The sequence below is a fragment of the Patiria miniata genome, unplaced genomic scaffold, assembly GCF_015706575.1.
Source record: "Patiria miniata isolate m_02_andy unplaced genomic scaffold, ASM1570657v1 HiC_scaffold_6, whole genome shotgun sequence".
NCBI lineage: Eukaryota > Metazoa > Echinodermata > Asteroidea > Valvatida > Asterinidae > Patiria > Patiria miniata.
The window spans coordinates 21,756,560-21,890,509 of NW_024037073.1; the positions used below are offsets into that span (position 1 = coordinate 21,756,560).

Below are 133,950 nucleotides of genomic sequence, written 5' to 3' on the forward strand. Positions count from 1 at the left end.
AAAGCGCTCTATTTTGCAATGGAGTGTAGGCATCGTTTTTCAAAATGGCGATGGGCTTCAGGACTATTTTCAGGGGTGATCATCTTCAGATGGAAATTTCTCCTAAAAGTCATCAGTTGACCCCCCGAAAATTGAAAAGAAAATGAAAGATGATGAAATAAGTTTTAATTTGATGTGCGTCTCAAACACCTTGGAGAGTTGTGAGTATTTTCCCGAATTTTTGAAGTGGGAGCATTTACCATTGGGGTCTATGGAAGTTTATTTACTGGTCTGCTACCAGAGTTCGCCGGCCAAATGCTTCTCTCGAAGTTGGGTAAATTTCGTCTGCTGCGAACTTTTGGCGCCAAATTTGATTCCGTCACTCTTGACCACGCTGCAAGCTACCGTTTCTTGGTGTTACTCTTGGGTCGACCGGAGCCAGTTTTGCTGCGTGGTGGTAGTTTGCGTCTGAGGTTGCTCCATTGCGACTCCTTCCGACCTCGTGTTGTCGGCCGAGACAAGTCTTGTAGACGACCTGGAGTGGAAAAGGAAAGGTAAACCTGTCATTTTGCAACGAACTTTTTGGGTATTTTATTGTCGTGTGGGGAACGAACGTAATACTAATACCTAACGGTGCACAAGATGTTTCTCATTTAGCACGTTGCATCATGTCCATATGACACAGTAAACAAAGAATTGTTGGTAATCGTGTATTTTAGGGGGCACCTCTAATGTTTACAAGTTCCGTTCATAAATCAAAATCCTGCCCTCTGCCCAAATTAGCAAGCTGATACATTTGTATTCAGCGTGTATTCTCAACGAACTATATAGATGATTCCAAACACACTATTCCTGCTTGTATCATCACCAAATCATGCAAAATTAATGTTTAGGTATTAGGCCCATAAGTCCCAAAACGTAAAATGTATTTTCGTTCTCTTAGGCCCTATAGTTTTTAGAGAACGAAATTTAAGTCGTGTACTTTAGGACCTCCTTCGGCTTTTCCATATTATGGAACGGGGTCCTAAACTACTAGACTTCTGATTTGTTGAGATTTGTTCAACTTCTAAGCGCGTCAAGTCAGTGGCAGCCGAAAGTCTTGGTTTGTGCCAAATTTCCGGACTCCACTTTCTGACAGTCGGACAAAATTTCAAAAGTTAATTGAGGTATAATATTACCAATTCAATACGTGTATTTGACTGAATGGATAGACTATAAGATATAATTACGTCCGCTTTGTTTACATGTGCGCTTTTCCTATAGGAGCCAGGTGGGTACGAGATCTACAACTTAAGCGCGCATGTAACCAAAGCGTGACGTCATTATGTTGTACGCCTTAATTGAAGCACATCAACGTTACCACAATGGCAACACTACTTGAGAAAAATGGGGGGGGGGTGGGTTCCGATTTAAGTCGCAGGCTTAATGAAATGTACTACATCTGTATATTGTTTACAGGATGTTGGATGTCTTAATGACGTCAGAATTTATAAGGACAGAGGAAACCACCATTCGATCACTGCCGATGCCGCCGCCCATCTCCCGGTGCACCTGCTTTCCCCGACACGCTGAACAGCCTCGGGTCATTGTACCATTGTTGGCAAGTAATAATAATCTATTCAACACAATATGTTTGATGCGAATTGTCCATCCGGTTTATCTTGACCATAACAATACCTCTCATCAGAGGAAATAAGAATCACCTGTCTTACAGGGAACAAATCAATTCAAACTATATATAATGGCAGCAATAATGCAGCGATAATTAATCCACTCAAGTGCGTGTGTCACAAAGCCTTATACCAACACCAAATGAAAGAGAATACATTGTATTCTGTACTGCAGGGATAAGTTATTTGAGCACAGAATGATGTTATGCCCAAAGAATATCGATTGATATGTGGCTAGCTTCATATAGAAGTATATTACAATATGTAAATAGGCACAGATTGTAATCGCTTAAATATTATGAGCAAATATACTTTGATATAACCAATCTTGATCAATAAGGAAATTTGAATGTGAAGGGAAAACAACTGAATTCTCACTTGATAAATCTGGGCAGTTCTTCTCTGGGTCATCTATGAGCAATGTGTACTTCGTCGGATCGGTGTCCGTCGCACCTTCTGGTTGAAAAAAAAAGAAAGGGAAACAAGACCAGACAAGATGATGGGATTGTTGGTGCTATGGTAACAGGATGTTTCAAGTGTTCGAAGAAAGGTTCGGACCGTTTTTATTTTCTTTGTCAAGATAGGTCTGATGTTGATTCTTTTTCATAAATGAGATCTTTGTTTTCATGAGAGTAGGGTAATGTACTGGTACAGGCATGTCTTGTAAATTGACACTTGACCGGTTATTGGTATCGACTCATCCTATGATTGAAATTGTTGCCGACAGCCGACTTGATAACTGTCTCCAATAGACATTAGCCATCTTAGAGGGCAATGCCTTTGTTTTGCAAGGGCGGATCCAGAACACAATTTTTTTTTGGGGGGGGGCCCCAAAAAATTACGGCGTGGGGTTCGGGGCCCGCTTAAGGGCCCCAAATTTTTTTTGGATTCTAGATGCTCTGTGGTGCGATCTGAGGCAATTTCTGACCACTTTAACCAATGTTTTTTTGAGGAAAAGATGGTGGTGTACTCATTGTCTGCCTTTATTGCGATGTCATATAAAAAAAAAAAAATTGGTTTCGTTTTTTTTTTTTGGGGGGGGGGCATGGCCCCCTTTGCGCCCCCCCCCCCCTGGATCAGCCCTTGTTGTTTTGCTGATATATGCATAAGTGAAGCTTTTGTGCATTCATTGATACTGAATTAAAATTAGAGCTAAGATGCCCTCTAAGATGGCCGCCATACGCATAAGGTCTCTTGAGTCGATCATTGAATATTGCCGTAAAACCCATTTTTATCTGGCTCACACCTTTAATACAAAATACATCATCGTTCCTTTTTGTGAACTGGGGAAGATTTAGGTGGACTTAACACATTGACAATAAGAACTTTAGGTAATTATTTTCTTGGCTATCTGTAATTTTCTCCATTTGGCCGGTGGTTGGTCTGTTTTTGTGTGTGTGTTTGAACAATACCACTTACTTTCTACTCTGATGACCCAGTATGTTTCTCTGCCGTCCAGTAGGGTATTTGCGTACGCGTGTAGGTTATCTGGGAGACGCTTAACGCTACCCATTGCGTCTGATAAATCTAATGTTGCTGGGGAAATGAAAATCAAAACATTTTAAAAGACCAATTCTAATTAAAGCTTGGCAACGGTTGTACGATTACAATGCACATTGCATCTGCTATGAATTAGCCCAATCGGGTATTAGGCTTTTTGTAAAATATTCTCATTCATAATTTACAATTTACATTCAAAAACGTTAATGAGTGACAGGTCAAAGAAATCTATTGCACCTGCGTCGAAAATGTTATAGACTTCTCAGCCTCGGAAAGAGAACATTGAGAATTCAGAAACGTCCAATCAGGCAGAAATAAGACAGAAAACCATTAAGTTTCGGTGCGGAAATATCAACCAAAAAGTATGGGGCCGATTTCACCACGATTCTCTCGGGATTCATGTCCGGAACTATGGAGTTAGTTCGGGGCCATTTTTATGCGTGCATGGCAGAAGTACCATTTTTAAACAGTCCAACATAATTATTCACATAACTTATCAGAATGTAAAAAACTTAGGGATTGAAATGAAGCTATAAGGTCAGTGTCAGAATGTTGACTTACCATTGGCATCCGTTATATTGCAGTTTTTGCGGATACACTCCAGCAGAATTAGACTGGAGCAGTAGGGGTTGAATAACTTCTGTTCGTTGTCTATATTGGAATAAAGGGTGGGGAAAATGACAAAATAAAAGCTAGCTACCCGCGTTTTTCAACATTTAACCTGTTTCGAGGAATACATAAAACTCTGAGGCCAAGTGTTAATTGAATATGTACAACTGAAGATCAAAGAAACCATTTTTTTTACGGGCAGTGTTAAAGATACATGAGATCTTGTTTTTGTATGCATGATAGGCCTATTTTGTTCTTCCGAAGCAACAAAATTGCTAAAAATCTTACGTATAGGGTGTATATAACAGCTTACCTGTTAAGTTTGTTAATGAAACCACATTCCGAACGATATACCATATTTAAAATAATTTCACATGGTATTTGGTACCATCCTTACTTTGAGTAAAGCTTTTCTCGTTAGGTCCTTTCCGGGTATTTACCAATGTTCCTACGTGCCTTTAACTATAGGTTTTTGATATATTTATTCAGATAGCCACTTTATTCAGGCAAAATGAAACTAAAAGCTTTCGATTTCAGACGGTCGATTAGTTAAACCAATATTTTGTTGAGACGGCTATTTGTGGACAATGGAAACAAAAGAGTTAGGCATTTACAGTATGTCCTAGAATACATCAATACTCTGGGCGCTGTTGGGAGTAATTGTCAGTTGTCATTTATCATTAATAGCTTACAGGCGCCAAACATGCATACTGCCTGGTGTTAATGTTTCACACGCAAAAAGGACGAAGGGATTACATGAATTATTGAATGAGAGAGGTGGACAATTGGTGTTAAGTGCATTGTGTACGAGCAGAATAGAACAAATCCTGAAATATTAATTGCACGAGTGCCGAAACGCTAATGTAATCATTGTCGGTTTTTTTGGGGGAACCTACGCCACTTCAAAGTTAAAGGAACCTGTAAGCCCGCCCAGTAGCAAATCCAGAGGTGGTGGGGTGAGGGTTAGGTGGCAATTAACCCCCATTCAGCCGCTTACTGATGTTATGAAACTAGTAAAATGCATGGGGCCAAAAATAATAATAATAAAAGGAAGTTCCTAAATTTGTTCTTGAATTGCGTAGTTTAGATTCCAGGAGAAATCACTGTAGATGTTTTTCATAATTATACGGGGGGGGGGGGGGCATGCCGCAGACCACCCAGCACGCCTTATACTCAACCCCCTTTTTATATCAACTCGCCCCCTCCTCGTTTCCTTAAAGCTAGATCCGCCCCCGCTACCTTAATGCAAGGAATATCATGTTTCATACGAAGACAAAGTTGAGCCGGTTAAATGTTCAACATAATGTAGGCCTATCACCTACGTTTGTACCTATTCGTTCTTTGTTCGGTGGGCATGTCGTTGTATTTCCTTCAAATGATGTCAATTGGTGTCTCGCTTTTCTTATTTGCACAAAAAATACGATTATTTAATAAGCATATATACAAACATGCAACCTCAGCTGAAATGCTTCTGTCGTGTCGAACTTATAATTGTTCGGGAAAAATCCCCAAGTATGTTCGGGAAAATTCCCTAAGTATGGAAAACTAAAGGAGAGGTTTTGCACATATTAAGCACATCACTTTGATGTCCAAGATCGACCAGCTCTTGTGCCCAGTTCGTTGTGTGACATTCCCTCCCCCTCCCCCCGAAAAAATCGATGAAGTCACTTTCAGAGATGTGTGTAAGACCATTAAAAGTTCAAACATCCCCGCAACCACGCGGGCATTGTCCCATTAACTTTGCTTTGTCCGCTAAGTTTGCCAAAGACTGGTCTTTATTTCCAAATGCTCTTAGCTGGTTCGATTTTTGTTATTTATAGAGACAAAAACCAACCTCCCTCGTTAGTTAAGTCAATAAAACGAGTTATTACCGGCACGGTTGTTGACCGAAAATTTCAGGGGGCAATTTTGGAGGACCTGATCATAGAACTTTTCGGCTCATTTTCTGTTTCAAAATTACGAGACAAAAGTCATAATAATTATTGTTGGGGGACTCGACCTTTTTTGACGCACGAGGCTCGGCTAGGCTGAGTATTTCTTTAAACTTAGGGGATTTTTTGAGGAGGTTTAAGAACTGACATTTGGATTTCATTTTGTGCGCCTGATAAGAGGACCAAATGTTAAAATTGAGAGTGAAGAGATTTGTTCGTCCTTTTTGCGAACCAGCACCAAACCTCTAACTCGATTGATGGCGTTCTCTAAAGTGGACGGTGATACCACCTTTGAACCGGAACTTATAGGGCCACCTACAAACCATATTGATACAAGTAGAAAAAGCGCTTGCTTCTGCCTAGTATACCTAGGAAAACAATCCCCGATGTTACCTCAAGGAAATAATTATTTAGTCTATGTCAAGTGGACTGTTTAAGGAATCGACGCCAACACCAGTTCTTTATACCATCAGCTCATTATTGAAAATAACCCATGCGAGGGTTTTGAATCATCAATCACATGCTAAGAAAATGAAAACATTATAACCCTTATTATGCAGATAATCGTATATAGTCACAAGATAATTATTGTCAGTAAATAAAAATAGATGATTAAAAGTGATAGCGTATTTCTGGAAGACACATCTGGTAGGCCTACAAGACAGTTGCAGTCGATCGCTGATTTTATAACAGATAGGGCCTACATAATTATTTAGGGCCTACCACGATACTAAGAAATTCATGAGAGAACATGTGCAGCTCGATGATTGTTTTTACACTGAGCTCGATCAGCAAACTTACCCCCGTATTTCACAGTAATGAATGTCATCTTTGGGATTTGTTGAGTAACCTGCTGGAACTACAGATGCAGGCTCACTGCCAAGTCAGAAGGCATGCAGTGTACCATGGTGTAATCATCAACCAAGGAGTGCTGGCTTGGAGATCGAACTTCCGTACCCGGTATACCCGATTACCCGTACGGGTCCGTGGATCGGGTGAAATCACTGACTACAATTCTTTCCAACCAATGCCGGTGATTGAAGCCTAGCTTTTACGCCTCCACGGTAATTTTCAAAAGGGTGATCACTATACTCGATCCCAATGAGAGTATCAAACACGATAAACTGCAATTTGTTGGGCTTGAGGCTTGGATATAATGGCACTAGAAATCAGGCAGGCGTATTGGGCTCTTTGTATGAGGCCAGGCAGCTTCTTCCGTCCTTCAATAATTCATAGACCACATTGGTCTCCCGACCAGTTATCGATGAACGGCTATATATACGTTCCACGACACTACATGGAGCACAACTTCGAGTGTACATGCACTTGTTGATACTGAATAAGGTTATTGGGCCCCAAGAGCGATTATTTTCGCTCATGTACCCGACACTGAACGACAAACACGCAAACAATGTGCATTTGACCCAGTACGTCACCCTCGCATATCCCCAGCCGAGCACCCGATATCATGGCAACTGACAACAAACTTGAAGTCAAGCATGGTCGGTCCTCAATGTGTATTGAACAAGGTCACGCAGCCGTATAAATATCATAAACTCGCAACTCGGCCATTTATTGTTTGGTCCACTGTGTGTAATCCTCTATCAGTTTATGCCTTGATTAATTGTATTGACATAAACTGATATAAAATACTTCTCGGGAAATTGAGGTCAAATGGGTTATTAGCCTAGCAACTTTCTTAATTATTTAGTTTCCACTGCATTGATTGTATTTCACATTTAATTTTACTGTAAAATATGAGTGATTTTCACGCTAATCCCCGATTCCAATCTAAAGAGAATTTAGCTTCAATTACAATGAAAACTGGTAGGCCCAATAACTTTGTTGTGGTTCGTGCTCGTGCAATAAAGTGATTATGAACTTGCTTAGTTGAGGAGTGTTGAACCCCGAAAAAATAAATGTTCAATTTTTTTCTTTTTTGCATGCAATAACTCGTTCATCTTTCCAGTAAAAAAGGGGAAACTGAGTACGTTCCATGCTCGTGAACAAGTTAGTTTTCGCCCATAGCGAATTTTCAGTTTTAACGAAGAACCTATTGTTTTTCCTATTTATAAAACTGAATGGTTCCCAAATAAATCAATCTACAATGTGGCATGGATTTAGTGAAGCAAATGTGTTATTCACCGAGGGTGCAGTTTTTTTTTGGAAGGCCCTATCAATTTGAGAGTCCCTGCGCCTCTTATTACATGTATTAGGGCGTCACCTTAAGCACGCCTTATACTCAACCCCTCCCCCACCCTTTTATAACCCCTCCGTTTCCTAAAAGCGATAATGCAATCTGTCCCCCTGATATTAGAGGGCGCTGTTAATGAGATGAGGGGCGGGGGCAAGAGGGCTTGGCTTTTTTTTCAAAAAGGGGAAGGGGATTAAGTCTGTAGTATCCTGCTCTATTTCCATATTGTGACATTAAAAGGTATGTGTAGCTGATGGCTTGCGAGGGGATACGAGAGAGATGGCCCCCGTTGCCCCCCCCCCCGGCTCCGCCAATGGATCGGATCAGATCAGTTGTTGATGCAGCGCTCACGGGACATCAGCTAAACACATATATTTTGCTCACTGGATCAGCGTTCTCGCCGCACTCCCAGTGAGTCCCCTGGCTATCTAGGGAAACTAATGATCCCCTGAGCTCGCCATATTCACCTCCGGTGTATCATGGCAACCCAAATCCGCCATACAGCGACTCAGACGCCAACTTCCTTCAAGATATCATCATGTTGGCCCGTCTCAATGTTGAAGGCTTGCCAGCTCCCAAAAGAGACCTGATATTGTATCCCTCTGCAACCAGCCCAAGATTGACGTAATCTGCCTCCAAGAAACACATGTCAGATCTGAAGATCCAACATCTATAGGCTCACCCGCATCACCCACTTTTACCTCTCAGACATAGCGGCTACCACCTCGTCAACCCATTTGGACCAACCCGATGAAACAACCTAAATAGCTACCAACTAATTGGCAGGAGGAATGGGACAGGACTGAGCAGCCCCAAGAACAAGGAGCTGATCGCCGACCCTACTGTTCGACTCCCTGGACCTCCAACGCAACCTCTGGACCAAGTTGAACCAGTTCCGCACTGGCGGTGGACCCAGGGCTATATACCCTTGCCAGGTGGAACAGCAATGTTCCTGCGATGCTGAGGAGACGATGGAACATATCGTGGAGGAGTGCCCACTTTAGCGGTTCCAGGGCAGCCACTGGCAAATAACATTCGGGCAACAGCATTTGTGTGCACAAAATTTGATTTTTGTTGTTGTTGTGAAGTAAAAGTATCAGACTGCTTGACGTTGGACGTGTCGGCTTTGAATCACTCCGCCGACAAGAGTCCGAATGGATGACGTCAGTCGGAGGTATCAGGTATATGTATGGGATAACCGACGTACGGGCTGGCCACCCATGAGTAGGTTACAAAGCGAACCGACGTCGGCAAGCGTCCGTGCCGCGAAGTCCCCAAGAATAAAAATTAATTCGATTCATCGTATTAATAGCTCAGTTCACCGCTGTGGCGGCTTGGCCGCGTTTGTCAGGAACCCGGGATGAAACAGAACAACATCCAAATCCAGTCTTGAGCTCGCTTTCTATCCTGGTAGAACCCTACCCTGGCTTCGAGGCTTCGATCGTCTCCGGCTTCCTCTTGATCTTCCCGGCAAGATTCCATGAGGCCTGCTATTTTTTTAAAACCAAATTAACCGTATCAAGCATTGGTCTAGTTGGTTTCTTCATAGAAGCAAAAAGACCAGAAACAATTGTACTGCTAGATTCTGTCAATCGGGAATCTAAAATTATGAAGGGACTGAAGCCAAAATGAGACGCAGCCTGCCGGTATTTAAAGGTTTGAAATTGCGCCCTCTGTCGACGATACTTCCAAATTGCTCAACAACAAAACAGGCAACGCACTTGATATCTGAACGTGAATCCCACGGAATCAACTGGAAAATTGGGTAAGAAAGTTGCATTTCCGGTCAAAAGACCGTTTGAAATTGTGAAAACTATGGTTTTTACAATTAAAGGAAGATTGTTTGAGGTAAAAGAAGTAATTTATTACTAGAAATGATAAAATATACGGCACAATTTTTTGCATGCAGCCGCAATTGCTTTCAGTGCAGGTTACCTGAACGTCCGTGTATTTCCGACATAATCATTAATGATGGTATTTTGTGTTCACAACTCATGTTATACAACCTAGATTGCTGATTGTTTATTCTCGTAAGAATAATACAAGGGAAAGAACTGTAGTTGTGTACAAACATGACAAAGTCTATGGGGAGTTGAGTGCATTTTCAAAGCATTAGCCTTTTTAGCAAAATTGGAAATGTTTCCAATGGTTTCTCAGTCCCAAATTTAGCTTGAGTAACTCTAGCCCCACTAGTGTGGCCGTCGGTATGCTGCGCTGAACCCAAGGCCACACACCGTGGTCTGCGCACTACTGAGGACGTTTTCATAATTTCAACAGCGAATTTCTTACATATGGTTGTATTCTACGATGTCCCAACTTTCACTTCTGGGATGCTTGGGTGTAGCGATGTCAAATGGGTGCCGCCATCTTGGCTTCCTATTGTTACTGTGTACAAATAATCGCTCAAACATCGATCGGGAAAAGTTCCATACTCGGATGTCAATTTATCTGCTGCCAAACATATTTATTGTCACCTCACTTTGTCGTTTGAACCAAAAGAAATCCAGGAAGCTGTGTAAAGGTGAAAAAAATGTACTCAAAATGTGTTTTTAGAGCACATTTTGGATGCATACGTCGTGCAGAACTAACTTGAAGCAGCCGGTCAAAACTGATTGTAGTGGCTGAAAAGACAGCGGTACGTTATACACGTGACATCAACAACCATGACGTCGCATGAGCCTGCCAATGATAGTGCAATACGTCATTATGAATATTTATTTTCTCATGAATATTTAGTTTATTTCAATGGATACTTCAAATACGTCCAAAGATTGATGATTGCAACAGCGATCGTGCGCGGCCTAGCGGTTAAGAGTCTCGTGTATCAAGCAAGCGTCAGAGGTTCGAATCCCGATGAAGTAACTGACTGATTAATAAATAGAAATTAAGGAAAGGAGAGGGTGAGAGTAGAGGAGGGAAAGTGGAGGAATAACCATAAAAGATGTAACTTTTGGCGCTAGAAAATTAATTGAAAAAAGTGACGTCCGAGTATGGAATTTTTTCCCATCGATCAACATCCGTCAAATAAATAATTAAAATAATCTTTTTTCTGTCGATAACAAAAGAATAATGAATAGGTTTTACCTTTATGTTGTTATTTTTTATGTAAAATTATATTTTAGTGGTGTATTTTACATTTACATCCGAGTAATTTCCGGGGTAAAATTTTTCGTTGGCGGCCATTTTGAATTTTTTTCAGACGTCGGATGTCGTCACGAAAACGCGTTTTCTCACGAGATTGGGGGGTATTATGGGTAATATACGCTACGATCATGCACGTAACATGGAAACCTACATTGACAGTGTCTACAGACGATCTTGGTCACTGAGAACGATTTTAAATCGCTAAAAATCGTACAGATTTACGAAAAATCTTGTCAAAAAAAGTGAATAAACTGTCGTTTTTTTTAAATGGAGAGGGTTCGCGGTGAAATTAAAGCTCTAGAAATGATTATTGGAGTGTAATCTTTGAAATTATAATGGGATTGTTTGCTGCGACAAGCTGCGCTTTTTTGTAAAATGGGATTTTTTGTCATGTAATGCGCGTGCGCGCGGCCGGTATTGGCGCATACGCGCAGTGCAGTGGCGGGTAATTTAATATCTTTTTAGTGAACTTGTAGTGTCTTGCTATACCAAAAGTATACTTTTAAATGTTTTTTGTTGTTGTGGTATGTATGGAATAGAATAAATGATGAGCCAACATTACAAATAAATAATAAATTATAATTTATATTTATTTAAAAATTAGTTTGTGTCCTACTACTAGTTTTCATGGAAATTTGGTGGAATGACCAACCTTCCTGGAATTTTTTTGGCCATCATGACCATTGACATGTCAATCTCGTAATCATATATTTTGTGGGTTATACATGTATTTGACCAGAAAATAATGAAACCATACAATATATTGGTACTAGTAGTAGTACCCTAATAATATTTGTTGTAAATAAGTTCAAACTTTTTATTTCTAAAAGTTACAATTTACCTTAGGGTACTAAGATGTACATTGGACGGTTTGTGTATTAGGGGGCCTACAGACTTTAATAAGGTAAGGATATGCAAATATGCTAATTACATTTTAGTTATGAACAAATGTAATCAGAAATGTGATATTTTATTCATGCAGCTGTCTTGGTTTTCAGCAAATCAAAACAAAACAAGATTTTTTTAAATTAACTACATGTACATGTTGCCCAATATTTCCCCACACAGTTGTCGAACTCAACTAGTATAGGTAATTAACATACGTGGATTTTGGCTAATTAAGATAATATGCAAATTTACCATGTATAAATGGGCATTCAGCATGTTCAGTAGTTATACCTTCTGGCACTGTAATGATACAATTTATACCCATAAAAATCAGAGAGAATATTGAAATTGATACCAATATTGATACATTAGCAGCACGGTGAAATATCAGGAGACGGTATATGCATATACGCATAATTAATTAGTGCTAATTAGAATACGTTACATTTTTTTTTAAAAACCGACATCTCATGAGATAGAGGACATCATAAGCTTCAAAATGAGGGGTAGTGTGATGTAGTTCACTTCAATATTAAAATTGTGTTTGGCATTGCTATTGGGTGTAATGATGTTCAATTTTCCAAGATATTCTTGAATCTTTCTGGAGCCCATATGCACTCGTGAAACGTCTGGTGATGGCAGCCATTTTGAATGTGACAAGAGATGACCTCAAGCTGTGACGTCGCGTTTATGCAAATTGCTTGTCGAGCGAGGGCGCGAGTTGCAAATGCGACGGCTGTTTCCTGTACCATGCATTTATCGTCTGGGGGCCACGTGCACTGATCTCTATTCAGGATCTACGGCACAGGAAACAGCCGTCGCATTTGCAACTCGCGCCCTCGCTCGACAAGCAATTTGCATAAACGCGACGTCACAGCTTGAGGTCATCTTTTGTCACATTCAAAATGGCTGCCATCACCAGACGTTTCACGAGTGCATATGGGCTCCAGAAAGATTCAAGAATATCTTGGAAAATTGAACATCATTACACCCAAGCATCCCAGAAGTGAAAGTTGGGACATCGTAGAATACAACCATATGTAAGAAATTCGCTGTTGAAATTATGAAAACGTCCTCAGTAGTGCGCAGACCACGGTGTGTGGCCTTGGGTTCAGCGCAGCATACCGACGGCCACACTAGTGGGGCTAGAGTAACTCCAACTGACATGCTCATATTTATTCACATGTAGCGCTGGAGACATAACTAGGGAGTTAGAGTGTGGTAGCAATAGCCCCATAATGTGGCCAGTTTACTGGACTGCCTCCGTAAACATAGGCCACACATCCGCCATCTTGGAATCTGACTCGGCGAAATTTTGAAAGTGATTTCCACATTGCGACTTCAGACCCAGTTAATTTATGCTTTAAAAATACACTCACCCTCTTTATAACAAAATTGGAACCTGCTGCCAGTGTCAGTTGCCCAGCTGCTGCGTAATTTACGATTATTTCTGGAGCCTTCTTGGCAACTTGGATTCTACCTCCATGGTCCAACTGAACAATGCCCTCGCGCAATATGCGATATGCCCGGTGGTAGTCTGGTTCCCAGGCCTGACAATTATTCCCGACGCTCACGTCTAAATAAGGCGGCATCTGCATCAACTGTCTAGAGCTAGGTCTAGGTCCACGCCCATTGAAAATACGTGAGAACGCGCTGACAATAGACGTAGCCGTAGCTCTGAAGCCCGTTTCGGACACGGCCTCATCAGGAATAGTCAGAATCTTTTGGTCTGGGAACCGGACTACCACCGGGCCTGCGGCGTACCTCCTGCACGCGTGATTGACAGGCTAGGTGACGTGAACATATCGCATATTGCGCGAGACCCTTTCCAGAATGGCCTCCCAAAAATTGTCCTTTTTCACCCCTTATAGAGACTAATATCCTACTTCTGAAATCAGATGGCTCAGACAGAGGAAGCCTTCTGATTTCAGAAGTACTAATAATTATATCCCACCCCATTTTTCATTTACATACTTCATACATTCAGATTCACGAAGCTAATGATCGACTTGAAACAGACCACAAAAAAAACCAAATGTGAAAAATCTTGACGATTTTGGTGGCTTGTCCGTAAAAAAACGTCCAGTTCCAACGGCTGTCGTCTGTTTTCTTTGGTTAATTATGTAAATGCATGCATCACGTGATGACATCGAAAAAAAATCTGCGCGCGTGATGTATGTAGGTACCACACCGCTTGCAGGTGCTGCAGGTGAGTTCAGTTTTCACCTGGTGCGTTGTTGTGGAAAGCATTCTCGTTGTCTTGCTTTCTGCATACTCGAGAGAGTATGCACAAAATGCGTACCGTGTACCTGTCACCAAAGTATGCCAAATCGGTGGAACGTTAGTACGGAGGGTACCGAAGTTCTGGCGCCCGACTCAGTAGAGCTACTCCAGCTCCAAAGCTCATCGGGAATTGGCAATGACATGTAGAGCTGGAGGTCAATGTACGTTGTAGCCAGTGGTCTAGAAATAGAGGAGGCTGTCAAATTTGGCCTCAATACAGCTGCCAAAAATCATCATTTTAAAAAATATTTCAGTCAGTTTTGTTCGGTCTTAAGTGGATCCTTTGCTTTGTTTATAATCATTCACGTTTTCATGCAAAACTGCCCTCTTCCCAAAATTTGTTGACGCTGGGTTGGCGCTTGTTGACACCAGTTGACTCTTGTTGACACATTTTAGTAGGACCCGCTTGGACTAGAGGTTTTTTTTAACACCCAGTTTATATATGAAACAATCCACAACATCAACAATTAAATAAGGGGAGTTACAGCCGTAGAAAATAAACGTCATAAAGCTGTACTGACCCCTCTGCTAAAAGCCTGAGTATACAATTGCATCAATGAGGGCAGCAAACAGAAGGCCTGTTTGCATAACTGGCCTACATAATGGTATGGCTATTACACTCTCACAAAAATCAAAGATGCTTGGCCTGTACATGTATTGGTTTTCCATAGCATTAGGCCAAATAAAAAAAAAACATGTTTAGCGTCCTGCCTTTTTGAAAAAAAGGAAGGAGGAAGCCCCCTTCCCCCCCCCCCTTCTTCCAAAATGGCCGCCTGTCCAGGCAATTCTTCAAGATGGCTGCCAGCTTATTTTTTAAATGGCCGCAACCTTTTAAAAAAAATTGACAGTCACTTGGACTCAGGAAATGACATACCAGCTTTATGTGGGATAAATGCAACAGACCAAGAGGCCAAAATGATGTCATGGTTTAAAATTTATCATTTTTTTGGTTAAAAAAAAAGAAAGGAGACAGCCTTCAAAAAGGAAGCGGGCTGGGACGCTAAACATGTTTTTAATTTTTTTATTTGGCCTTATACATGATGCGTGGATGCTTCTTTTGTCCTCATGAATTCTCAAGCTTCCCAACATTTGATTAATTCTGCCATGGAGCAGATTGTTGTAAAAACTGTGCCTCTCTCCTCATTTGTAAAATCTTTGAAACTAGATGCGCCATAGGCCTAAATTGTAAACGAATCAAAATGTGTAAAAATGCATTCACTATGGGCATGTGTAGAAGTACATTGTATGGCACAAAAAATGCAGGTTTCAGAAACAAGCACACGGTAATACAAAATGAACATTTTAAGAAAGCCACGGCAGCAAATGTACAGTAATGCAACACCATGAAGAAAAAAAGGCTCAAGATGATTTCTATGTAAACGTGAGCTACATGTTCATCATACATGTACATACCTGTATGAGATACAAAAGCTGCTGGATAAGAGGAACAGGTAGCTAGTTCACAGATGTGAAAATGACTTATTTTTAAGAAAAAAATCTTTGCAAACCACTGGTATTTGTGCACAGGAGAAGTTCTACATGTACTTGCTTCTCCCATTTTCTACAGATCTGCATACATACAGATGTAAGGTACATATAATGTAAACATTGAGGCTAAGACAGCTTGTCCCATGAGACTGCTAAAAGCATGCCTCCCTAATGACAAAATTAGGGCCATTAGTTAAGTAAACAATTGGGTTTTGTGTTAAGGAAATTAGATTAAAAAGCATGTTTCTATTGATTCCACACGTTCCCCACACTACCCCATTGAATAACATTGTGTACCATTTTATAGTTACATGTAGATGGCAAAATGAGTGACCACACGGTTTACATTGTAAGCACTCATTTGTCATGACTCTGACAGCTGGTATGTTCACGCCACAGTGTGACAGTGAAAGAGTTTTGGTGCCAGCTTGGGCACAGTTTAATCCAAATTAATTTTCACACGTTGGTGTTGACCAAACAGTCAAGAAAACAGACATGGCATTTTTACAAAGAATCAATTTACTTTACTTGAACGTGACGAATCATTGGCTTTTGTCGAGCAGTCGTATTGATGTTTTAGTGTAAATTGCATTTTGACAAATTAAATATCAGTTAACTCGATTTTCGGTATTGAACAAATGTGCTTATAATGAGTGTGTGATGTAAACTGCTTGCATACTGCAATTTTTGAATGGATAGGCTAATATTCATACCCAGAGGGCGTTCCAACATATTCAAGGTACATGTTCAACTCCTGTTTCAAATATCTCAAACTAATGCAGCCCGGTAAATTACGTTGTTGGGTACCACCCTTCAGCCTGATGAATCTCGGTACATGTATTTAAGGCTTCTGTCTAGTCACTTGAACAAAGTCATTGACAAAATGGGGAACCACCAACATAGGGCTGGATAGCTCAGTTGGTAGAGCACTGTAGGTCGCAGGTTCAAACCCCGCTCTAGTCAATTTCTTTGGTCAATTTTTGAAATTTGAAAAGCCAAGACGAAATATAACTTATTTGACTCAAACTCAAAGAGGAAATTGCACCAAACCATGGCTGGAAAATGTCTTCCTTTACATTTTTATGTTGTGCATTATTTTGAATTGATGGAGGCCTTTGTCAAAACTGAGAAGTCTTGAATTGGTGTTATTTACAAATGGATCATGCTGTAAAGTTAAGGTTGAAAGTGTGACTTGTTTTGCTGTCCCTGTTACACGGTACCTTGGTTCTTTGCAGTTTGCCATTCAAGTACCGCATCAGAATTATAAAATCATAGAGGTCAGATGTAACAGGGACAGGAAAAAAGTGGACTCCATTCATGTATTTATAGGATGACCCAAATCAAAACCACCTATAATACTGTACAAATAAAAGCAAATTTGAGAGGATTTCTGTAATTTATTGGGGAGGTCAGAGGAGTTTCGCCCTTACATGCTGCAGTCAGAAGTTGATATCTAGTTCAGTTTTGTTACATTGATTTCTGCTGTTCAGCACATCAAGTATCAAGCCTGTAGCAGATGATATGACACCCATGCATCTACCAACCGTTGCCCCAGTCTAATTATTAATTCTTCTCTAGTGCCATCTACATGTGTCATATTGATTTGTCCTTTGTTGGTCCTTCCCGTACCGTTGGAAGCATCCCTCAGACAGCGTAAGTGCTATCATGGAGTATTGATCACAGCTGGCCCCGAAATCCACAGAATCGTGGATAATCACGTTGTGTTTTGGCGGGGAACCGATATTGATTAATTACAGCCGCTGGTACCCAAGCACCTGTATTGTGTGCGTTTGTTGGTGGAAATTGTGCAGTGAACCAGTACTGATTATTTGCATCATTGTGGTGTTGGATAGTATTTTTTTTTTTAACTGGGTGATCTTTTTTTCATCACGCAGTTGGTGATTGCATTTGCATGCCACGTGCTGACTGCTGAAATGAAACATTTGGCATCACCTACCTGTTTCAAAATCATGACGGTAGCCTTGTGCATTATTCCTATGGAAGCTGTCCTAGTGTCATTTCCATGCATGCAGCCCTCAGCATGCTAGCACCATCTACCTGTTAATAATGCTTCATGGCTGAGCGTCATCTGCTTGTTTCACAGTGCGTGTCTGAGCTGTGTTGTGATGCGTTGCAGTCAGTGTCGCTGTCTTCTCGATACTAGACGTTTTACTAACTGTGACTCCTCATTCCATTAACTGTTGATGAGTGAGAACCATTTTTAAAAGGTATGATATTTGTATTATGTGCACAGTGTTTACATAATGTTATATTGCGTATGTGTGCTGTATGTGTGTGCCTGGACCTGTACACAATGGTAGATATTTGCATGCAGCTATACAACACCTAAATTTGAAATTGAGTTGGAGTGCCTCAGTTTGTGTGGTTACATGTACCGGTATATTTTTGTGATTTTTTGGTGGTCTCTCATTGATATATTTTAAATGAAGTGATACCACATGTATATTAATTTAATGTTTATCATAAATTTACATTGTATGCCATGCAACTACAATCAGATCAGTATCAATACATGTGTAGATTATAGTATGTAACTTGTGTATGTAAATGGTTTTCAGATATGTACAAATGTACATGTAAAAGAATATATTTTCGCCCTACTTTTTGAAAAGGGGGCATTTGCTCATTGTGTTCAAACATGTACCTGTAAAATGAAAATGCACAATGTACAGTACCTTCACTTCGATAAATTTTATTTCATTTTCAGTCAAATGCATTCTTTTTGCAAGCACCAACAAAAATAGTAGTATCATTCGTGGAAAGATTTCCATATACGAAGTTCACTCGACACCCTGTGTACAAACCGGCTATGAGGTTGGACTGAAAAATTCTAAGTGTTTTCTAAGAAAATGCTTGTATTTTCTCACTGCTCAAATTGACTTTGATGACATGAAATTGCTATTTGGGGGCTTGTTAGTCAGAGGAAAATAAGTAAACTTCGCATATCTTGCCTCATTCGTTGTTCGAGGAGCCCGCCAGCTCCACAATAACGTCTGATATGTGAGCTTTTCAAAATTTTTGCGACCCCATGCCATGCATGCGCCAGCCAATCAGAGTCGACTTTAGAAATTGCGACCCCATTTCTAGCAGAAATTTAGCCTCTGTTGATTGGTCAATTGGCTGCCATGGTTTTGTAATACAACAAGGGGTTGCCGAAGACCAGATAGAGGGTGCCTGCTGAATGGTCGGAATCTGGAGGTCAAGACACAGTCTTGCTTTGCACAATTAATCGCTGAATCTGCGTGAATATCATGAGGCACTTGCTTTGCAAGTAGCTATTCCATAGACTACAAAAATAGGAACCTGACAAAATAATTTAGAAATAATGGAAATTGAAAACATTTTACACATGTATATATATATAATTGTACACATTTTTCTTTAGTAAATTATTCTCAAAAGCTGTTACAAATTTGCATTCCCAATAGATACCGGTACGTAACGTTCACGTTGTACATTGTACATGTTGTACCTTTAAAGGGGAGATACAACATTTGTAAACATCACAAAACGAAATGATCAAATTATCATGAAATACCTTACTAGATTGTTAGGGAATGACAGTCTAAAGCATCCTGTTAAATCGTGGCTCCTGGTGTGCTATCATTCTCAAGAAAAATGGTATTTTTCCAACGCTGGTCGGCCGACCAGCGTTGGAAAAAACTGGCTTTTTTCAAAACCTGCTTCTAATTTTTCATAATTAGTTATTCATTGTTTTCTTTGCAATTAATTGCACACCTGTGAAGGGGTACAAGCCTGCTAGACTGATTCTAGTATAGACATACTAATCCTCCAAACCCATTTATTTCTGAAAATTGCAGCAAAAGCAAATGTTGTACATTCCCTTTAATCAATAACCTTCACCACTTGAGGCTGTTTATGCCAAACTGAAGATTCAATAGCCATAATTATTACCCCTTGTATAATAAATGCAGAATTAATTGAATTGTTAAAAAGCCTAACGATGCATACTATTATGTAGTTTTCCGAGGATCTACATTTTTGTGTACATTTTGTGTACGTATACAAATGTATGCTTTAGGTTAACCAGAAACAACTACAAAACTGCATACAGCAACAAAAACCTTGCCTGAACGTTTCTTTTCCTTTTAACTTGTTCATATGGATCAGCGGCTGATGAACGCTTCCTCATTTCAAAATGCACAGTGCAATTACGCGCTTGGTGTCATGCCATTTGTCAGTGTTGTTCTTTATCACAATGAAAGCACTCAGTTTAATGTGTAGTGTTCATGGCTTTGTGCATACTCGCACTTGTCGGTGCGTGTGTAAGCGAGCAAAGTGGATACCGTCAAGTGACATTCTTGATATGTTATGACTGTCCATGTTAGCACTGTTGGAACACTGAAGAGGGAGGGGGGGGGGGTGTTATTTAAATGTAATATGCAACATTTGCTAACTGCGAATAATAGTCTCAAGCATTCTGTGAAATCACTGCACCAGGTGTGCTGTCATTTTCAAGTAACGTGGAATTTTTGTATCAATTTCTAACGATGGTCGGCCGGCCATCGTTGGATAAAAACCTGATTTTTTTTCAAATACTGCCCCCAATTTACCAAATTTAGTAGTCTACATTTTGTTTGCAATCGGTTACACATATATGATAATTGCCCGACATCTATAAATTGTGCTGTTTCGTCTAAAATAGGGCCAGGGAACCAGATTACGAGAACAGCATTTTTTTCTTGGTTTTTCCATCATCTATGAACACTAAATTTTAAACAGGTCAGTGTAACAATATTTGCTGTAAAATACTAACTCCCAAATCCAACCATTTCTGAAAATTACAGCAATTTAAGCAAATGTACCGGTATATTACCTTTAAGCTTTGGCATTGACTTCCACATTTTGCAATTTAAATTTACATGGTAAACTCAGATTGGTGATGTTACTGGTAGTTATTGCTGACTCAAAGGGATTCTTTGTGTTTACAAGTGGGGCCCCAAATTACATGTATTTTCTGTGGCTTCAGTCCACTGAATGCATGGAAAAATTCTTAACTCCAGCAGTTGAGAACTTGAGACCTTCTTCAACATACAGTTACAAAACATTGAATATGTTGTAAACTTGTTTATTTAATAAAATCACTCCACTCAGTCTCAGAAAACAGTCCATTTGCATTTTGTTAAATTCTTTTTGGAAAGTGTCAATGAATGTTTGAACAGTTTTGTTTGAACGTGATAGTGATAAGCATTTGATATTAAATTTATATGAAAACGCTTACAAAATAGATACTCATCTAAATCTTCTTTCGTTTCGTTTCCTCTTCATTAACAGCCGATCGTCTGCTTCCCTAAGACTACCACAAGACGGTCCCCATTGCAAAACACCCAATCGGCTTCTCTCCATTTCCTGTGACCCCACCGCGCCACCATGTACAACGGCGTGGGCCTGAACACGGCCCGGGGCAGCGGCACCAACGGCTTCGTCCAGCGTAACTTTGCCCTGGTGCGCAACCAGCCCCATAAGGTGGAGTACAAGTCCCCCGAGGAGATTGAGAAGCAGGAAGCCCTGCTGCTGCGTCGGCCCAACCAGGAGATCCTGGCCCACGAGCGCAAGAGGCAGGTGGAGCTGAAATGTGTGGAGATGAAGGAGATCATGGAGGAACAAGGGTAGGTTATTATTATTATTTTTTTTTAAGTTGTAAGTTGATCTCTTGGATTTTTGTATTCAAACCTTGGCTTTATCTCGGGTTTTTTTGGTCAAAAGCAGAAATATTTCAGTTGATCTCTGAGGGATTTTCAAATCCAGGATTGTCTGTAGCCTGGACTTGAGTAGATTTTGTTTAGGTTCTGACTTCTGGGATTTTTTGGCTTAGTATAGGTCTGTGTTTTGCTGCAGGGAACGTCAAATCCATTTAGCGAAATTTGAGAATTTTCGTTTGGTTTTGGCTTGAAAACAATTTCGAAGCCGGAGAAGAATCTGAAACGGGACACAAAACCAAGGTTTTGAAAACTCCAAAGTGAAACTATTTGCTGTCCGAGTAATTTCATAAAATGGGGCATGGCACAGTGATGGGATCAAGCACAGGCAAATGTGGCCGCCAATCACTGCAGTATGATCCATGACCATTCAGTGGGTGATCCATGGTCATTCAGCGGGAATGGCTGGATTGGTGGCTTAAACATGAACTGTCGTCGGGGATTCTTATGGAGTACTCTTGGGGCAAACAACACTGCTGTCCAGTTCAAGAGTGCCAAAGTCTAACTACTCGGCATTCTCATTTTAAGCAACTTACGTGTTGTAAAAGAGTCAGTCACAATTTTTAGTACTGTTGTGTAGGGATGTGCATTTACATTTAGTACGGGAACCAGGTACCCGATTGAAAAAAAAACACGGGTACCAGGGTACCCGTTTAAGAAACCCAACCCCAAAATTCAAATCGCGGAAGTTGCTGTTCAGATTATGTACCACATCGGTGCGTCAGTACAGCAAGATACATACACAAGCGTGTACAGTGAGCTCATACGGTAGCTATACGGTGTAAACTGCAACTTTGGCGAGCGTCGTGAACATGAAATATGTTTTATTTTGTCATGTAGCCTGATTTTCATTTTTAAAATCACCCACAAATGACATTCAAAAACTTTCTTTTTCATCGTCTGAGAAGTTACTAATTAAATTGTAAAGTTGATAACGGGTACCCGATCCCATAAAACATGGAATCGGTTCCGGACTGACATCAACGGTCAGGTATTCAAGTCCCCCGTTCCGATGCATAGCCTTACTTTTGTGTCTGGAAGTAGTCATAGTAGTGCACCGCCTACACAGCCGGAAATGAAATTGATTTTCCCCCCTTAGGTTTTTTTTAACCGTGTTGAGTGCACGTAGAAAGCAAATTTACAGTTTATTTTTTGTAATACAATTTAGAAAGCGTGTTTGTGTGAAGAGTTGAATGTCCTCCCCAATGTACTTCCACCCATCAAGTGCACATCGCAGTATCACAATCAATATCCCGTTAATTAACACAGCATTGACTAATTGATCACATTATCACGTTGTCATTGGCAAATGGTTGGCACATCTGTTGGTCGAGGGCACACAGTGAAAGTTATCAAAAGGAACTACGGTAGGGAACTAAGGTAAAAACATGCACGTGCATAAAATGTACATGCAATGTACATTAAATTTACATGCAGCAAGCTTTTATGGACAAGTAAGTCTTGTCAGAACAGCGCTGATATTCTTTCTTGACTTTGGTCAAGGGTAAACAACAATAATTACGTTTTGAAATGAGCACCGTCGATATCAGAATTTTCAATAATTGATATCGGAAATCATTCCAATATCGAGAATATTCGATATCGATTATCCCATGTAAAAGTTAAAGACCATAAAGATGACACTGGATTAAAAAAAAAAAAAAAACAATCTTAAGTCCCAATTTTCCACGGCTTTCTGTGGAGCATGTTGCTCAAACTTTTTAAAACAAATCTCGGCACTGACAGTTTGTCCAGAACAGGCGGTTTCTTTTGAGGTTTACATTGGGGTAGACCGCGTAGAGCACAAAAGCAACGCCGCTTGGCATTTCATGATGCTTTTATTTTGAGTCACAAGGACAAGCTGCTGCCGAGTTTCATTTTAAAATACAGCAATTTAAAAAAAAAACACAAACGGGAGATATATTTTGACGATAATCTGACGCATTTTCAATATTTTCGATATCATTCCTCAATTCGATATTTGATATGATTTAAAAAAAAATCGCTTTTGGCGATATATTGATATCAAAATTATAACAGATAATCGAGTAATATCGATATATCGACGGTGCTTACATGTATTTTGAAAGTGCAATTTTTGTTGATGATTGTGTTAGAACTTTAGACAAAAAGTGAGCATTATCGTAAAATGCAGTGTGTTTCTTCAATTTTCTCAAATAACTTCTTTGGCAGTTTTGGGCAGGATACATCTTTTAATTAAATACCATTTACTCTGGTACATGTTCAGTATACATGTACATGTACATGTACAAATTTGCTATAGAAACATGACAAATAATTGTGTACATATATGTACATACATGTACATAATGCCGGTACATGTTTTACATACACTGAGGACAAATGGTATACATGTAGACACATATTTTGAGTACTTTTTTTTTTCTTTTTTTTTCTAATGCAATTATTAAAAATAACTGACTTGTTTTAGAGACCACTTCATAGCCAAATTATGAAAATAGCATTGTGCCATTCACACAGCTTACATGTATGAGGTTCATGCATCCATCTCACAGTGTCTCAACCAGGTTCTGCTTTGGCCAAATCCCGACAATTTTTTACTTTAATCCTTTCACAACAAAAACGCTGGCGCCGCGATGTTTCTCATTTGTAGCTGGGGGCAATCTGGCTGTGCCTGCCACCCGATACCATGGGTAGAACTGATGGAGTGTGTAATTAACACTACCTCAAGCCCTTCGTCTTGTTGCAGTGGCAAACGACGTCCAAATATCGCGGTTAGTCTAGGGTCGCATAACGTGCCGCCGCACTCGAGGATTTTTCATTTTAGAATCGTTTACTTGTACATGTACGTGTTGATTTCTTAGCTAATTGCGCTTGTATCGTTGCACTTGATAGGCCTATATATTTTTTTTACGGTTGTTGAACTTTAGGACAATTCCTTGTTACATATTGTACAAGTAAGCATGACAAGACACAAAAGAAATATTGTTTTTGCTACCGGGTAAGATGTGTTTTTATGATGTTAAATTCTTTTATCTGGTCAATTCCGATCGATATTAATTTGCAGTTAATCAAATTGTGTTGAAAATTTTTTTGAAAACATTAAGCGCCCATATTTTATGGCGCACGAAAAACTTCACTGGGTACATATGTATAGAAGTTCACTTGTCATGCTTGTTCAAACAATTTGTAGAGTTTGAAGTAAAGCTCAACGTCTTGGTCATAACAGAATTCTTCACAAACATGAAAGCGTTACATGTACAAAAATGTATGTTTCAATTTGTAAAGTACATGTAGGTCAGAGAGACTGACGTTTTGATCATAACAGAATCTTTTTCGAAGACGAAAGTATGTACCTGTGTCAATTCGTAAATGAACATCATAGGAATAAATTTAATCAATCCCATGCCCGTTTCGCAGACAGACCAGACAGAAAAGAAATAACCTTAAATGCTGACATTTGCTTCTCATTTTTTTCCTCTTTTACTCTGCTCTCGGCTCACTTAATGGTCTCGTGTTGTGCAGACGTGCTGGTAGGTATGCTACTATAAAGTAATAACAATGCGCAAATCCTGACCCAAAGGGGTTTTGCGTTGGTTCATGTTCAGGAATTGGTTACAAATTACACCATACTGGTACATGAACCGTATGTGTACAATGTAGCAGCTCCATGCACATTGAGAAAGTAAAGATTGTGCCTACATGCATTGATGCGAATGAGTTTTTTTTGGTTAAGTTTAAAGGGGATCACAGTTATTCCCATACCCAGTGCCAGCTTGAAGATTTGAGTCCTCAACTAATTCTAAGTTGTTAAATTTATCACATTCTGTCTTTCTCAAATTCTTGAGGTTATTTTGGGGAAGCGTTTGACTCTTTTTATAGACAGGTACAGGGCCTACTTAAAAACGAATGAAATTATAACAAAATTGGGTTCGAAAAATTAAAGTAAACTTTTTAGAAAGTGAGGTACATGTATATTTCCTCCTATTCTTAAGTTCCTTAACAAGGCAATTCACGTGTACAGGATGTTTAACCCCAATCTCCCCAACTCCATCAAAATCCATCCCCCATTTTGGTGGATTTTGAGGGACTTGGTCCTTCAGGCCTGATTGGACTCAATTTTGATGGAGTATGATGGACTTGAGGCCTAAAGCAAAGCATGCATTGGAAGCAGTGTGATTGATGGATTTTGGGGGACTTGGTCCAGTACTTACAATGTAGTAAGAGACAGTATGGAGTTGGGGCTAAAGGAGAGTCAAAGCCAGTCTGCCTGGTATGGGAGAAGAATTTTGAATCAAGTGCCTTATTCAAAAAAAGTGAGGAAGAAAACAGTACTGAAAAATGACCGTGCATAAATACAATTTTGTACGCAGAAAGTTAGTGGGTTGACATACATTTGTACATGTAGATCTGCTTTTCAAAAGTACCTTAGTTTTTTTAAAACATCTTTAAAGTGAATGCTTTTGCTGTAATTTTTTAGAAATGGATGGATTTGGGGGTTAGTATTTTGTAGCAAATATTGTTACACTGAGCTGTTTAACTTGTTTGTGTTCGTAGATGGTGGAAAAACCAAGAAAAAAATGCTGTTCTTGTAGTCTGGTTCCCTGACGAGACAGAGCAATTTCTAGATGTGGAATTGTCAGGTCAGGGAACCAGACTACCGGTAGCTGGCTTGCACCCGATAAATGGATGTGTAACCGATTGCAAACAAAATGTGAAGTTACTAAGTTTGGTAAATTGGGGGCAGTATCTGAAGAAAGTCAGGTTTTTTTCGCCAACAATGGTCAGCCAAAATACAAAATTTCTACTTTTTTTTTTTAAACGGCAGCACACCAGGTGCCATGATTTCACAGGATGCTTGAAACTACCCTATTATGCACTTACAAAATGTACAGTCAAGTAAGGTTTTTCATAATAATTTGGTATTTGTTTTTGTTTTGATGTTTGCAAATGTTGTTTTATTACCGTACCTTTAAGGTGCGATCCCAATAGCATCTCTTACATGAGGCTAATGAGTAGAAAGCCACCGATGCATAACATCTTACAGTGCCCTAGAGTGATGACACACTGCCCCATAGTGAGAGGCGTGAGGCATCTGGGTGTTTGCCATTCAGGTGTGATCATTGCCGGTACTCATCACTGAGGCTATAATTATACACGTCTCTAATGATCCCTGGGCTGCAATCGCTGGAGGATCTAGGCAAAGATTTGCTTGGATGAATAAACCAATTCGACATTTCACTCGCTCATGTGCAAATTCTTGTGAACAATGCAATTTTTTTGGATAAACAAAACTCGTCACGCTGTCCTTGTCCTGTAGATAGCGAGCTTACAGCGTCACGTGGGTTTGTTTAATTCCAACATTCTGTTCCACAAGTCATTGCTCACTTGAGATGTCAAATTGGCTCATTGAGACTGTCACACCAAAGATTCAAAGTTGCAGACATGCGCAATTGCTTATTATGTGATCAGGGACTTTGCACAGTCGTTTAAACTACTCCATGTTTAGATACAATATGTACATATGGCCAAAAAAAAAAGTCTCCGGTTTCTGGTATGCGCTCGCGTCGCCGTAGCCATGCGCGTCGGCAAAATGAAAAAGTTTTTTTTTCAATGAAAGATGATGTCTCAAAACCGCCAAACTCACTGGTTTGACTGGAATCCTGCTGCTGCACAATTTTAACGTGTTTTTAGATGAGGTTATGATCGAGAATAAGCTTTATGTGGCCTCTCTGGTCTCCCATAATATTTGCACTAAGTTTAGTCGGGCACCATTTGCAGTCATCAGCCGACTTTTGAAGCAAAAAAAAACAGGTAAAAAAAAAAAAAAAGCTGCGTCACCGCACAACTTTTGGGGTAAGCTCCATACCAGAAACCGGAGACTTTTTTGGGGGGCCTATGTACAGTACATGTACTTTGTATTAAAAAAAAACCTATTCAATTTTTTGAATTTGAATGGGTTTGTATGATGAATCAGACAAATTGCACACAAATGCGTGGGGAAGCTAGCTTGTCAACTTTTTTTCCCCATTGTTTCCTCGTTTATATAAATTGTGAGGCGTTCTTGCAAAATGAGACTTCATACATGTAGGTTTGATTACATCATTACAATGTGTTTTGTTCCATTGGTCATCCGAATCCAGAATGCAATGCAAATTTATGTTAAAGGTAGTGTTGCAGCTATATGCCATGTCAGATGTCAGACATGTCAGATGGCCATTTATTAACTCAGACATCTAAGACGGGCAGGTTCATCTGTACTCTACCGATACATATCCTGGGTTTATTTGCATTCATTACGGCATGCAGGATTTATGATGCTATATCACAGTGTCAACAGGTCTTGCAATTAGCGTTTTTCGCTGGTCAGTCAGTCAACATTCCTGAGTCCATCATCGTATTCCCTCCAGAGCGTAGCGTACACATCCCCTAGCTATTTTCCAACTGGGTGAATATGATATTTAGTGGTGGGTTGTGAAAGGAGGGGAGGGGGAAAGTGGGAGGGGGGGGGGAAAGTGGGGGGGGGGAGGGGTAGGAGCAGGAGGGAGGAGGGGTAGGGACAGGAGGGAGGGGGTGCCAATCATGTGCTGTATTTTTGGGCAAGTCCTTGCACCATCAAGGAGTAAACCGGTAAATGGGTACTGGGCATCAGGGCTCACTTTTGTTGCTCCGTAACAGCGTAATGTTGTGCTTACATATCTCTTTATCATGCTAACAGCACTAACCCAGAAATACAACATGTATCCAAGCATATACAGTTCCAGCAAAAATTCCTTGCAAATCCCTGAAATAATGAATTGTCTGCCGTAGTTGACAGGTCTGTACATGGCAAGCAGAGCAGTGAAATGGGGGTGTAAGAGACTGGCAGCCCATCAAGGCAAATAGACAAGAATCTCAACCTCTAGAGGAATAACAGAAAAGCTGTCATTTTGTGACGAGCAAAACTGAGACAAAGTTTTGCCTGATGAAGCTACAGGGGATATGTACATGTATGTACATGTATGGTGGCTCCAGACACCTAACGTCACTGTCTGTCCGCAGGTTTAGACGTAATCAACTTTTGTCTCACATTAAATGTATTTTGCTCCTTGGTCAGGCAGTAGCAACTTCATACAATGTGGCCTGTTCTGACTTGCAATATCCACAGTCTACTGGCAGGTTCTAAAACCCATTTCTCAACAGTGCTGTTTGATGCCTTTGACATGGTTTTGTGTTTGTACACAGACCTCAGTGTACATGTAAATTTATGTTCACTGAAAACTACACGTAAGTTACGGTAATATAAAGCAAAACAATCAAGTGCATGGACATCAATTCTTTAAATCGTGAAGGGGAACAGAACAGACCTCTGTTTAAAAAAGAAAGAAAAAAAGTTATCGTCATGAAAACCCCCCACACAGTCTTGCTCCGTAGTTGTGGGGACATACACTCATCTGTACGAGGTATTTGTGGGGCCCAAAAAAAACTGGGGGGGGGGGGGGGGGGACAGCAGAAAGTCCCCATAACTCAGTCCTAATTACCCTATCAATGAAAAACTTCCCCATGACGCGGTGTAGGCCAATGCTTGAAAATGAGGTGCCCACCCCAACACTGTGGCCACTGTACATTTCAAGAATGTTTTGTTCATCCATTTTCTATTTGTTTCTCTCATCCAATTGCAGGTATTCCGAAGCTGAGATCACACGCAAGGTGGAGGCGTTCCGCAAGATGCTGATGAGCAAAGAAGGAGTCAAAGATGACGATGATGAGCCGCTGACAAAGTCACAGTGAGTAATGCGTGTCAAATTTGAATTTTCACAAAAGCCAAATCGCTACCCAAACTCTGCACATGTGCATAACAAGATTTAACTTTGGTAGATGAATGAAAGCACACAAATCTATGGGGGACGTGACAACTGAATCGGCATTCTGCAAATTTTTATGCAATTCAAAAGACGATGGAAACATTCGTTTGCACAAAAGTTGGGCCATACAAAACACCTAAAAACACTTCACTGTCCAAACTGTTTTGAATTTTGTGCTTAATTCAGAATTACAGTTTCTTTAATTTTGCTGGTACCCGCTATGATTTTGCACGCATATTTGTACAATGAAGTTTTTAACCCGAAAGGAAAATCGTCAAATCTTCATATGCACATGTGCAATTGGAATGTACCGAACTGGCTTGCAATTCGGATTTTAAAACTCGTTTTCTTCAGCCTTCAAAGTCAAACTTAATTTCAGATTTGAAGCTTTAAAACTGAGAATGGACCGGCATAACGTCCTGAACCTTTCTTTTTGAACCAGACTATAGGTTTGTATAGTCAAAATGGGTGTAAGCTTCATTTTTGGACAGTGTAAAAGTTATACTGCCTAGTGAGTCCAGTCAGTTTGAGGACAATGGGCTGGCTATTTTGGTCCAGCCAAAAAAAAGAGAAGATTTATTCGTATGGAGGCAACGATGTGGAGAGAGGGGTTTGAAGTGGAGACGTGAGAGTCTGATAAGACTCGGCGATACCGGTACTTTTGGCTTTAACTTGTGCAGGTTACGGTATGTGTGGATCATTCTATAAATTTGGGGTAAATCTGACATTGTATCTTTATATAATTCTAATGCACTCCTCAGTGCAGTCCTCCTCCAAGAGTGATTATGAATAGCAATCTACTTACCCAACAAATATAATACCAATGGAAGTCATTCTTAATGATGCTTTCTTGATGATACAATTTAGAGACGTACAAAGATTACAGGGACATGGAGAATGTCGTACAGGTACTTTGGACCCTGAATTTATCAGATGATTCCTTTTGCCAAATGTGTTAAGTTTTTTGCACTGTTCCGAGTCAATAATTTTTGGACAAATGTATACATGTATGCGCTATGCTTAGCAGAGCCTGTACATGTATGTACCTTTAAGTACCGGTAACAGCAATGGATCCATTTGTCTAGAATTATCAGCTCGGCAGGTATTAGCCTGTAACGGTAACGTTCAGCGGTAGGCAGGTAGGGGACATGTGATGGACAACACGGTCAAGGGAAAAGGTCAATGGCAGTTAACCCAATCTACCTTACTCTAGTTAAACCTTCCTCGCAGTTTCCCCCCCAGAGTCGGAATTCTCCCCCCCCCCCCCCCCCCCCCGTCACGCAGGTAATTTCCAGAATTTATTCGCGACGAAATAAGATTGGCCAAATATCAATCCTGACAGAAGTTCACTGCTCCCGCGATAATTGATTTTGCCAGTAGCCGGCGGCCTGCTGAAGTCCACGCGCTGGGCGTCGGATTGCAGAAATCCAGCCCAGGACTGGTGAAATCCTAGGCAAAAATGGAAATCCTAGTCGGTGAGGTGTGTGTCAACTTGATGTATGAATTGAAATTACACCAAAAAAAAGAGATAATTTCTCCCTTCTTGTGTTTTTAGGAATATGTATGTATGTGTAAGTACCTGGAACCAGAACAGTAAATGAGAAATGTGCTACTTGAAAATGCACTACAAGTACTGTACATGTATCCCTGGACAGTCATAAAGAGGCAAACTTGAGCCATCCAAACACACATGTAGTATAGCCCTACAGTCATGAGTAATCCGTTTAAAGGACTCGTGCAGTGGATTCGTTAATTTAATCCTTGCCATGCTTTAAAGGGCATACAGTGGAGTGTTTAAACCTAAATCCTAGACATGTCTATCACTTTGTGCGCATGTACTCCTGTAATATTGTACAATGTACCAGTATGTTCACCTCCTTTCGATATCACACAAACTGAGAAAATGCACATACATGACATATGCCAAGTTCTTTGTACCGTATTTAGCCAGTGTCTGAATCACTCGGCTGCGACTAGCAATAACACACAAGTCTATGGGGAAGTGGCTGCAGCCGCTATAGGCAGTGGCTTCCTTGCACAGGTGCATGCGTGATTTCCAGCCGTAGCCGAGTGATTTAGACACGGCTTAATTAAACATACACATGCACACTTAAAACAGAGAGGCTCTTTCCGGCATTCAGAAGTTGTTTCTCTTCCCAACAATACTGTCATTCAACTTCAAAATTCAGTGGGGCAATTGTGGACCGGTCAAGAGTCTACGCAGGCCAGTCTCCCGTCTCGTGCGTATCAATTAACACTCGCTAAATAATCTAAATTCAGAGGGTCCTGACTACAAGTAAATCACCATCTCCTTGCAAGCGTACGGACTGAGTGGGTATTCAGTGCTCGTCCGCTGTTGAACACGATACTGACATGTTTACGGCTGGGGTGGCAAGCGGGTGTAGACGTTTGGCACTTGATTTCGGAATTGCATAAAAAAGGAAACGAGTGATGACATACACGTAGGGCACTTTGCTGGGTTTGTCATGCATGCACTCAGTTCTGGAGTGGGGGATGGGATGATATAGGGGGGGGGGGTACAGGAAGACTTGAATTTGGTGCACGTCGACAGCCTATCCCTGTGATTTGAAAACTGAGGCTGATTGATGAGTAGTGGTGCTGAGAGGTCTTCTGACAACAATTCAATCTCATCTGATATAATGGCATGAATGCTATTGATGTTGAGAACAATTCAATCTCATCTGATATAATGGCATGAATGCTATTGATGTTGAGAACAATTCAATCTCATCTGATATAATGGCATGAATGCGATTGATGTTGAGAACAATTCAATCTCATCTGATATAATGGCATGAATGCTATTGATGTTGAGAACAATTCAATCTCATCTGATGTAATGGCATGAATGCTATTGGTGTTGAGAACCTGTTCTCAACATCAGTAGCATTCATGCCATTATATCAGATGAGATTGAATTGTCAGAAGTCTGGATCTGTGGTGAAATGCTCAAGTGTTATGGCAGAAAATGTATACATGTCCGTGACAGCCAGTTAACGATGATACCTAATTAATGATTCAGAGAAATGATCCAAAACACTTTTGATTTGAAAAATGCATTTTCTGGTTTATTTACTGAGCTTTTAAGGTACAAAATGTTTTTGATTTGTAATGTCCGTGATGCTGAAATAACCCTTTAACAGAATGCTTGGTACTGGTCAGGGGTGTGATATCTCAGCTTTAAGGCCAAAAAAAAAAGTCTCCGGTTTCTGGTATGCGCGCGTGTCGCCGTAGCCATCCGCGTCGGCAAAATGAAAAAAAAAATTTTCAATGAAAGATGATGCCTCAAAACCGCCAAACTCACTGGTTTGACTGGAATCCTGCTGCTGCACAATTTTAACGTGTTTTTAGATGGGGTTATGATCGAGAATAAGCTTTATGTGGCCTCTCTGGTCTCCCATAATATTTGCACTGAGTTTAGTCGGACACCATTTGCAGTCATCAGCCGACATTTGAAGCAAAAAAAAACAGTATGTACAACAACAAAAAAGCCGCATCGCCACACCACTTTTTGGGCAAGCTCCATACCAGAAACCGGAGACTTTTTTTTTTTGGCCTAAAGATGATTTCAGCTTTTGTTTGTTTTGGATTTCAGTTTTTTTCCCTCACTTGCTGTGTACAAAAGTATAGGACATTTCCAAAGTTCCGGGTTTTTTAAACCTTTTTCAGCTGTTTTCAGCTATTTTTATCAGTGGTCATCACACCCCTGACTGGTACAGGTACATGTACTGGTATGTCCTTGGGAGAAGGAAGGTACTGGTATTCTGTGCATGTACATGTGTACATGTATATACATGTACTTTATGCAAAAAAATGTACATGTGCATGTAAGCCAATCTGTTAAAATGAGATGAGTTGCAAACTGAGGGATAACCGAAAAAGGAGACATACATAAATGTACATGTAGGCCAAAACATTTACGTTAAAATTGAAATCACTGTTTGTCCTCATCGTGCCGGCCAAATTAGAAAAAAGAAAAAAAAACGGCCGGCACGTCCGTAAATCTGGTTGTCTAATGACCGCTACACTTGACACCTTGCACCGGCCGCTAACGTCTCACTAGATGATGACTTGTAACAGCGAGCGCAGCGGGGCGCAGGGGGATATTGGGTTCTGGAGTGTTGAGTGGCGTTTTTTTTGGCCAGGATCATTGGCAATGCAGATTTACGGAGGATGGCATGTGCGGGAAATCAAAGTTTAATGAGAGCTCTTGGGACAGTTACGGGATGTTTGCGGCAGACAATTTACAGTTTGTACCGCTGGTGGAATTTTATGCTGTAACTAATCTTTGGTGACATGCTAAAGAAAACAACAAGAACATTCCCCAATTTGCTCCATGCTCTCTGGTTGTACCGTAACTGCATTCTTGATTCTTGAATCCTGCAAACTATACCTAATCATCATGGAGGGGGGGGGGGGGGGCCATTGCATGCGGCGCCTCGCTTGTCGCTTTTTGTTGGCGTAACTGTGAGCGGGATTGGAGCTTCTGGCGAAATCAGATTTTATACCCGTTATTTGGTTTTGAAGGAAATTAGGATAACCTGATTGTGAAATCTTTGATTTCTCCCAGTAAAAGCCTTGTTGTTTTTCTTAACTTGTTGCATGTTTATCCGTCTTCCGTTCTGAATACCGCAAAACCTTTGCTTGTATTCATGTAGATGTACAAGTCATCCGACACGAACTGGTTAAACACTTACAGAATGTGCCACTGATTTCCTGCACAGTCACGACATGATTTTGAGGGATTTAGGGTTTCTGCAGTACGTCATTGTTAATAGTTACATGCCTGTACATGTATCAACAACTGTATAATATCCGGGCACAGTTGTGACGGATTTAGAGAGTTCAGGAGATATTCACTTTTGGAAGTGCCTGACAATAAAACCGTTGGCGTCTCTTAAGTGTCTCGACGCTTTGCCGACGAAAGCAGATATCGTCGGCTCGTCTGCGCGCACCGGCGCTGGCAAATCCATAACAGCCACCCTCCTCAGCTAAAACCAGAAGACAGACATGTGTGACTGCATGCTCTGATGACTTCCAAGCCAAAAAAACCTTAAATATTTAATTCATTATTCACTTCTAGCGGGTCGGTCGTGATCGTAGCCAGCGGGATACTTCCTGACGGCCGGCTTATAATTGAGGCCAAATAAGAGAGCTGTGAAAACCCCAAGAAGGAGAAAACACAACACGCTCCATGACAATTCGGGTCAGTGATACGTGGCGATGCATTTCATTCTAATGATCTTGAAAATGATTTGATGAATAATTGACATATTCCATTAAATACCAGGTGCCCGCGAAAGATGATTTGCATATTTTTTTCAAGAGAGATGAAAGGGCTTTCAACCTGTACTATTTACTCGCATTTGAGACCTTAAAGGTCGAGTGGATCATTTGCATATCTACTCAAAAAGTAACGGACCAAAATGTTGTTAAAAAGCTTAAGATAATAATGGCACTGAAGTCCCTGTGAAATTATTCCTTCTGGCATCCTGTCATTTTGAAGAAAACAATAAAAGAAAGTCATTTTGAATGATGTGTCAAGTGACAATTTTTGGAAATTTCCGTTGGCAGAATGAGTGCAAGTGCATTGACACGACGCACACGTTGCTGTTATTGGCTAGGATCATTTGTTCAGTGTGTGACATCACGTACGTGTAGCAGCAATCGGCTGAATGAGAATCCTGTCTCGAATGCTGATTTCGGGATTGTGTCATGACTCAGCAGCTTTTGAATTGAAATCGATATCCAGAATGTTGTGTTTTCTCGAAAGATACGGCATTCACAGAGCTAACGCTTCATCAGTTGTTAAGCACCCGTCTTTAGATTTTGAGCACTTTTGCTGCTTCAAATGAAAAAAATGCACCAATTACAAAATGGTCTGCTCTACCTCTAACTTGGTGAAAGAGGAGGATTTTTTAATGGGCAAAACCAGCCAGAGCCTCAATCCTCCAATTTCATCCAGCCTCAGTTGGGGCTTAATGCTAACCAGGATCCTCCATTATCCTCCAGAGGCAAAATTCTGTTAACACCCTACACAATCCTGCAAAATCCCTACACAATCATGTTACAATCCTGCAAAATCCTCCAGTTACGTGCTTTGATCTTCAAAGGCCCCCAAATCCTTCAAAAACCTCCATAATGCAAAGAGAATTTTGGAGGAATTGGGAAGGTTTCAGTTAAGTAAAATCAACCGATTTTGCTGAATGGCAAGCGCGATGTATGCCAACGTGATACATTGTACTTCACGTTTGCCTAATGCCGTGAATGCAGCTTCTCTGTAAGTGTATACAATATACATGTTTCTACGTGTATGCAAACATGTTTTCATATTTCAATTGAACATCAGCCAGCCCACATCTAGCTTCTGCAAATCCTTGTTTTCTCTGTCAATAATCGTCCTCCCCTGTCCACTTCACATGTTGGTTGTAATTTAGATTTAATCACAGCTCGCCGCTTCCCTCCACTTGACACAAATTGATCTGAATCCCAGGCCCAAGATTGTCACTAGTGATGCATGTACCGGTACATGTACATAGTGAGCCTGATGTATCGTCCTCACCAACCTGTATTCTTGTACAAGTACATGTCTGTATTTTTAATTAATATTAGAAAATTGAAATGACTTAAAGGAACCCTGGCACATTATTAAAAGAATCCTCAGGGGTGAGATTTGTCAATATTATTTTGGTCAGAATTTGTCCTGTTTTCAGGATATTATCGTCAGGCTTTTTCCTGATACTGTACCGGTACATGTACCGGTGGGCCTAAAGATTTTGTCATGATTTTGTTGTCAAGACTTTTTCTTATTTCAGGATTTTTTGTCAGGATTGTTACCGATTTCAGGATTATATTATTTGGATGTTTCCTGATACATGTAGGCCTAAAGATTTTGTCAGGTTTTTGTTGTCAGGATTTTTTCTTATTTCAGTATTTTGTTTTCAGGATTGTCACCGATTTCAGGATTTTATTGTCAGGATTTTCCAGATTTTAAAATTTTATTTTCAAGATTTTTCCTGATTTCATGATTTTTTGTAAGGATTTTTCCTAATGTCTGAATTTTTGGGGTCAGGATTTGTCTTGATTTCAGGATTTTCGGTCAGGATTTTTGACAGGAAGTTTCCTGATTTCAAGCATTTTTGCCAAGATTTTCCCTGATTTCAGACATTTTTGTCAGGAGTTTTCCTGATTTCAGACATTTTTGTCAGGATTTTTCCTGATTTCAGTATTTTTAAAGAACCCCTTTTAAACTCGAGACTTCCTGGTGTTCTACCATAAAAGTTGGTTTTACTGTAAAGGTTTATAGAACAAAGAAAATGAGTATTTTAAGGGGTGCCTTTAGGCAAATTTATATACCATAGACCTGTAGATGTTGCTCTGGGGCCGTCGGTCACCCTCAAACCTTCTTGCAGATTTTTCAATTTCTCCCAATCTCAACCCTGAGAGATGCATCTCATTTCCAGAGCAACGCTTGAGTTTGGGATTTACAAGACGAAAACAATTCGTCGGTGCGTCGAGAAATCAGGACCCATCAGAACCTAGTGCACAGTGATTGGAAAATGATTTTTATCGGCCTCTTGGAATAAGGACTTCAGAATTTCAATTTCGCCTCCCACGTCACTGTCACTTTGGACAAGTTAACACTCAGAAGTTACCAAGCTGTCACAGTTCCCTCAGACACCTTTCAGTGATTATAGGCCTACTCCAGACATCCAGATCCTCTGTGGCTGCCCCAGAGTTTTAGTGTGCTGTCATATTAGGGACAAAAAATGTTGTAGGGACACTTGAAAAAAGTCACCACTTGCAAGTTCAATTTTTCAGTACATTAATAATAGACATCTTTACAGTAGAAATCTTCATATTAAAATGCTGGCCCTGCCAGGCCACAGTGGAACACAATGAATCAAAGTGGCTCACGATGACTCAGTACATGTGGTGACACAGGAAACACATTCATACAAAACGTGATATTTGATTCCTTGCCAGTATAGAAACGCAAGATTCCACAAAGGTGCCAATGGCAAAAAATATCGGCCAAAAGGAAGCAGAATTCATATACATGTATTGTATTTTGTAATGTGTGGAAAATTATGATGCTTGAAACTGTCTATTGTCCAGGTTACAGTTTACACCAGTCTGCGTGAACATGACATGATTTCAAAATTTCACATTTTCAAATTACATTGTACACGAGTTTGGATGGGTCTGCAGTTGTTCTGCAATTTGCACTTTCATGTAAATGCTTCCGAAGCACACATTTATACGTACGTGTACATGTGTACATGTACTGGTACTCGGGTGCATAGTTTGCTGCAGTTGTCAGAGTCCATGGACAGATAATTGCAAATTCAAGTAATATTAACATCAAAAAAGTAAAATATTAAGTTGTAGTATACAATGTATGTTCAGAACAATAGTGCTTGTACTGGTACCGTAGTAGTAGTCAGTAGTGATTAGGGCTGTGCATCGTAACCTGTTACCCGAGTTCCCAACCGCTGATGTAGGGAACCGGTTCCAGCTTACTTACATGTAGTAACTTAAAAGACAATGAAAGTGAAAGGTTTTGATTATCATTTGTGGTGAATTCTCGAAGTGAAAACCGAGCTACATGGAAAAACAAAACAGATGTCACGTTTTATGACACTCGCGAAAGTAGCAGTTTCCACTAAAAGCTATAAAGCTCACAGTGACTGCACACACTTGAATTGCTGTGGTGACTCACCAAATGACGGTGGTAGTATTATCGCGCGAAACCTTTGTGAACAATCCGAACAGACATTTCCGAGACTTGGATTTTGGGGTTGGATTTCTGGGTTTTTTTTCAATCGGGTACCTGGAAATGGGGGTTGGCACATGCTTACTGTTTCTGTACCAACATTTTTGCCACCTTCAGCCATCCTCATACCGAGCCATCGATCGATGTACGATTTACGACCGTCTCGCAGCTCATGTCTATTCGTTAGTTTGGCCGTAAATCATTGACCAATCACACCGTCTTGAGTAACCGGAGACCCAGTTATTGTAGGAGACATTGCACAAATCACAGGAATTAACGGATGCCCTATTGACATTTTCTCTCGGCCCTGTATGGTAAGATGTCGTAAATGATTGATCGTGTTTTTTTGCGCTTCATCGTTCTCCCCCCAGACGTGCACTCTGTAAACCGCATTTAATTAATCTAGGTTCTGGGTAGCAAGACATACATGTACATGTACATGTGCATGTATGTATGCTCACTTCCTGCCTGTAAATCTAATAAGCGTGTCAACTTGACTTACATGTATAGTACCTGGAACATGTACATGTACCCGGTAGGTCATCTTTGGTCATGTTTTAAGCATGTTACAATTTTGTGCCAAAATGAAATGGAAAAATATGTTGTGAGCCTACCGTAGCAGTTTTTGATGGATATTGTAATACCGGTACGTTGGCTACAATTTCTTGGCATTTTTGGAAAGGGAGTTTTTGTGATAACAGATCAGTTACGTACTCGTTTACGTTTTTCTCAGTTAATATTATAAAAATAAGTATGTGTTATTATTCTAAATAATGACTGTTTATGAGTGCAATGGTAAGAATAATTTCATGAGGTGAGAGATGGAATGTTCCATTCCATGATGAGAAGCCGAGTGGAATGGAACATTCCATCTGTGACCGAATGAAATTATTCTTTCCATTGCACGAATGTGAATCCCATTCGTTATTTGTTTTATACAACACCTGAATAAATCATCCTCATCTGATTGGTTGTAGGTTGCTGTTATTTGTTGGTTTCGCACAGCTGCAATCCGCTGAATGTGAACATGTCCCGGATGCTGATTTCAGGCGCAATTCAAACTTTGACTCTGCAACTTTTGAATTTAAATCGAGATCCTGGAAAAGTGTTTTCTTAGAATATACAGAATTCAATTCCATAGAGCTGAAGCTTCATCAGGGTTAGTTGTTAAGCAACCTTCTTAAGTTTTTGAACACTTTTGTTGCTTCAAAAAAAAAAATAATCACAAACTACATGTACAAATTGTCCACTCTGCCTTTAATCATTGCTTCAAAGTAAGTTGGTGTACAATGCAAACTTGCAACAGGTATTACATTGTACATGTCTGTAACTGTTACACATGTCCGTGTACCGTATCTGTCACCATGTCAAACTTGAGTTGTACCCCTCAGAATGCCTACATACATGTATGAAGACTCGGCCATAAATCTGACAAAGCAAGAGCAAGGCAACAGTGTTTTCCAAGCTGTACAAATTCGTGCGTGTTCAAGTGACATGTAACGTGTATGTCCTGCCATTTTGCACTTAACAGCAAATTAGCAGTCAGTAGAATTGCTGGCTAAGCATCCAGTGTTCCACTTTTGAACAGCTCGTTGAGTGTCAACAGCTTATAGAGCACACAGAAATTCAACACCGTTTCCCATAGACCTCATCACCCACCCACTGCCCATCAAAGACACAACCAGTCCCCCCCCCCCCCCCATCCCCCACCCCACAGGCTCCGGGGACCAAGAGGAAACATTATTTGTGATAAGTCACGCTCTACTTCATCCCCCTCAAGGCTTCGCCCTTTCGGACAGAGAAGCGACAAATGCAGGAATGCACGGTTGCTGTCCCAAAAGAAGAAAACAAAAAAAATGGAATCAATATTTAGCCTCGGCCGTAAACAAACCAAATAGCAATATTCTGTCACCGTCGTCGTGGGAGCGGCTGATCTCATGGCTGGGCATGCATCCAGGAAGCCACGGTCTGCCGAAATGGAATTCCTTGCAGCTCCGGAATATTAATATTCTTTTTTTTGTAATAATAAATGTTGGGGTAATTATTGATTGTCTGTATGCAATCGATAGCCTCATATTTTAACAGAAAGTCTGCTGGTAAACGCATGGTGATGTTGCATTTGAGATGAATGAATACGGTTGACAGTTAGCTCCAAGGCAGGAAATAATTGATGAATATGTAAAAAACAAAAAAAATGTAAATGTTTTTGTTTACTGGAATTGCTCATTAAATTAAGGAGGTGAAAATGAATAAATAAGACTGCTGCAAACTGTTTGCTGACTGGGTTGACCTGAAGTATATGAATCTTGAAACCTTTCTAATTTAGGAGAAAACAAGTGCAGTGAAAAAGTGTTTTGCTCATTTTTTTCCCAATGTGAACATGATGCACCACCTGCACGTACTTGTTTTGAGCATGTATTGCCAAAGTATGCACTGCAACTTTTCGTTAGAGGCGCATTTTGGTGCAATCATTAACTTGTTGGGTTTGTGAGTCTTTTGGCAACGTGGGTAGCGCGGTAATCACACGTAATTGATGCCCCAATCAAAGCCACCAAACGATCAACCATCGGTAAACAACAAGGCTGACAACCAAACTTGATTTAAATCCGGATTTTTTTAAAATTCCGTTTGAATTGCATTTCAAACCGAATATTCGAAACCAACTTTAGCAAAAAATTAAGCCTTCCTTTTTGGTGACAACATAGGCTAAAGAAAACAACTGGAACATCCCCCAATTTGCTCTTTTTGTGGTCGTCTTGGTATATGAATAGCCTGCCCATTTGACTTTATATCAGAGAGTTCCCATCCATTCTTTTCAACATTACAGCTCTGGAGTGTTGTTGCAAAGGCCCAGTGGTCATTGAATCCTGCAAAATAAACCCAGTCATCAGAAAGGCATTTCATATGGCACCTCGCCCGTCACTTTTTGTTGGCATGACTGTGATGAGGTGGATGGAAACTTCCGGTGAAATCAAAGTCATTTGGTTTGAAAACAGTTAGGATAACCGAATTTTGAAATCTCCGGTTTCTTCTACCACTAAACCAAAGCAGATTTGGGTTGTGACTAGTACCAACACATACAACTAGGGGCAAAACCTGATATTGATTTAGATCACCTGAGGCAAAAATTCCATCTTATGAATAGTTAAATGCGGTACCCGCTGCCATGTACATCAGATTTGAACCGACCAACCGATCACGTAAGCTCGATGGTTGAGTGGTATGACTTCCGCACTAGAAAGCAGGAGGTCGTGGGGTCGAGCCCCACCCGAGTGATTTTTTCCAACTTTAACTCCGGAGGTAACACAGTGTTTATACGTCGGTGAGGGGCAAAACCTAATATTGATCAACTAAATGTCACACAAACCTGTTGTGTCTTCACTTGACCATATGAGGTGCTCGACATCAACAGCATCTTTCGCAGAATAAGAATAAGTTTCAAGGTGCAAGCAAACTCATATTTCCTGCAATGTATGTTGATTCACGGTGCAACTCAGGACAACTCAAAACACAACTTTAGTTTGTGTCAACACGGTTCGAATTTGTTTTTCCATTTAATATCCCTTCTCATCCTGTCTCCTGATCCATCACCCATGACGGCTTCCCCTGGGAACGAAGAACCCCCGTCTCTCGCATCTACCCAGCTTATGTCTTATACCCCTGTCCAATTTTCGTCTCAGTTCCCAAGAGAACTTGGTTAAAACCTGTGTCGTTTCCCTCCCATCTCGACCGGCTGGTCTATCATTGCTGTGGACACGACAGTTATGGTTTGGCCGCGGCTACACCGGTAATGATGTGGTAACTTGAGAACATCGGTGGATAATAACAGGAGGATGCACGTGCCGCAAAGTCATCAGGAGGTTTGGTAGTAATCTCACGTGGGTCACTCCGAGTCAACTGTAAATTGTCTTAGGCTCTGCAACCCCTCGGCTCTCGGTAAATTTCTCTGCATCCTCTTAGTGTTTGATTTCATCCCCTCATACACCATGTTTCTTTAGCCTGATATTTTGTCCTGTTTTTTTTTTTTTTAAAGAAGTTTGGAAAATCCACCTGTCTCAAGCTCAGGTTTCAGGTTTACCTTGGACCTTTTGCAAACTCCTAGAAATGCAAAGATTTTTCAAACAATTGCCTGTATTGTTGGTATTTTAGAGGCCCTAATGTTTTTCTTTCTTTCTATTTTCACTAAAAAAAAGGTTGTGGGTATTCTGGGACGTGCTGTATAGTTCAGTTAAGTAGGTTTGCTGCATTTTATTCGTGAGTATAAGAACAGACAAGGCAGGGGCGGATCCAGGTTTGGATGTGGGGGAGGGGGTGTTTAGCAGGCATAATGTTTTTCTACATGAGATTCCTCTTTTTACGGCCCAAAGGGGTGGGGGGGGGGGTGGGGGGCTTAGGTCCATCACTGCAAGGGATGGAACAAAATAAACACTTCTTGAAAAATAACCATGAGCAAGAGTAATCGTATAATAGATTGCCATAGATGTGACTCTGTCCATCTGCAGTTTGCATTCAGGGGGACTTGGACAAGCAGTACGCTTAAGCTCTTCCTGTGCTCAGGCAACCCCTGGTCGCCCCTGAATAACTTGCCATCTCTCTACCTTGATTAAATGATGCTAATACCACCTGCCATTTTAGCCCCCTTCCCCCAGCAGTATATTGTTTTCATTTTTCTTCTGCTTCATCTTTCGTCGGCCTGCGGGGGTCTCACTGCACCGCATTCGGCAGTCGTCGTCAGTCAGTGGGTGGGATTAGGTCCCTTGCCTGGGCTGCGTGAGCGAAGGATGAGGAACATCCATTTGGAAGAATAACATCTTCAAGGGGAACTAGAAATGTGTTTGTCACGTTGGCAAACACAGCTGTTTCGGCTGTTTGAAACGACTCTGTGACATGTGAGGATGTCATCATTACATCACTTCAATTTTCACCTATAACACATCCCTGTCTATGCACATACAAAGTTTCAACCCAATTGGGCTCGTATTTCAGAAGATATAGGGATTCGAAAAATTCACCTTTAATGTGACATCGTCATCGTGACGTGTATGGGTAGAAGAAAAAAGGTGTGCAAAACCTATTGAGAGGAGTCTGAAAAAGAAAAGGGGGGGGGGGGGAGGAAATTTACTGTTCACCTTTAGTAACTGAAGCAGCACTTAAACTGTCCTGCCTTTTACTCGCTGGGTCCATGGGTAGAGAAGACCCATTGGCCCTACCATGAAGGAGTGGTCACCATATATCACTGATGTAGTACCCGTTGTCTTGTGGAACTAGTAAAGCTGGTCCCAGAGAGCACAATTCTGTTCAATCGATTCAGAATGACTATTTCAATGGAAGTCTTTCCTTGCAAGTTGCCTACACATTTGGCAGATTTAGCCCATTCATTGGCCTTACAGGGTAATCCTATTTGAAACTTTTGGGCCAAGGTGAGACTTAAGCAAGTCTAATTCACATTTGTCAGTCAGTCAGGTGCAAAGAGGACTATAAAGTCTAGACTATAAAGAGGACTATAAAGAAGAGGCGCACGCGTGTTTTGGTATTCCTATTGGTCAAAGGAGCCTGGAGTGTATGTATTACCTGGTGCTACCACAGAAAATTGCTATAGGCTGACCCCTCTGGGACCAAGGAAAAGACTACCGGTACCTGTAGTGAAACTTAAAACTTGTACATGTACATGCACAGGTGAACAGAACAACTTATTACAATGTACTACAGATTTACAGGAAAAGTCCTTTACAAGGACTTATTCCTGTAAATGTGTAGTGTAAGAGTTTTGTGTGCTGTGCCTAAAGCTCATCTTCTCTCCGGGATCTGTGTGGGAAGATTTTGAAATCAAACTTAAATCCACTAATGCAGACGCTTGAGGGAAAGCTTAGAATATTTGTATTCACCTGCCATTTGGATCTTGTAGTTCACTCGGCCTAATGAGTTAGCATCTTGAAATGTTAACAAATTGTAAAAAAAAAAAAAAGAGGAAAACTTTGCCTCCTGCAACGATCAAGAGCATTACAGTCAAAATCACAACTGCATCTATGGCCAACAGGGGTTTTTGAAACCTAGGATCTATCTGGAGTCTGGGCTTCATCACTTGCCTCGAAATCATTTAAGAAGCAAACCAAATCAATTTCAGATGATCTCATAGTATAAATGTAGGATTTGACGTTCCTGAAGCAGACTGTGGACTCGTATTGAGCTGGAATGCCCAAAGTGAGAGCCGATACAATACAATCTTGAGTCAAAGCTGGAATTAAGCTGATGTTCCAAAACACCCACTGGCAGGCAGTGTTTGCAGATGGCCCTTTTTCAGTTCACCACCAGAATGATCATAGGCTTACCAAACCACATCCGTTCCATCCTCCTCATGCCGTGCCCAAGTAATGCCTAAATCTGCTGAGAGAGAGAGAGAGAGAGAGAGAGAGAGAAATTCCTAAACCCTAAGCCGGCAAGCACACATGTTAACACGCACTTAGTGACAGCATCTGGAAGGAGGCGTGTGTTGCCCAGTATTGTACGGCTCGCGTGTGGGCCGGCCTGAGCTCTGAATCCAATTAGTGGTATGGTCTTAAGCAGCGTAAGTTATCGAGTCCTCCCTAAATCCTGGACGGACAATCAGCGGCGGTCAGGACTGCGGCACGGCGGTGTTTCTCTCAAGAGTTATCTTGCCCTACAGGCTACAGGTACATCTGCGCTTGTTTTTACAGAAAAATCTACCACCGTGTTGTCATCTGAGACAATTGGTGAAATGACAGTTTTATGCTTTTAACTTTGATTGCATTGATGTATGTTTTGAGTGATTTAAAATATACTGTCCATGCTCTTCTACAAATTGATTTTCAGTTTATTTTCAATACGTATGTTTTATTTTTATAATGTAAAACTATCTATTTTGTTATATGTTGGGCATACATGTACTTGGACACATGTAGTGTAGAGGGTGGTCCCAAACAAAGTTTACACTTTTTCAGACGCACATTTGTCAAAATTGGGGAGACATGTTGAAATTGTTTTAAGAAATTCCAAAACTACAAGATCTTGGTGGATGTACATGTACCGGTATGGTGAATACGGCGTTGAAAATAAAGCTTAAATTAAGAAATGGCGGTCATTATTTCACAGAAAAATGGTCAAAAACCAGTTTGTCTAAACGCAAGTCTATGAGACATGGTCAAAACAATAGCACTGAGTGCACAGACATGACAGATGAACTGCAGTTAACGATGACCCTACCATATCTCATACAGTTGTGTGGACATATGTTTTTGACCATTTTCCAGTAAATGGCCGCCATTTCTTAATTTAGGCTTTTATTTTCAGCGCCATTTTCACCATACAAATACCACCAAGATCTTGTAGTTTAGGAATATTTAAAAACATTTTAAACAATTTTGAGAAATGTGCGCCTAAAAAAGTGGTAATACACCCCTAGTGATCAAGTCTTGACATTTTTTTGGGGACCACCCTGTATACTTGAGGGACATGTTCACTGTAGTATAGCTTTATTTCACATACTGAGCATCCTTGTTTACTCATAGCTCTCAGGGGAAAGGCACTGGATGTGAAAATTTAGAGGTTGTGACAGATGTCAGGCTTCTCAAGATATTGTCTTTTATGTTTGCAATTCTCTTGTGTAACTGTGTCATGCTTTATTACATTCTACATATACATTGTTGTCATGGTTGTAGGCAAGACGCATCATCACAAATTAGTCATTGACATAAAGTCTTATTTGAAGACTTTCTGGTGCCGCTGTGTATGGTGAGAAACATTTTGTGCACATCCATGCACTGGGCCTAATTTCACGGCTCTGCTTACCGTTAGCGAAAAAAATCACTACTTACCGGTACTGTAGCAGGAAATTCCTTGCTTATGGTAAGCCAGGAATGGCTAACATGTATGGACATGCGTATGATCCCGTATTGACTAAGGATTGTGTGCTGACAGGGTTAGCGTAGAACTTTTCCTCTAGCGCTAGTGTAAGCAGAGAATTGTGATCTTAAGCGCAGAAAGCTGTGGTTAGCAGAGCCATGAAATTGGGCCCTGGTTGTAAGTAAAATAAAAATCAATGTTGATTTCACTAATTCTGAACTCTAAAAGTATACCTCCGCAATATTCCACCCCGGAGGCCTTATTATTTGGGCCAATTATGTCCCCTAATTGGACCTATATTGGACCCATTTCTCGACGGTAGTTGGTTTTCGCAAGCCAAGCAGTGACCTTGCCTGCAGCAGCTGTGTGAACTTGGTCCGCGGTGCAATCGATGCGAGTGTCTTTTCTTCAGCGTCGTTCTTCGGAAGTAATCGTGTTTTCCCTCCGTTCGTGCATGACAGGAGAGTTGATACAGTTTCTGAATGGTGTGGCATACCGGTACACTCACATGTAGTGCTCTTCAGTGTTTCTTTCCGGAGTTGTCTTTTGAGATTTTTTTCGTGATTTTTTTCCACCCTTTTTCCGGATATATTCAGCTTCTACGCACACGTAAGTACCGGTACTTGCTGTTAAAGTGGATCGTTCATGTTGATATTTTCACGGAGCTAGTTAGCACAAACTCGCTATATATATGCACAGAAAATATTTGCTTAGGTCAAAACAAATTTTGGCACTGCCCTAAAAATTATCCAGGTAGGTGGGTAGGAAAATAATTACATTTTTTAACTTTATGTTTGTCTGTCAGTCATGTATACTTTAAATTTGTTTACCTTAGGGTACCTTCAATGGTATTCTGTGTAATTAACCTGTTTCATTGTTCAATTAACTATAACACAGCCACACACAGCCGTGTTATCCTATACTTATGAGGACCTCCTATTCTTCCCCTCTTTCATTCCTATTGTTTGTACTTCTCCGAAACGGTTTGTATATGAATGCCTACCTTTGGGGTTATTGTTTGTCCAAAGTCCTCAGTCATAAAGGATGACAAGACCACATGCGCACACCCACACAGACAAGCGCGTTCACACCGTCGATCGTGGACGTCCTATTGTCCCTCTTTTGTTTGTACTCTAAACTTTTTAGGAAGACTCCCATAGGTTTTGTACACGACCCCAATCACGGATGTATGCTGGAAATTGTGGACAATATTGTTCTCTTTTGTTCTCTGGAATTTTTCGTCCATGGTTTGAATACATGTAGATGAACACACCCACACAAACTTGCATAGAGAAGAATTCTTGTTTTCAAAAACATTTTGTTAACATTTTTGCCCAAATGTGGTAACAAAACATTTTAGGTTGGCAATTTGCCCCCCCCCCCAAAAAAAAATCCAGATAGGTCTGGTTAACATAAATGTAACACACAATTTGTTTTTCTTCGGCCTTATCAAAAATGTTATCAGGCAGAGCGTCATGCAAACTACATAGTTGTGAATAGTTGTCAGCTGCTTTTTACTTATTGATATAAACCTGCTAACCAATCTTTCCTCCTTAACGGCTCCATGAAATTTGGCCTGGAAGTATGTCATCTATAGACATTCTCTCTTGGGAGCTATAATGAGATTTGAGTTTGTAATGGATACTGTATGTGACAAGTACATTTTGAAATTTGTTCTGAGTTGCGCTCGTCTACGTGTACGTGTACCGGCGCATACATGTCATTCACTGACTGTGTGCCATTAATGTAATCTACGGGAACAAACTGTCCTCATAATACCTCGGGCTTGTCACTTTTGATCCATACCTACATGTGTCTATTAAGTAATGCACTTCTCTAGAGGTTTACCGATTTGTCAACATGGGTCTTCTGCTCTGGAGAGTATCCCTGGAGAGCTGCAGATGTTGACAAGGAAAAACGATTTTTCAACTTTTTAATGAGTGATGTGCTGTGACTTTGTCAGTTGAAACTCCATTAGAAGTAAATTAAATAAAGGCTGTGTAATTTAACGGTTCTTTTGAGTTTCCGTTTCTGCAGCTTTGGGATTGTGCCCAAAACTGTATTTTCAAAACAATATTGATGCTGTGCCTTTTTGGAATAATTTTGTCAAGTACATGTGCTGAAGTTATGATTGTGTTCATCTGCAATTTTAATATTCGTGGCAAAGGAAATATGGGAAAACATGTACATTAAACCTGACCCCCTTTAGTGATTTAATAGGAACCTTCCTCACTCTTGCAAAATCCAACACCATGTGGTAAACTCAACACCCAAACTGTTGGGCTATAGTGGTATGCCTGATCCCATGTAGAGCATTATCAGTTTACTAGTGCAGTACTCACTCCAACAGATTCCAACAAAACATGCAGTTGGATTTTGAAGGGTTGGGGTGGTTAGGGTTGAGAGATATAATCACTCACTTTTCACATGACTTGTAAAAACACATTGAACATTTTATTTTAAAGTTGGAATTTTCCCACTCAAAACAGATACATAATGCGTTTATTTTGGGGTGAGCCTGAGACCTACCGGTATGTCCATGAGGTGCAATTGTTCATAAAAGTTGGATTTTTCCCACTCAAAACAGATTTCATAATGCGATTATTTTGGAGTGAGCCTGAGATCTGTGTCCATGATGTCAGGGTAAATTAGCCTGTGTTCAGGACTGGACTCTCGGGCAACAAGAATTGGTTTACAGGAGAGGGCTGAATCCTTAATGCCTTTGAGTTGTTTATTTCCTCCCAATTCTGAGTTTAGAACCTGTTTTATTTTATTCTGAGTAAAGAGACCCCTGGCCTACTATCGTGCCATCAAGTCAATGCATCATGAGACACCAAAAAAAACCAACAACCCAGGCATGACAGTTAGCTCTTTACTCATCATCTTCTTGGAATGTTTTCTTTATCTTTTTGACTTCAGGCTGACAGAGACCCACCACCTCGCCGAGGCCAAGGAGAAACAGAACGCCAAGCTGAGGGAGGCGTTCGGAATCGGAGACGGCTACGTGGACGGCAGCTCCTTTGACTCGGAGCGCAGGGCCAGGGAAGCGGAAGCCCGCGCCATGCAGGCCAAGAAATACGAGTAAGTCTTTTCCCCCCAATATGTAGTCTACAAAACTGACTTACAAGGGACTTTTTAAAGCTGATCTCAGGAGGTCTTTGTCCCCTGGCAGTGAGGGCGGTTGGGAGATGGTTAAGTAGCTGGATACTTTAGATGATGCGGAGTTCCTGTCGTGGGCAATCTGCGTGTAATTTGACATGGAGGCGGACATCAAAGCATTACCGCAATAGATGTGTGTAACTTCCTTTAGTTCTTTAAATTGATTCTGAGCCATCCAGTAGTCACGAATCTGTTTTGTGCAAAAAGGGAGATGGGGGGGGGGGGGGGGGGGAGAGTGATCTCAAAACCCCAAATGTATAGATCTGGGGGGGGGGGGTACAAATGTAAGTAGCCAGGTATTATAGATGATGCAGAGTTCCTGTCACAGGCAATCCCCGTGTAATTTTGACACACAGATGAACATCAAAGTGTCACCGCAGCAGGTTCTGTCATTTTTGTCTGACATCCATACTCATATGCCTTCAGGGGTTAGTATCATAAACACTCAGGCACGTACATCAACATGTTCTTTGGACATGTTGGAGTGCGTGGATAATTCTCTTGTAATTTCAAGCACTTGTCTTGCTCAGAGTAAGAAAACATAAACATGTACCGGTGTATTCATGGCGCAGAACATTTTACATTGTAAGATCAATTTGTACGATTGTAAACTTATCGCAGACACTTTTGCCCCTGCGCATCTGATTGTCAACGTGTTCGCTACACTTGCACTTTTACTTCCTAAATCACAACCAATGAAACCCTGATTAAAATGCTCCAGTGTGCACATATCTTGAAGCTATTTGAGAACGCAGAAGTCTTTGCAGTGTGCCTGGGTTGCTTTCTATTTCCTCGTGTCTGTTTGTACAAGTTTGATGTCACGTCACAGCAGGCACGTGTAGAGGAAGTCTGGTGTCGCGTGCGAGAATGTCCATGTAATTGTAGTCTGGGACCTGTCTTCTATTTCACAAGAAGTGTGTTGGTGCCGTGGGGAAAACTTTGAGTGTTGACTGATCGCTAGTGCTTGATTTTTTGTTCTTCAAAAAAGACATTTTGTGCATCTCTTATGCTTGTGCACACATCTGAGTATGGTATTTTCATACTTTAGAGCTTTTACTTGATCGGGGCAGTTGTGTGTAAGCTGGTAGGTTTACGGATAAATGAGATAGCGTTGGTAATGTCATCACCTTTATCTTTAGTTAATTTGCATCCCAGTTTTCCCGCTTCCTTTTGTCTCTAACACTGAGTGTTAGAGACATTTGACATCTTAGAGCAAGTTGGCATAGCAGTACTTTCCTCGCCTTCCACCGCTGTGACCTGGGCCAATATGTGGATCGGGGTTTTCAGTCCCTACCTGATTCCGTGGGTTTTCCCTACAATATCATTTTGGGGCTTTCCTCCCCCCACTAAAACTTTAATTTCCTTCCACATCTTCTACCAAGGGACCCCACTGGAAATAAGTTGAGGGACTTTGGTGGGCTATCCTGGCCAATAGCTGAATAATTACAAACATACAAACAAACAAGTTCAAGTGATATCTATGTTAAATGAACAGTGTACTATCTTCGCTCAATCTATCCCTGCTAGTAAACTACACTTGGACTAGTCTAGTTGACTCTTCAGGACCAGCCTACCGAAGTGAGTCGCATCACTGGTTACCAGTAATAGCATGCATCACAATGCATAGCAGGGAGCCAGGACCTAGACTTTTCGAGATGACGTTCTGACCATCATTTGACTAGCAACGTTCGGACATTGCTGTTAGTGGATAGCGAGATGTCAGCTTTGAGAGTGTCGTACTTGTAAGAATGGGAGGTTTTCACTTTTGTCATCTACATACTCGGCAGTACACTATTGATGAGCACATGAACATTTTAGCAACTAGATGTATACAATAACTGAGCATTACCATTGCAAACTGTACAACTGTTGCAGTGTGTCCTCCGTTTTATTGGATCTCGCACTCTTGACGGAATTGATTTATCGTTTCCCTTCCGTTTGGGCCGCTTAACGAGCCGTTATTGCAGCCACTTGACTGCGCGATTTGGCCGGTTAATTGCAAACTAATCCATGCTGTCGTGGACGTCTGGTCAACAGAGCTTGATTGTTTTCATTCAGGCTGACAAAGTGATTAATAGACTCTGGACGTAAGGTATTAGAAGTGTATTCATTGTTAATTTGTGCGAAATTGTGAGGTTGGATTAGGATTGAGAAGTGGATGGAAAGGAGCGCATGACCTTCACCACACATTTTAAAATTGGACAAGTTTTTCAGTGTAATATTTATTTCAGCACATCTGTTTTTGTCATCGACAAATATTGGAAACATTTCAAAAAGGTCCGGTGTCCGGTTCTAATTTTGCCCCCTTGGTATGTTACAAAATAAGGCAATGGAAACAAATATACAACTCCATCCATTCAAACGTGCCTTCAAAAAAATTATTGATACACACTTGGGGTTTCAACTGCGGAGGATTTTAATCAATAAACCTCTGGCCTTTTGGCCCCTACCCCCCTCCCCCGCATTTGCCAAATTGAACAAGTTTCATGACAGCCGGTTAATCCTCTGAAAACGCCGTGACCAACAGTCTTGATGAACATGATGATTATCGGTCACAACACACAAGGCACGCAGGGCCCATGTGTGTGTGCAAGAAGACAACTTTAGACAAGTGGTTTGAGGCCCCCTCGGGCCATCCAGGCCAAAACCTAATTGGACAAGTGAGCCTGTTACTGACTGACGATAGCGATATAGTCATTGACTTGGCTGTCATAACAGAGCTGGAGTCTGACCAACTTGTTTGGCTAGTGTGATTTTCAATCTTCAGTCCCAATAGGACTACGCACTTACCGGTCTGGTGTATCTGTCAACTGTCTTGCTTTGACCATGCTAAACATAAATGTGGACAATGTACTTTGTGTTTAATATTTTTATTACTTTGTACATGTAAATTATTTGTCACATTTTACATTTAATACGCGTTAAGAGACATTTTGTTGAACTTTGTATGAAGGTACATGTACATTGTGAAAATTGTCTAGGTAAAGTATTTCAGCAAATTTCTGTGAAGAAATTAAAAATGCCAACAAAGTTTTTTTTATGTTTGAGAAAAGAGTATGTGTTTTTCATATTCTATTAAAAACTGTCTCCAAGGAGACAAACTCTAATATAGTTTTATCCACAATGCATCCTCTGTTTTTTGATAAAATATTCATAAATTGAAAGGATGAATTTCATCTTTAGAAAATTATCCATCTCAATGAGAGAGCTTTTAGAAAAGACTTAATCTCCATGTAGATTTATTCATTTTGACAGCTCGTCCAAGCTCCATGGTCCAAGCAAGCTTGAAGGTCTAATGATAAATATGGCTTGCAATAAAACCGCGTCAACATCCATTTGACGCGAGGTGACAAACGAGCGTCCTTGAAAGCCTGGCAAACATACTAAATCCTTAATCATCCTTAGTGGAAAAGAAACATAGCTCGGAGGTGTTGCCTTAATTACGGACCTTTGTGTACAGCAGTGATTATAAATCCTCTTGTCCTTGTAGCTTTGATGGGCATTGATACTGACTTGATTAAACAAGGAATCCCTCGGGGACGGAGGTTTTCTGCAATTTACAGCCTCCCAAAATCTGGAAGATTTTTTTTTTAATGCTACATGTACAATGTATCTTCCGATTGGCAGTGCGCCCGAGTCTTGATTTGTGGAGTCGACGGAGCATGACCGACAAAAGCCGATTGCCACGACAAAGGCATAATTGAAATATTCATCATTGTATAGGCGTGGCATTTCTCTCAGATAAAATGCAGGTCATGTAACCTGAGCCTTTTTTTGTCTATAAAGTAAAAAAATAAAGTGCTTGGCTTCTGATTTTCTTTACCCGTACGATCCAAGTACCCCCAATTTTTTAAAGAAGATTTGGAGGATGCATAGGTAGCGGGGTTGCGTTTGGTACTAGCTCTGCCACTGTTAATAAGGCCGGTTCATTCTCGGTGCAAAAGTGAACGCGAATGCAAATTGTGTATCAGGAAATGTGTATCCTGCTGCAAATTCACAAAAGTTGAATGCACATGTCAACCCTGGCAAATTTCGCAGGGAATGTTTTGTGACATCACATTCGCTTCGCATTCGCAAGAAGTACGGTATGAACTGTTTGGGAAGAGAATGCCACAAGGCTGTGACCCTTGGAAAAAAGCTGCATTTACTTGTTTAACCCTTCTGAACTTACATGTATAACTATCACAAACTGTCAAAAACTCTAACTCCCACCACTCTTGACAGTTTTTGTACAGGCTGCTCTCCAACTGTCATAAATCCCTATGGATTCAACTGTAGAACTGTCAGAGCCTATTTCAGTGGTTTGGCAGATAGTAAGACCACTAATACAGGTACAGCTTGTGTAGCAGCCATTTTAAAATGGTCAATTGTACCAATAAGACGGCAGTTTGCAGATTTGGTAAAATCTGTCACCTGATAGTGTTTGACATGTAGGGTAACACTCTACAGATTGTCACTGAGCACAGAACGGTTTTAATAATCTTTAAAAGTCAAAAACAGGGGAAAACATTGGTTTCTGCCCAGAAGTACCGTACATTGTACACCATTGACACACACGTAGTTGATCCCTTGTTAATTCAAACTGCTTGGGCATGACACAAAAGCTCAAGCAAATAAGTAATGCTATCCTCGGCCGATGATCAATGAGTGTCATCATTTATCCTCCTGCACGCCATCCCACGTACAGCACACTGCTGACAAGCTTCCTGCCACCTCCAACCCTAATCCCTCAGCTGTGATAGGTATTAGCTTCTCGCTCTGCTCAACTTTGGCGTCTTTTTTTTTAATCAGGACGAATCAAAGCCGGTTCGGTCGGAGAAGATTAGCTGCTCGATCATTCCAACACTGCTAAAGTGTTCATGGTGCTTTCTTGTCTGTACTATGTGTTCTCCGATTTTCGTTGTGGGGGGAAAAATCGTGAGTCGTGACTAACGTCCTAATATCAATGCATACTTGATCATGTACTTAAGTATGAAGAATGCTGTTGACAGATTACATACATGTACATGACATGAAGTATGCCAATACATGTACTTTTATGTTGGTACTTCGAAAACTGAATATATCAAGAATATTGCAGTGCACAGTTCATGACGTATGTGTAAATGAATACATATACATAGTACATTGTAGTCTACGATACCTCAATCCTTACCTGTACATTAAATCCCCAAAACCACAACTTCCAAGGGTCATTTTTTTGTCATGGTTTTCCCCCAGCATCTACCTGTATGAGCACAATTTAACTTTAAACTAGTCATTTTAACAATATTTCCTGTTGAATATTCACCCCCATATCCATCCATTCCTAAAAATTACAGCAAAAGCAAATGTTGTAAATGTTGTACCGATATACATATATCCCTTTAAGGATCTGGGAAGGCTGAGAATTTTTTTTTGCCCAAATGGACGGGGTTCTCTGTCTTTTGGCATGGAATTCACTGGGTTTTGAAATATATGCATGTGATACAGCATTATGATATCACTTACTTGAGTTGTGCATGTACACACATTTATATACCGGTATGTATACATACATGTCCATATCTACAAATACCCGCACACTTCTGAAAGCGTTTGTTTGAAAAGTGTTCAAATAGAAAAACTACATGCAACCTAGACTAATTTTCTCAGGTACTTGTTTTGTTAAGAGATTTCCAATCAGAAACTTTCTCCTCGAGCCCTGTTAGAAAACAATCCTGTCTCTGAAATAAAAAAAAAAGTTGAGCATACAGGCGCTGTGGGCTCTGGAAACAAACCTATTAGTTGCCCTGGCAACCGGGACTCGAAATTGAATTAATCCAATTCAGACTTGTCACTTTTCCCACCAAAATGCTTTTGCTCGCAGGCGTTTGGCCTTGTCCAAACAGATTGACTTGAGTGCAATTATTAAACACTGGAGAAAAACCACATTTCCAGAGGCATTTCTTATGAATTCCGATGTGTATATTTGTTTTTGCCTTGTACATTGTATAAAAACCCTAGGTCATGCATCAAGTGTATGGAAATAATGAATTGAATTCATTAGGATCAAGACAAATGTTGCAGCACAGCTGGAATTGTTCAAGTCATTAAAGTTGCTTTGCTTAAAATTTTCTTGTGTGAGAAGTATTGATCGGCATTAGGGTGAAATTTTAGTAAGATGCTACCAGTATCAGGAAACAATTTTACTTAAACTTTTTGATGGAAATACATGTGAAATTCCATCAAATTTTTGCTGGACCTGTAGGGCTTGCCTGTAGTTTTCTGATTATTAAGGGGAGTCAGTGACAGACTGACTGGCTAACTGACTGACTCCCTGACTAGCTAGGGAGTTACTTATTGTATGACATCTTACGTTTGTGACTTTTCCTTGAGTTTCCTTGAGACAAGTATGTGTTCTTTATTTTCTGACTTACCAGTACATGTCAATCCACTGCTGTTTTGCTTGTTGGCGGTTTTGATGAACAAGGTTTCACCTGTAGATTTTTGTTTCTCTCATTTACTTTGACAGTATCTTGCGTGAGCCAAGCACGTCGCCACCCCCGACCAAACACAAGAAGAAACGATCTGGGCGCCATCGCAGCCGGTAGGTTTCCAGAGGGAGCAAATCTAACTTACATTACCATTTTAAATAATGATTTACATGCAGACATTTTTAAGATTCAAACCAGATACATGTACAAAATATTGTTTCAAATGTTAAATGTCAAATTACCTTAAATCCATGATTAACCTGCATACGTGTAAACCCTTCTCCTCCCTGATCTTTCAAAATCCAACGGGAGGTTATGAAGGATTTTGTGGGAAGTATGGAAAGTGGAGTCCAGCCACTTTACATGGGGCTTGATGCCGATTGGCTGTTAAAAAGACTGTTTCACTGGTTTCTTGCACAGTTAAGGATTTTGATGGATTCAGGAAGGTTTCTTAGGAAATGCTTTCGTTAACTGCTTCCTGAATCTGCCAAAATCCAAAACTTTAAAAAATATACCACCAAGGGATACTCACTAGGTGCATTATAATAATTTAAAAAGTTGAACAAAAAAAATTGACCGGAGCGGGGTCTGAACCTCTGGATTGCCGTTCCGGTGCTCTACCAACTGAGCCCTGTCAATGTCTTTGTTCGAGGGACGCAAGTAGTCAGAAGCCATACCGTAAGTGTGCAAGAAACCAAATTGAACAACAACATCAGTCCGTGTCCGAATCACTTCGCTGCGACCAGAAATAACACACGAGTCTATGGAGAAAAGGATGCAGCTGCTAGCCAGTGGTTTCCATAGGTGTGCGTGTTCTTTCCAGCCGTAGCCAAGTGATTCGGACACAGCATCAAACTGGAGCCTCGAATCAAGACTAGTGAGAAGTTTTGGCAAGGAGCCAGTAGTGTGAGAAAGAAAGTTTTGAAATATGTGCTGTGTTTATGCTTTGGGTAGTCTTGGCTTGCTCATTTGATAGTGTGAAATTTGTGCTCGCGCTTAAGTGAGCAGTCAACATTGACACCATTTTAGTGCTAATGCTTTTAGTGTTCAGGTCTTCAAGTAAATAGCAGTGAATAACGATAAAATGATTCCTACAGTTTTAAGTCCAAGGTCCATAAACACAACTGAAAAAAAAAAGTTCAGCCCTAAAAGCCTGCAAGCTGTGGAAAAACCTAATGCGAGGACGAACAACGTCGTGAATGTCTTTTCTTGCATCTGCTCAGTTTATTTTCATCCATTAACTAACTTAATAATCCATCTGGGGAAAAAAATTCCATCCCCATTTGCATCACTCCGAACATCTTGTTTAATCCTTGAAACATGTTTTCTCATTGCTTAGTGTATTCAGAGAGCCTAATAAGATTTTGCAAGGTTTTGGTGCAAAGTTTTATCCCTAGGTTTGAAGGAGGAAAACAAATCACAAATATCTTGGTCTTGGAGATGCCAATTGTTCTTAACCTGTATGAAAAATGCCCACCAAACGGTACAGTAGATGTACATCTGAAGCTGAAATTGCCCCCCCCCCCCAAAAAAAACACCACCCCCCCCCCCAAAAAAAACCCCACACTACTCAATCATTTTAACATAATCAACCGTTTCTAATTCCTGTGTTCAATTTTAAGATTAATTAGACCCTGTATGTTGTTTAATGCTGTGCAAACCCAGGCACGCAGCTGTATGCATTGTAAAGCACAACTCAAAGTCCAAGAGTGCTTAAATATTTTCCTCGTTTGAGAGAAGTATCTGTTTTGCTTTCTCTAGTCCCTATTTTCGTCCGTGTGGTCCCCCATTAAGATTCACTTAATCATCACGTACAGCTCGTTAATCAATCACAGGCCAAGGATCGTTAGTCATTAAGGCCGTCCCTCTGCTCCGCAGTGGGCACTGGCCATTAAAGCTACCAGCAATCAAATCAAGATAGAAACTTAATTGATTTTTTTGTTTCATGTCGTATGGTAAAGGGAAGTGCCCTTTTCTTCGGCCTGCTGCCAGTGAGTGAGAGAATGTATGATTGCCCCCGGTTGCAGCATGGGTGCAGAAGTTGGACCTTGACCAAGATATTTTCTTGCGTGTGTAGAAGATCAGTGCACAAATTTCATGGCTCTGCTAGTTGTGATAAACATTATTTGTGTGCTCACATCGCTTGCACAAAAATTCCGTAATCACTGACTTCTAAGTTTTGAGACATGCATTTATATTACCCTAACGTACATCAGAGAGTTGTAGTCGAGTACTTTCCGAGTACTTTCCAAGTACTTTGTGTATTAGCAAGTATTGAGCTGTTTCTTGTGAATAACGCGAGAGAAATATTGACAGTAGACAGCAAAATGAAGTCAGTGTTAGCGAAAAAAATTATTTGAGATTTTGTTTACCTAAAACCACATTTAATTAACCTTTTGGGACAGAAGTACTCGGTGAGTATTTTCCGAATACTATTGTCCTAAAAGCTTAGTTCGTACAAGATTCTCATTTTCTAAAGTCTTTCATTTATTTCGGTGGGGATTTACTGTCCAGTGTCTGCTTTACACCAAACCATCATAATCTCTGGTAGCTAAGCTGCTACTCGGAAAGTACTCGACTACAACTCTGACATACACAAGCCACATGCTTAAATTCAGCGCTAATTTGTGTGACACATGAATTGTAAGTGCAGACTTTTCTGCTATAATTAGCAGAAGCTAGTAGCAGAGACATGAAATTGGGAGCTTTTTTGGGGAGGGGAGGGCATGTTTTGATGTTCTATGTTCTACCCTTCATTACAGAAGTCTTATAAGTGCAGATTTGCCTCGATCAACGTAATTCCCTTAATGAGCTATAATGGCTCTTTCAGTTAAAGAGAAGACCTAATTTCTTTGTCAAATTTAATGTTTGGCCCAGTTTTTGTTTACTGGCCCAAACATGTAATAATATTCGGCCATCGAAGAAATTTCAGTTCTTGTTCCAATTTCATAGTTTATTTTTTGCACCTGTTGTTATTAATTTGTTCTTAACTTCAGCAGAGCCGAACTTATGTACCGTTTTTACTTAACTTCTCTTGGTTTATTACTTGTTTTGCACTTTGCCAGCAAAAAAAGGAAAAACGGAGAATTTGACAGGTAATGTATGCTTGTGTCAACAAGATGTCGATTTCATGAACGAAAAAAAAATCTAAGTAAGCATATAAGTTGTTTGTTGTGTGTGGTTTGGAGTTGGGTTGCACGCAGGGGATGAGGGGGGCTTTTATCAGGTCAGTTTCTACCCCAGGCTGTTTTGTAACAGATGAAAAGTCAACATTCCATTAAACCGAATCGTACCATCGTTTTCCTCACGTGCCACAGGTCACTTTGAAATATCACCTGTGAAAAATCTTGAGAAGGAGGCAATGTATTTTGGAGCATTTAAATAATGAAAATTAAAAAATGTTTCAGGAAACCAACAGGATTTTTAATGATGAAATTGTAAAAAGAAAATCACATAAAAAAAGGAATCACTCTAGAGAAGGAACTAAGCCAGTGCATCTTGAAGTCTTGTACCCAGAAGCCAGTTGCTTTGCCCTTAGTATGTACATTCTGCTTTTCTTTTGCAGAACATACATGTACATGCACATGTACAGAGCTTGTATGTTCTGCATCAGTGTAGATAAAGCAAAAGGTTTGTTTGCTACTTACTACCAAATATCAACGAGTTTGACACATACGTACATGTAGATTTGTTTGTTTGTAGAATATGCACTCCTTACCATTTTTAGGAGAACCAAACATGTTTTGTTATATACACATCATACATGTACATTGCATATGCTACACCCCAACTATAGCAATGGACCCAAATATAGTTGGGACCATCCCAGTTATAGTTAAGGAAGTCTCATCCCAACTATACAGGGTGGAAAAACAAACAAACGAAACCGAGATATTATTGCTAATTGCAACAGAAGTACACATGTAGGGCACATGTGAATCAAAGGGAGATATCTTCTGTTAGTGTTGAATCTCCTCTTTAAAATGACACCCTGGTCATGTCATTACATTCTCGGTTGACTGAGCAGTGACCAATTTTATGAAAGGGTCTATTTAGAGACATGCACAACTTTTCAATTGTGGTTTTGTTGTGTCAATTGTCAGAGAGTGAAAGGCTATGGTTGCCAATCAAGGCAGGTGGGAAAAAAAAGAGAGATTTCACCATGAAAAGTGGCGCAAGTCTCTAAATAGACCCTTTCATAAAATTGGTCACTGCTCAGTCAACCGTGAATGTAAGGACATGACCAGGGTGTCATTTTAAAGAGGAGATTTAACCCTAACAGAGGATATCTCCCTTTGATTCACATGTGCCCTACTTCTGTTCCAATTAGCAATAATATCTCGGTTTCGTTTTTTTAGTAGTCCCAACTATAGTTGGGACGTAGGTGTAGTTGGGGCGTGACATCTACATACACAGAGTAGCTGTAGCGATATCAGACATAAAAATCAGCGCTCAGAAAATTAGCCCTGGGTCCCCTTTATAGGGATTACAGATTACTCCCCATTTTTTTCAATTTGTTAGAGTCGTGCTTGAATTTGATCCGTGTCTGGAAATTGGCCCCCTAGCAAATTAATTAGAGAATGGTTCGGAGGTCGAGCTCGGGTGTCGCAGAATAACATTATTTTTTCACACTGCTGACTGGTACAGCGCCAGGACAATAAATCCTGCTTGTCCATGAACATGTAGCTGGTCCAAGCAGGGCTGATGCAAAGACTAGTCACTTTCAAAGTGTTTCCCCGATGGTTATGATTTTTTTGACAGTATACTCCTCAACTCCTGTACCCGAGTACCCCAAAACTTGTGTTGTGTGTACCTACATTGTATCTGATGATGGAGGCAATAGACCGTAATGCACAAGCACCCCCTCAACATTGACCAAAAAAAAGAGTTATAGGCAGAATCTTGCATGCACTACTGCTGCTATGGGTTTGCGCACATTCGGAATAAAATTTACGCACGTTTTTCCCTCGCACACACAGCTGCCATGAGCGGTCTTCTAGTACCATCTATGGTACTGTTCATGCTGAGACTCATGCAACTTGAGTTAAACCATATTCCGTGGTTAAACCCTTACGGCAGTTGTGGGTTTCTTTTTTCAAGTTTAATTTTTATACCTGTATGTCATTAGGAATGGATGAGCTAAAAGTTTGTTCCCTTCCTGAATGGAATAGAAATCATTACATGAGAACCAAAAATCTCCCTTTGGTTTTGCTCTGATTGCATGCTCATTCCAGCGTAAAACAGGTTTTGGAGTTTGAAAAAAAATAACAACCAAGAATTGAGAGACAAATGACAGGAACTTATAGTCAATCTCCTTGCATTTTGTGCCAGTTTAAAGCAGTGCTGTAGCCGAGTCCATCACAAGTCCAGCCACAAGTAAATCACAAGTCCAGTCACGAGTCCAGTCACAAGTAACAGTGGATGAACAATAACAAAGGAATGCCTTTTTTTCAAAGCTCATTTGTTTAGCTTGTGAGTTGATTTGGGACTGGAGGACTTGTGCTGGACTTGCAGGGAGTTGCAGGCCGGGACTTGTGATGGATTCAACTACAACACTGGTCAAAAGAGCCCAGAAAAACAAACAGTCTAGAAAACAATATGAAAGTGAACAGGCAGAATATATTGGGTATAGATTAAGTATCACAGAAACTAGAGTCCGGGTGTGATGATTGATTGAACATGTAGCAAAGCTGACAGGTGCACGGACTTAAACTCACTGAGTGCATACATGTACATGTACATCACTTCTGCGAAAAACATCATTGGCAGTGTTTGTTGCTAGTCACACCAGCACATGTCAGATAATGTTCAGCAATTCATTCCTTCCCAAACTAATGAGTTGTGTGAGAAAGTCAACATATCTACTTTCACTGAATAAAATTCTGTATCGGGACTCAGAATATCTCAATTTTTTGGTGGTTTCTTTTTGTTGTTTTTTTTTTTGGGGTAAATTCACATTTGGGAATGTTACAGTAATTTGAAAATGAAACTTTTATGAATGTGCCCATTTTGTTAGTCTAGGTTTTACTTGTTGATGTTTTTGGCGGACTTCAGTTATTTTTTTGTTTCAGCCAGCTCACATTTTGCCACTTTTCCCGTAACAGATCCGAGAGTACCTCCCCCGTGCGCAAGGAGAAGAAGAAGAAGTCACACAAGAGAAAGAGAGACAGGTGATTTGATCTTAGTTCATCGTATATCACTTCTGCCAAGGGGGGTGCCACCCCCTAGCCAAAATCCAGTGGCAGAGTATTGGAGTGTATATTTATGTATATATCAGTGAGTTGGATGTTGAACTAACAATGTCATCAAGTGAATTGTGTTTGTGTTGTGAAGCTTGCTGCATGTATTTTAAAATATTCATCTCTTGGGTTCCCCATTCTGTCTCTTTTCCTTTGCTGTCGTGAGGGGGATTTTTGAAAAAGGGACGGAATGAATGCCTGTCGCGGTTGTTTGACATTTGGTTAAAATCAGTGGTTTTTGTGGTTGGTTTCACAATATGAGTATTGCATCCAATTATCTGCTTCTTTCATTAACATATATCTGTCCTTTTATTAATTAATTAAATAATGACCAGAGAAATAAGTAAAGACTGGCCACCTTCAAGAGGCATACCACGTGCTAAATAAAGCCATCCACTTACATTTTGTAGGTTATTTAATTGATGATTTCAAGCACTATAATCTTCAGTACTAAAACTAAAAAAACCCAATTTTTTGTGATCATCAGTTGCCATTGAAATTGTAGGACCTTCATGTATGACAAAGTGCCACCTGAATGCCCTTCTAACTATTGTCTTGGGTCTTGAGAGAGCCGCTGAAATGATTCATAATTACAACAACATTTTTTCCACGTTTATGTTGCACTCACACATTGTCCACATAACTGATCCCTATGCCCCTGTGTGTACATTTACTTGTTCCCTGTCATATTTCCATGTTTAACGACAAAAAGTGAGTTTGTTTTGACTAAGCACCAACTGTAATTCCAAGCTACTTTCATTTTTGAAATGAAAATGTTCTACATCCAAATTTTGTTAGCAGGCTTTTGCCTTCACCGACCCAATTTTAATAACATAATGTCCACTATTGTGAGATGGCCGAGAAGAACATGCGGCAGCATCCATTAAAAATACAAACAGTATCCGGAGGGCATTTTTGGGCAGGTAAAAATGCGTAATTTATAAGAACTCATCACTGCATGTAATGTTTCCCTGGCTCTGATTTCATTGAGTTTCTTTTTACTTGTAACTTTCCTTGTTTGTGTACTTCTAATCCAAACACTTTGCAGAAAGTTCTGTGCCATTTTGAATTCTCTTTTATTTTGTGACTTTTCAGTCAGAATGAAAACTTGTTTTGGAGGGATGGGGGTGTTGGGCTGGATTTAAGCGAGAATGCACTCAGAGTGGAATGGTTTTGCTTTGTCTGGATGTTACCCGTTATGTGTGCACTTGTATAGAATGTATGAAATGTCAGCTTTGTAGTTCATGATCGTGTAACAAAGCTGTGTATTTGTGTACCGTTCATGTTATGAAGTTCCGTGGGTTTCTTGTTGTGTGTTACGTACATGTAGCACCTTCATGCTGTGCAGATTTAGTACATGTACCGTGTACATGCAGCTCATTCGTTGGAGCATCTCTTTAGGGCCGGCTCTCCAGAGTTTCTTGTTCCAAGTTTGCCATTTTGGTTTCCAAATTTCCAAAACGTCACACATTCTCACAGCTCTCCCAGTTTTATCCGATTTGAACCTTAATCTCAGCCTGCCGAACTTTGCTCAATCCAGCATTTGATTCTGCTAGAGAGTAGCATTTAATGGATTGAGTTCAGCAGGCATAGACCAATCAATTCATGCCATCAATTCTATCACGAAGACCCCCTTTCAGTGGCGAAAGCATCAGGCTAGCTATTGTTCAGACAATCCGCCACGGGGCATTTTGCTTTGTACAATAGCATGCACAATGGTTTCTCCATTGAAGGGGGCCACATGGGTTTGCCCCAGAATCGTCTGTGGGTGAATTCAGGAGAGGTGATCACTGGTTCACTGTACACTAACAAGGCCCCCTTCAATGGAACAACTTTGTGCGAGCTATTGTACAAAGCTCTATGGTCTGTACACGTATGGTTTATACACAATGTGGTCTATACACACGCAAACGTGTGTTCACCGTCGATCGTGGACATCCTGTTGTCCCTCTTTTGTTTGTACTCTAACATTTTAGGAAGACTCCCGTAGGTTTTGTACACGACCCCAATCGCGGACGTGTACTGGGAATCGTGGACGATACTGTTCAATTTTGTTCTCTGGTATTTTTCATCCATGGTTTGAAAAGATGTACACGTACATATGTACCGTACATGTACTAGCCATGTGCATGGCATCGATATTCGAATGTGTTGAAGTATGGTACTATGTGTACAAAGAATGGGGGGGGGAGAAAAAAAAAAACTAGGGTTACTAGAAAGATTAAAGAAAAAAATTAGTTTACATGTAAATGTTGGTAAGTGAGAAAGGTAGAGTGAGAAAGGTGTACATGCACATACTGGGTACATATGTACCCGTACATTGTACATATAGCACAGTGTTCACATGTAGTTTACGTATACAGTTGTCTTAATGAACACAGGTAATTTGATGTGCTTGAAATATGTTTGAAGTTGGTAAATTGACAAAGCCGTATTATATATTGACCTTTGTGTATTAAACTCACATTGTACATGTTTTTTTTCTCTTGGTACGATCTCAAAGAAAGACCACATACTGATATTTTCTTTTCTTCCTTTTTTCATTTTGTACATACCTTCAATGCCCAAACTCCCAAATGTATGTCACACTTTTTGCTTCTGTAAATAGCCTTTGAGAAGTAGCACTGACATTTTCCAAAGTGGTGACAGGTGTCATATTATGTGTGCATTAATTGATTGATCATGTTGCGAAAAAAAAGTTAACAAGTTTGATGAAAAAAAGAAAAAAAAAGTAGTTAACGAAATTGACAGCTTTTGATCTGTTTTCCTGTTTGTGAAGGTTTGGCTTGTTGAAACCTTTGTGTATAAATTTGCACTTTTTGTTCTGGTTCTTAAAGATGTACTGCATGATTGGCCACACTGTTTTGCATGTTCTTATCATTTGACTTCAGTTACCACATTACTTCACACTGTGTTTCTCAAACCGCATGAAGCTTTAATCGAAACACGTTTTGGGACGGGGTTTGACATTGTGTTGAAGGGGCGTGTCTTTTCTTAGCTGCTTTGCATACACATTTGCATACACTTTGCATACATTTTCTGACCAGCAAACTTTAACCACTTCACCTGTGTGTTACTTTGTACGTTATACAATAACCAGCCTGGAATAACCCTCAAATTCGTCTTCTTTTTTTCGTTGTTTTTATTCCTGTGCTTACTTACGCAACCCATAGTCCATAAACTTTGGCATTTATATGTGGAACACGAAAGGTAAAGATTTCTGCCTTACTTTGTTTTGTAAAAGAGAACAAAAAACTTCTAATGCAGACCTGTTAAATTTTTGCAGTGTGCTTTCCATCCCAGATGACTTGTAAAAGAAAATAAAAATCACAAAACCTGTAATATCGTATTATTCAACACTGAAGACTCATGAATATTCATGATTTTTATATTCATGAATCAGTCCTGTTCTCTCATTGGTCCAAACATGATGGCAGGGCCTGCCTGATTGGTAGAAAGCAGCAGCTGTTGATACACTCACTGCATTAATGAACTGAATTTCAATTTAATTTATGAACTAGTGAAGCAAGGTTTGCTAGTACTGGTATTTAACTTGCCTAAACCCACTATTAATATAATTTTAGAAAACCATTCACCTAAACTCAGTTATCGATATTTACGTTCAAGCAAAGACATTGTTTCCTTTAAATAGTGGCTTAAAGAAACAGTCATTTCCCAAATATGCCAAACACTGCATTATTAATTTTTTTTTCAAATATATAATTGTGAACCACTTCTATAATTGTCAGTTTTAAATGTTGAGCTATCATCTGATCAAAAGGGTTGAACGTTGAGACAAACTTCTCCCAGAAAGTGAACAAATTCCAAGTTTCTCTCTGATTCTTGTCAAAACATACTGGACAATAAGATTTATTGAAGTACATAGGAGGAAAAAGTGCTCAGAAAACATGTAAATCACCGAGTGTGAATTATTTTTGATAACGCAGAGGAAGTTTGAGTAAGATTCAACCAAAAAGTGATAATTTTATTTGAAAAAAGTTATGCTACAGCCAAGTCAGGATTCAGAGATAACTAAAGTTTAGGATTTTCGCAGGAAGAATTATTAATAGGTGACCTGTCATGGTCATGTTGATACAACAGGTGTTAAGTTGGGGGGGGGGGGGCTTAAAGGGACGGAATTAATATTCAAAATTTGTTTTGAAATTTGACATGTTACATGAAGAATCTGTTCCTGTTTAACCTATGTACATGCACAAAACATATACCGGTAGGTGTCATTTCCGCACTTCAGAGCAAATTTAAACCTTGAAAATTTTCAGCAAATTCACTTGCCCTCAACCAGTTTCAAGGGAATTTATATTTGCAAAAATTCTAATCACTTTACCTTTCTGGCCCTTTAAGTCCTCTCCCGGAATAGCTCAGCTTACTTGAAGAAAAACAGTACCTGTTTTACAACATTGTTAACTTTGCAAGACTGTTGCATTTGTAGACTGTAAGATTTCTACCTTCCCTACTGTTGCAGTCCTCATTCTGTTGGGTAACATTTCAAGCCACAGGGATGATCTGTTAAAAAAAAAAATGAAAATAAAAGTTCTGTCCCTTTAAACTTTGTCACGTAAAGATTATGTAATCAATATATATTTTGTGAATAAATTGTATAGATGTGTAACAATCTGATGCAAGCATTCCTATTCTGGCTGTCTTATTTAGTGTTAAAGCGACATGATGTATTAAAGAACAAGGTCCAGGGGTGCCAAGTAGAAAAAAAGGTCCACGGTAGAAATGTGTTGATGGAAGGTCTTCGACAAGTCTAATTTCTAACTGCAAAGCAATAAAAACTTCAAACTTTGTAACTCTAGTCCCGTCCGAAAATTCCAAGCACTTTGCAATTTGGGGTTGGAACCACATTTCTTCTCCATATAGAACCAAAGACACAAACATCTTCAGCTCTGGTTTTGTTTTTGTTTTTTGGTTCGTAATTTTTTTGACAACCTGAATCACGAAAAAGCAACAATAAAAATCACCCACCCTCATCACGTGTGCATGTTTGTTATTTTGTCGCTCTATTCTCCTCATCTATACCGGAGCATACTAAAAAACAGCCCGCGCAGGCTTGTAAGCCCAAGGTAATAACTACAGACACTAACTGTACTTCTCACTTGCACTATCTTCTTGTTTTGTATTTTTTTTCTTGTATAAACCTTTTCAAATGCACTCAGCAAATTTTAACGGTGTGCTTTTTTTCCCCCCAACATCACCATTTTCCTTTTTGTTGCCATTTTTTTTTTTTTTTGGAGAGTCTGTTGCTTGCATTTCTCATGTACAGATGAACGTTGCGCCAGGTCAATCATTGTACTGTACCTAATGTTTCCGTCATTTTCCTTGGCTCTGTACATTTTGCACGTAAAAACAAAAAATCGGTATGATCTCACATGTTTAACATTTTCTTGAATATGAAGGAGAAAATAGATTAATCAAGTTGAAAAGCTATAACTTACAGTCAGTGTTATGAATTCAGCTTTAAAAATATCCTTTATTTCCAAATGATTGAAATGATTGTTAAACATGCGAAAAATAGCCACGATGACTTTCATTGTAAGAAAACAATGGCAGAAACATTTGTACATGGATTGACAACTGGTTGCACCATCTCATGCCTGTGCTGTTAAGTTACGTTTGTTTTTCAAGATTTCTTGTATGCACCTTTCCCTCATTACTACCTTCAACTTTTCGCTCATCTTTAATTTGTTTGTGCTGTATTTTTTTTGTATTTCTTCATATTAGTCGATTTTGTTTATGCAAACAACCTTTTCCTTGTTACTTATATGTAAATCCATGATGTCATTGAAAGGGTTTGATACATGTATGTAATGGTGTTGGAATGAATACTAAAAATTGTGGTAGGTTAATAAATGTGTTTATGAGAAAGTAGGGATGTTTAATCTTGCTGTGCTTTTTGTTCCTTCTCATTGCACTTACATGGTTTTTATTGGTGCTTGTGTTGTTAACTTTGTCACCCAACTAAAAAAAAAAAGTGTTTTCAACCTTCACCTAACCCCTCTTGTCATCTTGTCTTTCACTTGGGTTGAAATGCTGCTATAAACCGGTTTAACTATAAACTGGTTTAAAAATCACACCTTGCTAAACCAGGTTAAGCTAAAAAAAACGCTGTTAAACCAACTTCATGTTAAACAGAGCTCTGGTTATCTATGGGTTATTTGTAACGTCAAACTCTGGTTATTAACAAGTTTTCTTTTCCCGTCTTTTCCCTGTCACATTAATACGCTGCTTTCAGATCAGGAAAAAAGAGTAAAAAACACAGGTATTTAGAGTAACTCTAGACATGTAGCAGAGTATATCACGTGTGTGCTTAGTATTGAGCAGTTGATGTCATTTTCCCTTTGCATTTATACATTTTGTTTTTGGTGCATGCAGTGTTGTTGGAAACAAAATCAAGTAGACATTTTATTCAGTGAATCACAGTTACTTTGTTTTCGTGCTCTTGTCCGATTGCCTGACTTACATGTAATACTGGCATTGGTGTGAATGTGAAGTTTACCTTGATCGCTTTCCTGCCCAACTTAGACTGCCTTTTCTCCCCAACTTGGATGTTTGTGAGGCGTTCTGGCAAAATGAGACAGAACTGGGCAGAGGTCGATTTAAGCTTTTTGTGGGTGTTACGAAAAAGAATAACATTCTTTATACAATACTGTTGGTTGCACTTTAACGGGACATTCCGTTGACAAGTTGCGGCTGTTTAAAGTTCACAATTATCAACATGTCGAGATAGTATAATACTGAGAAAATGCCCATAAAGTTTGGAGTTTTGTATTCATGAAAATGAAAGATGCCAATTGTTTTTCCATAAAAACAATTTTATTCCACGTTTTTAAAAAATATTTCTTTAAAGTATGTGTAGTAGACATATCAAAGATTACAAATATGAATACATCTGAAAGTTGGAAAAAATCAACCCTATTCAGTTTTTTGCATATTTCTCCACTACGGCCTGTGCCCAGTTCCATCTCATTTGCCAGAACGCCTCACATTTACCATACCCTCCTTCCTGATCACTTTATGTACAGAGCTTTTTTGTACCCTTAAAATGGATATCCTTGTAAATTATGCACACACCAAGATACAATTTGATGATGCTGCAGAGTGGAAGACATTGCGTAGCACATACATATGTACATTGTGTATAATATGTCTTTAAGAAAAAAGGGAAACCAGTCACAATTAATATAAAACTCTCACATGAACTTTGGCCGGTAAGTTTATTTACAAAGCTATTGCATTCAGTGCTTTGCCAATTTTCATCATGTTTACATGCTTAGCAGTGCCAATTGGCCCCTTGCTTTAGCATGTACTGCACACTCTACCAGGAATTCCATCTTTTCTGCCACTTTGTCATGTTTGTACACAAGTATTTCTGTGATAATTTTATGATCTGGCCCTTTCTGCAACATCGATTGAGAGAAAAAAAATCTGCTCAAAACTCGTCATTGATGGTTGTCTCTTTACGATTTCATGTTTCTTGCTTTGGTCTGTTTCATTCTGCATTTCACTTTCTAAATTTCATCATGAGCAATTTAAAATTAGTCTTTGGTTTTGGGGTGAACTCATACACCGTCATGTTGCATACATCAAGTGAACAGAAAGTAAACACAGGTTGAAAGCAAGCTTATCTGTAGTTACGCTGCGCAGTGTTATGCTTGATTCTGTAACAGTGTTTTAAAGCTTATGTAAATGAAATCACTGTTTGAGGGAGCACAACTCACTTTTTTGATTGCACCGTTGCACTAATGTGCCTACTTTTTGCATATTTATGTGTGTCGTACATAGAACCATATGCATGGATGTATCTGTGAGAGCTGACTCATGGCTTATGCCATCCCTGACAACTGTAGCCAAATTTTGCTGATCTCAGCCACCTACATGTAGTCACATTTGAGCACAACTCAGCACATTTGTGCCAACCATGAAACCATTCTGCACATTTTGTTGTTCTCTGTTAAAATTTACCACTGGTAGCAACTAATATGGCTTCCTTAGTGAGGGATAGTGCATTAGTGGTCAGCATAGTTCAAAATATAAAAATGCATACCTGATTAGCCCAATAACGGTGTCTCTTTTTGTTTCTTTATCCCTATCTTTTTCTGTATGGTTATCCAGGTATTGATCTCTTTGAACATTTTTCCATTTATTGGAAATAATTTGCAAATTGTTTATTAAATCACCACAGGTCCGGCAGCCGCTCAAAACGCAAACATAAGAAGCACCACAGCAAAAAGTGAGTTGACTCGTGTGTACATCGTGCAAAAATTGACTACATTGTGAATTTTCAGATGAACTGACTGTTATTGAATAGCTGCAGTTATTTGTGCTTGACAACTAAAACCTTCTCCTTAACTTGTTTTTTTTCCCCTCAGGTCCTCAGATCACGGGGACAAAAAGAGTCGTCGCCGACGCCATTACAGCGACTCGCTGTCTGACTACAGCTCAGACAGCAGTGACTACTCTGACTCAGACAGCAAAAGGTAAAAACAATGATTCCTCACAAGGGTCTGGTACAATCGAAACAAATCACAGTACATACAGGGTAACACCAAGCTTTAATCTCAAAGAGGCAAGTCTTGACCTTCATGGTTGACTTTTTACTATTATTGTTATTAGGCCCAAAAAAAAAAATGTTCGGTCTCTGGTCAGACCAAAGTTCCGGAATTGACGCGGCCACGCGGCTTTTTTTTTTTTTTTTTTTTTTTTAAAGCTTGGATTGTACAGACAAGGTGGGTACTATTTTGCTTTTTTGGTGTCCTCGTGTACATTGGTGTCCTCCATAATTTGCCATGGTGCTTTCGATCATTTGCCTTGGTGCAATTTCCCATTCCTTGGTGCTCTTTGGTAAAAAAAATTGAGGAGGTGTGGTAATAGAGGGCGCTGTTGGAGCTACTGCGGAACATTTTGGAAAAAAAAAAGATCGACGCGCATGCTTAAAATCGACGCGCGTGCTGACCAGAGACCGACTTATTTTTTTTTTTGGCCTTATACATATTTGTTTCTGGTAATGAAACAAAGGATTCCTCCAATGCGCCCTAGGCACTGTAGCTCGCAAGCCTGATGAAGCCTGCAAAGAGAAGACAATGAGAAGAAATTACAGTTTTAGAGGTGGGAGGAAAACCCAGAAGAATATTCTGGAGAAAGCCCACGGAATCGGGTAGGGACTGAAAACCCAATTCACATACACGTATTGGCCCAGGTGGGATTTGAACTCGGGTCACAGCGTTGGAAGACGATGAAAGTACCGCCACACTAAACTATACCCCCATACTATCCTGCATGTATACATATGACCTTCATTATATGCATACAGTACTACACAAACTGAAAAGGAACTCAAACGTTGCATCTGTATACAGTTACATTACATCCGTTTCAGTGTGGCATTCCAGAGTCTAGTTGAACCAAAGTTTATTTAGAGCGATCTAGGTCGACTCAAACATAATTTGATTACAGGCAGAAGAACATTGTGTATTTATGTCTATTGACAGGACTCCAGAGTGGCTGAAAAAATGGAGGAGTTGATCTTTTGTTTGTAGTCACTCCTCATTCTAATCTTCTCTTAAACAGGTATAACTTTTTTTTGGCAGATCAACAATGTTGTGCACAATCAAATGATATGAATTTTTTTACAATACCTCAGGTTTTACGTGTTGTAGAGTCCGCCACACATCTATCGTAAGTCCAGTCACAAGTAAATCACAAAGTTTGTCTCTGGTCACAAGTAACATAATGAACAAAAACACAGGAGTGCCTTTGTCCATCCCAATAACTTGTTACTTGAATTGGGACTGGATGACTAGTGATTGACTTGCGATGGTCTTGTGAGGACTTGTGATGGTCTTGTGATGACTTGTGATGGACTTGACTACTACGCTGTTCATGACTACTTCCTTCTTGTATTGTTTCTGTCTAATCGTGAAGCTCTCGCAGCCCCTCGCCGCGTCGGTCCCGCCATTCCCGGTCCAACTCCCGCAAGAGGTCCCGACGCTCCCCCGACAGCCCCCCGCGCAACGGCAGTCACAGACGGAGGTCGCGCTCACCGACACCCAGGAAATCGCCACGGGAACGAGATTCCGAGCGATCCCAGAGAAGGAGGGACATCAGGTTTGTGTTTCATACTCGTGGGACAAAACAAAAAAATCTTGAAATGATACTGAGAATTCTTCAAAATATCTCAAACAGAAAGTGCACTGAGGCTTGCAAGCTAAAGCAACATGTCAAGACTAAATGACAAAGACAGTTTTCAGTTCAGAAATGGCAGGCGAAATCACAGGTTTGGGGAACCTTTTTCAACATCATATATCACATCACAGGTGGGAATTAAGTCTAGCTTGACTATTGTTTTAATGCAAGATTCCCTATACAAAGCTGAAAGCCACTCAAGGCTATAAAGGAAAGTTGTCGGGGTGCCAATTTACCTAAGTATTTAGTCCGCATGTTGTTTGCAATCGATTACACACCTATGAATGGGTACAAGCCAGCTAGACTGGTTCACTGACCTCACAATTCCCTAAATTCCTCCGTTTCATATTAAGTGGAGTCAGGGATTCAAACTACAGGAACATGATTGTTTTTCTTGAATTTCCAGCATCTAACACACTGAGTATATAGTGTTTAAACGTCTGTGAAGGGCAAAAAAACAACAACAAAAATCCCCAAAACACCTAATTTGATTTCCAGCATCTACGAACACAAAACTTCAAAAAAAGTCAGTGTAACAATATTTGCTATAAAATACTAACCCCCAAATCCATCCATTTATGAACATTACAGCAAATATATTCCCTTTAAGGTAGAAGGCTATAAAGAAAAGTGCAGGGAATCAGAGAGAAAAGAACTGAAAAGAGATTCAATCATTTAGAAAAAAAATTATATTTGTCTTGGGAGGAGAGCGGATCATAAGATGAAAGGAAGCAAGCCTCAGGCAACAACTTCCAGACAGATGCCGTACATGGGTAAAATTCTACCGGGGTGTAAGGAGTGGCAAATGCCAGTTTGCAACTTGATTCCGCTTGTCATTGGACAGTAAATAATTGTTCATTATGCGTTTGCATTTTTTTCACTTTTACAGCAAGTCACCCTCCCGTAGAGGGCGCTCTTGGAGTCCGAGCCCGCGCAGACGTTCAAGAAGTCGTAGCAGGTGAGTAGTCGGAGCCAAAAATACTTCTACAAAGCAATTTTGTTTAATTTTAATTCAGCTGTGAACAGCAGCACCAAATTTCATGAAGTTGCAAAGTGAAGAAATATTGCTTTAAAAATGTACATGCTAAGCAAAAGAAAAGCTGAGTACCAGTCACAAGCAATATACAGTGCATGAGATCTTAGCTGGTAACCTTTTTTTGCTAAGCAGCGCCCTGAAGTTGGCCCAGGGCCTAATTTCACGGCGCTGCTAATATGAGAGGATTTTTCGTATTAACAGAGCCTCGATCCGTCTATTTAATGGAGACCATAAGCACTAAGCACAGAAAAAGGTACGCTTACCTCGCAGGGAAAAGTTGCTTAAAACAGTGACGTAATTAACAAGAGCAATCTCTATGCGCAGCAGTTATCACATTCACATTATGAAATAGTGCTGAAGGTTCGCACTATTTTCTGCAATAGTAAGCTCAACTTTTCTGCTAACTGTTCCACACTGCCATGAAATTGGACCCTGTTTTTATTGACATAATATCAAACCCTCCCCCTCTGAAGGTACTCACCCGATTTTGGGTTTGACACTCCAGACCATGCAGCCACTAAACTCAACAAAGTGATTTTTCAGTAGCCTTATCCTTAATCCTAATTACGCCTCTTTCTCACCCTGCCAGAACAAGATCCCGAACCCCAATTTCCCGGCGGCGGACTCGCTCCCCGAGCTACTCACGACGCTCCCCGTCCCCAGGCCGCTCCTCCAAGACTACCGCCGAAGCCGAGAAGAGAAAGGACTTCTCACCGATCCGCAAGCGACGCAACTCCCCGAGCTTCCTGGATCGCCGAAGAATAACCAGGTGAGAGGGTCGCGGCAGGTCAAGGGTCACACAGCTAATTATCTAGGTCAGGGGTCAAGAAAGTGTGATCCAAAATGATTTGTGATTTTCAATTTGAGCGTGGTCACTGACTCTTGCCACAGTCAGATTCCTTCACTGTGCTTTCACAGTATTGTACCCTTATACTTGGGAAACACTGCGTACAAACACTACACTCAAGCATTTCTGAGTCTGCTACATTCCTTGACAGAAAAGCAAGCTCATGAAATGTTTGGGAATCTTTTCAAATTTTTTTTACATTAAATAGATACCTTTAACCTAGGAGATGCTAGCAGCTGACATGAAGCTGGCTGTCATGTGACCGTCAAAGCCAGCCATTTACAAATGTACAGTTGATTTCATGTTGAAAAATGTAAAACAGTCATTGCAAGAAAGAATCTATTGGGAAAATTCTTGTAACTTTCACAATTTTTTTTCGACAATTTTCTGTGAAGTGAGAACCTGGCTTTGGCAAGGGAATGTGTACTTTACCAGACTAATATATTTATATTAAAAAAAAAGATAGTGGCAAGTATACGTCAAAAGATGATGTGACAACTAATGTGTAGCATTTGTAATAAAAACTCCACAGGAATCTGATGATTGTGTTTTTCCTGAGTAACATCCAACCACATTAGAATTGCACACTATACTGCACTATATGACGAGTGATAGCACGTTGTGTGAATTGGACTGTGTGTATTCAGATATAATTTATACCAAGGATTTATGTTGAACATTGTACAAAGTCTTTTACATGTCTGTGTGCTGTACAAGTGTTGTGTACAAGTGAATAGTATGCATGTGACATCATTCGTCTTTGTGCGTTTTCATTTCTCGCTGGTGAAAATTGTGTAAGTTGTGATAAGCTTTTCCCTATTCTTTTGAATATTGATGTTGAAGTACAAGTACCTTTTGTTGCCATTCGTTGAGCATCACACGTAGTGAGGTATTTTATTTTTTCATTGGTGGTAACGGCTTGGCATTGTTCATTGTCTTATCACTGGTACTGCCCTTGTGGTATTATTGTTTCCTATCATTCTCTTCACAAAATCGATGTTTTGTATGTAAATAAAAGGTCCCCAGGTAGAGACAGAGATGACCGTTATTACCACGACAGCAGCGACAGGAGGCGAAACCGGAGCTACAGTCGCAGCCGATCCCGATCCAGAGGGCGGGATCGCTACAGAAGATAGACTTAAAATACGCACCGCCCCTCTGAGGACTCAACGGCAAAGATGTGTGTATGAGATCAAATCCGCCATCTTGGATTTGTTGGTTTTTAAACAGTTTTGTTTTCCTTCATCCGAGCATCTTGAGAGAATCTTGCGGACTTTTGCTAAAATAAATACTTCCAAGTTGCCGTGGTAGCGCCTGGAGGATGAATGCCACTAATTTGTTGCGCCCAACTAACAACCATACCAAAGTTTACAATTCATCGCCATAAGTTTAACAGGAATGTTTGAAAGAGCCTTCATTTTACAAAAATGAACCATCACTAGAATTCATTAATTTCTGGACAACAGTTTTGAAAGTAAAGACCTTTATTTTGGCATTGCATGTATTCTCCAAAAATGAAAGACAATCTTCCAAATGCCGTTTTACAATGAGTAAAAAAAATTGGCAGACACGTTACATGTGCATGTACATAGCTGTTGTGCAGACTGTACTAGCTCTTCAAACATTCCTGTACATGATACAACATTTATTTAAAGCTATAGTCCATCATTTGTAATTAGTGCATTTTGTTCGTTTGAAGCAACAAAAGTGTTCAACATCTAATGAAGGATACTGAACAACTTACTTGATGAAGTTTCAGCTCAGCTTCAGCTTCATATTCCGAGAAAAACAGGTTTCTGGGATCTCAATTTAAAATCAAAAGTTGCTATTCAAATCATGTTTCGAATTGTTTTGAATTGCAGCTTTACGCGAGGTTGCGCACTGATCCAACGAATTATAGCAACCGCGCGCGCCTGTGCGTCGTTCCAATGCTTGTGCGCGCTGCGCCGAATAACAAAACGAACAACTAATTTAAATTTTCCTACGGTGCTTCTTAAGAAGCACCGTTGGAAATGCCTTCTTTCGTTGATTTCTTCAAAATGAGAGCTTGCCAGAAAGGATAATTTCACAGGGAGTGTAGTCCCCTTACTATCTTTCAACCAGTATGTTTTTCAACAATAATTACGCCGGTTACTTTTTTGGATAGCTGCAAATGATGGACTTTGGCTTTAATACATCATTTTCAATTCATCGTGCCTACACAGTTCTTTAGGCCAGCAAATTGTGAACTTGAAGCTACATGTATACTAAAATGTCAAGCAATAAGTGTTGGCAACTGTTGTGTTTTTCAGTTGAAAATCAGTTGGTTTTTTTTTCAAAATGGATGAAAAGGTTCCTTTCTGGTGTGGGGCCATTCATACATATTCATGACCATGTTTACATTGTGTTCAGCATGCATTAATACCATCATCTGGTGCTGGGCTGCACATCATGCATATTCATGAGTAGAATATTAATTTGAATGCTGGTCTACATATCTACATATCTTCATGCATACCTTCATCAAACCATTGCATGCCCTTGTATTTCTTGCATACTGTACTCACATGCTTCACTTCACTGATGATATCAGCAATTCATTTTTAGCAAATGTTTTTGTTTTTGGTAAGGAGTAATTTTAGCAACAAAGTTTAACCAAATGTTTAACAAATTTAAGGATCACGTCCTGTATGATATTGGTTGTTTTGGGGAAGGAAAACCAAGGGGAAATTTTGCAACAATTTTTGTTTCAGATAGTACTCTTGCCATATCATCTAGGCCTCTATGGAAAGCAGAAATATTTAACCATTTTATCTTTGATGATACGTTTTGTGGGTATTTTTTGCGTTGAGTCAACGTTTTCATCCACCTGCCTAGCTCTCCAACACTAGTAGTACAGCCTTGTCATTCAAACAAGATCAGAAATTCAATTGTGTTTCTTAGTAATGTGGCACTCTGAAGTAAGGGCTCAATATTCCCCAAAATGATGAAAAAAATGGGAAGGAACTTAAGCACCATTGCTGCAAAGTACCTGTGGGTACGTGACTCTGTTAACTTTCGGTGCCATTTTGTAAAGGAAGGGTTGGAACAGTTTCTGGTTCATAATCAGGACTCGAAATCTAAACATGCATTTTGTGTTAGCATTGAGATTAGAACACTATTCATAAATGCTTATGTTTAATTTGCAGTACATTGTAGTTCTCTCATTAGATCAGTGTGTAACATTTTTTTTTCCAGTTCCATAAATTGTTACTGTTTCATGGTAATAGTAACCCATGCATGTGTTGACTTGGATAAGTCTGGTACCTTACTTCACATCCATTGATCTGCCCCTCTGTTCTTGCATGTTGTGTTGGTGGTTTGTACATGTAATTGTCCAGGAGCTGACTAGTCTGATCCCCCCCCTTTTTTTTAAAGAAAGTTGTGGCATTGTTCTGTTGTTATGAATTTCCTTTCCAATGCTTGTTATTCGCAATGCATGCACTGCACCTTGACACAAGCAGACAATTAACACCCTAACCAGTTCCATTGTAGTGAACAGATAGATTTGATTCATAAAATAAATTCAACCTTGATGTGATCATGTGAATATCTTTACATTCTAACAACTCAGTTGAACTTAACATTTAAAAATTAGTTTTTAACTTATAATATTTTTCTAACAACATTTGTTTTAGAAGTAAACTTTTAATTGACAAGTAGCAACTAATTTTAACCCAAACTTCAAGTTTGCTGTACCAGTTTGCAATGAAACATTGCTGTATGCAACTGACTTGTAAACCTACCAGATACTACTCAACAGCTGACTTTGTATGTGTAGTTATTAACTCATCAATTAACTGCCTTTTTCCCAGCAGGTCACCGTTGTTCTTCATCTTTTTACACCACCACACGCTGATCGCAATCGGCGTACATTCAGTTTTCAGGATTGTGTCACCATTTCCATCTTTGCTTGTTTTCTAACCAACGTTCAGTTTGCTGTGTTCACAGACTTGTACATGTAGCTGAGTTAATCACTAGCCAGTGACATCTCACAAGTCAATCACAAGTCACTTAAAGCCATCTTACACTAGACAAATCTCGAAGTTGATGTGGGGTTGACGCAGGGTGGAAAACATGCGGGGTTTCACACTTGAACATTTTCAACCCTGGGTCAACCCTGCGCCAACCCTGCGTTAATCTGGAGATTGATTTCACACCGGGTTGAACTCAACCCTGCTCCAGACCAGGGTTGAGATTTTCATCTCATTGAAACTTTCGCCAGGGTTCAAAATAACCGAGCGAAATAAACTCGGTTTGCACGAAACAAGTGTGAAACGATGCAGGGTTCAACCTGGGTTGAGAGGCAACAGTGTGAAAAGGTCTGACTATACAAGTAGGGCCAGAAATAATGGGGAGATAGAACAAGGACAAAGAAATGCCTTTGCCACAGTTCATTTGAATAGCTTATCTCTGATGGACTTGTGATTGATTTTTGATGGACTTGTGAGGACTTACCACTGTCATAACAATGCAAAAAGAAAAAACAGTAGAACACCACTGTAACTCACAACATTTTAACCACAATTATTTTAATTTACTCATTTCCTGACCAATTGTACAGAATTGTACACCAAAATTTGAGAGCAAAAAATTGGCAACATATTTTCTTCATTGGATGTATGTTATGACAGTACGTTTAAAGCCAGATTTCTTATGTAAACTCAGCATTGAGTGTATAAGAAGGCACATTGTTTTCAGCTACCATGACATAACTGTTCCTTTAATAATGCCATGTACTAACTGCCAATTTCATTTTCACAGCTTTAACAACAGTTTTGCTTTCTTGACGACCATGCATTCAACTAACTTGTAGTCTCTGAAAATTCCACTTATATTATAAAGATTTCAATCATCAGTAACATGTAGCTTGCCGCAAAACCATTTGTAGAACATTAGCTCTCTAAATTCATGCACTATTTAAAAAAAAAAAAATTAGCCTCACCATTTAGTTCTCATTGCAGTGTTTTTACTGACCACGTAGTTAAAACTATTAATCTTGCAACATCACCATTGTGTGTGAATTTGGATTAATTCTGAATAGCACACAAAATTGCTGAGTGGAAATAAATGCTTAGCAGAAACGGGCTGCTGGCTAAAATGCCTTGGACCGTTTCAGCTAATTTTTTGTTTAGCAACTATATTTTAAAAAGCACTGCTTTCTTCATAGCAGATCTTTAAAACAGGGATGTATGTTAATACCAAACTGCTTAAATATCTTGTCAAATGTGAAGGTTTTTTCTTGGACATGTTGGAGAGGGGAGGGGTTAGGCGGGGGGGGGGGGGATTCTTAAATTCTTCCCATCCTAATTCTTTGGCTCACATGTTCTCGCAAACTTTCTTATTTTGTTTCAAATGAATAAAACACAAATGCAGTAATGATGAAATTTTTATAGTATATTAGAAAAAAACCACCTAAGCATTTCATTTGTTTTGCTGCACCATGGCATGGTTTAAGTTAAATTACAATAAATACTTATGTGAGAAACAACCCAAAATTGTTATCAAATTGAATTTAATATAGAGTGACAATTAAGGCAATTCCGAGTCAAATATAAACCTGAAGACAAGTCTGAGACTATCAAGCTGTGAAAAAAAGAATGCACTTGATTTGAGCCCGAGCGGCTTCTGGTTGAAAATCCAAGCATGTGTTTTGCTCTGACATACAATGCAACTAACTTCATTTTTACTGAAACCATTGTGTAGAGTCTGACAACCGTTTTGATTGTGTTTCTTTGAACAGCGCCCGCAAGCTGCCCATCCCGTACCATCGTCCAGCCCCGGCTAGCCCCTCCACCAGCGAGAGCTCCTACTTCTCTTATGACAGCCACTCCTACAGTCGATCCCCCTCACGCACCCCCTCTCACAGCCCCTCGGGGTCGCGGTCACGGTCCCGGTCGCGCTCGGGCAGTCACAGCCGCAGCTACTACAGCCGTAGTAGCTATGAGCGGTGACATTAAGCCGTAGCCAGCTTTTAACTTTCATTACCAGTCGAAACAAAAGCTCAACCCTAACTTTCCGGACCATTCAAAATCCGCATTTAGATTTTGGAGGATTTTTCAGGATTGAGAACGGTGTTGATCCTATTAAAATATATGTGCCTGTATTCCCTCGGAAAGTTTAAGCACTTCACAAAAAATGTGTCACTGAGTTCCGCCATAGAGCCATATTAAATTACGAGAGCGCTAACTCCTCATTCTGCCGTGGAGATATTTTAAAGCCGTCCTGTGCACAGACATTTTGAATTCATGTGCGTGTTTGTAGAACATAATCACATGAGATGGTATGAATTTCAAATTATGGGCTCTGAATGCAACGTGCAAGTACAACATGCGTGTTTGCATTGTTTGCACAGAGCAAAATGAAACGCTCATTTACTGATTGTGCGTTTCGGTTTTGGGCGTATCGGCTTCGATAACGCACCGGTATAGAATACAAACGCAGAATATGCAAATAGCCGTACTGAGTTTTCCTCATAGGTTTGTCCTCAAACATGGATGCGCGCAGCAGGCTTCATTTTGTACAGCAAGTTAGCGCTCTAGTAATTTGATATAGCTCTATGGTTTTTGATTTGCCTTTTGAAGTTAGGGTTAACCGAATATGACCAGGAGCATTTGCAGTGATAAGGTCATTTGAAGCATGTAAATGCACTTTGAGTGTTCCAGTTTACCAATATGAGTTTTTCGGAAGAGTGTGTTGAATTGTTTTGGCTGGTAATGTTAGTTTGCATTCAATTTTTGCAAGATATCTATTTATATTGACTTACCACAGTATACAATTTATCAGTTTTGAACTGCCAAAATCTTCCCTAACATTAATCATCTAAATCAAAACAAATAATTGGAACAGAATGTATGTTGGCCTGTGATCCATGTCTCATTTGAGAATTCTTGCCAAGGTGTGATTTATGTTTCTTGCAAAAATTGAGAGCGAAATTTAAAAATGTGGCAATCTCACGGAATCCTTCTGAGTTCAAAAGAAAGAGGTACATGAAAGTAGCTGTGTTGTATATAAGACTCATTGCTGCATTTGAAATGATTTGTTTGTCAGTGTTTGCTGATTTGTATTGTATCTTTTTTTTCTTTTTTTTACACTTTATAAAAAATTGTTGTTGAACTCAGAAAGATGCCACTCAGACCGGGACCTGTGCAACAAGGAGTAAAAAACCTGAAATAAGACTTCAGGGTGTATTTTGTGTCTAACTTGCAGTGAAGTAGCCTAACTAGTCACTTTTGTTATTTATTAATTTTGAAGTACGTATTGTGGTTGACCAAACTACTCTGATACATTCCTTTTTATGGTTGAGTGCGTAAAAGCATCGATAACCTTTTTTTTATTGCTGCTTTAGGGACCGAGAGGGGTAATAGCGTTAAAAAGCATATTGGGAGGGGGTGTTTTTTGTGTGTGTGGAATTTTTTTTTCCTTAGCGGTTACTAAAACGAGCTGGGATTTTCCAATGGGAGTTACGTAAACTCTTGTCGGAGAATATCGTTAAAAAAATAATGCAAAATCTTATAATACTTATTACTTATTAACAGAACGTTTAATTGGTTGGAGGTGGTAGCACCTACGTTACAGAAATGTATTATAAAAGTGTACAGTGTGATTTCTATGATGGTGTGATCACCAACATTTTTTGAAAGAAAGATAAAGTTGGTTTTGATACAGCATATATTACTTGGCTCTAAATTTTTTGATCACAACATCTTTTTTGTTCTTCATTTTTCATGAGGAGAGTTGAAGTGTATCGGACATGACTTTCTAGTTTTTAGGAAATAAAATTCTGTGAAGTTTTATGTTCCTGAAAAAATTACCAATAAGATGACCAATGTTTGTCCTTTTCTCAGAGGTAATTTTAAACGTTATGAAAGAATTTAAACTGCTTTTTACAGCTTTAAATAAAGATGTTCCTGCAAGCAATTTCAAACCAGTAAACCAGTCTTGTACAGTTTTGAACGGGTTGATTTTTTTATCATCGGCCAGTTCAAGTGAGAGGACACTGAACAGAAGATTGTTTGTTCTCTGTCGGTCGCTGCCATAGGGGTGTATGGTCGCTACAGTGTATTAAAGCAATATCATATTGTACATACAAAGCATAATGTAGCTAACTAGCAAGTAGATGCTTTGGTTTTTATCTATCCTTTTTTTATGGAAAAGCTGTTTTGAATAGTGTGAATTCTTCTTTCTTGATCCGATTTTTAACTCCAGTGGAAAGTGGTAGGCATTCTTACCCAGGTATTTGTATGGATTTAGATGTGTTTCTGTCAATAAAGTGCATTTCTGACTCCAGACTCAAAAAAAGAAAGGTTCTTTAGGCCAAAAAAAACACTGGTATCTGGTTTGCGCGCGCGTCGCCGTAGCCATGCGCGTCGGCAAAATGAAAAAGTTTTTTTTTCAATACAAGATGATGTCTCAAAACCGCCAAACTCACTGGTTTGACTGGAATCTTGCTGCTGCACAATTTTAACGTGTTTTTAGCAAGGTTATGATCGAGAATAAGCTTTATGTGGCCTCTCTGGACTCCCATATATTTGCACTAAGTTTAGTTGGGCACCATTTGCAGTCATCAGCCGACATTTGAAGCCAAAAAAAAAAAAAAAAACAGGTGAAAAAAAAAAAAAAAGCCGCGTCGCCGCACCACTTTTGGGGCAAGCTCCATACCAGAAACCGGAGACTTTTTTTTTGTGGCCTTATGGGGCAGTGAAGGCAGTGTTGTGGGAAAGGATGCAATTTTACAGGACGCCCGAGTTGAAAGCCTAAGTTTAAAACGTAAATTTTATTTGCAAGCACTCACTACCCAGAATGAAGTGAAGCTGGAATAGATTTCTTTACCAGTTTTGAAAAATACTTCGTAGTGTCCATACTAAAAAAAATTCATAAGATATGCCAAGTCCACTTGTCCGAAACTTACTTTTTAATTGCGTCAAATTAACTGATCTATCCTTTTCTAACCCTTTTTGTTTTCCCCAAACTTTTCTGTGATCATCACCATGCACGATTATGTGTCTTTGTTTTACTGCCTGTGTTCTTTTTATTTCATTTGTGGCATCTACCTATTGTAATTTAATATTCATAATAATCACTTAATACTGGCATAAATAAATTTGAATTGAAATATGCAATTGTGGTGTCAATGTAATCTTTTCAGAAGGAAAACTGTTCACAAAAATTCTTGAAATTTTCCACCAACACCTTGACTTTAACTGACATACATCACACAATGTTTGAAAAAGCAGAAACATCGACATGTTCTTAAAATCAAATATATTTATTGCAATTCACCATAGAAAATACATACATCATAAAAAAGTAAACTTTATGTTACCCAGCTGTCATGTGGTAACGTTATTTCTATTGGGCAAAGACAAAAGAGAACACTGTTGTGAATACGTCTGATCACTTTGCTAAAATATGTGAAAGTGTTCATTCAAACATCATAATAAACAAACAATGTACAAGAAAAAGGTTAAGTCAGTTTCCTAAATAACAACGCTTTAAATCAGTATGGCCAATACTATCAAACTTCAGGAGAAACATCACTTTAAAACTAATGGCCAACTACATGTACAATCTAACCTACAGGGGAAACTTAACTTAAAAATATCATGGCCACAACTGCCAGAACTCTTCTCTGCCATGACTTAATGATAAACACATTACTCAGGCTGGCCAGCACCCTTGTAGCTATAGCAACAGACTTTCCACCGTATGGCTCAACTCCAGCCAAGTCAATGGCCTGGGGCATATAACTGCTCCCCCAGTACTACCCTTACTGTGTCTTTCCATACAACACACACAAGCAAGTCATTGTTCTAGCTAGCCAATTAGTATTCACCCTCCACAACGTGGCAAGGCCATGCTTGGATCAGCTTATCTATATACACTCAATGCTTGCAATGGAAGTTTCCTTGGCTACATGGTGAAACTTGCATTCAATGTTAAAATCCACAAACACAATATAAAATACATACATGGTCCAGTTTCTTGAATAAATGAAATACAAATTATCAACTCCACAAACATTCACCAAACTTTCCTCAAATCCAGGAAACTTAATGAAACTTTCCATGAATAACTGAAGTGAATAACTAAAGTTCAGTTGCTAAAAACTAATCAAACTTATATCATCTTAAATCTCATTCAAAGTTACAAAAAGTGAATATACAAACAATAATGAAAATATCTAAGCATCACAAAAACAAAGTTCAATCTTGTCAATCTCAATCTTGTCAATCTCTAAATAACTTGGCAAAAGAGTAAAGTTGACAAATTCAAAGAACAATTTACCTCCAACCAACTGATCAACTCAATTCATTGATTGTATATACTCCAAGAAAATGAAAATGTGAACAACAGAAATAAAGGAACCTAGATGTGTATAAAAAGAAAGAAACATTTGTACATACCTATTGGGCAAAGACAAAAGAGAACACTGTTATGAATACTTCTGGTCACTTTGCCAAAGTATGTGAAAGTGACTAGGCACACTCACATGCACTCTGTGTTGTCTTTGGCCAATTCCAATTTTTTTTATGGGGGTGTTACTTTCTACAAAAACTTCACTCTGGAGGGGTTGTACTACCATGGAGGAGGTACTACAGTGGGGTTCAACAACAACTTAACATTTTCTTTTGTGCTCGGAGGGAAGATTTGACATTTTTTGTCCCAGAACAGATTTTTAATAATTAACCCCAAATACATACATATATTTTAAAACTCACTTTGAAAATGCCATGGTTACCAGATTTAATTACCTTTGAACACAGTCCTGCAGAATGTTTTTAAAATTTCAGCAAGATTTCATTGACATTCACTGATATGCATACATGTACAATAAAGGACGAAACTCATTTTGGACACATCTTCCGAATTGGCAACCAAAAAAAAAACAATTATGGGTCGGCAAGGGCGGATCCAAGGGGGGGCCAAAGGGGGCCATGGCCCCCCCCCCCAAAACGAAACCAATTTTTTTTTTTTAATGTGACATCGCAATAAAGGCAGGCAATGAGTACACCACCATCTTTTCCTCAAAAAAATTGGTTAAAGTGGTCAGAAATTGCCTCAGATCGCACCACAGAGCATCTAGAATCCAAAAATTTTTCGGGGCCCTAGCGGGCCCCGAACCCCACGCCGTAATTTTTTAGACCCACTTTTTGGGGGGACCAAAACTTTTTTTGGCCCCCCCAAAAATTGTGTTCTGGATCCGCCCTTGTGGGTCGGCAGTAAGCCCTGCAGTCTCATTTGCATGAACAACGATGGGCCTTTGTTATTCTAATAATCTGGATTGTATTGTGAAAATGAGTAACTTTCATTGTTGCACGACTATTACTACTGGCAGTATATATGCCTTTATGACAGATGTGCCAATTTTTTTTTTCTTTTACATCACATCTGAGAATGATGGTTACTATATAGGAACTCATTGAAAGAGCAATGATTCTATGTTAGGCCAAAAAAAAAAAGTCTCCGGTTTCTGGTATGCGCGTGCGTCACCGTAGCCATGCGCGTCGGCAAAATGAAATTTTTTTTTTTTCAATACAAGATGATGTTTCAAAACCGTCAAACTCACTGGTTTGACTGGAATTCTGCTGCTGCACAATTTTAACGTGTTTTTAGATGTGGTTATGATCCAGAATAAGATTTATGTGGCCTCTCTGGACTCCCATATATTTGCACTAAGTTTAGGCGGGTACCATTTGCAGTCATCAGCCGACATTTGAAGCCCCCCCCCCCCCAAAAAAAAAAAAACAGGTAAAAAAAAAAAAAAAAACGCGTCGCCGCACCACTTTTGGGGCAAGCTCCATACCAGAAACCGGAGACTTTTTTTTTTTGGCCTTATCAGCACTTCAACATTTTTTCAGAATCAGCCTTGCATGAATTTACATTAACAAGGTATCTGACACAAGTTGTGAATGAATCATCAATTGGCACCTACAAACGAAATCTTCAGGCCTGCCCAACTCAGTTGATGGCCTTCTTCAACTCAGTTGACAGCCTTCTTTGTCCAGGTGTATACTTACGACAGCTATGTAGAGAAACCAGATGAAGGCAACAGAACTAGCAAAGAGTACTCGATACTGCATTTGTGATACAAAGAAAAGTTGAAAAATGTTAAATTGCATTAATAAAATAAGTGTCCTTTTAAATATCCTGAAAGATTTTTGAAAATTGGTCAATGCCAAAATATTGCTCAACAAACTGACTGAATCAGTGAATGAGACACTGAGTTAAAATGTCCTAATGTAAGACATTCGGGTTCAGGCACACGTAGGCACACCTAGATTTTGTTTGTTTGAATTACTGACCTGGAGTGGGACTTAATTGATTTTGCCATACTGGACCATGGTCCAGACCATCCAGATCTTCTTGAGAGCTTGCCAGATGGCCTGCTCGAGATCATCCACTGCAGTCTGGTGACTTTTGCCCTGGCGAAACAATGCAGAGAAATTTGAAATGCAAATTGAAACTCTAACCCTCCTCCATCCAACAGGATCCTGTTGGATTGAGTGGAAAACACCTTGCTTGCTGGAATCACGTTGGCGTCTGTTGCATTCAGCAGGCAATGGGAAAATAAGGGCCATATTGAATTCTGTTTGATTGTGCAAACACATGTTGTTTCTTCCTGCTGGTATCTATTGCATTCTGTTGCCGGCATTACACAACCAATACGAGTTTCCTTAGACGTTGTTCTGACAAGTCCGTGAGCTATATTGGTCAGTCGTGATAGCACCCTCTTGCGGCGGCAAGAGGGTATCGCGTATCAAACCATAACACCGTCTAGCCCCTAGTGTGGGTGTTGGAATTTTGCCTGGATGAGTATGGTTCCTAGTAAATTATGCTGGGGAGTTGGGGTTAAATACATTCATTCACCTCAAACCTCCTGATGCAGTAGAGATATCCCAGCAGGAAGGGCAGTCCACTGAATAGTCTGTCCACGATCACCTTCAAGATCTGAGAAACTTTGTCTTTGCCTGGAAGATGTGCCTCAACCCAATGAAGCCATCGATAGAGGTAATGTGTGATGGGACCCACACATACGTAGGAAATTCTGTTTTGTAAACCGGGAAGAAATGGCAAATGATGAGAATGCATTTCTGGAGTATAAGGCTGTCAGTCAAAGTTTTGTATCTAAATACATTCCAACCCTAATTGAAATTACCCCGGCTCCAATTATTGTAGACATTGACAAAAATAAGCGGGGAAAACAGTCTACAAACAGGTTGTTTGGTTGTTTGGTTAAAAAGTGAATAAATTTTGGATTTGAAATAATGGAACACAGCAAACTTGCCTTTACAAAATTAAAAACATGCAATTTGAGTTGCAAGTTTTTCTACATCAGAATTTTGATTTGTTTCAGCCATTTAGACAGGTTTGACCTCAACTACATGTTATACGCATGCCTTACGTAATGCATTTGTTGACATAATCTACCGATGCAACATTGATAAAATACCATTACAGCTGAGGATATGACTTTGGAAAAGTTTATGGCCTTTGATAAATATATACTTCTGTGGAAAGACTATACACAATGAAATATCAGACTTATGAGGCATAAATTCCGCCTCATAAGTCCGACAATGGACAAATGCTGTTTCGGACTTATGTGGCGTTGGAATTATGCGGCGTCGGAATTATGCGGCGTCGGACCTATGAGGCGGAATAAATAAATTGTAAACCTCATAAGTCCAATGCCTCATGTCCGACGCCTCATAAGTCCGACAATGGACAAGCGCTGTTTTGGACTTATGAGGCGTCGGAGCTATGAGATGAGGCGTGGTCACTCCTGACTCCTTTTGCTCACCCAATGGCAGCAAATGCTCCTAGTCCTAGTCCTATGTATCTCCAGCCTTTCCAGGCTATCGGCACCTTCGAGCCTTCTGAGAGTTTTTGTACAACGATGTTGCCAGCTTTGACTGACGAATGAATGGCTCCACTGGCAAAAAAATCAAGCAAATTAACCATGTGTTTAAACTAGAACTTAGGCCTACATGTACTTAAATTTAAACAAAACACTAAGAGTTATCAGAAGTAACTTGAACAATATAGGAAGCTTTATAATTATCTGAATGGTAATCCTTACTTTTAGGACACCTCTATTTTGTGCGAGTTCTTTTCAAAACTGACTTTTGCAGATGACTGTCCAGTACCAAAGTGACTTTGGAAGCTAAAGAAGTCTTTTTTCTTCAGACAAACTCATGTTAGTTATAATTTTGACAGCACTTTCAAAGAACATGTGACTTTCCTACCTTTTTTGGCAGTTCGCCATCTTGCTTTTTAAATTTATTTTCCGTTTGTCATCGTCGTCTTTAACCCCTCATAAATCAAAACCTTGCCCTCTTTCTACAAAATCAAACCTGCTGATATTCAAGAGGTGTCATTGCCAAATGTTCAAATGTGTCAATAAATATCAAAATGTCACTTTTGAGTATCATTTAGTCAGCTGTTTTGGTGAGTCTTTTAACCTTATATAGGAAAGGGGTCCTAAAAGTAAGGATTACTATGTGAATGTGGCATCAATCAGAAGAAATCAGAAACAGAAAACAAGTAAATGCTTACCGACAGTTTTTAGGCCGACACATTTTCACTTTCTGATCGCTGATACTGTGATAGCTGAGTTCACTGAAGGGAAAAATTATTGATGGCCAGATATCATATGATATGGGAATCTTTCCCCAAAAGTTTTAAATCTGATGAAGAAACACCACTTTAACTTTAAGGAGTGCAAAAATTCGAATACAGTTGAGTATTAAGTTATACTACTAGTTTATCATACAGTCGTTTTCCTAGTTCCAGATAGCAAACATAATTCAGGCTGCTTTCGGCTAAACTACTCCACGAATTCAAGTGACACTGGTTTAAAAGTTTACCTTGAGTGATCGAGAGACTACAAAATATTTTCCCAAATTTAGGCTCTTTTCATTGTGACTTTACGACGTCAAAAGTACCGATGCCGCTTTTCCTAGTTCCGGATCGGTTCAATCAGTTCCGAATCGCCGATCAAAAACTGATTCGTGCAAAAAAAAAAATCACGCGAGAAAATCAATTTTCAGCCAGAAGCACCCCAAATCAAGCACATTTTCTGATAAAGTATTATTTAATTTTCCAAAAAGTTCATTCAAGAGAATTCCAGCAAATTTTCAAAAGAGAATTAGGCCTAACGTAAATAATTTTGAAACTTTTGTCTGCTGCGCAACGCCACGGCACACGGACCGAAAATCTTGCACATCGCGACACGGCACAGAATACGTCACACAAAATCGATTAACGCGCGTGTAGTTGGGTCGTAAGGGGGCGGGGGGGGGGCTGGAACATTTCATGGGGGGGGGGGCGTCATGTTGATCAATGATAACTTTTTTAGAAACTCAAAATCTCAGTGGGGGAGGCGACTGGGGGGGCGACAAGGTTTCATGGGGGGGGGGCTGTCGCCCCCCACGCCCCCCTCCCCCCCCCCGTGTCTACGCCACTGCAGGTCATACAGTTAAAGTTTATGTAAACTTGTATGAAAAGTCAAAGAAAAGTAACTCCCATGATCTTTTTGACACCAAGTTTGTGTTAACTTGCCGGTAACGCCCTAACAAATTATTCAGACAAATATGTTTATTTTGTAACATTTGATGTTCGTCTGTCGGTCTTATATGCTGTTATGTTTACTTTTAGGTACCTTAAATGGTACTATGTTTAATTAACCTGTTCATTTGTTTAATTAAACTAATAACGCACATATAGTTGCCAAATATGGCACTAACAAGTTTGAGGTCGGCAATTTCGTCTTTAAAAATCTGGGTACGTCGGGTTACTGTATACACAATTGTCCTGGAAACAACAGTTTCAAAGTACAGAAAGTCGTACGCAAGAGCTCCCCAGCAAGTATCGCTGACGCCATTATGATTCCAAAATTTCTCACTGTGTCACACAGTGAAATAACTAAACAGCGTCGTTGTATTGTGAACACATAGAAGCATTCAAGTCGCGTTCTTGTACACTTTCTGCAAGTCGACATAGATATCCTTGAACCACTGCCCCTGCTTTGCATAACAAGTGCACGTGAATGAACGATTCGACTTTTATTCAAAGAAATTTCTATGTAGGCCTACAGTCACCAGACTCTATTCAGTAAAGTCTCCGTCAAAACGAAAGTAAACAATCCACGTACATAACGCACTGCTACACCATCGTACAGAGTGGCAGGGACACCAACAAGTAACACAACAACTAACAATTTTTTTTTTAAAATTGATTATTATTCTGATTGAATTTCGTTAAAAGATACTTGTTGGTGAGATATCACATATTCTAGCAAATTGATAAAAATGTACAATATTACAATATACAATTTTGAGTGAAATGGGCAAAATACTGCATAAATAATTTCACTTGATCATATTCATAATACACAAACCGACAATTTTCATTTTCAGACCCACAACGAGAAATATTGTTAACACTGGGATTATTGTGAGGAGTTGTGCTGGGAATCCACCAATACATAAATTCCCCAGGCACCAAAGATAAATAACCCAATTTAAACAAATCGGGGAACATACTCTGAACCCTCACAGGTGAGCAAAACATACATCAAATGAAAGCTGAATTAATCCTCTTTACCTTTTTGGAAATCTTTTTTTTTTGGGGGGGGGGGTTGACCTATGACTTTTAGGTGATTTTTTCCCTCCAACGATGATCACCCCATCGCCATTTTGGAAAAAAAAACAGATTCCTTCCACTCCATATCAATATAGATTCCATTCAAATGTTTTGTTCAGAAATCCAAATTTAGGAACATGGACCCTTCACTTCTACAAATACAGACCCTCAAGTGCAGGGGCCAAAATGCTTTATTATTACAGATAAACTAGTATACAAATCGTAATTTGGCCGGATTAGGTCGCGCCTATTTGGGCTGCCTCTCATATGTAATGCGATCGGGAAATCTCCAGCGTAATAAAGACTTGAAGAAACTTTATTTGATTTATTTGATTCAGTTATTTTATTTTAAATCTTAAAACATAAAATAAAAGCTAAAAGTTGGACAGGCTGCCACGGATATGTAAAAGTAAAAAAAAAAAACAATTGTCATCAGACATTTATCCAAACCACTGCCAATAAAACAGATTTAAAATTCCATTCATAAAAATTAAAGTACTATTGAAAAGTAAATTGTACAAATCATACGAGACGAGACATGACGAGACATGACGAGACGAGACAAGACGGGGAGATGAGACAAGACTCAGCAAAACAATCATAGAGTGAAACATTGGACAAGCCAGACAGATACAAAAATATAAAAACGAACTAATAACCCAACAAACAAACAAACCCAACAAACAAACAAACAAACAAAACAAAACAAACAACCAGACTCAATAACGGGAATGAATGACAAACGGGCTAAAAAGATTATTACAAACAAAACAAAACAAAACCGAGAAACAAAAGCAATCCCATTCCCCAGAGAGAAAAAAGCAAACCATAAAAACAAACAACCTAGTTGACATACATACGTCTACACTCACATTAAATACACACACTAAAGAAACAAGAAAATACCCGGGAACAAAATGAAATAAGACACAATTTTACATTGACAATAAAATAAATATGACTGCAATATTTCCTCCCTCAGTTTTAAAAGAAAAGATTCACAGCCTTCCATAGTTAAAACTTTTTCTAATTTTAACACGGTGACTTCGGAGAACATCAATGAGGCAATTGAATAGTTCTCTTATCTTGTAATCCATGTGTCTATCAGTTCTAAGTTTCAAGTGGTGAAACGTTAGAGGCTGTGCGACGGAACTGCCCTGCAATTTATTCCTGAAATTATTGTTGCATTCCCTATTAGTTCATTAACTTTATATTAGAATCAACATTATTATCTATGATAACGAATTTGATAACGAATAACACGCCCGTCAACGCGCGCAAGCTAATTTGCCTACCGTCTCTTCTCCGTAGATGATCTCGGCGTACGCTCGGAAGGTTGTGTCTGAGATAAGCCTAATTTGTGACTGCGTGTGTCTGAGCTTTGTCTACCCGAGCTGAGTCTGTCTCGCAACTGCCCCGGGGCCCAACCTCGTCCCCAGGGTGTCAAGCAGTACGCGCCCACCACTACCTGCTCTCTCACCCTGGTATTGGATCATTTGCATGTGCAAGATTTTTGCACACGTATGCAAATGAGGAACAGTCTGGTGCCTGGATATGCGTTACACATTAGCGTTTGTTTTTGTATGCGGTGTCTGGGGTAAAAACAGAGTCAATTCGTACCAGCGCGAGCACGGCGTGAGTTACGAAAACACGATTTTTGAAATCAAACTCTTACGATCTTATCGAGACAACATGCAGTATCATATTTCATATTAATATGAGCAAATTGGAAAGGAAATTAGTATTTTCGAGTAGACGTGGACGAATGATCGCGAAAACACGTACTGCACGTTGTGAATATATAGCACCAAGTACACGATAAAAATCCATTACTAGGCAATTGCGGTATCCAATCAGGATACAGGAAGAAAGTTTCCTATCCAGGGTTTACTATTGGAAACGCGGTTGGAAATAAAGTAAGCACTGGGGACGAGGTTGCCCGGGGCCTTATATAGGGCCCACAGCAGCGAGCGCGCCCTCTCTAGACTACGCTGCTATAGTAATTGCGCCACAATATATTTTCCTGTATTCCCTCAGAAAGTTTAAGCACTTCACACAAAAAATGTGTCAATGAGTTCCGCCATAGAGCATATTAAATTACGAGAGCGTTAACTCCTCATTCTGCCGCGGAGATATTTTAAAGCCGTCTGGAGCGCAGACATTTTGAATTCATGTGCGTGTTTGTAGAACATGAAATGAGACGGGATGAATTTCAAATTATGGGCTCTGAATGCAACGTGCACTGCAAGTACAACATGCGTGTTTGCATTGTTTGCACAGAGCAAAATGAAACGCTCATTTACTGATTGTGCGTTTCGGTTTTGGGCGTATTGGCTTCGATAACGAACCGGATACCGGTTCGTTAGTGTGACGTCACCTCCAGCACTTTCTGCACGATTGGAACCGGAAGTTAACGCAGCTCTAGTGTTTGTATCCAATGGGCTAGTAATCAGTGGTGCGTGTGCGTGTATGACATTTTTACTAACGAACCGGTGGTTTTTCTTACAACGGCGGATCCAGAACACAATTTTTTGGGGGGCAAAAATTTTTTGTGGTCCTCCCAAAAAGTGGGTCCAAAAAATTACGGCGTGGGGTTCGGGGCCCGCTTAAGGGCCCCGAATTTTTTTTGGATTCTAGATGCTCTGTGGTGCAATCTCAGGCAATTTCTGACCACTTTAACCAATGTTTTTTTGAGGAAAAGATGGTGGTGTACTCATTGCCTGCCTTTATTGCGATGTCACATAAAAAAAAAAAAATTGGTTTCGTTTTTTTTTTGGGGGGGGGGCATGGCCCCCTTTGCCCCCCCCCCCTGGATCCGCCCTTGTTTTCTTATAGGTTTGTCCTCAAACATGGATGCGCCCAGCAGGCTTCATTTTGTACAGCAAGTTAGCGCTCTAGTAGTTTAATATATATAGCTCAATGGTTTTTGATTTGCCTTTTGAAGTAAAGGTTAACCAAATATGACCAGGAGTATTTGCAGTGATAAGGTCATTTGAAGCATATGTACATGTACTTTAAGTGTTCAAGTTTACCAGTACGAGTTTTTCGGAAGAGTGTGTTGGCTGGTAATGTTAGTTTGCATTCAATTTTTGCAAGATATCTATTTATATTGACTTACCACTGGATACAATTTATCAGTATTGAACTGCCAAAATCTTCCCTAACATTAATCTAAATCAAAACAAATAATTGGAACAGAATGTTTGTTGGCCTGTGATCCATGTCTCATTTGAGAATTCTTGCCCAAGTGTGATTTATGTTTCTTGCAAAATTTGAGAGCGAAAGTAAAAAAATGTGGCAATCTCACGGAATCCTTCTGAGTTCAAAAGAAAGAGGTACATGAAAGTAGCTGTGTTGTATATAAGACTCATTGCTGCATTTGAAAGGATTTGTTTGTCAGTGTTTGCTGATTTGTATTGCATCCTTTTTTTTTTCTTTTTACTCTTTATAAAAAAATGTTGTTGAACTCAGAAAGATGCCAGTCAAGACCGGGACCTGTGCAACAAGGAATTAAAAAACCTGAAATAAGACTTCAGGGTGTATTTTGTGTCTAACTTGCAGTGAAGTAGCGTAACTAGTCACTTTTGTTATTTATTAATTTTGAAGTACGTATTGTGGTTGACCAAACTACTCTGATACATTCCTTTTTATGGTTGAGTGCGTAAAAGCATTGATCAACTTTTTTTTTATTGCTGCTTTGGAGACCGAGAGGGGTCATAGCGTTAAAAAGGATTTTGGGAGGGAGTGTTTTTGTGTGTGGAATTTTTTTTTCCCTTAGAGGTTACTCAAACGAGCTGGGATTTTCCAATGGGAGTTACATAAACTCTTGTCGGAGAATATCGTTCAAAAAATAATGCAAAATCTTATAATGAACAATGTTTAATAGGTTGGAGGTGGCAGCACCTACGTTACAGAAATGTATTATAAAGTGTACAGTGTGATTTCTATGATGGTGTGATCACCAACATTTTTTGAAAGAAAGAAAAAGTTGGTTTTGATACAGCATATATTACTTGGCTCTAAATTTTTTGATCACGACATCTTTTTTGTTCTTCATTTTTCATGAGAGTTGAAGTGTATCGGACATGACTTTCTAGTTTTTAGGAAATGAAATTCTGTGAAGTTTTATGTTCCTGAAAAAATACCAATAAGATGACCAATGTTTGTCCTTTTCTCAGAGGTAATTTTAAACGTTATGAAAGAATTTAAACTGCTTTTTACAGCTTTAAATAAAGATGTTCCTGCTAGCAATTTCAAACCAGTAAACCAGTCTTGTACAGTTTTGAACGAGTTGATCTTTTGTCATCAGCCAGTTCAAGTGAGAGGACACTGAACAGAAGATTGTTTGTTCTCTGTCGGTCGCTGCCATAGGGGTGTATGGTCGCTACAGTGTATTAAAGCAATATCATATTGTACATACAAAGCATAATGTAGCTAACTAGCAAGTAGACGCTTTGGTTTTTATCTATCCTTTTTTTATGGAAAAGCTGTTTTGAATAGTGTGAATTCTTCTTACTTGATCCAATTTTTAACCCCAGTGGAAAGTGGTAGGCATTCTTACCCAGGTATTTGTATGGATTTAGATGTGTTTCTGTCAATAAAGTGCATTTCTGACTCCAGACTCAAAAGAAAAAAAGGTTCTTTATGTGGCAGTGAAGGCAGTGTTGCGGGAAAGGATGCAATTTTACAGGACGCCCGAGTTGAAAGCCCAAGTTTAAAACGTAAATTTTATTTGCGAGCACTCACTACCCAGAATGAATTGAAGCTGGAATAGATTTCTTTACCAGTTTTGAAAAATACTTTTGAAGTGTCAATTCTGAAAAATTCATAAGATGTGCCAAGTCCACTTGTCCGAAACTTACTTTTTTAATTGCACCAAATTGACTATCATTTCTAACCTTTTTTCCCCCAAGCTTTTCTGTGATCATCACCATGCACAATTGTGTGTCTTTTTTTTTACTGCCCGTGTTCTTTTTATTTCATTTGTGGCATCTACCTATTGTAATTTAATATTCATAATAATCACTTAATACTGGCATAAATAAATTTGAATTGAAATATGCAATTGTGGTGTCATTGAAATCTTTTCAGAAGGAAAACTGTTCAAAAAAATTCTTGAAATTTCCTTTCAACACCTTGACTTTAACTGATATCACACAATGTTTGAAAAAGCGAAAACACTGACATGTTCTTAAAATCAAATATATTTATTGCAATTTACCCAAAAAAATTTAATTGTCATAGAAAATACATCATAAAAAAGTAAACTTTACTTAACATTTTCTTTTGTGCTCGGAGGGAAGATTTGACATTTTTTGTCCCAGAACAGATTTTTAATATATAACCCCAAATACATATATATTTGAAAATTCACTTTGAAAATGCCATGGTTACCAGATTCATAAAGGCCGTTTAAGATAATGGCAGATTTAGTTACCTTTGAACACAGATCTGCAGAACGTTTACTAAAAATATACCAAACACTACAATTGTACATTTTCTCTTACAAAATTTAAGGGCAGCATTTTGTTGGTTTATTTTTTTAAATTTCAGCGAGATTTCATTGAAATTCACTGATATGCATACATGTACAATAAAGGACGAAACGCATTTTGGACACATCTTCCGAATTGGCAACCAAAAAAAAAAGAAATTGGAAATTTTTTTCTATTGATTATTGTTAATACAGAGTGTAAACAATAATATAAAGGTAAAAACTTAAAACCTAGTCACTACATTTAATTCAGTTTCCTGGAAAAAAAGTATTAAGAAAGGCATTTTGTTTTCTTCAAATGAGTCTTGCCAGCATGTAAGGGTTCTTTTCAGTGACTGTCCACTGACTCACCGGAGCTGGAACACTTTAATTTGGTCCTTAGTTATGGGTCGGCAGTAAGCCTTGGAGTCGCATTTGCATGGTACAACAATGGGCCTTTGTTATTCTAATAATCTGGATTGTATTGTGAAAATGAGTAACTTTCATTGTTGCACCACTATTACTACTCGCTTCTATATATGCCTTTATGACAGATTGTGCCAACAAAATCGTACTTTTACATCACATCTGAGAATGATGGTTACTTTTGGAACTGTCATTCAAAGAGCAATGATTCTCTTTATCAGCACTTCAACATTTTTTTTCAGAATCAGCCTTGCATAAATTTACATTTACAAGGTTGTAGCTAACAACTTTTAATCCCGTTAGCCTTTGCAAGATCTGACGCGAGTTGTGGATGAATCATCAATTGGCACCTACAACAAAATCTTCAGGACTGCACAACTCAGTTGATGGCCTTCTTCAACTCAGTTGATGGCCTTCTTCAACTCAGTTGACAGCCTTCTTTGTCCAGATGTTACTAAGTCCCACTTAAGACGGCTATGTAGAGAGACCAGATGAAGGCAACAGAACTTGCAAAGAGCACCCGATACTGCATTTGTGATACAAAGAAAAGTTGAAAATGTTAAAATTGCATAAATAAAATTGAGTGTCCTGTTAAATATCCTCAAAGATTTTTTTCAAAATTGGTAAACGCCAAAATATTGCTGAACACACTGACTGAATGAGACACTGAGTTAAAATGTCCTAATGTAAGACATTTGGATTCAGGCACACATAGGCACACCTAGATTTTTTGTTTGAAGTACTGACCTGGAGTGGGACATAGTTGATGTTGACATACTGGACGATGGTCCAGACCTTCCAGTTCAACTTGAGTACTGTCCAGTAGGCCTGCTTGAGAAACTCCACTGCAGTCTGGTGACTTTTGCCCTGGCGAAACAATGCAGAGAAATTTGAAACGCAAATTGAAACCCTAACCCTCCTCAATCCAACAGGATCCGACTACATTGAATTTCTGTAGGATCCTGTTGGATTGAGTAGAAAAAACCTGGCTTGCTGGATTCTGTTGGGGTCTGTTGCATTCAGCTGGCAATGGGAAAATAAGGGCCAAGTTGGATTGAGCAAAAACATGTTGTTTCTTCCTGCTGGTTTCTGTTGCATTCTGAAACCAGCGGAAAAATAAGGCACAGTTTCTTTTGGATTGAGTTTGTATGGTACATGTAAGTTACCCAGCAAAATTATCCCACCTGTTGGACTGTGTTGGTTTGATCAGGGGAGTCCTGGGAAACTATTAGGGCGGACCACCTTGTAGATCACTCTGTGATTTGGAACATAGAGCGTACTATGTGAGTATTCCTTTTGTGTTCCCAAGCTGCAACACTATTGCTGAAATTATGTTCCAGCTAATAATGTGTTTGTCTAAACGAGGCAAAATTGTTGAAAATCATTCCAAATTGATGCTTTTTATTATACATGTAGCTCTTAAGATTTTTGTTGTTGTGTACATGAACACATACTGTTTGAACCATTAGCATTTTACATTCTCTGATGAGCCATAAAAACAAGTTCAGCGCTGGGGCGGTACTGAGGCAGTTTACAGGCAGGGAGTACCAGAGCATTTGGGTGATATGGGCGCCATGCACAAGTACCCCTTCAACCGCCACAAAAGGAGAGTTGGGGGAGACCTAGACTGGTTCCCAGTCATCCACTGCATATTTGGATTGGTCCAAAGTTACTGGGGGGCGGGGATAAGTCTGGGAGACCATCGCAAGTTAAGTTCGAATATATTCGCGCGCCGACGATGCCTGACGCCATCGTTTCGGTCTGCGGTAACACCATGTGGTAATAACTACTGCTTAGAAGATATTAGTTCTGAAAAGAACTTGTCCTGCTTATTATCAACTTTGCTAAGTAGTTTTTTTGTTCTGTTAAGAACAGTCCTGCTGTAAGTTCTAAACGAACTTGTCTTTGGTCTCAACGTTTCGACTAGCCTGCTCTAGTCATCGTCAGGAGATGCCTGACGCTCACGCCGAAGACGCTATGGCTTAGCTTCGTGCACATTCAGGATAAATAAGTCGTGCGTACTTCACACGCGAACCAGTACAGTACGCACACGCGCTGTCTCGTTCAAGGGGCTCTCAAAAGTGGTAAAAACGCGCCCTCTTTTGTTGGCGCACGGAGCCCATTGGGACTAATTGGTTACATTGGTGACTGTCTGCTGTTGCAATGGGCACTTCGGTCAAGGCCACTTCTGCTCAATATTGTCACTAAAGGCACCGTACGTAAATTATTCATGTGCATATTAAATACATTCATTCACCTCAAACCTCCTGATGCAGTAGAGATATCCCAGCAGGAAGGGCGGGGCAATGAATAGTCTGTCCACGATCAGCTTCAAGATCTGAGAGACTTTGTCTTTGCCTGGTACTAGTGCCTCAAGCCATCGATAGAAGTAATGTGTGATGGGACCCGTGTAGAAAATTCTGCATTATAAACCAGGAAGAAATGGCAAATGATGAGAATGCATTTCTGGAGTATAAGGCTGTCGGTCAAATTTTTGTATCTAAATACATTCCAACCCTAACTGAAATTACCCTCCAATTATTGTAGACATTGACAAAAATAAGTGGAGAAAACAGTCTACAAACAGGTTGTTTGGTTAAAAAGTGAATAAATTTTGGATTTGAAATAATGGAACACAGCAAACTTGCATTTACAAAATTAAAAACATGCAATTTGAGTTACAAGTTTTTCTACATCAGAATTTCGATTTGTTTCAGCCATTTAGACAGGTTTGACCTCAACTACATGTTATACGCATGCCTTACGTAATGCATTTGTTGACATAATCTACCGATACAACATTGATAAAATACCATTACAGCTGCGGATATGACTTTGGAGAAGTTTATGGCCTTTGATAAATATTTCCTTCTGTGGAAAGACTATACACAATGAAATATCAGACTTATGAGGTATAACTTTTGCCTCACAGGTCCAACGCCATAAGTCCGACAATGGACAAATGCTGTTTCGGACTTATGAGGCGTTGGAATTATGCGGCGTCGGCCCTATGAGGCGGAATAAATAAATTGTAAACCTCATAAGTCCAATGCCTCATGTCCGACGCCTCATAGGTCCGACAATGGACAAGCGCTGTTTCGGACTTATGAGGCGTCGGAGCTATGCGATGAGGTGTGGGACTTATAAGTCCGATGCCTCATATTCCGACGCCATAAGTCCAAAATTTCGGACTTATGAGCGGACCCTGTGGCACCCATGCACATGGTCACCCCTGACTCCTTTCTCTCACCCAGTGGCAGCAAATGCTCCTATGTTTCTCCAGGCTATCGGCGCCTTCCAGCCTCCGGAGAGTTTTTGTGCTACGATGTTGCTGACTGATGAAATGGCTCCACTGGCAAAAAAATCAATCGAATTAACCATGTGTTTAAACTAAAACTTAGGCCTACATGTACTTAAAGGGAATATACATCATTTGCTTTTGCTGTAATGGATGGAATTGGGGGGTTGGAAATATATAGGAAATATAGTTACACTGACTTTTTTGAGGTTTTGGGTTCGAAAATGCTATAAAAACCAAGAAAAACAATCATTTTCCTGTAGTCTGGTTCCCTGACTCCATTTAAGAAGAAACAGAGCAGTTACATATATTGGGGAATTGTAAGGTCAGGGAACCAGTCTAGCTGGCTTGTACCCGTTCATAGGTGTGTAATCGATTGCAAACAAGTGCGATGTTCAACTGGGGTCAGTATTTGAAAAAAAGCCAGTTTTTTCCAACGCTGGTCGGCCGATCAGCGTTGGAAATTGATACAAAAATACCACTTTTCTTGAAAATGACAGTATACCAGGTGCCATGATTTTACAGGATGCTTTACACTGTCATTCACTAACAGTCCAGCAAGGTATTTCAAAATGATTTGGTAGTTTTATTTTTTGATGTTTGCAAATGTTGTATTTTCCCTTTAAATTTAAACAAAACACTAAGAGTTATCAGAAGTTGAACAATAAAGGAAGCTTTATATGAGGCATCAATCAGAAGAAATCAGAAACAGAAAACAAGTAAATACTTACTGACTTTTTAGGACACATAATTCATTATCACTTTCTGATCACTGATACTGTGATAGCTAGAGTTCACTGAAGGGAAAAATTATTGATGGCCAGATATCATATGATATGGGAATCTTTCCCCAAAAGTTTTAAATCTAATGAAGAAACAACATTTTAAGGAGTGCAAAAATTCTAATATTGTTGATGTACTCTAACGTGGCGCGGCCCCTAACGTGGCGCACTTTGATTTTTCGCCTGTAGCGCCAACCTAGAGCAAAAGTTTTAACTGAAATTTCCAAGAAAGTGAAATTTCATCAAGTTCTAAACACTCCTCTTCATAAATCGCGAGTTAATTTACCCGTAACAAAGTTAGAAGAAAAATTTATTTTGGCGTGATTTTCCGATTTTATTTTCAAGTGCAAAGTGAACCCTTTAAAAATGCCCCGAAAAATAAGAAAATAATTTTCTGACAAACATCTGGCTGGGCATGTAAGTAGAGATAATAAATGTTTATCAGAATTTATCAGGTTTACAGAAATTCTTAAATGTTAAATTGGAATTTTCCGAGATTTATTCAAGTGCGCCACGTTAGGGAACACTCCGCCAATTTGTGCCCAATTTCCAGACGCCACCGTTTTTGAATTTTGGATTAAATTTTATGAAACTGAAATTGTTCACAGAGGTTAAATAGCAAGCATTAATAAGGTAAAAGTACTAGTGTTTTACTGCATGAATTTGAGGTTTGTCAACAAAGAGGTTTGGCAACACTACACGAGGAAAGTCGGGTAGGCTTCAAAGTGCGCCACGTTAGGGAACACGACTATACAGTTATAGTGATACTATTACTACATTGTAATTAACTTTTTCTGTCATGGCCCATAGACTTTGTGCAGGAGGTCTGAGTGGTGGCACTGTATGGAATTCTTTCCCCATAATTTACACCAAAGTCAATTATGTCACTGTCCTGTCACTGTTGTGTAAACACCAATGTTTTCACGTTGAGCTAGAAGCTAGGTGGGCGGGGTCTTCACTGACACCGAGCTGATTACTACCGTGTGTGAAGCGGATCGGAGGAGATAGCCAACCCATTCATGCATGCGTTTTAATATAAACGCCGCGGTATGCGCGGTACGCGTAGGGGGAGGATACTTACCTTGTCAGGGATTTTGTAATTATCGGATAGGTTCGTAATAACCGCAGATACTCTGCAAGCAACCGCTTGTGGAATGCATCTTTTTTAGAAAGATGGACCGACATTTCGTATCAAATTACTAGGCTTTGCTGGATGGACAGTGTGCAAAGGGGGGTATTTAAACGACCAAGCTCAAGGTAGCCGATGATTTGGCCGGATTTCTGGCCGCGTATTCAGCCACAGATTCGGCCGCGCATTCGCCGAAAGACAACAAACTCTATAATACATGCGGAAAAAGGTGATCTATTTTCAAAAAAGATAACTTCATTAATTGAACGAATTGTTCATAATAAACGACAAATACATTTTTGTGTGTGTGTCACGCCATGTTAAAAAAAACCAACATAAGCAACCGTTGTATCCACTATTTTTGAAGTCTTGTTCTAAAAATTATGTTTAAATTGCGTTATTTTTCAACGCTAAATCAGTTTTGGAGGCGTTTAAATTGTTAATGTACGGGATATAGGACACATATATTTTGAAAATCAATGGGAACTTCTAAAGAGTCAATTTAATATGATTTAAAAAAATAACGTTTATTATAATTCAATCCAAATTCAAGTGAACAGAAATAAAGCACTTGGTGGAGACGATCACTCAAGAACAACACAGTGCACTGAATTGAAATTTCGTTCAATAATTGTTCGAGATACATGACACAAATACTTTGAAAATCAACTGAAACCCTTGAAGAATATATTTAATATGACTTTACAAAAATACAGTTTTATTAATCGCGAAAATTCAATTCGAATTCGAGTCACTTTTAATGTTACAAAAATAATTTTGTGGAGACGACAACTCAAGAAAAATACATTGCACTGGTTTGAATTGACTGTGATAAACGACACAATCAGTTTGATATTTGACAGAAACCGTTGAAGAAAAGAATTAATACAACAAAAACAAAAACTATAGTGAGGGCACTCCCGTACATTTTACCAACACCAATTTCTTCCAAAAGAGGGCGCGCTACTCAAATACTGGTCACCACCGTAAAGACTTCTGTCAACGTGGATCACAATCTGCCCAAAACGAAGTCGGCATTAAGTGAACAAAAAACCCCACAGTTTGTGGAGAGATACCTCAAGAACAACACAGTGCACCGAATTGAAATTTGGTTGAATAATTGTTCGGGATTATAGAACACAAATCTTTTGAAAATCAACGGGAAAACTTGAATAATAAATTTAATATGATTAAAAGAACATACCGTTTATTAAAATTCAATCCGAATTCAAGTGAACAAAAATAAAGCACACTGTGGAGACGATAACTTAAGAAAACCACATTGCACTGAATTGAAATTTCGTACAATAACTGTTCTGGACATAGGATTCAAACTCTTCGAAAATCGATTTAATATGATTTTACAAAAATACAGTTTATTAATCGCGAAAATTCAATTCGAATTCGAGTCACTTTTAATGTTAGAAAAATAAAGCACTCTTTGTGGAGACGATAACTCAAGAAAAACACATTGCACTGAATTGAAATTTCTTCCAATAATTGTTCTGGAATAAGAGTTTGAGTCCTATATCCAGAACAATTATTGGAAGAAATTTCAAATCAGTGCAATGTGTTTTTCTTAAGTTATCGTCTCCACAGTGTGCTTTATTTATGTTCACTTGAATTCGGATTGAATTTTAATAAACGGTATGTTCTTTAAATCATATTAAATTTATTCTTCAGAAGTTCTCTTTGATTTTATTTGTGTTCTATATCCCGAACAATTATTGAACCAAATTTCAATTCGGTGCACTGTGTTGTTCTTGAGTTATCTCTCCACAAAGTGTGGGGGTTTTGTTCACTTTTGCCGACTTCTTTTTGGGCAGATCGTGATCCATGACAGAAGTCTTACGGTGGTGACCAGTATTTGAGTAGCGCGCCCTCTTTTGGAAGAAATTGGTGTTGGTAAAATGTAGTGCCCTCACTATTAGCCTTGGTCAATGCTCTCGTCGTTATTCGTCCCGTGCGCGTGTGGTACACTTTGTTTCAAATGATGCATTTACTTTCACTTACTTAGTGGATAAAACGGTTGCTTATGTCGGGGTTTATTTATGGCGTGAAAAATATTATTTGTCGTTTATTATGGGAAATTCGTTGGGAAAACGGATCACCTTTTGCCGTATGTATTATACTTTTAAAAAAAAATTGTGAATGCGCGGCTGAATCTGCGGCTGAACAACTCGCTGCCAGATATTCGGCCAAATTCGCGGTTAGAGTCAGGTGTACACACTAAACAGACCAAAGTACGTTCGCCTTGTACCCAGACTCCAACAGCTCAGGATATACATTACGTAATGAATGCAGATAAAATCAACAGCAGAAGCTGGTGCCCTTGTTTACTTTCTCTGCATATTTCATTTTTTCTTTTTAAGGGGCAATCGAATCTCAATATTTGTAAAAGTTGAGACTATTACCTATTCAAAACAGAACACTAACTTAATTCACATATAAACCATGGGAAAACCATATTTTGAAACAAACAAAGAAACAAAATTATGCTTTTGAAATATTAAATCAATCTAAAAGATTGCACTCTCCACCTATCAAAAATGTTAAGATCCGATGTCTTTTCTGAATCAGGTATTTTGTGGCTGCGGCTTTACTTCACGTCATAAAGTCAGTAGCCATAGTCGCAGACGCGTTTTCGTGACAACAATAACTCGTTGCTGTTGGCTCGTTCACATTTCTAACAACAAAAAGAAGCGAAACAATTTTTATTTGAAGTTTATTTTTATAATAACATTTCAGAAATATATTTAAAATAATTTATATAATTTATGTAATGAGGAAAATATTTTATTATTTATTTTTTTCTTTTTATTAAATGAAAATGGAATACATGAATAAGACTATTTGGGTCAAACGTCACCTGGCAACCTGAAATTTGCATAATAAATGCACATTAGCCGCGCCGTACGTGAGGTATTTTTGTGCAGTGTTCGTCGCGATAACTGAAAAATAATTAACAAATAAAAAAATGGCTGCTGAGTTGTTTCGACTTCTTCCTAATGTGACGTGGAAACTCCTATAATTCTGCACAATTCATAAGCTGTACTTCAGACCAAAATGGTATGTAAACAAACTAAATTAATGCGATTCAACAACCAAAACTTAACTGCAGTTTTTGCCATGACATTAAACGGGCGTTTCCATATGACAAGAATGTGTTGCTAGCTGTTGGACAATTTTGTTTTGTGGCCGTGGTAGGCCTAGCCTAAATAAATTAATTATGAGTATTTTTTTAAAATATATTCTGCTTTTTTATTTTCTGTTAGTGTTTTTTTTGTTATCAATATTTTGAATTTTTAATTAAATCATCTGATCATGTTAATCTCTCAGTTAATTGGCTAATCATGTTTTTTTTTTAGATAGTGAGTGGATATATTGCTGGAGGTAATGTTGGCAAGCTAACGTTTACTAAAGGTTTGCCGGCGGCAATCCATATCAACAGAGGGCGCTGTACTCTCTAAGATAGAGCTGAATTACATGTATAAGATATATGAAATTACCACTATTCCCACTAACGGTTGTCTAGCACACTTGGTCTTGTGGATAAGCAACAGATCTCATGAGCGGGAAAACCCGCGCTCGATCCCGATCCCCGCTGGTGACATTTCTTTGTTTTTTTCCCCCATCCCCAAAAAATAGAAATATTCTTCTTTTGTTATTTTAACATGTCTCAAACATTTTATTGCAGAGTATTACATTTTCTTTTTCAGATTTGTGGCTCTGGGGGATTTTTTTTAAAAGGGAAATAAAGTCCGAAATTGTAAAATGGTCTGATTCCCATTTTGTGAATACGAAGTTACAACAATAATGTTGGCATGGAGCCAGACTAAAATTTGTCACCGGAAAATGTCTAAGTACAAAAAAATAGTAACTGCGCATGTTCAGTGCATATCCGGCAAACTAACGTTTACTAAAGGTTTGCCGTCTCCAGCAAAATATCCACTGCCTTTTTTTATTTGAGGTTTGCAATTGACCATGTTGACAAACTGTTTGTGCGTGAACCGGTAGGCCTACTGCATTTTTCCGCTGTGCCAGCACTTCCTCTACGCATGCACACGTACACGTGTATGATGTACACAAACATATGTTGCCATTTCGAATAGATAGAGCAAATGTTTCGGTTGATTGATGCTTGGCATTGGGCTCGACATTAAAAAAAGCCCCACATTTTCCCTAAAGTAGGCCTACAAGTTTTCTTTCTGAAATTCTGTATTGTTTTAAATCTAATCATACATTTAATTGCAGAATATTTCATCTTTTTTTCTGATTAATGGCTCTGGATGGACCAAGTCCATAAAAATCCACCTATGGTAGTGGTGGTCTTGTGGTGGATTTCAGCGGATTTGGTCCTGAAGCATTATGTGAAGCAGGGTCAGTGATGGATTTTGGCGGACTTGGTCCAGTACTAAGTAAAAGACAGTAGGGATTTTAGGGTTAATTGAATACTTGAAACAATGGGCCTAACATTGCACCTAGGCTTATTTCACATTCTGCTGTGTTTTCTGCATGTACTCTAGGTATTGTGTACAGTGTCCTTGGTCTTGGCTTAAACGTGAAAGTTAATCGAACGTTCTAATTTTCATTTTATTTCAGAAAAACTTCAGATTGTAACCTCAGAACTGTCATCACATCAGGCAACACAGATATGGATAGATAACATTGGATTCACCAACAGAAGACGTACTTTAAACACCTTACTCCAATTAGAAAGCCTGCCACAAGCCCGAGCACTCAGCTATACATCCATTTCAGGAAATAGTGTTACGGAAATTCACCCATCGGCCTTCGCAAAAGGAATACAAAATACAAGAGCACAGCGGGAACTGTAACGGATAGAGACTTTGCATGGCATCGCCAGTCATGTCTATGACACTTCCGCCCTTGGCCAACCTGCCCCAGTGGCAGAGGGTGCAATCCCTGGACAAGGCCCGCTACCCTCGCCCCTTCCTCAAGGACCAGATACCCATCCTCCCCCCGACAAACTCCAGCGGGGCCTCCTCCTTTGTGCTTCACGCCGACAGTGAGAGCCTGGATGCTGGCGGGTCGGATGCTTCGGCGGTGGACCCGCTGCAGAGGCTGCACCACATGGAACGCAGCATGGAGTTCCTCAAGAGACAACACCACGAGGTACTGTTCAGCCTGCACCAGGAGATTGACGATTTGAAGAGAGAAAACAAAGGTAACTTTACAAATGTACATTGTAGACATTGTAATCGGAATTTTCAACCATGAACTTTCTAAGATCAATGTTGTTGAAGATTTTTCCATCCAGAAACACAGACTGTTAAAGGTTGCTATAATGGCCATATTATGGCATGTGTCGTTAAAAAATAAAAGTTTTGTGCGCGTCATGCAAATTCTGATCATTACTAAAAAAAGTTCTCATGACACACCATGTACATGTACAATGTAAAGTATCTGAAAAAAGGGATCAGACTACATAATGTACACACATTTCCACAAAGATCATAATAATAGTGTGTTATAATTTGCCATACAAGTGATACCTGGCTATTGGCAAAATGCCAATAAACATTGACCTCTGCATGCGTTACCAACTTGCCATATAGCCATCTGTTCCCATAGTATTGGAATAACACTTGATCTTTGGTCTAGATATTGTATTTGTGAAGACTGTGATGTGTTTGAAAGGACTACATCTAAATGTGCTTTAACTTAAATCAAAATTGCTTTGTAATTTACATATTTTAACTCTAGAACTGATACGCTGTGCGTTTTGTATTGCGATGCAAAATGTTAATCTAGAAATACCACACAGTGATCATGCATATTTAATGATGTTGCTTCTGTTTTTCTGAATAGAATAGAATGCACTCGGTATCGAATTTAAAATGCACATAAAATTGAATACAGAAGACTTCAGTGGATTATCTTACATCTGTACAATGTACATGAATTGCTAATGAACCTCGCACACTGTGAAATTCCATTGTTGAGAATTCCAATTTGCATGCCAAGTAATGTGGATTTTTTGTGTTATTTTTTCCGTCTAGAATTACATTTCAAAGTTATCATGGCAAGGGGATCAAGCCCTAAAAAAGGTAAGCATAAACATTCGTATTTGTCCAGTGACAAAGAAAAGCTAGCCCATCAATTTTGACGATTTTTATTATTATTTTTTTTGGGGGGGGGGGAGGGAGGGGGAAGGGTGATGTCTGATTTTGTAACTTTAAAAACCAACAAAAACAGAGAATCTAAGCTGTTTAAAGGGCCCAGGTAATGTCATTGTCTTAATGCAGTCCTTAACCTTTGCGTCCCATTTAACCTGATTTTCACCATGTTCACTTTTCATTTTGCTATTTTTAAGGACATTTTGGTGCTTTTTTTTATGCTAAAGTGAATTTGCATATTCATGACCAAAAGTGTGATGTCATTTTACTTAGGCAGAAATCTCAATGCGACAGCTTTTTCAGCATCAAAATTTGCCACAATGTTGGATATTTTGCTTTCACAAATTTTCTCCTTTTTTTTTTTTTTTTTTGCTGTTTCAGTACATGGCAGTAAGCTAATATGAGCAAACTTTTCTCACAATTGATTTCAGTGAGCAGATTTTGGGCTCACAATTTGAACAGTCTTCCTGAAATGACATCACAGCAACAGCGCCCTCATTTGTCAGGAAAAGCATGAAAATGGTTAACTGTTTATAGAAGTGCACTTTTCAATAAAATTAACCAAAAAGGGATGTTAAATATTGTTCATACATTTTAAGAGGAGTGAAAAAGTTCTACAAAATGTGTTCCCAAGTAAAATTCATGTCATGGGCCCATTAAAATGTAATTTTGCACCATATGTGACTCTTTTTCATCAATGTTAGGATTTTTGCGTCTTTCTGTTTACTGATTGATAATGATTAATGAATATTCTGAAACAAACAAAATTTAAAATGGTTTCAAATAAATACAAATAATTGTAACATGCGTGTATATTTGTTGACCTTTGCAGAATCATCGAGTTCATCAATGAAGTCCGAGGGAGAGATCATGCTTGGTAGCACACAATTACAGGGTAAGCAACTGTCCAACAAGTAGGAGAGACACAATTTATTCAACATGTTCAAGCAACTTCTCAAATTTCTCCTGACAATTATCCCGTAGGTGTAAAAGTATTTTCTCTTGATGGTTTCTTTTTTAATCCAGCTCAAAAATTAGACCAGCTGAAGATGCTGTACATGGAAGACAAAGTGAAGGAGCTCACCGCAGCGGTTCAAGATTCCCGGGGCAGAAACGCATACCTCCAAAGATTACTCAAAGACGCAGTCGAAAAAAGGTGAGCAGTGGTCCTGATTTTATTGAGCAGACCAGAAATTCTATGTAGCGTAAAGTACTAGTCGAAACCAACTATTTGAAATTATAGTGAATTAATCATACTTGGAGTATGATTGCTGAGCTGTGATTTTGCGGACAGAACTAGGTAAACAATGCTAAATAAACTTATACATAGGTAAAGGGCACAGTCCAATATGTAAACTTTTTAGTAGAATAAATGTCACAAAACTAAGGACTAATGTTTCTGAGAAATATTACCAGCAAGCCAATTCTATCAAAAAAAAAAAAAGAAGCTTATATTCTCTCCTGAAAAAGAATAACAAGCAATTTGAGATTGAAACATAATAGCGTTGAGGGTAGTGATTGCTTTTATCATTTAGTAATACAAGTTTCCTTAGGCCAAAAAAAAAAAGTCTCCGGTTTCTGGTATGCGCGTGCGTCGCCGTAGCCATGTGCTTTTTGTTTCAATGAAAAAGTTTTTTTTTCAATAAAAGATGATGTCTCAAAACCGCCAAACTCACTGGTTTGACTGGAATCCTGCTGCTGCACAATTTTAACGTGTTTTTAGATGGGGTTATGATCGAGAATAAGCTTTATGTGGCCTCTCCGGACTCCCATATATTTGCACTAAGTTTAGTCGGGTACCATTTGCAGTCATCAGCCGACATTTGAAGCAAAAAAGACAGGTAAAAAAAAAAAGCCGCGTCGCCGCACCACTTTTTGGGCAAGCTCCATACCAGAAACCGGAGACTTTTTTTTTTGGCCTTACATTGTAAAGAATCATGGAGAAATTTGTTTTTCACGATCTGTACATGTGTATATTTCAGATAGTATAATTCAGTATTTTCCTCTTTCTGTCTTTCTTCACAGACCACCGAGTCAAGAAGCTGGCCAGCAAACCAGTCCCACCGACCAGAAAGGTCCCAGCCCGCCCGTACCCGTCAGCATGAACCCCTTGCAGGTGCAGGGTCCTAATGACACCCAGCCGAGAGCTCCTACCCTGGAGGAGTGTGAGGTCATTATTAGGCACCTGCAGGAGCATAGTGAGAGGCAGTCACTGGAGGTAAGCACAACTTCACCTGGTTTATCCAGTTGCACCTGTTCTTCATTGTATTACAATTTAATGTATATATTCTCTTATGAATCTATGAAACCATTGGAATGATTTGCAAGGTACAGGGAGTAACAGACAGGGGATAATGCAGCTGTATTAACAAGTTTTGTTGAGAAGAGTTGGAATCTGAATATTTGATATACGGAGAAGTAGTCAAGTCCACCGCAAGTCAAATCACAAGCCATTCATGAGACAAATCACAATTCAAACCACAAGTCCATCAAAAGACAAATTACAAGTCAATCACAAGTCAAATCACAAATCAATCACAACTCTAATCCCAAGTCAAATCACAAGTCAATCACAAGTCAAATCAAAAATCAAATCACAAGTCAATCGCAAGCCAAATCAAAAATCAAATCACAAGTCAATTCACAAATCAAATCACAGTTAGTGTCTAAGGTTACAGTTAATGAACAGTGATTAGGAATGCCTTTGTAACAGTCACTTGGATGGCTCTTCACAGGATGAATTGCAACTGACTTGTGTTCAACTTGTGATAATTTGTGAGGACTTTACTGCAACTCCATCACAGTGCAAGAGGCATAAGACATAATGACGTCACGTTTTGTTTACATGTGCGCTTTCCTATGGGAGCTAGGTGGGGACAAAATCCACCAAGCTCCCATAGGAAAGCACACATGTAAACAAAACGTGACGTCAGTAGGTCTATTCAGATTTCAGAAAAGCTCTTCTTAGCAGTGTAAATCCTGATTTACCCATATTGCATCTTGGGGGAAAAGGTAAACATCTGTAGAAATGGCACTGTTTATTATGTACTGAATAGCAAAAAGGTTTCAGCAGTTATGTTGTTTGGACTTACATGGTTTAAGTTTATGAAATTGGGCCCCAGATTATATTTCTCTTAAATTGCACTTTGCAGCATATTTTACAGTAAACAGTAAAATTTTGAACATCCCCTTTATATTTGTGAGGTCTGTTGAATGGCAGTGCAAAAAGCAAATAATCTCCGAAAAAGGAATTGGCACACCTTGTAGTATGTTCTTCACAATAACGTTTTAATATTTAACAATTGTCAACAGTTGTCACAACTGAAGTCCGATCTGAAGGACGTCTTGTACTCTCACAAGTGGACACCTGATGCCTACCTACTTGCTAAGGCCTATGTGGCAGACGAGGACCCTAGTGCTGGGTAAGTGTCAAGCTCTGACTATCTGTGTGTGTCAATCCGTTCTTGCCTGCACACCATGTGCTCAAGGAGTGTATTTGCATGGATCATAGTTTGGAACAGAGTTAAGCCATCTTGAAACGGGCAAAAACGTAATAAGCGAAGGAAAGATTTTGTTCTGAAATAGGACCCTGTTCACTACCCTTAAATGTAAAGAGATTTTGAAAATAATCAACTATTTCATCTTGTTTTCTTTCAGGGACAGCAAATTACCAAGAATATCTCTCAAGAATCAGAGCAAAAAGATGTAAGTTTGTGGTATTCTTTCATTTTTGTGGATATTTCTTTACTAGTTTCATGTTTAATCCAAAGTGCGCGTGCTCAATATGACACAACAATGGAAAAAGGACGGACACATGCATTTTTGCGGTCGATTGAGGAACCGTCACTGTAGTGCGATACCATTGTCCAGTATGGGTAAATATCAGTGCCAGGGGATGACGACATGTACAAAGTGTGCGTTTAACCTGTGAACAACAACAACATTGAATCGTGGGCATTGTTTTTATGAGCAGTTCTCTGCCCCTTCCAAACAGGCACATTTTCAACGGGCCCTGCACTAGTTAATAATAACGGTGACTGAATGGGTTCCTTCATTAACTATAATTACTATACCTCATACATATTCATGATCGAGAGCCGAACGTTCACTGGTCAATTCACCATCACGTGCCAGATGTTATTCTTGCTGTTTACCAAACGCGCGCGCGCGAGGATTGTAAATACGCACATTGTAAATACGCATGCGTAGTAGAATGTCGCATGGGTTACCCGTGCGACAGTCTACTACGCATGCGCTTTACAGAGCAATCGAGGGACTGTCGCACGGGTGCAGTACGCACGCGCGAACATCGCACAGGAGAGATGCATGGTTGCACGGTTCGCGTAAATGTTAATTTACAGAGCTCAATGATGCCGTACTGGAGAAAATGTATAGACCGTGTAAAGATGTCTCCTGTACAAAAGAAAGTTGTACACATTGCAAACAACTGTATTTACAACTGTAGTAACTGTATTATATTGCAAACGAACCGAACTAGTAATTGAAGTTGAATCTTTTGGTGAGCTGTACAAGTTTCCCCAAATTTTGTTTTAGGTGCATAATAATAAAACAAAATTCGGCAACTGAATATGTATGAGGTATAGTAAAACAAATATAACATGGTTTATTTCGGGTGAACAGTCGATATTAGCTCCCCTCGGTATTGGAAGTTGACAAACTAGTTCCCTCGGCGAGTTTGTCAACTTCCAATACCTCGGGGAGCGAATATCGACTGTCCACCCTCAAACCATGTTATATTTGTATACTGTCTAAATTGTTTTGGCTATTTCTTGTCCAATGCAACAACTTGCAAAAGTTTTCAAACTCAGAAGCCTGCAAAATGTAAAAAAAAGATCCTACAGGTCAGTAATTCCGAGGCCAATTACAGTCTGTGGTTGCCAACTGCAACAGTATTCAACATCAGTGACATGTTTACATAGAACTTGCTCCCATTGTCTCAGAATTATGACCTGGTGTTGATAGCCCAATTAGGTAAAGGTCCCACAGACTTTTACACCTGTTGCACTGTGTTGCGTCTCACAGGGTAAGGGTTAATCCTTCAAAATCTTCTAGTATCCTGATATTCTTTTCTTTGCCCATTTTTCTTGTGACAGACCGGAGGCAGCATTCAGCCAGACTAGCTTCTCCCTACCTCCCCTGACCCAGACCATGGGCAACAAGGTGGCCGAACGACAGAAGAGGGTAGAGGCCGTCAAGAGGGCGCGGCAGCAACGCAAGGAGGTCATCCTATGACCTACTGAATTATTCATCATCACCTCCTGAATTATTCATGTGTATTTATGGAAATTTTAATATGTAGAACAGGGGCCAGATCCGTCATAGTCGTCCTATGACCTCATGAATTATTCATCTTCATCATCACCTCCTGAATTATTCATGTACATTTACGGCATTCTCTAGGTAGAACAGGGGCAGTTCAATCACAGTCATCCTGTGACCTTATTCATTATTCATCATCAACTCTTGAATCATTCATGTCCATTTATGGGGGAAAACAGTTGTTTATGTAGAGGAAAGCCAGTTCAGTCACAGTCATCCTATGACCTATTCATTATCACCTTTTGAACAATTCATGCTAGTTTATGGGAGGAACCATTTTTCTGTAGAAGAGAGTCAGTCCAGTCACAGTGTTTATAAACCTTCGGCCCCTGTTTGTTGTCAATTTTCCTGAATCCTCTACAGTTCTCTACCATAGTATTGTACTTCGTTAGTCTTTCAAAACTCTAAAAACGCCTAGTGGACTAAAGGATCCAAGAGGGCTTGGCAAATATATTGCTCACTCCTATTACAGTTTCCCTCACAAATGCCTTTGGAAAACTCCCACCGTTTCAAGATTTAGAGTGACCCATTTTTGTCGTTGCAAGCATCCTTTTGAAAACTTATCAGTTTCAGATTTACACACAGGAATATTCAGTATTTTATCTTAGATCTGAAACTAGTGAAGGATTGTTCGTATTTTGCAGAATATGTGAAGTTCAAAGCTATCCATTTCCCATCTATCCATAACAGTGTTAATTTTTGTGAAAGTGTGAGTGAACTGGCTCTTTTTGGACGTGTTACTGCCTGCTGTGCTAGTCTTGCTCTGTACTTGTTACTGTAACGCATCCTAGAAGTTCATTATTGTGACTTGCTCCTTGATTTCCTACTTCTTAATGGGTCATTCTATACATTTGGGGTCCACTCTTTTCCTGTCCCTGTTACATCTGACATCTACGGTCTAATAATTCTCATGCACTCCTTAATGCTTTTTTCCTCCAAGAGTGATTATGTACTATACAGACTACCTAAATAAACATTATTTGAAGTCATTCTTAATGATCCTTGAACAGCAAATTACGAAGTACCAATGTAATAGGCTCAGGAAAAAGTTCATACTTTGTACCCTAACTTTCTGGAATGACCTTAATAATGTGTGTCACAAAAAGAACATTCCCATGCCTTTTAAAAGGAATGGGACTGTTACTGGATTTGGTGCTGTAATCATCAATTTGACTTCTTTTTTTTTCGAACCGAACATCGTTGATTGCTACTTATAAATAGCCTGTTACTATAGCAGTGTTAAAGTTGCTTCCATCACGAGTCCTTCTCTCTTCTGTGCATTGCTGCTGAATTTGATAAATCTAGTTGCGTCTTTTTTATAGCGTTCCTACTAGATTGGATTATGACAAAAGTCCTTAAAGGGAATATACAACGTTTGCTTTTGCTGTAATTTTCAGAAAAGGATGGATTTGGGGTTGGTATTTTATAGAAAATATTGTTACATTGACTTGTTTGAAGTTTTGTGTTCGTATATGCTGGAAAAACCAAGAAAAACAATCATATTCTTGTAGTCTGGTTCCTTGACCCACCTTAAATATGAAACCGAGCCAAGTTATGGACGTCAGGGAATTGTATTTTCAGGGAACCAGTCTAGTTGGCTTGTACCCGTTCTTAGGTGTGCAATCGATAGCAAACAAAATACAGACTAACTAAATTATGGTCAATTTGGGGTAGTACAATGTATTTGAAGAAAGCCAGTGTTTTCCAACGCTGGTTGGCCAATCAGCATTGGAAATTGATACAAAAATATCACTTTTCTTGAAAATGTCAGCACAGGAGGTGTCATGATTTTACAGACTGTCATTTACCAACAGTCCAGTCAGTCAGGTATTTCATAAAAATTTGGTATATTTATTTTTTGATGTTTGCAAGTGTTGTATTTTCCCTTTAAGACTATTATATCAGGACGTAAAATGCTGGGGAAAAATCATGAGTAAAGCTTGTAAGTGTAGAACTAGTCTCATGCGTGCTTTCTCTGTAGGAAATAAAAAGAAACTAGCTCATAGTGGACATGTCTATCTTTATTCATAAAGTTGAAGAATTGTAAGCTTGCGCTTCTCATGTTTGGTGTGCCAGAAGTGCAACCCCTGTTATAACTTGTGTCAGTTATTATTGTTTTTTTTTTGTAAATAGTATGGCATAGATCATGTATGTTTAATTGTACATGTACATAAATCATGGATGGTTTTATTAGAATGTGTACTAAATACAGATACAGGGGTGTGAGACCAGAAAATGAAATAAATTATTTGAGCATCCGATAAGAAAAAAAATTGTCTTAAATCGTTTCATTGCTGTTAAGTGGCCGCTCAATGGTCCGAAGGTTCGATATATAGTCCGAAGGCTCGTAATTGTCCAAAGGTCCGATAATCCGAAGGTTCGATCGTCCGCAAGGGCTCATTAGTTCGAAAATACTTATATGAATAAGGTTAATGATCCAAATTGGATTCGTTTGAGACTATTAAATATCGGTCGACCATTGTTGGAAATGGATACAAAATTTCCACTTTTCTTGGAAATGGCAGCACACCAGGTGCCATGCTTTCACAGGATGGTCGAGACGTAGAGAGCATTTAAGTGACAGTCAAGTAACTATGGTAAGTTCATAATCATTTTGTAGTTTTGTTTTTTGATGTTTGCAGGCGGAGATTATACCTTTAATAATTGAATGGCCACCGAACTTGTGCGATTTGGCGTTGATCGATTCAATGGGCGCGTATTTTTTAAATTGGTTCATGGAGCACGTGTTTCGATGAGGCGGGACTTTTCCGTGTGGACAAGGACTTATGCAAGTTTGGTAGCGCGCGTATACGAGCCCATGTACGTGCGCCACTCTCATGGGCGCACAAAAAACCCAAGAATACAGCTCGATGTTTCCTCCAGCTCGTAACCTAGCTGAAATTATACAAATGTTGACTGCTTCGAGTTGTGTAAGAAAACTAGCCAGGCCAAAGAAGACATCGACGAAGAAGCCGAGTTTTTGGAGAAAAAAGTAGCGGGACACAGATCACAATGTAACACACGGATGAAAACAAATAGTGTTATTGATAAGCCAGGCTTAACTTTATTAGAATAGTAAACTTGGTACAATACTATGAAATAGAAAATTTGACTATTTGAGCAACGCTTCATTCAAAAGAAACTTTGTCAATGCATTGTTAATTGTGAACGTCTTATAAGTTATATACACGTACTTCTATTTTTCCTACAGCTAGTTATATAGCGCTTCTATTTACGGATGAGGTAGAAGAGAGTGTGCGATTTCTAAGCAGACAAGAACGTCACAAAATGTACCACTTAGTTTTGATACCCGTATTGTGGTATATAATTTGAAAGAATTTGGAGACTCTTTTCGCTTGTGTGTGTTAGTTAAAAATCTCTGTTTATTATATACGTAGTTTTGAAAACGCCTATGTATTTGAAGTAGCGAGTATTATGTCTACTCGGCCGGCCCATCTGGGAATTGGGCAAAATTTTGATCTACGTCCGTTTTCTGTAATCTTGAACTCCTGCAGAGTTTTAAAACCGATTTATTTGCATTCCGATGGTGTACCGTTCTGCTTTGTCACGACAATAATGGCCGTGTCGGCGTTGGTTAGAAATCTTCCGTTGTCATTGTCGTCGGCAGCGCGCCACGAGAACTCCCGTAGCATGTCTGTGGTTCGTCGCACTACTTCTTCTGGCGCATTGGCACGGAAGTTCACCACGCGAGTGATGAAGTCCCATAGGCACTCTCCGCTAGCGGAGGGATCTTCCTCCAGGCAGGCGGTGACGTCGAGGGTGCCCGGGATGTTGTCCCGCTCGTAGGCGGGAGCCACTGCGGACAGTACTTCCTCGACGTCACCGATGGACATGTAGGGTGGCATCCCCGGTTTGAACGGCTGGAGCGATTGGCGAATCCTGGCAAGGCTGCTTTTATCTGTCAGAATGATAAATGCAAATTGAGCTAAATGTATAGGCCTTGTTAATGTTACGAACGACATACATATTTTTTTATAATTATTTGGGAGAAAGCTGTAGTATTTGTGTGGCCTCTATCATCACCCCATGCCCAAAGGCACTGGGGTCATTTTGCTTTGCATGGACGGTTTTTTTTTTATATAGGAATAAAACGTGAAAGAGGGTCCACTGCACGATGTGTGATCTTTAAAATTGTATTTTCAGAGTCGGTGAAACCATTCTGCCAAGCCGACGTCGATTAGGTGAGTGGTGTTCTGTGAGTATTAATTAACGTTGATGCTTTAATTGTATATTGTTTAAAAGAAAGCTGTAAAGGACTTGTATGATAAAGTAAATGGGAGTATGACCTGATTCATAAGCGATGGCCATCATTCCTCCTGGAGCCAGGATGTTGTAGTAATACGAGAAAGTTGCCTCCAAATCTTGCTTCTCAATGTGATACAGGACATGGATCATGTGAATCAGGTCAAAGGTCGTATTGCAACCTGAATTCTCCATCTGAAAAATAAATCGGGCGGTTGGTTAAGACAAACTAGTTCTCAGACATGATACTGTTACTCATAAAGTCGAAATTATTCAAGTCCCCAAAAGTCTAAAATGCCATTCAGTATTAGTGTATATTACTACAATAATTAGGCGATGTCGATTTCATCATTAAATATACGCATGCCCATGATTTACTTGTTTATTTGCCAGCCAAATTGTGGAGTAAAAAAATCGTTGAAACAAATCGCAGCCCTCTTTCCAGATATTCCATGATGCAAGACAAATGTAATACATGTACATGCATAACAATTTTACGGCAGGCTGTTCTGAAAGATGTTTTATAGCTACATGTTATATATCTGTCAAAGACGTTTGGGTTGTTATTTTGCCCAATATTGGTCAACATACCAACTGCCGACACTCTTGGCCAAATTCTTCCCGATACTTGGCAAATTAACCAACAGGTAACGTTATACCAGTGTTGCGCAAATAACGTGTTTTACCCAACTCGTTTGTTTACGGAGTAAAGGACCCCGTGCAGAAGCACACGCCTCAACGGTTACTAACAAGAAATAGTTGGGAGGGACCGCTGTTATGGGAACCACTCTTCGCATTTCCGACCTCTCGCTTCGTGCACGGACAGTTCATCAAAGAGGGGAATATGCAAACGGTTCCGTCGCCTATAAGCATGCCAGCCACGGTAAATGCTATTTTCTTCGGATCATTGCACCGCCTGACAAAGTTTCAAGATTATTCATCGAACAATAACGCATGTAGCGTATTATTTCAACGGTTATCTTTCTTCCCGAATCTAGCGATTCTACTCACGATGAACTCCGAAGACGTCTGCTGGTGAAAGTCGAAGGTTTGGCCGCTGAATTCGCTGTCTGCCATGAGCTGACGGTACAGTGTGATCTGGGACGGGTCTGGCTCGACCACCGTGGTGGAGACGTGTGGATGATGGGGCAACAACGCACGGAGGACGGCTAGGTCTATTTCACCTATTGGTATGAATAATGTCAATTCAATAGAGAATGGGTTGTTAGGCAGATACTGCAACAATCTGGTGATGGAGTATGAACTAAACGCCTAATAAGTCGAGAAAGTCAACTTAGGTAGCCTGAAGCTGTTGGGCAAGATCCTCACAAATTTAAGCAACTTTAACATTGGAACCCGTCGGCGAAATTTGTACGGGTTACTTGATATAGAACTTAAAAGAGAGACATTTTAATATTCAAAATAAAGCAAAATCAACCCCAAATGTAAGATTTGTTTCAACTTTTTAAAGCTCATTAATGATATTATTTTGCATGTGTAAAAATGGAAGTACCTTTGGTATGAGATATTTCTCAGTGGGGAAGAAAGATAACCGTTGAAATAATACACTACATGCGTTATTGTTCGATGAATAATCTTGAAACTTTGTCAGGCGGTGCAAAGAAATGTTGGAATTCTTTTATTGCCAGTATTTTCTGTATTGTTCTATTATGACTGGCAATGTACAGTTTTGCAGTAGCGTAACTACATGTATATAGGGTTAAACGTCTGGGGCACCTGGGGTGCATACATTGTCAGGAGGAGCACTGAAGATAAATGATATATATATTTTTGTTCAATTCAAGATTTTAAACGGGGGTGCATTAGGGAGAGGGGGGACTGACACAGACCGGGGGTGTGCCCCCTTCTCCCCCGGTAGTTACGCCACTGCAGTTTTGAGAATACCAAATTTTGGGCCTACACAGTGGCGTAGCCAGGAATTGGGGGGGGGGGGGCGCTGGGGGGGGGCTGGAACATTTCATGGCGTCATGTAGATCAATGATAATTTTTTTAGAAACTCAAAATCTCAGTGGGGGGGGGGCGACTGGGGGGGGGCGACAAGGTTTCATCCCCCCCCCCCGTGGCCGACGCCACTGGGCCTACAGGGTTCAAGCTATACAATCTATACCAGGGAGAGGGACAATAAATTTTGAACCAAATTATTTTGTCCACTCCTCACCCGATCCGCCACCAATTCCAAGCATCCTGTAAATCTGTGTATTTCCCTCCTGATGTAGCAATTCAGGCTGACCACAGTTTGCCAGCGTTGCCGGTGTCGCAGAGGTCTCATCTCGGATGCCACTCTGAAGGTCTTGTTTTTCCACCAACTTTACGAGGTGTTCCTTGATCCAGCCCTGCACCCCTTCCCACTCGTCGGAGAACCGCTGAAACTCGTCCAGGCATTCCATGTAGCGGGCCGCGTCGTCGTACAGCCATGGGTAATCCGGTTCGCCAGGCCCGGCGCCCGCACTGGCGTCGCTCGGTCCGACGGTCTTTCCGTCATCTTCCGCAGATTGGGCCTCGCATGATCCAACTCCTGGCACTCCACTGACTTCACACTTCCGGAGGCTGGGGATGGCAAATGTAGCCAATAGAGTTTTGCTGGGCGAAATCAATTGATTGTACGGACTTACGATACACGACATGGAACGGGGACGCACTACAGGCCGTGACAGCTTCAGCACGGCCAAGCTTGCTGAGCGTTCTCGATCCTTGTTCGGACTTCGGTCGGATGCAGTTATGACCGGCTTTTGCTTGTTACTAGATTCCGTGGCACACTTTCCTTTACGGTTGGACATTATGAAATCCATGAACCTATAAGATTTCTTGTATTCGAATTCAAATTTAGAAACTGACGTTTAGTCTGTACGGACTTCACTGACAAAGTTTGTTTTTAGATCTCCACCCACGGAACCGAAGCATTTCTGGTCACAGAGCATTGATTTAGCCGCGCACCTGTTTATGCTCGCCCTTTTCAAATTGATTAATCCGAAGATCCAGTTGTTTCTCAATTGTCCAAAAGCTCTCTGCGAGTGTTCTCATGCTTATCTGTTCAACTAGGGATACTAAAGAAAGATGACAAAGGGAAGACACTGTGCTCTACACGTGCCCATTGTCACCTCCTAATCTGCCTATCTTTTTCTTCTCAGGGGCAGGGTGATCATGTGCACAGCGTGGTATCACCTCCGCACCTTGTTCGTTTGAAAACTGTCATCAGATGTAGGTTTATGATATGAGAGGTCAGCTACCCTTCTGAGGAAACGTGTTCTTCTGGCCACTGAGGCCAAGCCGTAATTTTGTTATGAAATAATTTCCTCATTAAAAGACCCCTCCTTTTTGTTTTATCCTTCGTGCACACTATACGTCACAGCCAGAGAGGGGATTCTGTATCCGTGTGACGTAATAAGTGACGGTATTTTCTTTACTTGGTTCAAAGTTATAGTGTTGTGTTTTACATTTCACACTACGATCAGTGAATGAGGACTCTTCCCCATGCTTGCGGTCGACATTACTTTTCACGCCACCACATTATTGTTGAAAAAATTTTGAGAGCGGCTTTGGACGCGTAACAGTACCACATGTATAGGCCCCTATAGGTTGAACTTTGCACGGGGAGCTTCATTTTCTTGGCGGAGAACCCAATGGGTTTTTGACGATTTATGCAGGAATAAATCCCCGTCATCTGATTGGTGGGTCATTGATCACGTGTCATTGAATTATCCGTCCCAACGCATGGCGCTCGGCAAAAATATGTCTACTCCACGGTGCACGCGCCGGTCTCAATTTTTTGACCAATCTCTGACCAATCGGATGGCGAGGATTTATTCAGGTGTTGTATGACAAATAATGAATATGTTTTCCATTCATGCAATGGAAATAATAATTTTATGAGGCGACATACAGATGAATGTTCCGTTCCATTCCACGAGGCGAATGCAGCTATAGCTGCGCGAAAAAGTTTATGTTTGGGGTGCACAATGAATGTTGCCTTCATTACATTTGAACAAACGCTATATAGGGCGACCAACAATCGGACAAAGAAACGTTTCCGCGATTGCAATTGGGAATGTGCAAACATACATACTGAACTTTGTATCCTTGTGGAGTCATTTCTTTGTTCTCGTGTACTTAAGTTTTCGAGTTTGAAAGTGTACTTTCAAAATGCTCCTATTAACCAGAATGAATTTCCTGGGCTGAAATTTTGCATTTATATCCCTTACATAAAATACTTCAATTTGCGACACATCAACACACCTTGGAAATTCCTAGTGTTTGAGTAAAATCCATATGTCTATTTCGCGATAGCCTTGTGGAGACGTACACAATCTTTTGTTTCCTATTGTGCACATGTCTCCAGTGTGCACCGTGTAACAGATCACCCGTTTAGGCTTGGATATTAATTCGTGCCTACCTGTTAGTGCTCCAGACATCTCCAGCATATCCATTGGAGACTGCAGGGCATGTTTCTTCATCAGTGTGAACGCAGCAAGCAATAACGAGCATGTACAGAACGATTTGTGGTGGTTCTACCCGAAGAATTCTGGACATTTTGAGGAGAAATTGGAATATCATGCAGCAGAAAATTTAGGCCTGTGAGTTGTGAAACAGAACTGATCCCCCCCCCCTATTATAGGCTATATACGTGCATTTTTTTTTTTAATTATTGTTTCATAGGCCTACCCATACAAATTGTGAAAACGTTAGACCAGAAACCTGTCTTTGGTTGTGGGATGACGGCTGATTTCGTACTGACTTGTGGATAAAAATATATGCGACTGTTGTACAGGCTATAAGATCACAATGCCATATGCGGAAAAACACATCGAAATACAATGACTTGATATCTATCATATCTAATAACGAAAACGAATCTCACATCATTAGAAGAGAAATGCATCATCTTTACAGTACAAGTATAATAGATGAAAATAAGTTAAAGCAGTGCTCACCAGGAATATCGGACCTGAATTTTCGGCCTGACTTCATCGGGCCAACTCCCAGCTCCGATGAAGGCCTAGTCAGGCCGAAAATTCAGCTCCAATATTCCTGGTGAGCACTGCTTTAACTTAAGTTTCATCCTATATACTTATCTTCAGTGCTCTCCGCAGTTCTGCTTTATTTTGTACGATCTTTACAAGTATATACAGAGGGTTGAACAATCTTTAGTTTCTATATATACGGTAATTTTGTGTTATCCAAAGTTCCTTGCTCCATATTCATACATAATAATTTACCTACGAATCCATGATGTTTCCATATTCCGTTCACTCCAAATTCATACGACCGTCCGTTTCAGGGATCATACGGGTACGGGAGTTTTTGAAATACCACCAGGTAATTTTACTTTGGAAGTTTTCGATCGAGCATGATACACGTCCACTTGTTTTCATTATAATCAAAATTATAAACAAACTACAAAATCCTCACAGTATACAATCGCGTACGCGCATTTTGTCCACTGTTACGTCACTGGTTTTGATTGGCACGGGGCCAATGAAGATGACGTAACAAAAGTAAACTGAAACGTGTAGCCAATAGGAATAGTTCAAAACGTTCGCCGTGAGAAAAGCGGTACATTGAAACTTTGCTACCACGTGGCCACTAGGCCTAGGTTACTGCTGCGTTCTAGCACTATTAATGTAAAAAAACAAGATATCCACCAATTATGGGTATACAAAGCAATCATAAAATGTTTCAAATTAATATTGCTTTGTGTTTTTGTTCTTTGAAACTTGGTGGAAGGGAAATAATGAGGAAAATGCGGACTGAAGGAGACTTCCGCCTGTGATCCATTCTGAAACATACCCTCGGGCACCAGCAGATCCGGGGGGGGGCGGGGCAGACCATGCTCCCCCTCCCCAACGTGATTAAAACAAAAATGTGTTTTAAACAAAAAAAATCACACACCACAAGGGTGTCGCGCTCCGCTCGCCAGGCTCCGCCATGGGGTGATACAAAGTCTGTTAAACCAAACTGGTTGGTTGGCCAAAATAACTTCCTATACAATACTTTTCCCGACCTTATACCGGCCCACTATATCCCAAAACAGGTGTAGCATGAATTTACGTTTCTATGAAATTCGGACTCATTGGTAATACCGCGCATGCGTAAGTATGGTAATTAGGAAAGTGACCGGTCACGTGAGAGGGATTAACCAATAATAGGGAAAAGCGGTCCGATTTTCATAGGAGTCGGATTTTCATGTGCCACCGGGTCTGCAATCTATCACGAAGTCCCCATTCAATGGCGAAGTGCCAGCAATTGTTCAGGCAGAGTGAGACAAAAGTTTGCACAATGCTCAGTTTTGCTGTTGAAGGGGGCCTCGTGTGTGTACAGTGATAACGGTCTAACTAGATGTAATAGCGCCCCCGTGCGACAATAGAACGCACGGTATTGTGCGTAACGAGGCGAATTAAAGGAATTACTGCCGTTTGGTTTTAATATTTTTTTGTCAAGGAAAACTGTGAGCCGATTTGAAGTGTAACTGCACAAAATGTGACCCTTCTGAAAAGTTTTGGCTGTTTTTGCTACCTTATTGTTGCTGAGGAACGGAGACACAACGTAACCAATGAGAGTGACTTATAATTCTTTTTCTTTGGCGATTTTGAAATTTATTTGACAGATTAACTTGGATAGGACAGGTATGTGCTTTAAGGAGGAGTTCTGGTTTTAGGGAGCTTTTTGATAAAACTGTTATGACGTAAATGGCGGATCTAGTTGGTCCGGGGGGGGGGGGCGGGGGCGGGGGCTGGGGACCTCTAGCTAATGATACTAGTAAACTGGGGGCAAAAATTATAAATGAAAATGCTAAAATTATTTTAAAAAAATAGGCCTCAGGAGAATGCATCGTAGATTTCAAAATTTCTCGGGCATGGGGATCCCTAAGCCCCCCCCCCCTTCATATCAGCCCACCCGTTTCATGAAAGGTAAATCTTACCCTGGACATGACTCTGGAAACAGACAAACTTAATTATATATATAAATTTCCTTTAAAAAAACCAAACGTATTTATATATATAAATTTCCTTCTTTACCGACTGTCTTTCGGCCCGGCTCAACTAGTGTTCTATCATAAAATTCTCAATTTGTTTTCCCATACACGGTCTGGGAAAAGGCAATTCATTATAGTGTTTCAATCATTATGGCCCAATGGGAACAATAATGACAAAATTGCAAGTTTTAACTGGTTCAGCTGTGGTAACTCACGGAATCACTCATACCCAATTTGAGTGGTCCATTATTTTAATAGGTGTCCAGGGCTGAATTTCGTTTATACTTGCAGATAATTTTTATGAAATATTCCAAAAATTGAAATTATTTTAAAAGAATGCTTGGACCGTATATATTTTTTTCCCAGCGCGATGATGACACAATTAGGGCTCATTCTTGAAACTTTGAAAGGCCTTACATAAAAGCTGATCGGCTGATACAGAGAGGTTACTGCTGGGGGCGCCCCTAAGACATGCTGGTAAGGCAACTGTCATGCCTTTATTTAGTAAATATTTGCTCATACTATAGCGAATATTTCTTTTATTTGTTTGTTGGTTTAATTCTCCAGAAAACATCCCCAGACTAATTGGTATTTTTGAAGTGACCTTGAGTTTCAATTTGACTCCCCTGAGTTGGTATCATAGTCTGGCGAAAAAAAGTGAATTCCATTCCAGCTTTGTTTACACACGGCACGTCCGGGTTGTGGTCAGACAATAATTGATGAATTGTCTTTCCAACATACGCCACATACCACCACCCGCCAAACTTCCTCAAACATTTTGCGAAAACAAACTTCACTTTCAGAGGATGAGTTCCTGGAACAAGCAAGCTTAACATGCTTAATCAATTATCCATCGACTGAAACACGTTAGCGCCATTATCTGGATGGACGAGCCAATGTCGGATTACTGAGGTGTGTTTTTTGTCCTCCATAATGAAAGCGGGGAAATCGATTTTGTTCACTGATGCCGCGGTTCAACGGTGTATAGCACGCGGTGCGCAGTGAAGTGTCAACTGGATGCCAACCACAGACCTTGGTTAGCAACGGGACCGGCCATTTTGAAGCCAAATTGACAGTCGACTTTAACAAAGTTGTTATTTGTAATATTCCGCTCTTCACATGCCTTGAACCATGCCGCTGACTGAAGTTTTCGTTGTGAGGACTCCCTAGGATTTATGTATTATGTTTGTCGTCAATTGTAAGGAAATTTATTGTGAGATATGAACGCTGGAAACAGGCAAAACTACGACTCGGACTCGCCGTCGTCGATCAAGGATGGCACCGGGTTCCTTGCCGACACGCCGGGGGGCTCTAGCTCGGCCACTTCGGTGTCCAGCAGCGATGCTCGGGACTCGTTCGCAAAGAAGAGATACAACTCATATTCTGGAATTTCGTTTGATTCAAGTCGGTGGGTATACTTTATGTAAATATTTGGAAGGAAACATGTAAGAAACCTATAGATCTTCCCAAGTCGACAATGTGCTTGTTTTTCAGAAAGGTGCTAGGCCTACATCCACTTTTTGAAATATTGTGGATGGGCCAATGCATATGATGTTTGTTCAAAAATAGGGACATTTTTAACAATTTTGGTGAGCATATGGTTTCTGATATTGAGTGCCAAATATTGATCATGTTTGATCATATTCACTTTATTTGTATCTAAATTGTGAGTTAAAATTGGGAACTTTATTTCTGACACCGAAAATATGATATTTTGGTTCAATTCATTAAAATTTATTTTGGGTTTTGTTAACTTATTCCACTGGAAGAACTGTTCTTAGACAACTAATGTGGCTACCCTGGTTAAATAAAATCTACACAAATAAACGATCAATTCATTGTTTTGTTGAATTTGTAATTTTGAAAGAAGTTAGAACACCTTTATAGTTAAAGGTAATATAGCCTACAACATTTGCTTTTGCTGTAATTTTTAGAAATGGATGGATTGGGTGTCGGACGCTTCGCCCCATTTCCACGTCGCCCCATGTCACTTCGCCCCTAACCACTTCGCCCCATCCCCACTTCGCCCCATCCCCACATCGCCCCATCTCCGCTTCGCCCCATCCCCACTTCGCCCCATCCCCTCTTCGCCCCATCCCCACTTCGCCCCATCCCCACTTCGCCCCATGTAGTATGAAAAAGGTGAAGGCTAGGGGTGCACACCAAATAAAAAGCCAAAGACCCCAGATAATAAATGCTCCCAATTCTAGAAACTCAGGAAAAATACAAACTCTCTGATGAGGTGCTCGAGACACAGATGAGAGAAATGATGGCTCTATCCCATTCAGAGACGCCTCTCCTATTGGCTTGTGAATAAAATCATCAGCCGCTGGATTCAAAAGAACCCGTACTATGGGTCAGTGAGTTAAAAGGAACTCACTGCCTTGAGGAAAATGTTCCGTCAAAATTTGTCTGATATGTGACACTTAACTTCATTTAGATGAGATTGGTTCCTCCAAGAGTGAAATTAGAATGTCAAAGGTATTGTCGTTCTCAGATAAGTGGGAGACGGGTTGGTATACAATGTAGCTGGGTTGGGAACAAAGTTGGATCTCAGTTACTTCAAGCTTTTTTCTCGGTAGGGGAGAGCCTAGCTTTAGAGGTTGGTTATGAATTGCTCATTTGGTGATGGGCTAATTCTTTCCGTTGGTTAGCAATTAGTGAATCTGTTGAATTTTTTTTTTTTTAAGCCAATAAAATAGATGAGATTTTTTTTACATGTAACGGCTGGGGCGAAGTGGAGATGGGGCGAAGTGGGGATTGGGCGAAGTGGGAATGGGGCGAAGTGGGAATGGGGCGAAGTGGGGATGGGGCGATGTGGGAATAGGGCGAAGTGGGGATGGGGCGAAGTGGTTAGGGGCGACGTGACATGGGGCGACGTGGAAATGGGGCGAAGTGTCCGACATTCGATGGATTTGGGGGTGTTTGTATTTTATATAGCAAAAAAATACTCTCACCTGCTTAAAGTTTTGTGTTCATACATATGCTGGAAAAAAAACACCAAACAAATGATGCTCTTGTTTGGTTCCCTGACCCTACTTCAGATAAAACAGAGCAATTTGTTGACGTTAGAGAATTGTCACTTGTCAGGTCAGGGAAGCAGACAAGCTGGCTTGCAACTGTTTCCATTGCAAACAAAATGTGGACTACAATTTGTTGAATTTGGGGCAGTTTTTAAAAAAATTGACATTTTTTCCCAACGATGGTCAGCTGACCATCGTTCGAAATTGATACAAATAGTCTACTTTTCTGGAACTACAGCACACCAGATGCCATCATTTCACAGGATGCTTGAAATTAGCCTAGTTTTATTCACCTACAGTAAAGTAAGATATTTTCATACTAATTTGGTAGTTTTGTCTTTTTATGTTTGCAAATGTTTGATTGAAGCACCATCAGATAACACCAAGTACATGTACACTACAAAAACGTTTCTTATTCCTATATATATTTCCATCGTGGATAGTAGACTTGGGCAGTTCTGGTGGAGTACAGTCAGGCACCTGTCAAATTTTTGTTTTTTATTTCACTACACAACAAACACATTGTATGCATTATATATCAGAAGGAAATGATTTGTATTTTCAGACAAATTTACGATTGCCTGTATTGTACTGTTTTTCTATGCCATACGCAGCACAATGCTTACTCTGTGAAACGCCTTTTCAAGTTTAACAAAAACATGAACTATTAAATTTCATTGATAGTTCACTCACTCTCTCTCTCTCTTGGAAAACATGGAATTTATCTGTGCAATGTCACACTGTTGCATTTTTTTTTTAAAAGCTGTTTACCTTGCCCATGGCCTGCTAACCATGGTTACAGGTCATTCATTCCAAGGCCTGCCTGACCCATTCAGAATAACAGCTATATTAAATTGCGGTTTCAGTTCACAAAACAATATTGTACAATCGCACTGTGAAGAGATTTATCTATTATAGTGATGCAGAAAAGTACAATTGGTGATAAGGTACGGTTGGTTTCGTTCAGGTCAAAAGCCTTAGTTAAACTACAATCAGGCAGGATGAGTGTTTAGAATATGCTCAGAGAGAAGTAATAAATTATGAATTTAAAAGTTTATGGGATCATTTGAAGCAACAGAATTGCCCAGAATGTGAAGCAGGGTGCATAGCAACTAACCTGTGGAAGGTTTGTCCTAGAGGCTGTGATACATTTTGAGAAAACAGAGAAAACATAATGGATGCACAGGTTTATTTTGGTCTCATAGCGTGTTAAAATGTGTGTCTGTAGCCGTAGGCACACTTTTAAAAACCACCTGCAAAGATTGTTTTCTTCCAAACGATTCCATCTCAGGTGGAATAATTTCACAGGGTATTTGGTACCAGGCCTATCTTCCCTTTGAGCAAGGTTTCTGTCATACCATTAAATCAATAGGTCAGCTTCTCGGTTATTAATTGAATTAAACAATCCCCCAAAAACCCTCCAACACCAGGGATCATTGGAATTACGTTGGAGTGAGTACATGTACTGCACTAGTCAACTGATTACATGGGGGCCTACCATCAAGGCATCAGAGTCCATCAGTTTGGGCGTTAAGTCTGATGTTGGAATTTGCAGGAGTGAGGGAAGGTTCCCAGTAAATCACACAAGTGACAAGTGGGTTAGGGTTGTTAATACTTATTAACTAAGTGCCTCTATTCCAGTTACTTTCTTTTCCCATACAGATACATTGTATACTGCATTGCATATATACTGACATTGTATAGAAATCTCACTCCAAGTGCACGTTGTAATCATACGCTTCATTAATTCATGGCACAGCCCCAGGAATGCAATCCTCTTGAACTGATTTCCTAATTCAGTGATTTCAGCCTGGGGCAACAAGATTTGATTTCTGTACAAATAGGGTTGTTCACTCAGACTAGGGTTTCCAAGGAAGCGTTGTTTGCATAGCAACAGAGTAGTGCTTCCTGTATTACACGTGGCCCTGTACTGTGTGTGCATGTGGTTGACCTTGTCCTTGTAGGTGGCCTATAGTGTAAACAGCCTGGCTACATGTCCACTTCAGGCTTTATTACAAACCCCTTACCAAATGTTTGCGGACATATTCAACACAGTAGGCTTATTAGCGCTTCTGTCTGAAAAATGTCAAAAGATTTGCTCATTAACAATTAGGGTTAACATGTGAGATTAGATATATTTAAACAAATAATGAAATTTCTAAAAATGTGATTTTCTTTCAAATTGAGTGACAGTGTAAATTTGAATTTGCTATTCATACATGTAGGATGGAAATTACTTTGAATCATTTGATTCATTTGGTTTGCTAAAACAATTTCTTGTGTCTATTTGTATAATTATCATATTATATGTATCCTACACCATCATTTGATTATATTTTTACAGTAATGCTGCTTTGGATATTTTCTGTGAAAAGTCTCAAAATCTCAGTCCCATGTGCAGCATTCTTTTGTGAGTTGTGACCATATGTAATAACAATGATGATATATAGGCGAGGGCGGGATTACGTCATAATCAGCTGGGGCGATGAAAACATGGTTGATGCAATCATCTGTTCATTTATAGCACGTACATTTTCATCGGTTGCTATGTGTTACCGTTCAGCACTCCAGACTCGAGAACCGGTTGCAAGAAAATGGGTCTGAGATGAGCCAGTGTAAAAAATTCCTGGATGTCTGCGCCAGCTATGATAGCACTTTCTATGCAATCTATCATCCATGGTTCTTACACACATCTGTCAGTTGACATGCCAATCGCTATGTTATTTATTATTCTATTTTTCAGTTTGAACTCAGCACCAGACTCCTTGCCAGATGATTGGGACTTTGAAGACGGAGGCCTGGAGCAAGTAAATGTTGTTGCTAGGTGAGTTTTGACCTGTATCTTTCTTCAGGTACGTGTACCTGGTGCAGGCTTCCCTATTTGAACCCCTTAACCATCCCAGCCCAACCTTCTAAAATTATTATTTAGCCCAAAAAGCCTGAGTAAAATCATCTGAATCCTATTTTGGAGTCACACAGTATCTTCATTTCTGCATTGCACTAATGTGAATGTGTTTAGCACTGGGTTTTTAACTTCAGTGTGAAAAACTTGATAATGATACAGGTAGACAAAAACCTCATTCGGGTGCATACCAGTGCTGCCCCAATACGTTCCCCAATCCTAACAGTAACCCTAACCCGAATGATTTTTGGGAACATTGGGCAGACCCCCTTCATTCACCAAGTGTAATGGTGTAGAGGTACAAATGTATCAGCATAGCTCTACATGTACATGTAGGATCGACCCTGGAGCTACATGTACATGTAGATCCTTGACAGAACCTCCTGTGCAAGGTGACTTGACAAGCCAGGTGATGTCAGTGGGACCTATCCATTGCCCAGGGGGTAGGGGTTCACACATCAGGGATCAGGGGAGGTCAGATCGGTTTCCATGCCAACTTTGACAGCTGAAACACAGACATAGATACATGGCTAGTTTGTGTACTAGAGGACAGTGCAAGCAAGGGAAACTGAAGTTTGGACTGTGATCTTTGTACTTTAGCCACTTTTTTTGTTAACTTATTGTGGCCAGGTTACTGTTTGAAGGTGATGAAACTTTAACAAGTAAATTTCTCTAAAGCAAGAATTGGAGTGGAAGTGTCGTCTTGTTTTTTTTGGGGGGCATGATTTTGTCTTGTTTGATTACATATTGGACTGATTGTTAAATTATTTCTTGTCCCACAATGCTCATACTTTTTGAACAAGTTTTAAGTGGTCTGATTTTTCAATTCAATTTGACCCAAATAAATTCATCAGGCTGTTAATATTTAATTGTGTTCGTTATAAATGTATAGAGAATGATATCATTTTAAATGTAAAAACAGTGGACGGCTGTTTCAGATAATATAACACTTGTGGACATTTTATATCTGATTTTGAACTGTGCACAGAATGTAACTCCGGAGGTTAGGTTATTCACCAGAAATCTTGCTCTCAATAAAATTTGTTTTATTGTAAATGTTGCTAAACTTATGCATAAACAACAGCAAGAAACTGATGCTGTCCATCCCTGAGTGATATTTTCAGCTTTTGCATTAACCCCCCCCCCCCAAATAATCACACCATGAATAAAAGTGGCAGCATTTGATGATGTGCTGTGAAGAAGGGAATGAACCATAAAAATAATCTCGCTACTGAGCTTAATTAAGCATCCTGGAGCAACAATAACACTTAGGGCCAGGCATTTAGGGGGAAAACACACACACATACAGGTGGTTCGGAAATGAGAATAATCACCTGATGGATGAGCTTAGCCTCTGGGGTTTGTTCGGAGGAAGCGCTGGAGATGGGATGCAGAGGAGGGAAACGGAGGAGATATTTTTAGGCAGGAGGACAATGGACGGATGGCGGTGATAATGATCCATGGTTTGGGGCAGGTGGCTTCGGTGCCAAGGAATTGTTGTTGTAGTCAAGATTGCACGTTCAGCATTGCTGTTAATTGTGTAGTCGATGCTTTGATTTTCAATTTAATTTTCATTAACACCTTTAGGCTTAAATAATATTTAGGAAGAGTATGCACAGGACACGGCTCAGACAAGTTAATTTCAATCTGAAATTTGATTTTTTTAAATTTAATTTGTAAAGTTCAGCTCAATGATGTCAGTCCTAATTTGAAAAAAAAAAGCAAAGTGTAGGATTTTCTCCAGAAAAGAATTTCTGAAATACGTAAGTGCTGAGAAAGAATAGTTCTCAACATATAGGCCTACAGTGAATGTTTTCATTTGGTTCAAGCCAAGTTCTGTTTCACTTGAGAGAGCAATTTAAAAATATTTAAATTCCATTTTGCACTGGTGACTGGTCACAGATTCTTAGAAGAGTTTTTCGTGCAGGCTGTATGAATGAATAGTCCATCATGTCCATGGTCGAAGGTCCTGAGAAACATCATAATGTACAAAGTTGTAAAGTACATGTAGCTTGATGAGCTAATTTTTGTGTTTGAAAAAGTGAGGAAAAGGGGTGACTTAACCCTAACTCCCTAGGCCTTTTTGCTAGGATGTAGCATTCATCTGTTTGATCATAGCATTATAACGTGTAATGCTAACTACCAGTAGCCCTTGGTAAATAGGCAATATTGACCAGAACACTTAACAGAAGTACATCTGTTTGATCATAGCATACATGTACGTGTACTAATGCTAACTACCAGTAGCCTTTGGTAAAATAGGCAATATTGACCAGAACACTTAGCAGAAGTACAACAGTAAATACAGACGTGCTTCTAGTGTGCTTCACGTAATTGCTTCACATAATAATGCCAAGGCACTCGTGTTTGAAAAGGGTATTCATCAGGATTGTGGAATATATCCAAATTATGTCAATGTGTGCTTTAGAAAATGAAACCCTGAATGGATTCTTGGAAAAGAAACTTTATCATGTCTACTGCACACATAAATGTTACAATATTAAACCATAAATGGCATAATTTATACAATTACATGTGTAATGATGATCAGGGTGAAATTATGATCAGCCATAATACATTTACCACAAAACAGATACATTGTACATATGTGCATCAGTCAAATTTTGAACCTGATGTGCACTTTCACTAGTTTCAGTGAGTGAAGGAATTGAGATTGCATGGATCAGCTACAAATTGATCGTGCTACTACTTGAATGCAGTTTATCTTTTTCCAAGCAGTTTTTGTGTTAAATTCAAGCGTCTGATCTTGGTTGGCACCCGAGTCATAATAAAATCATTGATTGATGATGCGTGTATAGTAAAGCTCTGTGATACACTTGCACATAAAAAATAAATAAAATGTCTCTGCTTGCATTTTCTTGATTTATACACCTCATGCGAATTTCTGACTTCACGGCAAGTATTCACGCTGCGAATCCGCAACAGTTGAACCATTTTCACTTGGCAAATTTCACAACAAATATTTCAAAATGTCAACTTCACTTCGCCTTGGAGCATACATGTAGTATGAAGCAGCTTAGTTTGTTTTTAAACTGTTTTGAAGGTCTCTTGACTTTTTCCACGCACACAATGCACACTTCTGAAGCCCGGTAGCTCTATAGGCCTAAGACTTTTGAAAAAGGCCAGCCGACCGACAAAGGGCTGAACAGGTGTTGTTCAGTTTTATTGTGGATTTTTCTGAACAGCCTACCGGTACTTGAATATCCTTTGTAAATAGCCAGAGCCTGGATTATTACTAAGACTTCTATTTGTCTGGTATCCAGGACACCATTGAAGATCCTCTCAATAGTCTGAGATACACCTCAGTGTAGTTTGGAAACTGTGCTGTTGGGAAGTGCGCTGCTCAGTAGTATAAACCTGTAATCTGTGTTCATTCAATAAAAAAAAAATGAACAAGGTTGATACACGTTGCTTCGGTGTACTTGTATTATGTAAAATAATTTCCATTCTACTCAGTTACTCTGATATGTACCAGGTAGATTGATTTGCATAGAGCATGGCTCAATTTGAATAGCACAAACAAACAAAAGTAAGTAAATGAGTGTACTACAGATACAACAATCAATTGATGAAATGAGAACTTGTGACCATTCAGCCATGAGGGGTTGTGGGAAAAGTGTGATGGTACATGTATAGTCATGAAAG

At 39.7% G+C, this 133,950-nt stretch overlaps 6 protein-coding genes across 11 annotated transcripts; 2 read left to right on the plus strand and 4 right to left on the minus strand.

Annotated features, from left to right (window-relative positions):
- Positions 1-283: 283 nt before the first annotated feature.
- Positions 284-7,494, minus strand: LOC119742472 (uncharacterized protein CXorf65 homolog). Its single transcript, XM_038218408.1, has 5 exons — positions 6,491-7,494; positions 3,711-3,800; positions 3,069-3,185; positions 2,028-2,105; positions 284-514 (listed from the first exon to the last, which is right to left on the minus strand). Exons 1-5 carry the CDS (start codon positions 6,516-6,518, stop codon positions 381-383), a joined length of 447 nt encoding a protein of 148 aa, XP_038074336.1. The 5' UTR covers positions 6,519-7,494; the 3' UTR covers positions 284-380.
- A 2,050-nt stretch (positions 7,495-9,544) lies between these two features.
- On the plus strand, positions 9,545-82,171 carry LOC119742649 (serine/arginine repetitive matrix protein 2-like). 6 transcript variants are annotated; one of them, XM_038218792.1, is made up of 16 exons: positions 9,547-9,648; positions 17,791-17,914; positions 21,003-21,337; positions 29,071-29,175; positions 48,830-48,991; positions 55,563-55,637; positions 58,590-58,619; positions 61,629-61,694; positions 68,020-68,046; positions 69,970-70,017; positions 70,157-70,264; positions 71,709-71,891; positions 72,859-72,927; positions 73,595-73,774; positions 74,871-75,032; positions 79,614-79,753. In XM_038218792.1, exons 3-15 carry the CDS (start codon positions 21,099-21,101, stop codon positions 74,986-74,988), a joined length of 1,410 nt encoding a protein of 469 aa, XP_038074720.1. In that variant the 5' UTR covers positions 9,547-9,648; positions 17,791-17,914; positions 21,003-21,098; the 3' UTR covers positions 74,989-75,032; positions 79,614-79,753. The 6 variants fall into 6 exon arrangements, with proteins under 6 accessions (XP_038074716.1, XP_038074720.1, XP_038074715.1 ...); XM_038218787.1 differs by lacking the exon at positions 74,871-75,032 and having other exon boundaries at positions 79,614-82,171; XM_038218788.1 differs by lacking the exons at positions 17,791-17,914; positions 74,871-75,032 and having other exon boundaries at positions 9,545-9,648; positions 79,614-82,171.
- A 3,480-nt stretch (positions 82,172-85,651) lies between these two features.
- On the minus strand, positions 85,652-87,877 carry LOC119742651 (peroxisomal membrane protein 2-like). Its single transcript, XM_038218794.1, has 4 exons — positions 87,675-87,877; positions 86,741-86,918; positions 86,176-86,295; positions 85,652-85,947 (listed from the first exon to the last, which is right to left on the minus strand). The coding sequence occupies exons 1-3, from the start codon at positions 87,833-87,835 to the stop codon at positions 86,188-86,190; spliced, it is 447 nt and encodes a 148-aa protein (XP_038074722.1). The 5' UTR covers positions 87,836-87,877; the 3' UTR covers positions 85,652-85,947; positions 86,176-86,187.
- An 8,430-nt stretch (positions 87,878-96,307) lies between these two features.
- On the minus strand, positions 96,308-101,744 carry LOC119742650 (peroxisomal membrane protein 2-like). Its single transcript, XM_038218793.1, has 5 exons — positions 101,578-101,744; positions 99,667-99,768; positions 98,674-98,836; positions 97,164-97,283; positions 96,308-96,942 (listed from the first exon to the last, which is right to left on the minus strand). Exons 1-5 carry the CDS (start codon positions 101,679-101,681, stop codon positions 96,871-96,873), a joined length of 561 nt encoding a protein of 186 aa, XP_038074721.1. The 5' UTR covers positions 101,682-101,744; the 3' UTR covers positions 96,308-96,870.
- Positions 101,745-104,517: 2,773 nt separating this feature from the next.
- Positions 104,518-115,378, plus strand: LOC119742652 (coiled-coil domain-containing protein 74B-like). Its single transcript, XM_038218796.1, has 9 exons — positions 104,518-104,694; positions 106,228-106,813; positions 107,649-107,696; positions 108,598-108,660; positions 108,792-108,921; positions 109,791-109,983; positions 111,078-111,187; positions 111,423-111,470; positions 112,880-115,378. Exons 2-9 carry the CDS (start codon positions 106,480-106,482, stop codon positions 113,016-113,018), a joined length of 1,065 nt encoding a protein of 354 aa, XP_038074724.1. The 5' UTR covers positions 104,518-104,694; positions 106,228-106,479; the 3' UTR covers positions 113,019-115,378.
- Positions 115,379-116,143: 765 nt separating this feature from the next.
- Positions 116,144-120,372, minus strand: LOC119743517 (histamine N-methyltransferase B-like). The gene is made up of 4 exons (XM_038219937.1): positions 119,548-120,372; positions 118,380-118,552; positions 117,413-117,563; positions 116,144-117,024 (listed from the first exon to the last, which is right to left on the minus strand). The coding sequence occupies exons 1-4, from the start codon at positions 120,176-120,178 to the stop codon at positions 116,636-116,638; spliced, it is 1,344 nt and encodes a 447-aa protein (XP_038075865.1). The 5' UTR covers positions 120,179-120,372; the 3' UTR covers positions 116,144-116,635.
- Positions 120,373-133,950: the final 13,578 nt, after the last annotated feature.

Coding starts and splice junctions, on each gene's coding strand:
- LOC119742472 (XM_038218408.1), bottom strand. CDS start 6,518: ATGACATTCATTACTGTGAAATACGGGG. Junction 3,801..6,490: donor CATTACTGTGAAATACGGGG/GTAAGTTTGCTG, acceptor ATTCCAATATAG/ACAACGAACAGAAGTTATTC. Junction 3,186..3,710: donor CAATATAACGGATGCCAATG/GTAAGTCAACAT, acceptor TCATTTCCCCAG/CAACATTAGATTTATCAGAC.
- LOC119742649 (XM_038218788.1), top strand. CDS start 21,099: ATGTACAACGGCGTGGGCCTGAACACGGCCCGGGGCAGCGGCACCAAC. Junction 61,695..68,019: donor CACAAGAGAAAGAGAGACAG/GTGATTTGATCT, acceptor CGCTGCTTTCAG/ATCAGGAAAAAAGAGTAAAA. Junction 73,775..79,613: donor GATCGCCGAAGAATAACCAG/GTGAGAGGGTCG, acceptor TTCTTTGAACAG/CGCCCGCAAGCTGCCCATCC.
- LOC119742651 (XM_038218794.1), bottom strand. CDS start 87,835: ATGGTTAATTTGCTTGATTTTTTTGCCAGTGGAGCCATTCATTCGTCA. Junction 86,919..87,674: donor GGAGCATTTGCTGCCATTGG/GTGAGCAAAAGG, acceptor TTTACAAAACAG/AATTTCCTACGTATGTGTGG. Junction 86,296..86,740: donor ACTGCATCAGGAGGTTTGAG/GTGAATGAATGT, acceptor TTGTTTCGCCAG/GGCAAAAGTCACCAGACTGC.
- LOC119742650 (XM_038218793.1), bottom strand. CDS start 101,681: ATGTCGGTCCATCTTTCTAAAAAAGATGCATTCCACAAGCGGTTGCTT. Junction 97,284..98,673: donor ACTGCATCAGGAGGTTTGAG/GTGAATGAATGT, acceptor TTGTTTCGCCAG/GGCAAAAGTCACCAGACTGC. Junction 96,943..97,163: donor TCAACTATGTCCCACTCCAG/GTCAGTACTTCA, acceptor TCACAAATGCAG/TATCGGGTGCTCTTTGCAAG.
- LOC119742652 (XM_038218796.1), top strand. CDS start 106,480: ATGGCATCGCCAGTCATGTCTATGACACTTCCGCCCTTGGCCAACCTG. Junction 106,814..107,648: donor TTTGAAGAGAGAAAACAAAG/GTAACTTTACAA, acceptor TTTTCCGTCTAG/AATTACATTTCAAAGTTATC. Junction 111,471..112,879: donor AAGAATCAGAGCAAAAAGAT/GTAAGTTTGTGG, acceptor TTCTTGTGACAG/ACCGGAGGCAGCATTCAGCC.
- LOC119743517 (XM_038219937.1), bottom strand. CDS start 120,178: ATGGATTTCATAATGTCCAACCGTAAAGGAAAGTGTGCCACGGAATCT. Junction 118,553..119,547: donor TGGAATTGGTGGCGGATCGG/GTGAGGAGTGGA, acceptor TCATACCAATAG/GTGAAATAGACCTAGCCGTC. Junction 117,564..118,379: donor AGACGTCTTCGGAGTTCATC/GTGAGTAGAATC, acceptor TTTATTTTTCAG/ATGGAGAATTCAGGTTGCAA.